Raw genomic sequence first — 144,179 nt, 5'->3', positions numbered from 1 at the left:
ACTGCCCTGACAAGAAAGGTATTCTATTGGCACCAATGAAATGCAATGTCAAGCACAACCATTGTTGCTGGCTGTTTTTCTACCATGATCTTTTGGTGGAGCTTTTGATAAAACTACACAGATGCAGTATGGTTCAGAAAACCCTTCCAGAACAGAATATATTCTGAAGATTTGCTAACACAGCCAAGCTGCACTAGATTGACTTTAAAGGGGGCAAACACTTCCAAAACCAATGAATTTGTAGCCTGGGAATGTTCACACTTGTAAAAGCTGAAGAGCTTTGCAGTGGTGTAGCTACAAAGTAAATAAGCAAGGTAGTTAGCCATGTTGTTTTTATTTTCATGATTTATGCTCGGACGACTGATTGTCTTTTTCAGAGGGAGAGAGAGAGAGAGAGAGAGAGAGAGAGAGAGAGAGAATAAATATATGTATGTATGGTAGAACCCCTTAGATATAGGTAATGAAGGATTTTTGGAACTCAGTAATTTAATCCAATTTAAATAATTCACATCCTTGCTATCATGCTATCCATTTATGACAAGTAGCAGCAGAGGTCGAAGAACATTCAGTGATAACTACCAGTCTCAAGAGAATGATATCAAGGATATATAATGTTCTACCTAGAAATTATACCTCATCATGTAGTCTTAAAAATGTTGACTATATATTTTATGATATATAGACCAGATCTAACTGCAGGCTGTTTTTAAAAGATATTCCCAAAATCACTTATCAACCCATGTTGGCAATGTGACAAAATCCAAATATTCTGGAAAAGTGCCCGCTCTGAAATGGAAAGAATCCTTGGGGTGCATTTTGAGATGTCAGCAGTATTAAATCTTTTATTTAGCAAAATGGAGGTTACTTTAGTCCAGGAATCATTTTTTATTCTTGTATATCGAGCAAAAAAGTATTCAGCTTTTGTGGTCCCCCTCTATTGTACTATCTGCTAAAATGTGGCTCTCTAAATTAACCCAATTTTACCACTAGCATAGAACAGAGGAAGGAATTATTGGTCTCCTCTGTGGACCTAGATTGAGGGTCTATGTTGAGTTATTATTGTTGCTGCTTTATCTGTTAATGTACTACTTTCACTTATCCCTTATATCCCATCATCCCTTCCATGTGCCACACTATGTTTATTTATTCGTTCTTTCCGGAATATTTACAAGGCCATCATTTTTTTTCATTGTGATGCTTGATGTGAAATGTGATTCTATGTTCGGGACAAAGATTTTCTTGATTTGACTCCATACTCCACAATTTGTAATCAAACAATTCACATGTGCTTCACACATGCTTAAAATGCTTTTATGTGATATTTGGCTTAAATAAAAGCCATATGAATAAAAAATAAAATAACACACGACCCAATCTTCAATGAAGTGGCAAGCTACAGTCACGTAAGAGTATGGTTCTGACAACATTGTCGGACTTGAAATGGTATGGAGAGAGGTTTTTTCACTACATTCAAGTCGAGCTGTGATGGTTTTTGGCGCAACAGTACATCACACAGGAGTAGGCCTAATATGCAGGCTCAACAAATGCCAGTAGGCCCCAAAACCATTTGTCCTTTACCATGTTTATGGGGAACTTGTCTTTAGTTGCCAGTTTAGTAGTTAAATCTGTGGTGGTTTCAGCTAGACAGCTGTCACACTGATGAGGTCTGGCCATGAAGTTGGGTGCTTGTTTGCTGTGAACCCTTAGCCTCGGTAGCCTTAGGTACTTAGGTGGGTTAACATCATTGATGTTTATGTGAGGCATGCGAACTTGGCAGCACATATCTTGCACTGTCTTTCAGTGTTTTCATTGAGCTTTTCAAAATCTTTCCACACGCTTCTCAAAAGAACTATTTTCAATTATTGAACATCTGACATGTGTGCTTGTGACTGGCAATCAACAAAACAACAAATTATATTTATATATGTATATATATATATATATATATATAGGTTAAAATGCACATTCTTTCACATTTATTTTAAACATATAAGATATATTTTTCTTCTTGATTTTTAATCAAACAATCTATTTGTGTTTAAAGTTGCTGGATTTGGCTGCTCCCTACAGTAAAATCATGCCATAGAATATAGTATCCTGACAATGCCTGAGCTAACTGGGGTTGGAAGCTCTGAAGGGTGCCGCATAATCACTGTAGTTTCTCCCAGGGAGGGAGTCTTTGAGTCAGCGGGAGTATCCTCATATCATCAAGTGACTTCTCTGATCCATCTTGCATTTTGTATGTTCCTGCTGTATGTGAAGGGAAAGGAAATAAACTATCTGGGTTGAAATATGTTAGAAAATACAAATGTTAAGTAAATAAGTTTGTTGTTAAATTAACAGCATGCTCTTCCCAGCTATTTGTAATAGAATTCTTAGGGGAGGTTATACCTGCCAATGAAAACTTTTTTTAAAGGTGTGAGAGCAACTGCCACAGCAGTGTATCTGTCTACCTACCTACCTACCTACCTACCTACCTACCTATCTATCTATCTATCTATCTATCTATCATTTCATAGTAGTTACATAAAGTTGATGATACGAGAGAAAATGAATAATATTTAATTGTCATATTTAATTAATCATTTTCACAATTTTGTTTTCCAAAATGATGATATTGCCTTGCACTGCACTATAATAATATAGTGCATGTGCATATTTGCCTGATACATAGTTATGTCAGCATTTTTGCAAGGTTGCAGTGCTGGGTCCCAAGGGCCTAAAATAATTAAAACTATTATCTCTCAGAACACGCTGCAAAATTAACCCTGGACCTATTAGAAATGTTTTGTGCAGAGTTTATATGTGCATCTAACACGTTGTGATAAATGAACGAGTGAACACTAAAGAAATGGAAATCATTAATCATTGTCAGTAGACGGGTAATTGCGCATGTCAGTTAGGTGATCAGGTGATGAGATCAATGCCCATCAAAGTATTCTCACATGGTATTAGGACATGGTTCAATATAACAATATAAGAAGGCGTGTGTATGCGAAAACGTTAGACCACCATCACAATTAAAATGACTTTTCTTAGTAATTATCCATGTTTCACATGTGGCCATCCATTTCTGTAAAAGAGGACACTGGATAACATGTAGGAGACTTCAAGTCACAGCAGTTAACATATATAAAAAGAATCAATCTGTGTCCAAAGACAAGTCCATTCTAACAAAATTATCAAAATATGGCACAACCCAGACACTACCAAGATCAGGTGTTCTAGAAAACTGAACAACCCTACAAGAAGGGCATTTGGCAGAGAAAAGCTAAAACTGATGAATTTGCAGATCTCATTGTCTGGAATGGGAATAACTGTCCAGGCATAAACAATCTCTTCAGCACTTCACAGATTTGAGAGTGGGTAGATGGAAACTCCTTCTGAGAACCGTCAACATTAAGTCAAACCTGGATTTTTCTAGAAGCCATATGACAGATCCTGAGGCTTTCTGGCAGTAGACTGACCTCTTTGACCTGAAGGCAAAGCGCTATGTTTGGCACAAACTAAACACGGCTCATTACCCAGGTAAGACCACCCATACTGTTAAGCATGGTGGCGGCAGCTGGGCTTAGTGGTGGGTTTGCTTCTCAGCAGGAAGGACAATGAATCTTGTAGCCACCAAGGGTAAGATGAATGGGGTCAAATACAGGCAAATCCTTCAGGGGAACTTGTTTCAGTCCGCAAGAGATCTGGTGAAGATTCATGTCCCAACTGGGACTCCAAGCACATGGTAAAGCTACAAAGGAATGGCTTAAAACAAGAAGATTATCATTTGGGAATGGCCTAGCCAAAGCCCAGACTTTTTATTCACATTCGAAAATCTGCTATGACCAGCCAATTTCTGTCCACCAATGCACTACATCTAACTTGGCAGAGTCAGAGCAAAGTTGCATAGAGCAATTGGCAAACATTCCAAGATATAAATGTGCAAAGCTCATATCCAAGAAGACCCAAAACTGTAATTGCTGCCCAAGTTCTATCTATAAAGTATTGACTCTGGGATGGGTGGTGAATATGACAAGATGAGAAACTGTCTTTCTTTTTCATCATAAAATTATTGTATTTATTGTGTTGGTGAGGAGGGAAACATCCCAATGCATTAACGTTTTAAGCCGTAACAAAAAAAAAATGTGACAAAGGTTTAAGGGGATTAAATACTTTCAAAAGGTACTGCATCAGATATAAAACTAGATGTTACACATTGTACCATGTTACAGTATATTTATCGCTATCAGTTCATTTTAAAGAAAATAACATTGCAAGCTTTTCAATTATCCAATGGTATCGGCAGTGGTTACTCAAAATAGTGAACATGTTCGATTTTATGAAGGTGTTTTACATCATGTGCCATTGCATTAAAGGGGAGCTCCATCCAATTTCACAAAAAAATACTTTGGGTTCCAAAAAAGAAGATGTTCATAGTAAGTAAGGAAATCTTTGGATGCTGGAACCAAAGGACACTACAACATAAACTACATCTTGGACACATAACTCAAATACATCAGCCTCCCATTAGCATTCATCAGGACAAACAGCAGGATTTTTGTATTCTGAACACATCATTTAAATAATGATCCAATTGAATTGTGGAGGATTAATTAATTGCTTCAGCTCTGTTGGTGCAAAGATGGTTGCATGCTCTGCAACATGCCCTTAATTAAATAATTTTCCCTTCCCTTCCTCTGTGTTATTTTAAAAAGGTTTCTGTGTTTACTTACCACAAACACAGATTATGAGTTTAAATATGGCTAGTTTTGAATTTTTCATATTCTTCATATTAATATATTCATATGTTTCTTTTCCAAATGCCTGAACTGTCACTGAGACTTGTCAAGGTATTTTAGAGAAGGGTATTTATTTATTTATTTTATTTTTTTAATTAAACAAGGGTCACTGAACTCTAACCATGGGTTTATATACCCATGACAGCAAACACATTTAGTGTTAAATAAATTAAATATCGACAATGTTCTGTTTGCACAGCTGGATTGATGTGAATCTGCAGTTTTGGCTTATCACCACAAGCCATACTTTATTGCCAAGCTTGCCTCATGTGAAGCAGTCCTGTGATATTTCCATTTTATGATGCATTCCCAGGAAATAGAATTGCCATTTACAGCTCCTACACATTCTAATGACTTGCTAGTCACATGTGAATGTGGCAGATTCGAGAGGCCATTTTCCCCCAAGATTTCTTTCTGCATTTATGGAACCATAAACACATTTTACACCCGGCATTAATGTTCAGAGTTCCACTGTGTATTGAAAATGCCACATTCAAATTCATTTTAGTCTATCTGCAACATTTAAAAAAAGTCTAAACAGCCCAAATCTGATAAATCCAGTCATACATGTATTTAAAGTAAAACAATATTGTTAAAAATGCAAAGACTTCAAATGGATTCATACTGTTAAGAATTTGGACATTTGCAGCAAAAACCTCAAAAGTTTTAATTAAGATAACATTCCAGGAGGGATGCGCTGAAGCTTAAACAGCAAGAACTGCAGGCAAAGATGGCACTGTCTCAACAGGACTCAAAAATCAAACAGCCAAATAAATATATAAATAAAGAAACCGGAGGCATATAGATTCTCACAGATGGAAGAGCAGCAGAGTTCTGGGAGTGAAGATCAGCCCACTCCTACCACCCTTCTCTTTACCCTTCTGCCTCGACTACTACCCCCTTCTTCCACAAACATATCCCTTCATCCTGTGCTCTACTCCCTTCCTACACACAAACACACAATATTTAGGCTAACAGTACAAGTAATCTATAGTACTGGCACAACTTATGGAAACACTGTGCATAAATAGGCTTCGTATTCTTAAAACCTTTTTCTTCCTGTGCCCTTTATTCTGTTGTTGTTTCTTAGAGCCCTTTTCGTCTTTAAAAACTTATTCAAAACTATTATCTGTTTGAGTGGTAATGACATGATGTGATCATAAGTATTTTTAAATAAATTGTACAAGCAAATTTTTCTAAAAAAAATAAAAGTAAATAAATAAAATTTTAAAAAAATACAGATGAAGATGGAAAAAAAGGATGGAGAATCAGAACACTGCAGAGAATTAGCATAATGAGCGTCATCAAGGTATCTTGGTTCTGATTGGTTGAACTTCAAGAAATGCATTTGCCCCCATGTTCCAATTGCCCCTACATTTATCTAAGGTGCAAGGTATAAAGCAGGGGAACATTATAATCAGTTGTGATTCAGTCAGTCCCTTGTTGATTTTTCCATGACCACAGATGTGCTGTCAGTTGATGTGATCAGTTTTAGATTTGATTTTATGTAAAGCGATGTTCTGTGGCACACACTTATGTCTAAGCTGACGAGCTGATGGAATTGCCCTGTCATTACTGTGTGCATTACTGCTGTGCTGAAATAAAATACCTTGTGCATTTTAAAGTTATGTTTTATTCATTTTAATGATTACATACTACTTAATGTTTTATTGACTGAGGAAAAATACCAAATAGCAAGATTGCTGGGAGAACCTACACTATATGACCAAAAGTATCTTGACACCCCTTGGTCTGGGACTGTATTTCATGGCTAGGGCTAGGCCCCTTCGTTCCAATGAAGGCAAATGGCAATGATCCAGCATACAGTCACATTCTTGACAATTCTGTGCTTCCACAACAATTTGGGGAAGGCCCTTTCCTGTTTGGGCACACAGCGAGGTCCATATAGAAATGGTTTTGTCAAAAACTTGGCTGGCCTGCACAGAGCCCTGACCTCAACCCCATCCAACACCTTTGGGATTAACTGGAAAACCAGCTGCAACCTCACTAATGCTCTTTTGGCTGAATGGAAACAAATCCCTTCAACAGTGCTCCAACATCTAGCATAAAGCCTTCCCAGAAGAGTGGAAGTCCATATATTAATGCCCATAATTTTGGATGAGATGTTGGATGTCAAGTATCCACTTACTTTTGGCTATGTAGTGTAGTTATGCACATATACTATGTTCACCTGAATTTACATCCATAGACAGAATAGTCAACACCACAGACACATACCTCTGTAACCCATCCAGCATGCTTTGCAGAGAAATTCAGGGATAAAAAACAAATGGATGCAATCTCATCACATATATATTTATCCGACAACCCAACAACCCAATACATCTGACATCCAAGACATCACTATAAACAAGTTAAACTGTTAAGTATCATTTGTAATACAATTTGATATGATTTGACAAAGACATATTTGTTTTTGACTTGGATCTATACTCCAATTTTAGATTTGTAATCAAACAATTTGGATATGGCTAAAGTGCAATTTTTCAGATTTTATTAAAGAGTATATGAATTAGGCTCTTTGAGAGAAGGTTTATCTCTTAAGCCCAGTGGTGCGTACATGTTGTTTGAAGTACAGTAGACATATACAGGGCTGTATCAGTTGTCAAAGATCTGTGCTGATTGCAGAGTCTGAGGCAGTAAAGAGGCCATATTGTATTGATATATGTCTATCTGATATCTATATTGATAACCAAACATTTGGATGGAAAATATACATAACAAGAAAATATGGAGGGACAGAATCGCAAGCATTTTTTCACAAACAGGGTAGAGAACACTTATGAATACACTGCTTTCCAGACACAAATGTGCCAAGTTCTGTGAAATTTTGAGCCAATTTTATTTATTTTTTTAATGCAGCTGTGTGGTAGGAGATAGGTTTGTGAGCAACCGAGTCTTGATTTTCAGATGTGGCGCTGTTTATATAGCCAGAGGGGAGGCTTTCCAGAGACGTGATCATCAGAGATGTTTGGCTTGAATGTCCAGGCAGCATAGGAATGACTATTCATAAACCCCTGCCTGGGCTCCCAGTCCAAATAAGATTATATCTGTACTGCTGCACAGTAGATGAGATAGGCAATGATTTACAATATCACAAAGCTTAAACAGTGACTTTCGGAGAATGCGTGAAGGAGTCAAGGGAATATTGGACATCAAAGCCCCAAAGGCAGAGGAGGCGAATACACAAACTGTTTCCTGCATTAAAGAGAACAGTGACTTTATCTCCATCACAAAACAAATGCCTGTCCCTGTTTATCAAGTCTAAAGGCAGCAGTGTATTGATAAGACAAACTTGCCTAAAATCGAACCACAGCCAAACACAGCAATGTATGCAAATGTGGGTATACCCATTACAGATTTGAACAGTTTGTTTAGTGACACTCTGTAGTTGGTGGTGCAGATTCAGATTCTGAAGTTGTGGTAACCACACAAAACATGGAAGTGATAAAGTTTGCTGCACCAAACACAGAAAACAGTAATGGCTGCTGTGAAGGAGCAGAAACTTTGACAGATTCAGAAATAATGATTTTGAAGTCTCATTAGTTTAGTGCTGCAAAAAAATAAATAAATAAATAAATACGAGAGGATGATGTTTTTCTGTTCAATCAGACTTGGAAACAGGACAGAGAGTATGCCGCCTCCCGTACGATATTTGAGACTAACTGCAGGCAGTCTTTGCACTCACGTGAGTGTGCGTTTGACCAGCAGGAATGCACACACAGCGATGGACGAACTCAATGTGAGGTTTTGTTTTCTCCCGAAACACATCGTTTTACATAATTTACTTTGTACTAGCCAAGATTTAGCAAGTTTTAATTAATGACTTATAGACAGTACTTTGTACGCGTGAGTAACTTGGCATTTCCGTATGTTGAAAATGTATTTTTTTTGCTGAGATTAAATAATCACTGGAGACACAATGAATGGGTATATTATTATTATTATTATTATTATTATTATTATTATCATTATTTATTCGAATGATTCATGTATGCAATTATTCCAATTGATATTAGAGGAGTACCTTTATTTAAAAGGAATATATCTAGCCTATGATTATCAGATGAAACGTGGGAGTTTTGGAATGACATTATCTATACACACATGCACACTAATATGCACAGAGATGCACACACACACACACACACACACACATAAACACTCAATTAATTATGCAAACCAGCTGGGCTGTATCATAAAGAAAATTACAGTAGATTAACATGTTTTAAGAGTCAATACACAACTGCTTAGCATTTATGTAAGGACTGCCAAAGGCAAATGTGATATTGAAGATTAATTTGCAAAAGAACTTGGCTTTTCTTTTGTGATGCAACATATGCAATATTAATATTTATATTAGTGCATAAAACAACTCCCAAAATTGAGAACTGTGTTATCTTAGAAAATTACATAGAGCATTAGTAATCCTTGCGTTAGCATACGGCAACAATACCCAAGGTGTGGTTGTAGTAAAACAAGCATTTCTCAACATTACCTCTACAGCATAAGTTCTCATAAGCGATATTGAAGATTCATTTGGAACAGAACCTGGCTTTTCTCAGGAGTTAGGAGTCTGTTGTGATGGAACGCTCTCCTTGAAAAGAGGGGAGATAGCAGGAAGCAGAAGAAGGGAAGTGATAAGAAAAAGTATGTGTCTTTCCTCATCTTTCTGTGTCCTTGATCCCTAATCGGGTTGGTCTACCCTTGTGTACTTCACAGAAGATGAAGGTGTACTTCACCATTCACAATATGTCACATGGAGATGTTGGGAGGAAATGAACAACAGAGCAAGGCGTATGAGTGAGTTTGACTTTGAGGGGGACAGATTGCTCCCCAGCCCCTATCCCTGCCCATCCCCATCATAAATATTTTAGTTAGTGGAAAAGTTTGTTGGTTAAACCAGAGCCAGCTGTGGATATTAAATATGCAGGCACATATTAGCCTCATCCATTCTCACTTGCAAAACCTGGCTTTCTTGTTTCTTTATTGTTCTGTATGTATGTGAGATATCTCATAGTCAGTAATAGGCTAACAGCAGACACCTTCAAGAGGGCACAAGAATTAAAGTGTCATGTTTAATCAGCTTAATTAAACCGTATTTAACCCTCTGATATTGAAATGTGTGAATTAAATACACACAAACATTCTATTTTTTAGACACATTACCAAATGCATACATAATAAATGTGTCTTTCGCAGAATGTGAGGTGCAGATGAGCCATGCACACTGAACAAGGTGGAAGAACTACTCTACACCTCAACGTCACGTCCCCTCCCCCTCTTTACCCATCCACGTCTCTACCCATCCAAATCTTCTACTGACACATATGGAGTCTATCAAATATATCAAAAACGTATTCCTTCATTCATTTCCTGTTCTTATCTGATTGCCAGGCTGGCTAGACATGTGGAAGGCACGGTCTCAAAGGGCACAGGCCTAAAGAGAGTAAAGGCTGGCCTATAAAGGAAAGGGCAAAGAGACGCACTGCCTTTCCTAGGTTAGAACCATAATCAGCAGTTTATAACTCCCAGTAAACATGTTAGCTATATTGTAAGTAAGCTAAAGAAACTGATCCACCCCCGGACCAGTTCAGTTTACTAACTATACATGTTGCTATCGTTCTGCAACTTAGCAACAAGTAAACACACACAGCCTATGTGCCTTCCTGCGACAGCAAGCTATCACAGCTTCCAGCTTCAGTTTCCCAAAAGGACAGCCATGAAAAAAAAGCCAAGAACCCACATTTTAAGTATTTTGTCTGCTTGTGCAAAAAGACCAAGACAATGAGGAGAAAAAAGGTGAGTGGAAATCCTAAAAACTCCAGAATCAAGCCACATCTAGTTTTGTAGTAAATTAGCCATTTTGTCCCCCGGTAAGAAGCTACTTATTAACATTCATTAGTTGTAGCTAAGAGGCTGTGCCATGACTAAACTTTGAGGGTCAAAAACATGATATAGTGGCACTCAGAATGTAATGGGATAATATTTTGTATCATTAGGAATCTTACATTCTGTATATGAAACTCAAAATATGCTTTGGGGTCACTGTGACTGATTTTGATAGAGCAGGTCACACGTGCACACACACACACACACACACACACACACACGCAAACACATCAGTGGCAGCTGGTGACTCAAAATTGTGAATGAGAAGAAAAAAACAACCCACCCACCATGTTTTTGAGCTTCAAAATTTAGTCAGAGATTTTAGTCACTGGTGAATTTGACCTGGGTCTCAGTAGCCAAACAAAGCTCCACAGCTACCTTGTCATCTTACATTTAAAAACTATTTTAAAACTGTATTTTTACTCTGAATTTGACATTAATACATAAAGTTCATGAAAGCAAAGTTCAGAAGAAAACCAGTACATTGGCTTATAGCCACAATAGCAACTCACGTGATTATGTGACTGGTCACAAGCTGCCTAGCTTCAAAACGATGCAGAATCCTGGTGCTAACTTGCCATCTTATGTACATATTAAACCTTCAAATCTATATTTTATAATGAATTAAGACATGCAGATTATGAAAGCCAAGATATTGTTCAACTAAAATAGTATGAAAGCAAAAAATTGCATTTTGATATAAACATTGATTTATGTTAAATTGGTCATAGCGACTTCTGACTCATGGTAGAACAGGTCACATAAATATCTAATACATAACACACATTTTTTTTTAAATAATGTGTTTGTGGCAAAATGTTTTTGCCAATTGTTCCTATTGCACAAGAGTATTATGTTAAATAAATAAATAAGACGAGGAAATGGGCAGCACACAGACACTGTGGGGAGAAACCCTGTAGCCTGCATCACCTGACACATGTTGATAAATGAGTACACTCGAATCGTGTGCCAGTTCATCCCACTGGTACCCCAGTTATCAGTAATTGCGCTAACCGGAAAAACGGGGCTGCTCCTCAAGGTCACCTGGGTGTCCCATTTTGGCAAGCGTTTGCACTGCAGTGGAAAGGCTTCACATGCTAAAGGGATACAAAAATCAGTATGCCTTTTATTGCTCAGAATAATATATTATTTTCTTGGGACAAGATAAATGAGTGCACAAGGGCTCAATGGCATCACGCAATGCTGAAAAAAAACTTTCAGGAAGTTGACACGTGTATCCTTCTTGTGTAGCCTTTTGGTTCTTCCAGTGTTGTGTGATGTTATAGGCCATGGCATATACTCTGAAGTAGCACTGAAGGAATGGACATGGATACATTATGTATAGCCTACAGAAGATATCTTTCCAATTTAATGTCATTGCTCAGTATTTCAAACTATATACTTCCCATAAACTTTATTAATAATTAACAGCAGGTAGTACATATTTAAGTAATATATTTAGGCCTAAGTGTATACAGGCAGGGCAGTCGAGAAGTATTTGGACCTTGATGCAATGTTTTTTGTTTTGGCTCTGCACCCCAGCACATTGGATTTGAAATGAAATGAAAATGAGGTTAAAGTGCACTGTAGACTGTCAGCTTTAATGAAAGTTTTTGCATACATAACCAGTGATAAATGAATTCCAGCACTTTTTATATATAATCTTCCCATTTTATGATTGCTTTAATACATATATATATATATATATATATATATATATATATATAGTTATGTATGAGTAATGGAAGTAACATAATTATGATAAATACAAGATAACCTGAGATGTAATTATCTTAGTGGGGAGTTCAATTACAGCTGACAAAGACATATGTATGAAGTACTTTCCGATGCCTGGCCTGAATGACATGTCATAAAAAAGCAAATTGCTACCACCAGAAATGTGTTATTTGTATATAATTATTTGTTGTGTTTTTTTACATGCATGATAAAGCAATGAACAATAGATAATCAAAAGCGTACATGTAGATCATGAAAAGGCTGGATTAGAGAACCCCTGAGGCGGGATAAAGAATCCAAATGGCTAAGACGCTTATAAAATTAGCAGAGATATAGCCCAGCCAGAATATAGGCTCCGTATTAATCCATAATAGAGTTCCAAGAATGTGAGAATTGTGCATGTGTGTGTGTGTGAGTGTGTGTGTGTGTGTGTGAGAGAGAGAGAGAGAGAGAGAGATAGACCTGATGTGTCTGCCGCTTTTTGGAGTCTCTATTACCTTGCAGCCTGGGTTGTTATGATGTTGGTCCCTGGGATGCCTTTAAGCCTGTTCAAGGGTCCCTGGATCAAAACCCATTGACAACCCCTGCATTTACAGCAGGAGGAGGAGGTTAGAAGTGAGATCCATAACCTCATCATTCCTGCTTTGAGAAGGCTTACCAATGTCAGAATGGGCCAAACAGCCATTGAAGCATTGTGTATTCCAATAGCTGGTTTTAATCTAATAAACTTGACCATGTGGCAATATCAGCAGGAATGGCACCTGTCTGCCTATGCATGTGTGTGTGCAAGCATGTCTATCTCTCTAACTGGGGACCATGGGTATAGAGTGATAGTCCTCTCTTGGTAACATCAATGTATGTGTGTGGTGTGTGTGTGTGATGGAAAAGCCATAGAAATGCACCTGATGTATTACCAACACAGCTAGTAGAGAAATGTTACTGATGTTACTGTAGTGACAGCACTCATAGCAACTCATTGTCAGAAGACCCAAGGCCTCGTGGATCCTCAGTCAGACTTTAGAATCAGGATCGCACCTACGACCACATATACTAGCCGTGGACTTGGATTTGCTGTGAATCGTATGTACTGTCAGAACAGCCTGAAAACTTATTTTTGTGAAATGTACAATGCGGTGCAGTAAAAATAGCAAGATCATCAGATGTGATCTTATGTGGTTACATTTTATAGAAATAAAGTGCTCTTCTCCCTGTCTTCTGGGGAATGTCTATCAGCTTAAGAGCAGACTTCAATCCCCTTCAGCAAGAGAAAGAATCCCCATTTCAGCAGTGTGCAGAATGCTCCCACTGTTCTTCCTCAGACCACGTCCAAATAAACTGAAAGACCTCCTCAACATTTCCGGTGCAGGCAGCCATTTTCCTGCAAGCATTCATCTCCAAGGTATTGTGGGTTAGTCACCAGTCCAGAAGTAAGTACCTGTTGAGGAGGGCTATGGAAATGTAGGGATACTCCTTGAAATATTATTGTTATATTTCAATTTGTCAATATTTTGAAGTTACTTGCTGATGGGGGAGTCATAGCAAAATAATCACATTGCAAAAACCAAAAAAAGGCAGCCTTATCAAGTATTTTAGTCTTATATTTAGATTTTAAATCTTATTTATATTACTTGTTTGCTAAATAAGATTAAAAAAGATAAGCCAATGAGGTGAGAGAGGTTTAGTCATTTCAAGATTTACCAATTGAGTAAGACCATTTTACTTTTACATTTAACTTATAACAAGCTAATATTTTCTACTTGAGAGGAAGTAAAATAAGATTCATGACTAAGTTTCATGAATAAAACAGTTTTTTAAGAGACATTTGTAAAGTGTAGGGAAGTGGTAGAATGGATAAGGTTTTACATGGATATGTTATTAGAGCTAAATCAGAGGTTAAACTTTAGTTTGTCTGTATCCATTCATGAGTGTATGGTTTAAATACTATCATAATCAATATTATTCAAAATTATAGCTAACACCAGGAAAGGGATTACACAAATATAACAATTTTGTTCAAAATTTGAGGTTAGAGGGTGTATTCTAAGATGAAATGGAAAAATCTCCAACAAAATCTTTTAAGCGATTTAGCAAAAACACAACATAATATCTCCAAGAATATTTCCAAAATGATACCCCATTTTGTAGCTCTGTGTCTGTACTTTAATGTGAGATGAAATTGAAAAAGAAAAAACAAACCCAAAAAAAAAAACTTTTGTGAAACATTTGTGACCAAACACAGACTTTGGATGCATAAAGAAGTACAAAAATACACAAACAAACAACAACAACAAAACAACTTAAAGAAGAAAGCAAGCCACACAGCAGTTATACTAAATCTGGTATATGACATTGCACAAGAACCTGGCATGGGAGCAATGAGGAACGTAACATAGCAATGTCAACTCTTAAATCAAATAAGACAGCCAGCACCCACTCTGGGTCAATGTTAATTCTGCAAATGAAATGACAAGTGACATGGCAACCGAAGTGCATCAACATGCCTTGGAGGGGAACAGAAGAGAGAACACCGTTTGCTGAGGGAAAGCTGTTAAGTGGTAATACGTTCACTGCCCCAGCTGTTGTCCCTTCAGTCCATTTGAGATTCTATGTGTAGATATGAAATTGATTCAAAAGGATTGTTCTGACACTGCTTCATATTGCAAGGGGGGGGGGGGGGTTAATGGAATTCTGAATATCAGGAACATAAACAATGATATTTAACAATAGAAACTTAATTTAAAATGAAGATACCCTCTTGACATAGGCCTAAATACAGTACTGTATGCCATGTGACAGATGAGACCTACATATATGCCAAATAGGGGCAGGGGCGTCATCTAAACTGCTCAGATGACACAAATGATTCATCTCAGTAGTTTAATCAAAATGTGCATGCATAGCATATCACAGTGTAGGAGACATTCAGGTTTGCCGTCAATGGCAACAAAGAAACAAATCTAATCATCTTTCTGTTTTTAAAATTAAAAATTGTAACCGCAGAAGCTGTTTGGTTACATAAGGGATATATGACTAACAGTGTCCACAACCTACTATAATGCATTTTCTGAACATGATAACACAACAGGCTCACTGAGATAAATACATTAAAAAATGTTGTGGGAAATTATGGTCAGAACTTGATCAGTGAACATTATGGGACTGAGGGGATAATTTACTGGAAGCACAATAAACCACACAATTCTTTGAATCTTAAATTAAATTAGCTCTTTTTTGCATGCTAGCAGCATATTTACTAAATTAATAGCATAAAAAAGGCGGTGGAAAATAAATACTTATAAACTCCTTGAATATTTCCAGCTGATATTAACAGTTATCAACGGCTAGTTTTGCAGTGCGACTAGGTTCAGACGTTGTGAGGGGTTGGGATCTTTAACAAAATTAACAATTACAGGCAAAGTGAACAAACATGTTTAGAGAATAATTGTAAAACCAAATTGCACTTTGCATGATTGTTTTTGCAGCTCAGTGTTTTTTGTCAGGACCACGTTACGCTTTTCATATTTCCATTTTCATATGCTTTGAAACACAATTTTAAAACACAATCTCACTACACTGCTTTGAAGATGCAAACTGATTGCTGACCCTTTCCTACACAAGAATATCTCCCCTGATCAATTGGGAACTAGCTATCTACTTGTAATAACTATGCATGAAGTGTACTCCTCTGACGTAGTGACTGTGTAGTTGATGGACAGCAGAGTGCAATGAAACAATGACTTGCAATGCATGCTTTGAGGGGTTTTCTACGGTGGCTCTGAAGTGCAAAACACAAAAACAAAACGCAAAAACAAAAACTTTTGGCCCTGAGGTGCAAATGCAACATACAAAAACAAAAAGGAGCAGTCCTGAGGTGCAGATGCAACATACAAAAACAAAAATGTGCAGCCCTGAAGTGCAAAACACAAATACAAAAAGAAAATGCAAAAACAAAAAGGAGCAGCCCTGAGGTGCAAAACACAAACATACAAAAACTAGCAGCCCTGAGGTGCAGAAGCAACATACAATAACAAAAACTAGTAGCCCCGAAGTGCAAAACAGAAACATACAATAACAAGCAGCCCTGAGGTGCAGATGCAACATACAAAAACAAAAACTAGTAGCCCCGAAGTGCAACAGTGCACTTTGCGGCTGCTAGTTTTTGTATGTTTGTGTTTTGCACCTCAGGGCCACTCCTTTTTGTTTTTGAATTTTCTTTTTGTATTTGTGTTTTGCACCTCAGGACCACTCCTTTTTGTTTTGTATGTTGCATCTGCACCTCAGGGCTGAAAGTTTTTGTGTTTTGCACTTCAGAGTAGTTTTCTGTGCTCTCCATATTGATGGAGGATGTTGCACTGATGAGAAAACAATGTAATGAGAATTATGAGCAGCCATTCAAAGTTACTGATACAAAGTAAGGAATAAAAAATGGTTCAGATGGAAAAAATAAAATGAAAGTTCCCCCCCTTAATCAGGGAAGTTATCAATGGAAGAAAAAAGTTATTGCTTTTATATCTTCCTTGAGTAGCCATTTTCTTATAATGTCTAGTCTAATGGGCCTGATCCTGGCTTGATATATGAGTGCTCAACTTAATTTTTTACACTAAGGAAGTTTTTTCTACATATATCCTGACTAGGGAGACTTAGCTGGGGATATGATCATTGTGTGTTTGGTGTAGTGAAAGGAGTATATAAAACGTGTTTAAGCCACAATAAGGACCTGGCCCGATAATAATCAATATTTTCACATAACTGTGTTCTATTTACTGTTACTTTTTGATTATGCAACAAGTGACAAAAGCATAGTGATAATCAATGCTTCAGTGGACCTAGGACTGTTGATCTTTTTTTTTTTTCAATAACATGAAACCAAATTGATTCAGAGATTCAAACAATTTCGTAGTCATGATAAATGACAGAATGCATGCATACAGTTTTTTTTTATATCCATAAAATTGTTTTTCCCCTTTTGAAATGGTTTCAAACATTATATCTATAATGATGCATGGTAGAGGTCTCAAGCCCGATGGGACCCAATCAGAACCGTTGGGCCAGGCTAGGCTCCATTTTATGGACATGGAGAAGGGCCGTGCTCAAGCCCAGACTGCAGCATTATTTTTATTTTTTTGAATATCGGCCAATTCTAGCTGTGTGTTGTGTCCTCTCTTGTTGCAGCTGGGCTTAGCGTTGCAGTGCAGGAGCTGTCCTCTCCTTTGTGGTGAATGATTCTGAAACCATATTGTGTAAAAAACAGGGCTTGTAGCCACACCAAGAATTAAATGTGGCTTTGCCTTGATTACTTTTAAATGATTGCATATTAATCTAAATGATCAATCAGCAGCAACAAGAGGTGCACTGTGGGATTTGCGGTGCACTCCCGGGCTCCCGTATCATAGAACACGGCCCATTTCCAATGAAATAACATACACATTTACACTCACTAAAATACCCAGTTTATTTTAATACAAGGAATAATACTGACAACACATTGTTGGCTCAATATGGAAATGCAAGAGCAAGCAGGGAATTAGCTTTATTGCCGTCAGACCATGGAAACACCAAGGGTGTCAGTTTCCAGTCCTGTTAGGCTACAGTGTCTGTTGGTTTTTTTGGTGTCTTTCAGCAGTTAAGTGACTACACACCCTGTTTGCATGCACTAAACAGATTGCTAATTGAAAGGAAACCACAAAACCTGCAGATGCTATGGCTCTCTTGAGCTTGAAATCATGGCGTATAATTAATTTGGGCGTGATTTCTGGTTAACCAGAAACCAATATATTTTCATCAACCTTAATTCATTTTCAGGGTCGCTGACAATATATGAATTTGTGGGTTTTAGGATTGAGATCCACTTACAAATGTCAGTATCCATGTATGTGCTCCACAATGTTACCCCTCACCCCTCACACACATAAAACATCTGAAACCTATTAAGTTTTAACCGTGTGTTCATTTTTTCTTTAATTATACCCATTGTTTTACCAAGTAAAATATATATATATATATATAACAAAACATTTCTATTAACATGAGGCCTGTTCCTCTTGATATGTTCATATATCTCCACCGAATTGCACTCCTGGCATGATTCCAGGTGGTGTGAGAAGGTGATCAGGGGGATCCAAATCACTGCTGCTGGGAAGGTTTTGCCCATCCTGAGCATTGACTGGAGCTGACTGAGGGCAGTCTCCTTTGGGTGCTGGTCCTTGTTGCTCCACAGCACATATACAACATAAAGAACCATCGGAACACCCGCACAGGCGTAGTGGTACACTTCCTCACTACTGAACTAGGAGCACTATGAATATTGGGCCTATAGACAAACACAAATCAGACACTAGAAGATGGATGTAGAGCAGAAAAACAATGAATAAAAAAAAATATACACAAGGATTAAACATGCAGAACTGACAACAGGAATTACATCTCAGCGGACCGAAAACTTCCTATTAATCCAGTATACTGCATGCCCAGTACAAATGCCAAATGGAAAATTGGGAAAGGAAGATTTTTCCCTAATCTAACCCTAATTCTACCCATTACGCTATACGCTGCATGCTTCATCCTATGTAATACAAAATATTAAATTAACTGTGTTATTATTGCATACGCACACTGCATCTGGGTAAACTTGTCTAGTTTCATATGAAAGAGCCGTAGCAATTAGCATTAGCAGTAGCATAAATAGTATTATGAATGTGCACTTCACAATCAATAACACATGACATTTGTACTCCCCATGTGCATGGTGTTTCCAGGTGCTATATCAGACCAGCTGAAATCATCCAGGTCCTTGTCAACCTGTTTATTGATGCAGAAATTTCTGGTAGATCAGTTTCCTGGCTTGCCCTGTGTCCTCCCTGCTGTTATAATCTGCTCTTCACAGCGGTCTCTTCCTCTCCACTCAACTGGTGTGCTTTTTATGAGTTTGTGGATTGGCCAGCTTACAGAGAACTTGATCAGCTTTAATTGTGTCAGTGTGTATGTGATTTCTCAATAAGCTCAGCAAAAAAAATATGTTGCTATTCTGCCGACAGGACCATAGACTCTGGTTGGCTTTGTCTGAAAGCCAAAGCATTTGATACAGTTTTTGTCTCTGCGAGTTATTAATAATCGGTCATTAACAATACCGAAAGTAACAGTGATGAAGTTATAGTGTATATAATTCTTAAAATAGATAAACGTGACAATCAGAGGTTCAGTATATACTATATATTTTTAGAAGATAAAATAATTTAGAGGCATATTGGTATTTATCATTGTTTAAGGCAAGGGTGTCCGATCTTATCCAGAAAGAGCCAGTGTTGGTGCAGGTTTTTGTTTTAGCCCAGAACTATGACACGATGCAACAAATTAAGGGTTACCACAGGTGAAAGAAGGAAAAATCCTTTCCTCCAATCCAAATGAATTCTATATTTTGAATATGGACACAAATGCAAACATATATTTTTTTGTATGACTAATTATTTATTCATTTATTTTTAGGAACATATGCAAATTAGCTAATGAATCATTAAAAAGTACAAATTTGCACTTTTACCAGCAGTTAAGAAGTGTCATGTTATATTTGGAAGCTATATCTAAGTTGGATTTTTTTTTTTTTTTTTAATGCAATGTAGAGAAATGTTTTTACATTATAAAATCATGTTGCCCTCTTGACAACCAGCTTTTTTAATCTGTGGAGCCTCCCCTTAAATAATCATGACCTTGATAACTGGCCCTTTCTTGATAAGACTGGACATCCTTGGTTTAAAGCTTTAATAAAAGCTCTGAATTTGTGCTTCAACCACATGTGAATCGTTTGATTACAAATGTGGAGTACAGAGCCAAATCAAGAAAAAAAAAGTATTTGACCCAAACATTATGGAGCTCACTGTACATCCATTGTGGCAGGGCTTGATCTAGGAGTGGAAATCAGGGCAATCAGGGACTATGCCTACTGGTGAAGTGGGCACAGACACCAGGCTTGAGTTAGCCATCAACCCAACCCTTAAAAGTGTGCTTCTTTTCACAGTAGGTGACTGAGACCGGAATCCCACTGTTTGGCCCTGAAAAACTCCTTGTTTACTTCTGCAGTGTTTTTGTGGTCATTTTCCTGCTGCAAGGTGAAGCGCCGTCCAATCAGTTTTGAGGCATTTGGTTGGAACGGAGCTGATAATATTTCTGTACACTTCAGAATTCACCCTGGGGTCAGAAATCACATTGTGGCATTCGGTCCGGCAGTGAACCAGATTGGTCTCGGCTGCGCCGGCTGGTGGAGAGAGCACACGCGCCTGGGTTGCCTTAACTAATCAGCCCAGGTGCTTAAAGGTCTATTGCTCTCCACAGTTTTGGGCCGAGACTGAGAGCACAGACTGAGAGCACACAACGAGATTTTGAGTTTTGTTTCATTCTGTTTAGTTTGTCTGAGCACTACAAGACAGTGAAAGTAATCCACCGCTGAAAAGATAGAGGAGCTGGTCAGGTGAAAATCTGGCCAGCTACGAGCGGTGAACTGAAAAGTTGCCACTCAGTTTCGATTTCTTTTGTCTTTGTTATTTTAGTCAATGGTTTTTGCCCTGAACTTGTGAGGGGGAAGGGTGAAGGTGATCATTTATTTAAATTTGTATAAACTCATATAATTCTGTATGTGAGAGAGAATGTGTTCATATGGATTATTTGTTCATAGTCCATTCAGTATTAGCCTAAGTGTTACAAAATGTTACATAGTGGTTTGTTTTGAGTGACCTGAGCATCAGCTAATGTCTGTTTATCTTTCTAAATGAATGAATAAATAAATGCTGTTCTGGTTCTTACTATCACTATGTATAGAAACTCCAAAACAATTGCCAATGACCACCATGGTGACAGCACAAGACAGGATCACCTTGCTACTTATGTTTTGACTGCTCTGGAACTGTTCAACTTTTTTTTTTTTTTAAACTGTGAATTTCAGCTTAATACCAGATAAAGGTCATACCAGATAAAAGTGAAGGGATATCTGCAAGAATGGCTTTTCACATTAAATAAATACTCTAAATTATAGTATATACAAAACACACACACATATATACACATATATATATATATATATATAATTATTATTATTATTATTATTAAATAATGAGACTAATGCTGTAATTCAATTTTAATGAAGAAAACTTTTCAATTCCTTTCCCCTTCAATATATTCCCCTTCTGCAACTACGCACCGGTGCATTCTGGTCTTCCACTGATCAAAGCAGTGCAGTAGGTCTTCTTCCGTTAGTTGTCTCAGAAGCTCCGTTGTTTTCTTCTTCACTTCCGGAACAGACTCGAAACAGGTTCCCTTGAGTGCAGACTTGATTTTAGGGAAAAGTACTTTACCACCCTCCCTATTCACCTGATCTAGCGCCATGCGACTTTTTTCTTTTCCCTAAAATCAAGTCTGCACTCAAGGGAACCCGTGGAAGTGGAAGACCAGAATGCAGCGGTGCATAGTTGCAGAAGGGGAATATATTGAAGGGGAAAGGAATTGAAAGTTTTCTTCATTAAAATTGAATCACAGCATTAGTCTCATTATTTAATAGCCACACCTCGTGTATATATATTTATATATTTTTTTTGTATTATTGTATGTATTTTTATAAAAAGTAAGTCAGACCATGGAAAGGCTGGTCCTTGCCATAAATTAATCTGACCCCTTCAGTAGCATAACTTGATATCACCTTGATGTCAGGGGCAGTATCTTCGTCAAGTATTTATGAATGCCAAGGAACAGGTTTGTTTTTATTTGTGCTTTCAAATAGAGGTATATGGAACTGGGGAAAATGTGTTTTACTCCATTTCTCCTGTAAAATGTGTTTTTCTCCATTTCTCCTTTCTTTGCTCACATTACACAGAAGGCGGAAACTGAATTATTCTCTGATCTGGTCTGGTTTATTGCTTGTTTTCCCTCTGCTGGTCATTTTCAATCCAATTTCTTGAAAAATGTGTAAAATGCCGGGAAGGTGCAAAATTAGTGTATAGCACAAAATGCTAGTACATAATCAAAGGGTTGCCAGTTTTTCAAATTATTTTTACATACCGGTTGGTGTTTCCGATTGTACAATGTAATGTCCAGCCCGAGTAATTTATGGAAGAAATTTACCGGATTTCACGTGTCAGTGAATCCCAGTTCTGAGGCGACAGGGTCTGACAGCTCCCAGCTTTGTTTGCAATTATGCTGTCAGCTGTGAATGTTGTGTTGTCCGGTTATGACAAATTCTAAATCTGGGTACCCAAGTGAGGCTGGATGCACTTACAGACCTCATGCCCATAGTCATGTGTGTCTTGGCCAATAAGATCTTCCCCCTCTAACCCTGACTCAAGGTTCCCTTTGAGAATTTGACTGCATTTTGCCTCTGATAAACACCATAAATCTTCATCTAATCAAACTGACACATCCTCTCAAGTATGTGATGAACTTTTCTTGCATGGCAGTTTTCTCAACCGATCACCAGGACAGTGTTGGCCTGCCGGATATACATTTTATTAAGGACAGTGAAACAAGTTAATTCACCATATTTTCATTTAACATCTCCCTTGCAGCCTAGAGCCAAGTAGAGATGCATCCTAATAACCCCAGATGGTAATATTTATGTTGGGACTGCCAGGAATGAGGAGTATTTATACTCTAACGTGGAACTCTGGGCCCTGTTTCATGAAGCAGAATTACTGATTTAGCAGGATAACTGCACTGAGTAAAACCTGGAACCCTTCCAAATCTGGAACATAGACTTAAGCAAAAAGATGTGTTCCTGGTTTTACTCAGCCCCGTTATCCAGCTAATTCAGTAATCCTGCTTTGTGAAATACCCCCCAGGATTGTAGCTATTTTGATTAGTTAGTTGCCTAATGCTAGCTAATTCTAGCTAGCGAGCATTATTTGAGCTTGTGGGAAACTTAAGTACTAAGTACTGTACCTTAGGAGGCTCATATTGAATAGGGTTAGCAAGCAAGCAAACTCAGTTAGTACTAGCTAGATATTAGCAAATACTAAAATAGTGCAATTCGTTTAGTTAATTAGCTAACGAGCTGGTCAGGCATTTGTTTACTACCACGTAAATAAGTTAGCAAATTACCTATGTTAATGCCAGCGTTTCTAAATTGTTCAAACTATCTGGAATTTCTGGCATCACATATCTAAATAAATTCTACCTTGTAGAGCAGTAAACAATACATTTTACTAGCTAGCTAGCAGGAGTCTATGAGTCATCAGCCATCATTTCTATAACTACCACAGTTATTCATCCCCACCCTAAAGGCTTTATCCACTTCATCAAACGATTGCAGTCAAGGAATTTTGTGTGGGATGACATGCCTACTTTTAGTATATAATCTGAATACAAATAAATGTGTTGGTTGAACAAATGCAGATACAAATACAAACAGTGGCATCTCCCTCCACCCCTAATACATACACACCCACTTCATACATACATACATACACACATATTATATATTAGACATATAATATGTCTCATATAACATTTTTCCTAAAGATCTGAAACTATTCAGCATGACAAATATGCAATAAAAGTAATTGGAAGGGGGCAGATATTTTTTTCATATATCTGTGTGTATAAATACACATTGTTATATATCACATATACTGCGTAAGACCTTTTGCACACCACATTTGAGCATGCGTGGCCTTTCTGTTAGCTTGAACACGTCTGCCCTTTGATCTCTCATTAACAAGGTGTTTTTGGCCACATCACTGCTGTTTACCGGATCTTTCTTGTTTATCGCAAACTCTAGAGACTGCAGTGCATGAAAATCCTAGGAGGGCAGATGTTTCTGAGGTCAGGCACGAAGAGTCATACCACGATTAAAGTCACTTAGATCATGCATCGTGCCCATTATAATATTTGGTCAAACAAAAAATGACACATCTTGACCATGTCTGCATGCTTTTTGTATTAAGTTGCAATCACATGATTGGCTGTTTGGAGGAACAGGCTATTTGCGTTAACGAGCAGGTGTACATAATGAAGTGGCCAGTGAGGATAGGGTTTCATTACCTGCCTGAGAGAACATAAAAATATAAGTCATAAGGAATAACATATGCAGCCATGCTATTAGATAGAAAGGTCATTAATGCATACATAGGTTATTGGCAAATATATATATTGTCTCTCATAATTTAACAACAGTACAAGAAAACGCAGTTATAAAAGCCATGTTACCCAGAAACATATTGGTTGACAGCCAGTTGCACCTACAGTATAATATCTCACAAATGGTCTTCACAATGGCTTTTAATGTTTATTGTTATGACAGTTTTTCCATTATGTGGCTTTATTTTCTAGTTTTGATGAAACACTAATGTCTAATTACTTTACGTAATTTGTCACATGTATTTCATGTATTATTTTCAGACAAAAAGACCAGACATTTGATTCAAACCTAGACTGAAAAATGTTATATATATAAATATATATATATATATGTGTTTTTTTTTCTTTTGAGGCAAGACTCCATAGACAATGTGATTAAGTACCTGTCAATGAGAACATGGTCTGCGTTCCTAGATAATAAGGTGAACAATGCATCAGCTTATCGCAAAACAGACTGAATCTATGGGTAAGAAAAACAAACACTATTACACTGCCAGACAGTAGTCTACATGATGATGTAGACTACTACACAAACCTAGATAATTATGGTTGTGTTTTACGTGGCTATAGAAAGCAATCCAGTAATTCTTTTTGATAAAATGCAATATTTTACTTTTAGATGAAGATTGCTTAGCAAAAGCATTTGTTCCACAGCTGTTTGTTCGTCCCAGCACTTTTGCAGTATGGGAGTATGGGAGTATGGGAGCAAGCTCACTTCATAGGGTGATGGTTATATAGCTTCCCCTTTTTAATTAAGTTCTCCTGCTCACATAATGCTAGCTCCTTCTAAAATGTGGTCATTCTCATTTTTGCACAATGCAATGCCTCTAAACAGTATCTATTAATGCATGATAACTGTGATTCCTGTATTCTTTGAGAATAGAAGATGTCATCTTGCCTTTTTTGATTCTGTGTGAAGGTCATTAAAGTTAGGATGCTTTATTTAACACTATTTCCTTGTTCAAAATGAGTAGGTGTTCTCTATAGTGTGTTCTGGAAGTCCCCTTTGCACTGCGAAATAATAATTTATTTTCTGTGAAATTATTTCCTCAGGAAGAAGGTGAAGCATAATTATCCCAGTGAGCAAGAGCCAAAATCTAGAGGGGTGGAAATCCAAGATGACAGACATTTTGACATAAACAGTCTAGGTTAACCCCAATATGGCTCAGGTTTTAACCAGATGTAGCCTGGCTACATTTCTTGCCGGCTAGAAAACTTTCACTTTTCAACTAAATGTTGCTGGGTTTTCACCCGAATGCCTAGGTGGCATTTAACCAAAATTTCACAGATTTTCTTTTTTCTTTTCCACAACACAAATGTTAACTGGAGTAATGCAATTCAAACCAGATACTATGTTTGTTGGGAACTGTGGTACAAAGTGTAAAATGTTAAAAACTACAATAGGGCACCAATACAGTCACTCATTAATATTGCATTTGGAGGTAACAGGCATTTATGTGATGAGATTGCATCCATTTGTTTTTATTCCTAAATTTCTCTGAAAGGCATGCTGGATGGATTACAGAGATATCTGTCTGTGCTTTTAAATATTTTGTCTATGGATGTATATGTGAACATTTCCCTATAAGATATGTGCATAAGTACATATGTGCATATGTACAATTTGTAATTTTTTACTGACTATTTAAATAAAATATACATATTCAATACATTTGAAATATATGCAAAAAATCTGAATATTGAAATGCACTTCAGTCTTTTTTCAATAGCATTAAGTATTTCAATAGAGGCTCACATTTTTCGACGCATTATCATGACAGTGGCCACTCTGAATTCTCAGCACACACTTGAGTGTAATGCAGCTGGCTATCTTGCTGATCAGCACAGCTAATTCGAGTTGAAAAGGTCACGTGTAGGACAACACATCCATTAAGGAAGAATTTTGCATTAGGGTAAGGCAACTGTAGTGATATATGAGACAAACACCGGCTAATGCTTCTATTTTTCCTGCTGGCCAAGAGGCTACCACTCAGAGAGCCTTTTTAAAAATCATTTATCTATTTAGTTTCACCCAGTCAACCTATTGTTAATTCAGAAGCAAATATCATTGCTGATGTTCAGGACACAGACACTGTGGCATGCTAACACAACTCTAAAAATGTGCAACCCGGATGGAGAAAACAAGCAGATGAAACGGATGTCTGCCAGCATCCCACACTTAGATGGGTTTCTTGAGGAGTGGGTTTCTTGAGGAGTGTATCATTCAAGCTGGAGCAGAGATCTGAACTTTGGAAAAATTGGCTGTTGTGAAAAGGGGCAATTAGATGAAAAAGGACCAAAATCAATCTTTCCCTTTACTAAGATATCCTCTGGGAAATGCACTAAGCTCCTGTATCCTCTGAAGTACAATGTAGGCAGAATAATGACTGAGGTCTATCACAAACACTGATTCCTTCCAACATGATGAATCAGATGAGTATATTTTAGAGACATTTTATCCATTAAAGACAAGTACTTCAGGATTATGGAAGTGGAAATAATGTGTTTTCCAAGAAAAGAAGATTTAAACCAATGTCAAACAGAATTACAAAAGTATGAATAATACTCCTCTAATTTCAAGCCTGCCAATATCCTGGAACATCCTGCTGAATAAATTCTTGTCTTAACAGGCATTTATTGGTATATATTTGAATGATTCATTCATTGTGTATAACAAAACAAAATAGTCATCTTTACTTCAGATTACGCAAGGCATCATGTTTACCACTGAATATTCTCAAGTCATATTTACATGTAACAAAAATGTGCCTGTATTAAAATTTGATAGCTCACTACATTTGAATAAATATAATAATATAATGTTCAGTCCCAATGCCATTAAAATTAATTTGGTTTTCACTGATTCTGTCTCAATAAAGACCCAATTGGGAGGTCCACATATGATCTGATACAGTCTATAAGTATTTGGACAGTGACAAATTTTTTGTTGTTTTGGCTCTGCACTCCAGTACATTTGAGATGAAATAAATAATTGGAGGTTAAAGTACAGACTGTCATCTTGTCAATTTGATTTGTACGTCGCTTTGGATAAAAGCGTCTGCCAAATGAATGTAATGTAATGTAATGAGGGTATGTACATCCATATCGTGCAGGCATTGCACTCTTATTATGCATAGTCTCCTCATTTTAGGGTACCAAAAGTAATTGGACCAATACACATAATCTTAAATTTGACCTATTTAGCACTTGCTTGCAAATCTTTTGCATTCAATAACTGCCTGAAGTCTGCAACTTATAGACATCACCAGATTCACCAGTTGCTGAGTATCTTCCCTGGTGATGCTCTGACAGGCCTGTACTGCAGCTATCTTCAGCTCCTGTTTGCTTTGGGGGCCTCAGTCTCTTGCTGAAACTCATATTCTATTTTTCTGCCTGCCAGAAGGCTACCACTCAGAGTACGACTATTTTAATCATTGTTTCAGCTAGTGAAATGTATATTAAATTGGATTCAGGTCAATTGTTCTGCTGCAAGGTGAAGTATTGAGGCATTTGGTCAGACTGGGCAGATCATGTTTCCATACTCTCCACAACTCATCCTGTGGATGCCATCGGCAGTCACATCATTAATAAGACAACTGAGACAGTTCTAGGGACTTGTCCAAGCCATAACTACCTCCACCACGTCCATGTATAGATGAGGTGGTATGCTTTAGATCATGAGCTTTTCTTCCTTTATTTCACCACATTTTCCTCTTTCCATCACTTTGATACAGGATAACACTTGTCTCATCTCATCATAAGGCTTTTGTCTACAACTTTACAGTTTTTAAATGTACTTTTCAGCAAACTCTAATCTGGCAGTATGTTCATGAGGCTAATTAGTGGGTTGCATTTTGTGGTGAACCCTCTGAGGTTACGCTGGTATGGTCTTCTCTTTATAATAGTCTTTGCCACATCTATGCCTATATCCTGGAGAGTGTTCTAGATATGTTGGGCAGTTGAAAATGGGCTTTTCTTCACAGTTGACAATATTATTTAGTCATCCACTACAGTGGTCTTCTGTGGTCGACAAGGTTCTTTGCTATTGCTGCATTCTCCAGTGCAGTCTTGCTTCTTAAAAATGTACCATACAGTTGATTTTGACACAGCATATGCTTTGGTTATGTTTATGATTGATTGTGATTTTACGTCTTCATTATGGCCTGCTTTACTGACATTTACACTTCTTTGGTCCTCATATTGATCGACAACCCCAACAAATGCAAATGCCACACCTATAATCAACTGTAGACCTTTTGTTACCTTTTTTGTGCATGAACTAATGATGCAATGACACACGAGTGGCCAAGAAACAGCTGCTAAGCTACGAGCTAAGTGTCCAGTTACCTTTGGTCGCCTAAAATTGGTAAACTTTAATTCCGACATAGTTCACCCGATACGGATCAAATTAAAATGGATTGTCTGCATTTATCCTCATATTCATTGTTTCATTTCAAATCCAATTTACTGAGGTACAGCGCCAAGGCAAAAAAACTTGTTCCACTGTCCAAATAATTCCGGACTGTACTGTATTTACTTAGAAATTTTGTAATGATGTGGAAAACAATTTCCTGCCTTTGTCTGCATGCATTCATACCCAGAGAAGGAGTCATCATTTAATGGTGCCGAGTGATGATTTTCAACCGATGTTACAGCACTTCTTTTCTGCAGAGACGGGTGTCTTTCAAGATGATAGTGCTCAATGTTCACAAATCCAGCGGTCTGAAGAGCATAACACTAGCAATAATCATATGTTATAGCCTTTACTGTCACCACATCTGAATCCAATCAACTATTTATGGGATATTAAGGAACAAAGCCCTCAACAGGATTTTCAATTCTCCTTGAGGAATAGTACTGTATTCCTTTAGCTGCATTCTAGACACTGAGACACTCTACATCATGGTACATATAAATAAACGTACATACTGCTGGTACGTTTGATATAACATATTTTTAGGGTTGGTTTATACAGCTTACTTCAGGCATATGATCCAGTATATTATAGGAAAACATCTGCATGGCATTAATGCCGACAGTGTCAAACATGTTCAACCTTAATCAATAAGCACTGAAAATTGAACCTGCGTATCAACAATTCCTCTGTAGCTGCAGTGCCAGTGACCTCTAAATGCCATTTGATATACTGCAGATCCGCATTTGTCACAGAAACATAATAATTAGGCCAGGTGATTTGGCAGGTGGGGTGATTTGTCACTGTGGGTTACACACAACCTTCAGGTTTAATTTTGAAGACTTGTTATTTTAAGATGGCTGCAAATCTTCTTAATTAATTATTAGCCTTTCTTTTTTTTAAATTTCACAAAAGCACAGAGGTGAATTTTAGATCCAGGTTTTAAGATGTATTAATGAAAAGGTTGTATAACATACTGTACATAAAATTAAAAAAAATAAAGTGCATGTTTTGTCTTTCCCTCTTATAAGGATAGTATATATTTATTGATTTGTTTATTTATTTAATCATTCATTCATTTAATTTCATTTTGCATCATTTTTCATTGTAGGGGACAGTTCAGTTCAACATTATTTCAAGTAAAAAAATACAAACAGTTGTGCTGCATCTAAGGTTTTCAGCCAAGGGAAATTTAAACCCCTGTCCCCCAGTCAGTCTTTCGTGTTAAAATTGAATATATTGATATAAATTACAATCATTTACCAACATATGTTCTGCAAAATAAAAAATATATATATAAATAAATAACATGCGAGATTCATAACATGAGAGATTCAACTCACGGGTGAACATATGACTGAACACAGCAAACATTTGTGCAGTGATAACCAGAGAACTATACTTTAAAAGCATGATCTCAAAATAATATAATAACTGAATGTACATGTTTTTATGTACATCCTGAAATCTACAGTAGCCTTTTAGATGTAGATTTTAGACTGTACATGATGCATAAAATGTATTTGAAGCCTTCAGACAATCAGACAATATACTGTAGGTCATCTCATTTCAACCAATATTCAAATTAATATAACAAGTTTCAAAGCCGCAATAAAGAATTGTGATGTATAGTGGAAGACATACTGTATATTGTAAATGTCTTCCACTGGAGCAGCAAGTCATGTTCTGCAAGATGTTTTTTTCTTGAAATAATAAATACTTCGAATAACTCATACTGGATTCCTGCAATCGTGTTCAACAAATATATATAAATAACAAATGCATGTTATTTATAGTTTAGAATAACAATTAATCCTCACATTCATCAAATACTAATATATATATATATATATATATATATATATATATATACACATTGTTGTTTTTTTACCTTTTTCACAGAGGTTTTTCTGATCTACATTAAGCCAACGTATATCTCAGCAAAACAGGAAATTAGTTTTCTCCCTCCTGCCATGGCTTTATCAACCCAATCATGTTATGCAAAAGCTGGCTCCTTTATGAAGTCTTGTTGCAAATTATTCTTGCTTTCTTGGTGTGCTGTTATAAGCAAACAAGAGATTCGGCAATGGGGAAAATGTATACCTTCTGCTTATAATTCGACAGAAAAGCGAACTCCAGTCAAAGCACTGCATACGTTCAGAAACACAGAAATAAATAACACAGATATGAAAACTTATACCCCAAGTGCGTAATATACCCCAAGGCAGCAATGACAAGGCAAAAGGCAATGGCAATGGACCACTGCAGCAGTAGTGAAGTAAGCTGTATTTTAACAGTTGTTCATTTGATAAAAGACAATTTCCATATAATCATTGTGAGTCTTGAATGAAATCGCAATGCCGTTTATGACTGACAGAACTGTCCTGGAAAATCTGTTTTGTGTGATGTGCTTCTCAAATCAAATAAAATCATAAGAATGAGACCTAGGTTTCCCCCTTGCAAACAGAAAAACATATTACACATCAGTAATACATCAAGGTGCATGCTGTAATGTAGATGTCTATTCACATATATTTGTGTTATGCACATTACTGTGAATTCTTGTGAACATATGCAATCAGTTTTCAGACTAATTCTGCTTTTCTTGAATACCCCATCTGCAGTAGCAGCACAAAATATGTTTGCTCTCATTTAGAAAGGGGCGTGTTAACTACAGTGTGGTCATACAATCAAATTCCTGGACACCATCAAGGAAGCAATGCAGTGCATTGACCTGTTGTTTTTTATGGGCAGGCATCCAGAGGTAACGCTTGACAGTCAGTAACACAGCTGTAGCCATTATCAAACAACAGGGAAGCTGGATCAACAAAGAGCAGACACACTGAAATGATAATAAATGCATTAAGGCCTTCCAGTCAAAGTGAGTTCCCTTAATCCTTTCATATTTGTAAGATTCCAGTAACAGTTTGGCATTGATGTCCAAGCAACAGGGTGTCAACTATTCCTCCCCTGAAATGGAGCTCATCATGCAAACCATCCTTCTATATACAGTACAGTACATAAGTATTTGGACTGTGTCACAATTTTTGTATGTTTGTAAAAACAATAATTATGAGTTTAAAGTGCAGACCATTACCTTTAATTGGAGGGTAAATCCATATTGGGCGATTTGTGTTGGAATTACAGTCTTCCATGTACATAGTCACCCCGTAATACCCCCCCACCCCAAATACAAGTTTTTTGTTTTTTTCTCTCATTTCCATATTGCATTACTGCCAAGAAAGCAGTATATCAACACTGGACTGCCAATTACTTGAATGTTGATTCAAGTTGAAACTTGACTGTAGTCTGTAGGCTATATTTGTAATGAGCGCAAGAAAATTTACGGAAAACCAGGCAATTTGGAATTTAATAAATTTAAAATTAATGAAACAAAAATAATTATTTAATCCTAATTTTAAAATTAGATTACATTATAGGCATTTAGCAGACGCTCTTATCCAGAGCGACGTACAACAAGTGCAAGATTACCTGGAGGAAAGAAATTCAACTTGATGTAGCAAGAAAGTGGAGTATCTAATGAATCACAATAAGCACTGTCAGTCATTTCATGAAAACTCTGTTCTGTTCACTGGCAGGAACCTCTTACTTTATTGAGCTATGGCACCAGATGCATGTGGAGGGCTTTATTGAATTGCATACATTGAATTGTGCAATTGCATAAACAATCTAGGTATTTTTCAATGAATGTGACCCAAAATATTTTGTATATATTTATTCATATCTTGATAAGATGATGAAGACACATAACGACATTGGGCCTCATTCACGAAACATGCGTGCAATAATATTTGATCGTCAACTCTGTGTAAGAACATTTCCACAAACAATTTCGGCATTCATAATTTGTTTTTCTTATCTGTATTTGTTCATGGCTGTTTCCTTATGCTTATAACATGAATGGGATTGCACATACAATTTACAAACAGTCAGCACTGATCATCTCACACACCTAGGATATGCACAAAACAAAGGTCTGCACATGTCATAAATTCCATATTGATTTTTCATAAGAATATTTTTAAAAACAAAGGTCAGAATTATTTAAGAAAAACTTTGTGAATGAGGCCCATTGTCCTTCTCAAGGGCAAACCCCTGATGAAAGAGACAAACTGTACCGACAGCATTGTCCTCCACAGGAAATTGCTAATTCATTGATTACTTTAAAGGTGCCAATTCTGGTCAGGTTTATTGCAATGCTGGAACAAAGATATTGAAGCCTACCTTAGGATACTGTATTAGGTAAATCTTCACAGGACCTTGTTTATTCAGTTTAGCTGTTCGGTTTGATTACTTAATTGAAATGTCAGCACATATGGATTTATGCTCAGACAAACATACACAATGTAACGGTTTGTAGATACATCAATGTCTATGATCATCATGTATCACCAACATAGACATTCATCAGTGTCCTTTCAACTGTCAATGGTTAACGTCCATTAATATTAATGTCCATACAAGTTTGGCAATGGAACTACAATACCAATAGTGTGTTACAGGATTGTGAAGCTTCATTGCTGCCTTCGAGATATCGTGACCTATTTCACTGTTAGTGTTAGCTTCATGATTATGATACAAACGGTGTCTTGTATTTATTGCATTCCACAAACAGGGCCATATAACACTTTTTCATCATGGGATACAAATGCTGGCTGTAGGTATGAAAAATGATTGAAAATATTTAATCAAAACTATCTGCGCACTCTGCTAAGTACAGTAGCCTATGTAAACAGCTAGCAAAATAACAATCACAGTGGTCAGAAAATTTAGCATGGGTGGGTCACACTTACAAAATAAATATGTGACCCAATCATTGATTATTTTCACCGACTGACAGATCTTCCGTGTAGTTTTTGTGGGGAACAAAATCTAATTTCAAAAGCAGCTGTGAAGTATAATGGATCCTTTGCAAAAGCAATGCATTCTGGGCAGAGTGGTAGCTCTTTTCTGTGAGCTCCCTGACACTTGAACAAATGTGTAAAACTGACTTGCATATTTAAAATGACACAAATTATGGAAACACAAACACAAAAGTCTCTCTGTCTCTGTTTCTTGCACATGCACACACACACACACACACACACGCGCATACACATTTGTACGGTTGCTCTAATCCATTGTAGCTCAAATTTGCTATTGCTTACCTATAATAATACACACTTAAAGGTGTTTTGCACACTTAGGTTTCATGTACAACTACAGCACTTTTTATACATTCCCCACCACCTCCATTTCAGGGAACCATAATGTTTGGGACATATAAATGTTAAGTAAATTAGTGTAATGTTTAGTGCTTTGTCACATATCATTTGCATGCAAAGTCTCTTCAGCAAATGAGACACATGTTTAATTGGATTCAGATCAGGTGAATGACTTAGCCAGCCAAAACTTCTTTGTTCCTTTCATAGTATGTTTGGGATTATTGCCTTGCTATAGGATGAAGTAACATCCAGTGAGATTTGGAGGCATTTGCAATTGAGTTTGAGCAGATCAGATGCTTTCTGTACACGTCAGAATTGTATGAGCATACTTCATCATCGATGAAGACAAGTGAGCCAGTATCTGTGGCAGGCATACATGGCCAAACCACAACACCCCCACCAGCATGTTTCACAAATGAGGGGGGATGCTTTGGATCTTGGGCAGTTCATTTTTGCCTCCACACTTGCTCTTGCCATTACTCTATACAGTGTCATCTGTTCACAAGACCTTTTTCCAAAACTCCGCAGGCTCTTTTAGTTACTTTTTAGCAAACTGAAACCTGGCCATCCTGTTTTTACAGCTAACTAGTGGTTTACATCTTGCAGAATAGCCTCTGTAGTTCTATTGCTGAAGTCTTCAGAGTACAATAGTCACTGACACATCCGCACCTGCTTCCTGAAGAGTGCTTCTCATCTGTTGAACAGGTGTTTGGGGGGGTTTCTTCATTATGGTGAGAATTTGTCGGTCATCAACTGTCGAGTTCTTTCGTGACCTACCAGGCCCTTTGCAATTACTGAGCTCAGCAGTGCTCTTTCTTTTTAATGATGTTCCAAACAGTTGATGTTGGTAAGCCAAAGGTTTGGCCTACATCTCTAACTGTTTTTTTTTCTTTTCTTATTTCTGAGCCTCATAATGAGCCTTGACTTCCATTGGCACAACTCTGGTCCTCAAGTTGATTAATGCCAATAACAGACTCACTCAAAATCAAAAGCCTAGCTTCAAGACCAAATATTGAAATTGCTCTTATATCTGCATTAAAGAAGCAATTGAACACAGCAGACTAATTAGAAACACTTGTGAAGCCATGTGTCCCAAACATTTTGGTGGCCTGAAATGGGGGATTATGTATAAAAAGTGCTGTAATTTCTACATTGTGAATGCAGCGAATCTGGACTTTAAGAAAATGCTAATTGCTTGATTACAAATGTAAAATTGTGGAATTCATAACAAAATCAAGGTAAAAATATGCATTTGTCCCAAACATATATATAAGCAATAACACATTTTAAACAATTTTTGGGAAATAATAACAATACTATAAAATAATAAAATAATAACAACAATACTGTGTGTGCGCACACGCACACGTATATATATATATATATATATCCCCTTTGTGATCATAGCTAATTATAAGCTTTTAATTATACAGTGTTGAATATAGCATAAAGCACTGGTTAAGCTAGATCATTCAATGGTCAAGTGTCTGAAAAGCAGACTTAACTGATTCAACCAAAATGAAGACAATACACATGCAAAACACATACCCTTCCATAGTAGACTCATGAAGCCAAAACAAGCAGACTGGTTTTAATATTATTAGTGTCATAAAATCCTTTTTTTGATACCGTGCATAAGCTTACTATCAGGCTAAATCTTACATTTTTCAATATGGCCCAACTTCTTCAGAATGGCTTGTGTCGATCAACCAATTTATTGACCTTTAAACCTTGAAGTCAATTTTGAATTGTCTGCAGACTTGAAAAAAGACCATTACAGTGTTATCCCTGGGAGGATCCATGTTTCTTGTATTTCTGATTGCACATAATATCCTTTCCACTCAAAAAAGGAGCATATTAATGATTCATTTTTCAACCACCATGTTGGTGCTGTATTACAGAACCTGATCTTGAGTTGGTTTAAATTTAAATGATGAATTCCAGACTATAGATGTAGAAATATTTGTAAATGACATTGTTTAATTGCATACAATTATTCATTTGAAAAAGGAGTTAGTAATCTAGTTAAAAATGTCAATTTTTATGTTCACTAAAACAAATTATAACTAAATCTGTGTTTTTTTTTAAATTTATTGGCGAGCTAAATCAGGTATGACTGTAGCCAAAGCATATAAACAAAAAAAAAACATCTTTTTGTTCACCTATTGTGTTTAAAAACAATCAGTTATTGGACCACAGCACAGCCTGATAGATTAAAGAAAATGATCAGAACAAATGTCTGTGAACAGGCATTGATTGGAGAATTTGTCTTAAATTCCTACTTATCCTGTGTCCCTACTAATACAGTAGCTGCCTCTGGGAAATGGTTGTATTTAATATGTACATATATGAACCTGACATCATATTTATTGTTGACATTAACATGTTTTGGTCAATATAGTGCAATATGTGCAAAGCAATCAAACAAGTGAAAACCATAACAATAAGGGAAACAGAACTGTGAATACCTGTATAAAAATAGGTGTTACGTTAAAATATCAGTATTACACAACATTATTACTTTTGTTATTTATGAATTTTAAATACATATTAAAAATACATATTAAGAATGAATACACAAATTCATTTTTAATATATAATATTCCCCACATTATTATTTTATCATTTTTTTTCTGAGCGACTGTGAAGGCCTCAAGGCCAACCTTTTTCAAAAAGTGCAGAAAGCATACAGAAACATTATTTTAATGATCAAAAGTCTCTTTCTGACTGGGGTGTGCCAACTTTAAAAAAGAAACCACCTTGATAATGCAAGTTACATAAATTATCTGAATCTACAAACATAAGCTTTAGAGGATTATGAAACATGAGCTTTATAGAGGATTGTGATCAATGAAGAGTCAAAAGCACATGGCAAGAAAGCATACCAATAAATAGATACATACAGACCAAAGCAACAAAAGAGGGAAAAAAACCAAATAAATTTGTCCAGTAAAACGCACTCTCATACAGTGTAGTAACACGGAGATGAATAATAAACATTTGCGATTCACAATATATGTATAATTATATTCCATAAAAGACTGTGGTAAAATTACATGTGCATGTGTATTGTTGTGTATTTCATCTTTAACATAAACAATATATTTGCATCAACAGTTACGCATCACAATGCTTATGTTCATTCATCCTTTATTTACTTCAAATGGCATTGAATTGTGATGATTTAAAAAAAAATATATATATATAATATAGCACACCCCATTGACATGTCTTAAGGAAAGTTATTCTGTACCAAGGCATCCTCCAGCTTGAAACTGTACTTGTAATGGAAAAAAATGCTTTATAGACAGATGTATGGTTCAAAATTGGCTGAATGTTGTCTGTTTCTCAAGAACTTCGAGGTAGTCCGGCTCAGCTTGAAGTTTAGCTTTCAGTTCTAAGTATTCATTTCTGTTGGGTTCAACATAAACAGTGCTTGGCACAGTACCATACAGCACAGTCTCTTGTATCCTCTCTGGGTGCAAATACTGGCGCCTGACATCATAGCTGGGTGTATAAGTATATGAGGGGGGAGCATTATACTTGTACTCATAATTGTTTCCAGAAGGAGGCTGCTTGCCTGGTTCAAGGACACCTCTGTAGAACTGATCTGTGTTTTGCACTGGGGCGGGAGCTTCACAAGGCTGTATGGTACTAACACTGTAAGGCTGATTTCTTAGGCTATTGTCTCTTTCTTCATCCACATTACTTCTGTACGTCACTTTCAACTCATGCAGGTCTCTGTAATCCTCAACTGCATTGCCTTCTCTAGATCTGTAAATGGGGTTTTTGCACATGTGACCCAGTGGATGTGGGATGTATTCATACACATGCCCAGCAGGAGATTTAACTTTAGGGATGGCTCTGTTACTGTAGAGACCGTACTGCAAGTTGAACGAGCTCACATCAGAGTTATTGCCACTAGCTCGGTCGTTTTGGGACTTTTTGCGTCTTTTCATCACAAGCACAAAAAGCCCTGCGGCCACAAAAACAGACATTATGAACACCAGGAGGAGGCTCAGAATAAGGACTGATAGGGGAACTGTGCTGGTGGGTGTGTTGTATTTCAGGGAGGTTTCTATGGTCGTGGAACTGCCAGGGAAAGGTTCTTCCGATGGAGAAAGCGTTGAAATTATTACATCCGAATAATCCGGGCAGAGAAGATCTGATTTAATGGATCGCATATCCTCCCCAGACAGCCTCTTGGGAGACCCACATCTGACGTCATTCACCACAGTGCCAATGTTGAGCTGCTCGAGCCAGATCTTCATCCCCACGACATCGCAGGAGCAATCCCATGGGTTTTCATGTAGATCTATCTGCACCAGTGACTTCAGCTGATCCAAAACCCCACTCACAGGAAGATTTTGGAAATGGTTACTGCGGAGATTAAGCCTGGTCAGACTCACTCCCGTGAATATGCCCCCGGGTAAGGTTTTTAGTAGATTGTTATTGAGAAAAAGAAGCTGAAGATTGGGCACATAATGGAAAGTGCCTGTCACAATTTCTCTGATCACGTTGTATTCTAAATACAAGTATTGCAGATTCTGCAGCCCATAAAACATATCTACTGTGAGGCGCTCAATTAAATTGCCATTCAAGTAGAGTCTCCGCAAGTTAGTTAAATCCCCAAAGGCTCTGTCTTGTATGACAGAGATGCGATTGTTGCCAAGGTGAAGCAAATCCAATCCAGTGGCCTCAACAAAATCAGATCTTTGTACCACAGGTATGTAATTCCCTGTAAGGTACATCTTTTTAGGATTGTATGGTTTTGGCTTTAAATCAGAGATGTTCTCAATCTTTCTCTCCTGGCAGTTAACATTCAGTCCAAGGTCAGAGATTTGTAAATTGCAAGTACAGGCAGTGGGACAGTCCAAAGGCACAGGAGATTTAGTCTGATATGCAATTATTGGACCGTAGTTGTATGGGTTATTGGAAGGGATCCGGGAGGTTGGTCTGGACTTGGATCTGTTTGATTGCCGCGTGCCCTTTGTTGGCCTTGACGAGGATCGTAAAACTGCGGATGAGGTGGCAGAGGCTGTCACGGCGACTGGAGTGGTTTGGAAATAACCCACCGTGCTCAATGGTGGCTGCGGTCGCATTTCATACTCAGAAATTGCTCTTCTGGGACACAGTTCCTGTTTGGAAACCTCGTCTAAATCTCTACCGTGCAGCCGGAAAGGTGTTTCACAGACCACCTCCCCAACTAAAGCTGTGTACAAGATGCTCTCCAGCCAAGCCTTCAGGGAAATTAGCTCACAAGAACAATTCCACGGATTCTCCTCAAGCTGTAATTCCACCACTTTGTCCATGTGTTCCAGAAGGCCAATGTAAGGGAACATTTTCAAACGGTTTCCCCTCAGGTCGAGGTGAGTTAAGGGGACATATCTGAAAATGTTGGTAGGTAGAGCAGACAACAGGTTGTCATTCAAAATCAGTACCTCCAGATGATGCAGCTTGCCAAAGGCATTGGGTTCTATGTTAGTTATATAATTGTAATCAATCTGTAGATATTCCAGGCTTTCAAGGCCAACAAAAGTATCATCCCTCAGGGCATCTATTTTGTTATTGTTGAGATGTAGTCTTTTTAATCCTTGAAGCCCATTAAATGTTCCTGCTTCAACTTCTGATATGTCATTGTTGCCTAAATTCAAAATAGTAACCCCCGTGTAATTGACAAAATCATCCAGAGACAGTTTTTTCAAGAGATTCCCTGTCAGTAAAAGATGATATGTTGAAAAATGGACAGGGCTAATTTCTGACAGTCTAACAATGCCTCTGTTCTCACAGCTCACAGTTAGTATTGCATCCTTCTCCTCACAGATACATAGATTTAAACAAATCTCTCCATAATTGTCATACATCTCTACAAAGCTTAGAGATATAGCAACCAAAATGATTATTTTCAATATCCAGATACTCATTTTCATGGAAAAGGATGGCCCAATTCACTGTTGTGCAGTAGCAGTATGCAGTGTCATCTAGAAAAAAAGAAACAAAACAAATGCATGTACTTCCGTTTCAATCAACACAGCTCATTCAGGCATAAATAAACAAGACAAATACGAAGTAACTATTAATGAAACATGTAGATGCCATTTTTAAGACAATTATTTTAGATGACTGGAGCAACCTTGAAGATGAATTCTATAGAGTAATGCTGAAAATGCACTGACAATATTAAAGCAATTCCAAGTTAATATTTCAAATCAAGGGTATATATTCAATTTCAACAAGAAATTGCATTCCTCACTCTTTATATAACCGATCCAAATGCATCATTTCCACCTACAATAATCGGCAGGTGCCAACTTCAAAAGCAATACTACCATATACAGTATACATGCACATAAAGCATATGATGTGAAAACACTACCGATTGCAAAACCACATCCTCATGACAAATCTTATGCAAAATAATAAGATATAGTGTCACACGGAAAAAAAAAAAAAAACAATGTCATGGTTTCCTTGAAAATATAATGCACGCAACCACGACGATTAAACCGAAGTACATTGTCGACCAGTTAAGAGCTGCACAGTCATTCAACACCAAGTGATATTTCACACGACACAGACGAACGCCTTTTACTTCTAAGCATTACACATTGGCACGGATATATGTTCATTACAATATGTGTTGATTCAAACATTGAATACACAAGCAGTATCTATGCAAAAAACATGAAAGTAGATACCTTCCCGAAAACAACTGTCTTGAATAATACCCTGCTGTTCCCCAGTGCAAGCTCCAAGAACAAACCAGATTCGGTAGTTTAAATACACCTATTGAAGAAAACGCATTCATTAATTCTTAAAGCAACCCAAATATATATGTTTACTCACCCTGCATATCCGACGACTTAAAAATAGTATTGAAACTCTTGACTAACAAATCATTTCCTCTCAAATATTGTAAATCTGACCAATTACATGATCGTAAATCTGTGTATTTATCATTGAAAATGTTCATCGCCAGACTTGCCAGCTGTGTAACAGCAGCGTCAGTCACAGTCCCTCATCCTACAGGCAGAAAAAAAACGAGTTGATTAAAAGCACCAACCGATGAGCTACGTCATTGACTTAACCAAATTTAATCTAGATTTACGAATTACTACATCTTTTTTCCGACCTTTGTTGAAGGATCTTGATTTACACGCAAATTCCCTTTCTCTCTATCCCTCGCACACACACACATCGAGGGGAGAGAGAGAGAGCGAGAGAGAGAGAGGGAGAGGGAGAGAGCGATAGAGAGAGAGAGGGAGAGAGAGAGAGAGACGCATACATATTTATTTTCGGACTGATTTTTTTTTTAGTCGCAGTAGCAAAAAAATGTCTGTCTCATGTCTGGCAAGATTTCCCTTGTAGTCTCAATGGTACATACTGCGCACCTTAATTCAGACGATGGAGATAATCCTCATGCAAAGCTTATTTTCCTTTTTTTACCCGAAGAAAGCACTTCCATTCGAGTTATTACCAAATATAAACTTATATTGTACTCTAATTTGCACCTAAGGGCAACATGACTATTCGTTATGTCCTAGTTTATTTAACGAATTCATGAAACCGACAACATCAATTCTTTTTTTCTTCATGCAGAAGCAACTGAAGATTATGTAGCATCGCGCTATACACGAATACTTAACATGCACAAGCGTTCAACGTATCCTGCCAGCTGGTAGCGGAAAAAAAAAAGAGTTCCACTGCGACGTCAGGTATTTTATTCATCTGTAGATCTAGGCTACTTAACATTCAACATCGACATTGCAATGGTTAAGTGAGAATGAATTTGTCTTTCCATAATTTAGGACACCCACTCAATACCCGCACCCATGTAACCGAAAGAGTTCAGGACCATAGACCATAGAGAATTTCATGATTCCATCAAGCCTACCGAGAACAGAGAATATGGAGCACTTTGGTTTCTTACCGGGTTAGCTTTACAGAATGGCAAAGCATATTCGGTAGTGGTTTCTTCCCTTTCTGTTCTGTTCTGTTTCTTTTCTTTTTTCCTGTGCTGGTGCTGGTTTCGTTAGGACCGTAACATCCTTATACAGCGTTCTAGGTTTTAGCTCTCCTTGCCCACTACTGAATTGTACAAGCTGCCTCAATCACGCTGGCAACGTGACGGTCAGCCTGGCAAAGCAGGTTACAGTGTTTCTCAGAAAACATAAAGGCTCCACTGCGATTATTTGTCTAGAAAAACGGAAATGCATTATTTTATAACTGGAAAAGGGAGCAGTATCATTTCTGAATTTGTCACTATAAAATATACCCATCTCAACGCCTGATTTTTCTCTTTAAAAGGACTGCGAACTGGGAAGGTAAAAGTATGCATCCCTCGGTATCTTGCGAGTGGTATGGCTTGTATCGCGTTGTACTCAGATCTGCTTAAGCCCTTTTTTGTCTCTCCGGTTGACCACATCAGTGTAACCAGGTATCTATCCATATTTTCAGCATGCTTTATATTTCGACATTATGAAACTACAGTATATGATATACTTTGAACACTGCATGGTTAAAATACATTTGTTTATTTCAAAATGTATTTATTATCCGTCAGAGACGCTCAGGTATGCTGGTTAAACGTAGACTTACTGAATCAATATCCATATATTTCATCATTGAATACATTGCAAGCTGAATTCACCAAGGTAAGAATGTTTATAAGGTGACCCAGTCGGATTTGTAACACAGATCAAATACAGAGAGAGAGAGAGGGAGAGGGAGAGGGAGAGAGAGAGAGGGGATACCTGTAGAGGGCAGTGTGATACGATAAAAAAAAAATATATATATATATTTCTGCAGGTCACCATTTGCTCTCCTGTCGTTATTGTTTCTGAAAAGGTGAAGAGGTGTAAGGGGGAATTCCAATAATTCTTGATTCCTTTTTAGCCGTACATGCATGAACTCGGATGGAAACTCTGTGCGTAACATGTTCTGTGTTGGATCATTTAATAGGATACATTTGTATTACTCTACGAAAAAATCCTGTTCAAGAACCACGCGAAGAGTATGCATGTAAACTGTAGAAATACAACCACTCATAAAATGAGAGCAGGGTTTAGCTAACCTATGCTATATCAAGCCACGTGTTTTTTATTTTTATTTTTTTATTTACTTATCTACTTACATTTAATATAAATACCTTTACGAGGCACAACTTTGGGGGCTGAAGTGAGATGGCTTGTTTAACTGTAGTTTTGAAAACAGCTGTTGAAATGAACTGTGGAAACAAAAAGAAGACCTTTGTTTGGAGGTGCTATTCCACATTTTCACACTGAAGCACTGTTGAGGTGGTGTGTGGTTGAGCTTCCTTTCTGTGCCCTGCTGACTCTAGATGTTGTTGTCACATTTAGTAAGTTTATTTCACTAGCTATTACATACCTAATAATAATATTAAGTCCTAAATCCAAATAATTATAATCCAAATGGCTTTAATCAAATGGTTGTAAAACATTTAAATATGATATTCCCTGAAAAGCAACGGTACTTGCATGAAAACGTGATAAAGCTTTGGGCTTCACACGACCTACACTAAAATAAACTCTTAAAAAATGGTAAAGTAGGAAAAGTTGATAAAATATAAAAGGTTTGAAAAGTGGAAATAATCTTCATGGTCAGAACTCACTGAGGCTTTATGTTCCTGGACTTTTCGCTTACAGGTGATGTCTTTTCCTTCAAGCCAACTGACCACGACTAGAAACAACTCTGACTCATGTTTTTATGCACCTCATATACAGACGGGTGACAAATGAAAGGATAAACCTGAATAAATGAGTGGATAAACAACAAATGCATATGCTTACATACAGGTGTACTGCATGATACAATTAAGCAATTAACAGCCTATCATGCTCTGTGGCATGTATAAAAATATAAAATATAAAAATACTGAGCTGGCCCAGTTGACCTCGATTATGGATCAAGATGGCAAGAGAAAAGATCTATGTGACAGACAGAGGGTTCATTATTGGGGCACGGATGGCAGGAGCTTCAGTCACAAAGAATGCTCAACTGGCTAGTTTTTCAATACGAAGAGTGATGTCTGCATTTAGATGTATGAGAAAGACATCAGTAAATAGGTTCAGAAATTGTGATCAAAAGCTCACATTTGATGACTGAGATGCTCGTGCATTAGTGCAATATGTAAGGAAAAACAAAAGAGCAACTCTTCCTCAGGTGACTGAGAATGTCAAAGCAGGATGTGATCAGACTGTGTCAGCAAGAACAGTCCGTTGACTACATAGAGGGATATTATAGTAGGGATGCAGTGCATAAAGCCCTCATTTCAAAGACAAATGCATACTTGATATTTCAGTGATGCAAAACCCATAGGCACTGGTCTACAGAAATGTAGAAAAAAGTGATATGGTCAGATGAGTCATCCTTCACCATATTCTCCTCAAGTGGGTGAGTGCATGTGTGGCGTACACCAAGAGAACGGTACAGGCCTGAATGCTTGACCCCTACATTGATAGGGTCTGGTAGCTCTGTTATGCAGTGGAGGGCATTTTCCTGGCATGGTTTGGGTCCACTTGTTCGCTTAGAGGGAAGGGTCACTGCAAATCAGTACAAAGTCATTCCAGGTGATCACCATACGCTATGGCCTTTGCGGTCTCCGGATCCCAACCCAATTTAACACCGATGGGAGATTTTGTACCAATGTGTTAGACAGCGCTCTTCACTACTGTCATCAAAACACCAAATGAGGAAATATATTTTGGAAGAATGGTGTTACATTCCTCCAGTAGAGTTCCAGAGACTTGTAGAATCTCTGCCAAGGGGCATTGAAGCTGTTCTGGCAGCTTGTGGTGGCACAACACCTTAACTAAATCACTTTATGTTGTTTTTTTCCATTAAAATGTCACCCATTTGTATGTTACTGTATAATAATGTTATATCATACATAGAGAATGCATATTTTATTTTAAAATAGCATGCATTCCATTACAAAGCATATGCATTCAATAGTTTTCCAACCAAATGTTTCCCTCTTGTTGCAAAGGAAAGAAAAAAAAGAATGAGCTCAGCAGATTCCACAGTGACCAGCTCGGTCATTGATCCGTTTTTGCAGACCTACCGGGATCCCGGCAGTGATTCCCCCCCCCCCTTCTTTCTCACACTCTGCAGAAGCTGGTAAAGCTAAATTAATAGGTAGTCAGTTATAACCCTGCTGGTATTGGGAGTCCACATTGCACGACTCGTCGCTCTTTGCAAATGATGGGACGCAAGAGGAGGCCTTTTAACTCTGAGCTCGATTAAAAGGTGATCTATTATAACCCTGCTGCTACTGGGCATCTACCTTGGATGCTTCTTCACCCCTTATCCTCTTTCAAGCTCCGAATCTGGGATCCCTCTTTGTCAGTACTGTGCAGGCAGCTGACTCATGTTGCTGCTGCAGCTGGAAAGAGGTGTTTACAAAAACCTGGCTGACAAAGAGACTGGCACAGTCATCTCTGGGTGGTCGCTTCGTAAGGGAGTCGAGGGCCCTTACACTGACTGAGACAAATTGTTGTGGGGGCCCTCGACTAGCTCTTTTGATTCTCCAGGTGGGGCTGGCATGTGGGACTTGCAAGGAGAAGAAGGTAGACTGGGTGCCAAATGGTTGTGGCATAAAGTGTTGATTTTGCACCTAATCTCTAATTTCTTTTGAACCTCACAGAGCATATCGGCAGACATTTATTTGAAATTATTTCTATTCTTGCTCTGTTGACTGCTTTGGTTGCTAGTTATCTAAACACTGGGCTGGCTAGATCTCTTTTTGTTGTTGTTGGGCTTTCTTGCAGTTGTTGCTATTGTTATGGCAATCTTGTAGTTATTGAGTTCAGAGTTTTGTGATTTACTTCACCTGCTTGCTGGCCTTGTGGCCGGGTGGTTGTACAACAGGCTAGCAATTCTCCGACGTATTGTTCAGCGTCAGTGCATGAGGCACCACTGGTTTTCACAGCTGGGTGGGTAAATTATTATTTACTTTTTCTGGTTTGTGTTGGCATGTCTGCTCAATTTAGGGTATTAAAAAGTATTGAAATTCATTTGCTATGCACTGTATTGTTTGCAGTTTTTTCAGTTATAATTAAGTGGTTTGATTTCTGAGAAAACACATAAGAAATGTGGATACATCCAAAAAAAAGTCTTCTGAAAATTCCATAAATGCACCATAGCATGGTATTCATAGAATATTGGCGAGAAAGTAGCAAAGTAGCAAAAAGGTTTTTTTAGAAATGTTAATGTTGATGTGTCAGTAAAGAGGCAAATCAATCCTACGGAAATGTGACTAAAAGGTCTCTGAGCATGCAGCTCTCTGAGCACTTTACTTAAAGACAATCAAATAGGACACAAACATTAGGGGCTGGATGTGCGTATGTGTACTTTGTGCATGGTGAACATTTTGTCGTCCTGAAATGTTCTCATTCTAGCCGCAGAAAAGATTATTTGGGTCACTCTGATTTGCAGGCCTTGCACAACCCTGCTGCATGAGCACAGATGAAAAAGCAATGCTCATTTTTTTCCTGTAGTATGCATGGCTACTGCATTATTTCTCCCCCAGGGCTCAGCACGTGGCAGCCCAGCACCAATTAAACCTTAAGATCCATTTATAAAGCTCCTCATGAATGCATTAAAATCCAAGTTTACGTGTCATACCTAATCTCTTCTTTAGTCTAACTGTATGATCATTTAAAATTCAACCTTGCACAAGAACACTCTGGCATTTTAGTATTTTGCATGGAATACTAATATAACTAATGATACATTTGTGTGATTAATATAGTCAAAATGAACAATGGAGACACACTGACTAGGTCTCTGACTGGATAATCACATTAACATTAACATTTCCTATTGTGAAGGGAATATACCACAACATGTAAGTTCTTGGAATCCCCTATCCCGATTCTTCCCAAGGAATACACTATTCACAATAACTGAGATTCCTTTGGACAAATCATGAAATAAGTGATTGCAAATATTTACTTGGTTATGTGGTTGGTAGAGAAGATTTACTGTGTTCATTGGATATCGTATTAAAAATGTTTTTGTTGCTGTTTGTTTTTTTAAAAAAAACATCAAATACCCAAATATGATATGCTCTAGCCCCATTCTGTTACACTGACTGATTATGTGACAGCTTTGATTTTGGTCATGTGAAGCACACTATGCTGAGGTTGATGGATAGACGAATCTTATGCTCTGTCAGTTCTTAACTGTCATTTCATCAGAAACTAATATGACTCAAATGACCTGGAGTGGGAAGTCAGGAGGTCCTGGATAAAGAATATGCCACAATTTGTAAGCAGTGTCTTACTAAATAAGAGCCAAGTTAAAAATAGAATCTGGGTTCCACCAAAACAAGTGCAGATACGCAATAGCTGCGACCGCACATGCGCATCCACACACACCCTCACACAAACACGTGACCTCTTCTTTGGCTCATGACCAACCTTTCCACAAAATCTTGTGCAAATCTGAGAATCCATTCGGGAATTATGCGCCTTTTTGTGAGAAGCCACGCCCATCACCACGCCCCCTCTTGGTCAATCGGCCTTGAAAGTTACTCAGCTTGACCTTCGGTCATGACCAACATCCATGCCAAATTTCAGCCTCCTGGGGTGAAAACTGTGTGAAAGTACAGCACGTTTTATAGATTCTTTTTTTTTTAAAAATTTAAACAACTTTTGGCCTGTACTGCGTGTGTATATCAGAGTTCATATATGGGGCTCATGTCAGTTAAAAGATTGGCTAAACTGGCTAGGAGTCTCTAAGAGCCCACAACAAAAACCAATGAACTTCTATTCTCAGTACTGACTTTTACCACTGTCTGAGAAAACTTGTGAGAACTTGAATTTGAAGTTTTCATGGATTCTGTAAAAATAAAACATATTTAGAGCAGCCTTGATTGAGATATAAAAAAAAAAAAAAAGTACAAATTTGAACAGGCTTGATTGCAAACATGCCACTAAATGATTGCTTTATTGGCAAAGTGGGACTCCCCACAGTGATTTAGCCTACATGGACATGTTTCATCCAAGCTACTTTCAATTTACCTCAGACAGACTGAAAGGCATTTCTAAATGTCTTTAGTCAGATACGTCCACAATGCACAATAATAATTTTAAAAAAATAAGAGAAATAACCTTTTTTTTTGCTCAGCCTTTTGTTCTGCTTGTCAGGGCACATTGATCTGAAGGTTATCATCAAAATCTACAATGTTAAACCTTAGTATACATCACAGCTACTTTGCTGTCAATTCCACACAAGGATTCACACTGATGGTGGAGGAGATTGCCTCCATGACACACGAGATTGATTGCCAAACCAAGAGATGGGAGCAGAGGCTACATTTAGTTTTTTTTTCTAGGTTGTCAGCTGGGCAGGCACAGGAAGCAATTTAAAGATACAGAATCGGTAATATGCAAGCCAGCTGGAGGCAATATCTGAACGTCTTGCTGACGATGGGATAAAAAGCAGGCTCTGTATGTATGAATGAATGTGCTATATTTTGTTTAGTTAAAACAATATAGAGCAAAATAATAAAAAAAATGATTCCCCTGCTTCTACCACTATTGATAACAGGGACACAATAAAATAACGAAAAAAGTTGGAAAACACCTGAGCATAATTCTTTTTACAATATCCTGATGATACTTTCTGGATATGTGGGCATCATTTGTGAGCCATTCTTTTCTCAGTTTTACCTGCAGATAGTGCCGGTGGTTATAAATGCATATTACAATTGTCCTCCAACTTATCCGTGATAAGCTACACAGCAGGCCTGTCAAAAAAAAAAAAAAGGTTTTTCATTATCTCTGTATTTGGAAAATGTAATCTCAATTGTAAGCCAATTTCATCACTACAATAATTTATCTGTCAATTTAACTTACAGACTAGTAGACATGCCCTCATAAACGCTTGCAGCCAGCTGCTGTCTATTTTTCCTCTGCAGTCTTTCAATAAATGCACTGCTAGTGTGCTGGAGGGTTGTGCCTTTAATGTAGCTGGCACAGGCAGACTCTAAGCATCTGATTGGCCGAAGGAATAATAACTGCATGAGAAGACAGAGAACGCCCCTTGCAAAATGAAACCGACTGCTTGACATAACAGCCAGTTACATTAAGTTACACATAAGCCACGGCGTGACCCTATGGGACTCATAATGAGAGGGCAGAACTGCTGCTCCTCATGTGTCATGGAGTGACATGTTTTGGTGCCACCTGTATGATCTGCTCCACCTACCTGACTAATAGCTAACGTGTTTTTAGCGATCAGCTATGTAGCACTGTAGCCATCCTATCATGTTTGCCTTTTTCATGCTGACTCGTGAGAACATTTAGTGGGAATATTGCTAAGCCATTCCATTGGATGCTCACCGTGACTTTAATCAATTTGAATATCATATCAGCAGTAAATAAATAATGAGAAAATGGCCAGGGTTCCTTTGATATAATGATTTTACTAGCATGCGGTTTGTATAGCTTTGAACTGTTAGGTAAGAATTACTATTGATGAGCTAACACATCAATGAGAGAATATTTAAACCTTGATTTCAATCATCAGGTTTAGAATTGCACAGTGGGGAACATTTCATTTAGACAATTTTCTAATCTAAATGGATTCAGTTAGAGCATTGCACTTCATATTGCCAACAGCTAAATATTTAGAGATGACTTCAGTTTCACTGTTTCTTTCCCTACTAAATGCTACACTATGCAGAATCACAGGGGCCCAGGCTGTAATATATATGAATTTCATACTTCTTTTTGTTTTTTCTTTTTTTCTATCAATTATTTTAAATATGTTGATCAATCAATGTTAAATTTGATGTTATAAAGTGGAAGGCTTATACAATACTTTACCAGTGGTAACGCATTTACAAATTGCGTGATGTGTGCATTCACCACAGTTATTAAAGTAAACTTGTGATATGTATTATTATTATTATTATTAGGGTGTCAGTCACTCAAACAATTATTATTATTCTTTTTTTTTTTACACAAAACAACAATGTAACTTAATCTAGTCCAACCAAAGAGGATATGGAAACTAAGATTATTCACTTGCTTTGGAAAATCTTTCCAGAAGAAGGAATTTAAAGGGGGGTTATGTTGGGAACATCTTCATGTAACTTATCATCTTTGGTTTAATACGGAAAAGTGAGCTGGAAGCGCAAAACAATATTACTGTCAAATTGTTTTCTACTTTTGCAGAGTATTTAGTCAATTGTTTTGACCACTGGTGGGTTTACCCATGATGTGATATGTTGTAAATTGTAATAGCTATTACATTGTTATTAGATGTTCTGTTTTCTGTCAGCTTGTAGTTAGCTCATTTTTGGCAGCTGGGTTAGCAGTCTAATGCTAACTGTACAGCCAAGCTATAGCCTAGCTAGTATATTTTTACCAGTGTTAAACTGTTGCAGCTTCTGAGCAAGTGTGATCATCTGCACAAACAAATAAATGCCTCCCATGAAGGACATACCAGTGTTGTAAATAATTTATTTGGTGAAATGTTTCTGTGAAAACTACGAGCATTCATTTCTAGAAAGAACAAAGTTGAACCCAAACAAACACTTATTGTTGCGTCATTCATAAATAGACGTTCAAATCTTGTGTACTAATCCCAACAATATGATCGTATGCTTCAGGGGACACTCTAGTGCTGTAACATCAGTGACCATATGCGCCAAAGGGTTAATTTGCTCAGGTCTGCCCATTCTCCCCTGACCTAAGGCATCAATACTAGAAAGGCTGTGTGTTTTTATTGCATTATACCAGCAATACAGATGCCCAGCACAGCTCTGAGGCCACTACCCTGCATAAACCATGGCGTACCAACAAAAAGCAAAATTATAATCAAACATTTGTTTCAAAATATGCAATTCCAAGGCAATAGAAATCTTGTGGAAACAAAAAAGAATTCTTGTCACTGCTTAATGGAATGCAAAAATGAATACTTTATTGAAACTCAATACCACTACAAAGGAAGCCTGAATGATCTTTCTTTCCACTCACATCCAAGAATTGCGGTGACTCAGGGATCTTTCTACAAAATAATACTAAAATACCAGAATAAAATTGTCATTTCATATGCTAACGCAAATCTAAATTCATCCCAGCAAGAAAGGTCATTTTATATTTCCATTAGTACAACACTAACAACATCAGTTGTCAGAAATCATATTTCTCTTTCTCTAATTATTTTCAACTTTTTTCTCTGTGCAAGTATTCCAGAACTTAAAGCATTTGACCTTATACGAGTTGATAAATTATCTGAAAATTGAAGATGAAATCCCCTTCCTGTTCCCTTGATGTCATTTTTACTTGGCTATGCTGTATATAAAGCTGATGTGCTGATCTCAACTCTATTGCACCAACAATGGGGGCATTACCTTATTGCAGGGATACTTAAATCTAACCTTCAAGACCAGTACTACTGCTGTTTTTATTATTTTCCTCTTAACAGGCACTGATTTAAACCTGTGGCACCAGATGAGATAAGTGTCTCACCAATGGCATTCATCAATCCATTAACTAAAGCCGCGTTTCCACCGCAGGAACTATACCCCGGAACTAGGAACCTTTTGAGGAACTCAGTGCGTTTCCACCGCAGGAACTAGGGTCTAAATTTAGTTCTGGGGGCTTTGTTTTACCCCCCAAAACGTTCCTGCTCGGGGGGTAGTACTTTCCGAAAGTACAGGAACCTTTTGGGTGGAGCTTGCAGCGCTGAACATTTCTGATTGGTCGAGTACTCGTAGCATTTGTGTTGTATTTATTTTCCGCCATTACCCGCCATGTTTGAAAATATGCAGCGGCAAACCAATTTATTTTCATAATAACTTCAAATCAAACTTGTATGTTATGCGGGGCAGTAGCCTACTTTTGGTTATAGCCTGTCAACGTCTTGGAATTATAACGTGTGCTCTTCTGTTCTTTTCTTGCTTTAGTATTCGTTTTATAAAATGCTAAGCATTCGTGCTGGGACAGCATATTACGTAGGCTACCAAAACATTCAAACGGATTAATTCGGTTGCTGAATATTTTCTTCCGGATTTTCTTTGTTAGCCCGTTGTAATTGACTCAAAACGTTTGATACAGTTATGTGAGGTATGCGGTAGTTCTGCATAATTCAATTTGGTGATACAGTACAAGCAAACTGGAAATCACCTTCCGCACTTTTTATCCGGGTAAAATAACAGGTTAATTCTAGTAATCTTCCCTTTAGCTTTTTCAGACTGCCGTAATTTTACTCAATTTTACTGCCATTTTTCAATTCCACGAAAAGACGAGGAAGACTATGGACTCATTTATGGTGCATGGTTCACATCTGGAGGGCACACTTCGCTGCTCGGCTAGCAGTAACTTCGAAGGAAAGCAAACGGTGGCTGTACCACTACTAATTTACATTTTCACGCAAGTCCGAGTTTTCGTTCTATTCTTGTCATTTTGCGATTAGCCTATATGGAATTGACGACGAGAAAGTAATAAAACAGCAAATTGTTTACAACATGTGCATGTTTTCTGCTGTTAATGAATGTGTTTGAGAGGATATATGAAAATCAATACATACAAAAGTAACCATATATAGTCATTGTTGGTAACCCGTTGTAAGTGGAATAAACCCCTCCGGGCTGTCCCGGTTATTAGAAAATAATGTAGGCTACTTCGGTGGTAGTATGGGGTTACAGAAGAAATCATATGACAGATGGACCGACGACAACGTCAGTGGGCTAATTTGCCTAATCTTCGCGGTACTTTAGACCCCGGTGGAAACGCAGACAACCATTGGCTGAAGGAACCTTTTAGTTCCTGGTAAAGTAGTTCCTGGGACTGAAAGTTCCGGGTAATTTTGGTGGAAACGCGGCTTAACAGGTTGAACAGAAATCCAGCAATACTACTGGCCTCAAGGGCCAGACTTAAGTATCCCTGCCTTAGAGCCCTATTTACGAAGGATTTGTGGGGCTTTTATAGATGCTAACGAGACAAATAGCTGCTGTTTCGTTAGCATCTAGGTTCACACGGGTAAAATGAGAGAAAAGCAGCATCCTTAAAATTTTGGGTAAATGCATATGTATTTTAGGGATTCTGGACCGTTAAAAATATGGGAGGGGAGAATGGAAGTGTTTGGATATGTCCAGCTCAAGGTCATTTATCATGGCTTATTTAACATCTGGGAAAAGCGGGTGTTCACTTTCGTTCTGGCAGAAGATTGGCATGCCAGCATTTGCCATTCTTAGGAGGTGACATCAGCATCATGGTAGAGTAGAGGAGGGTCGCCATTAAAAGCACTATCAGTGCGCTTAAGAGACACAGACCTCTTTTTAAAGGATTTTTGAACCAATTCTAGATTATTTTTTTCTTAAAACTTTAAATGCAGGTCCAAAACATTGCAGTGTTCATTTGAGAACCTCATCCAAACTGTAAAACAGTTTTCCCATGGGATTTGATAATAACAGCATATTATGAAGACTTAGAAGTGATTCCTGCATTTATTAATCTAGACTGGTTTGCTACAATGTTGTTTGAGTGTATGTGAATGTACATTGGCAAAAATGATATCAGCACCAGCTGGTTCAAAATTCTGTTGCTAGGTTTCTTAATAAAGCAAAAGCAGGTCACAGTACTTGTTTCCTTACATTGGCTTGAAGTGGTACATAGAATGGATTTTATTAATCTTTTGATAACTTTTAAAGCACTACGTTGGTTACAAAATTAAACCGTGTACAGCATGAAAGGAACATTTTAGCCTAATTGGTTTTTCTAGGATAAAAGTAAAAATGCAATAATAAATAAATAAATTAATAAATAAATGAATACACTGTGGGCCCAGATCATCTCTTGTATTCTAATAAAATAAATCTTTGGACGAATAGTTTATGTTCAATGGTCTCAAATAAGCATTGCTGTTGCTTGTTGTAATAAAAATGGATTGGGTGAAATGTACAACGGTGTGACATGATGAATGGATTCATTACTGTATTATCACAACTAGTTAGATGATTCACTTCTACATCTTTATGTGCTCTGCTTACCATCTCATTTGATCATTCATTTTTGCTTATACCTCATTTAAAACCATGGGTGGGCTGCGGAGCAAGAAAGAGTACATAAATCTGGTGTAAGCAGGCATCGGTCCAGATATAGCTAAATTACCATTCAACATATTAAGGCTCATAAGCAAAATAAACTATGCAGTTAGTGAATTCTCTGGTTGAAACAGACTCATTTGATCATTTCAGTTTGAATTCAACAAAGACTATTTTTGAAAAAAAAAAAATTAAAACAATTTAGGGATCAATGGGAAATCATTTCTCCAAAAGTGTTTCCACCCTTGATAATTATGAGCAAAAAAAGACAAAAGCTGTACAGCAGAGGTAATAACATACTGTATGTAACTAGATGTGGTGTAAGGACTGTGTGGTAAGGAGGGAAACACCTTTAAGACCTTTTTTCAGTAAGAATGGGAAAGGAGGTATAGAAACATGATACTGTATGTCCTGTGATAACTTGATGTGCATGATTTTGTGCTAGGTAGCATACCTGCATCTTGCAGTCTGTGCCTGGCACCACATTAGCTAGATAGGTAACGTTATAACTATCATAATAATGTTAGATATTAGCATTTAAGCTAAATTTTTGTAGTTAAAAGCAAATGATTTAACATAGTTGTGTAGCACCTGTATACACTCATATATATTTCAGTTGAGAAAAACTTTGTTTGAGCTTACTTTGTTAACATGCTGAGTAATTCTGACTCATGGAAAAGAAGTTCCCCAGGGTTACCATTCAGAAGAGACTAGGATTAGTTACCATTTTATTTTGGGTTTGCCATTCTCCAGCTTGTCTTCAAAAAAAGGGGAACAATACATTAAGGGTTAAACTCACCTTGCCCTGATTGTGATATTGATTGGGTTTACAGAAAAGATGTAACTGACTAAATCACTTTTTCAGGGCCTGAAGGAGGATTTCCATTCATTGGCTGGCATACTATCTTTTTGTGCATAGGCAGTAGAAAAACTGTGAGTTGTTCATTGTAAAATAATCTTCACTGACTAAAAAACACTCTTGAACTGACCATTCCATTACTTTAAGTAATTTAAAGATTGATTGTTGCTCATGCATTAACAGAGAGAATTAAGCAGAAGGAAAACTGAAAGAATTAATCCCTAGTCTGAAAAAACAGTCTCAATAGACATGAAAAAAAAAGTGTTTAATTGAACTCTAATTAGTCACTTTTAAATAGAAATTGTCAGTTGGAGAAAGAAAATTCCGCTATTATGTCTATGTAAATTGGCTATTCAGTTGAATATTAGCTTCATTTTGTACGGTCAACAGCAAGACACTGTGGTACACATCCATAACTGTTATTGTGGTTTTATGCCGTTATAGTACAACATTCATCATCATCCAGGTATTCACCACTATCTCTTCAAACAGGGAACAGACAAGGCAGGTAAATTTGAAACTAGTTTGAACCATAATGAGCAGTATTTGTCAAAACATGATAGCATGGGTGCGCTTAAGCAGTAAAACTACCGGTATGAAAGTTGCACCAGTATTTGTTCCAAAACTCTAAAGCAATATCTTGCTAGCTATGTCGATAAGACATAGTGCCTAAAATACAGTATCACCGTTCAATGTGTGTCTCCTTTAGGACAATATGCTGCACAACTCAGGTCATATTTCAAGCCACTAGGCCAAGTATGGAATAACCATTGTGATTTACAATCATATTTGCACTGCTTGGCTTGCCAGTCAGTCATACTTTCACATTGCATCTTATATTTTACAACTTAGTTTTGGATGCTCTTATGTTTTCTGGTGCAAAGGCCAGAAAAAAAGGGTAAACCAGTCCTATGGTTTAAGATATTTTTTTTCCCATTTTGTCCGTTCAAATAATAATAAATACACTTAAAAATAAAAAAAAAAAAAAAAAACTGCAATACCTACAGTGATATTTAGGACATATCTATTTTTTGATTTGGCTCAGTAATCCACAGTTTTAGAATTGTATTCAAACAATTTTAGGGTTCATCCATTTTGGTTTTTTGCTGCACTGTTTGGTTTTTACTACACTGCAAGGTGCAAACCACTAGTTAGCCACACAAAAAGATGGCCAGGTTACAGTTTACTCAGTACCTACAAGAACCAGAGTTCTTTTAGACAGATGAGATCAAGACTCTCTTGTTTCACAGTGATGGCAAGAGCAAAAGTATGGAGGCCAAATGGAACTGCCCAAGATCCAAAGCAAACAAACCCAACCACCCCACCCCGTCTTCAAGCAGTCATTGCATGCAAAGGATATGTGACAACGTACTAAACATGACAACTTTCATTTGCATAACATTGATGTCCCAAACATTATGGTGCCCAGAAAATTACTTCTTATATTATTTATAAAAAGTGCTGCAATTTCTACCGAAATGTATAAAAATACCCAGAAATAAATTCTGAGTGTGCACTCTAACCACAGGTGATTTATTTGATAGCAAATCTAAAATAGTGGAATACCGAGCCAAATCAGGATAAAAATATGTCTTTGACCCAGACATTATGGAGCTCACTGTATGTATAGACAAATTATATATCATTGATACATATTTTTTCTATGGGAGGAGGGAATCCATGAAAAAACAAATAAAGGTCAAAAGAGTCAGCAATCTGTGAATTTCATTGTTGGAGGAGACGGGGAACTGAAAAGAGAGACAAAATCAAGGGCATTGTTATTCATTGATTGAAGACAATAAACGGAATTACATTTATTTGCAGTAATTTTGAGGAAACTTAGCAAAGTGAATGTTTGCCACACAGTTAGGTTTATTTTTAAATGAAAATATAAACCACCTCTCATGAATTTAGGTACATTATTTTATTCATCATTAAGTCTTTTTGTTTTCTTGTATAGATATTTTGATTACAGGCTATAGACAGGAAGGCAGGTACAGTACATATTAAATCATTGGGGAAAATGCCCTTAAACTGTTCACCGACATTCCTCACAGTTATGAAGCCATTGTAACAAAAAAGTTCATATATTCATTATAACTCAGTATCAGAGTCTCCTCAGTCAACCTTCACAGAGGCCCTATTTTCACTGTGCCTGATGTCCATGTTTGGACAAACTCCAATTCCCTCTTCTGTCTAGTGAAATAATTAAAGAAATGCTATGGCTAAATCTGGACTGTTCCATTGCTGACTGCGGCTGGCACTCAGGTGGGTCGATATATAATTGGCCATACTACCACTTGGGGGGGGGTGGGGGGGTGGAGGTTTCGCTTAGCAAGGTACTCCCACCTCATCACTCACTTGGGACTCCTCTGGTCCCTGTGAGCTCATCTAAAAACAAAGAGTGCTTTGTTTTTTTCTGTGCAGTTCCCCAAAATATAGAATGCTCTGCCTGAACATATTAGGGCCGCACAGACTGACTCCAGATTTAAGTCGATTTTAAACAGTATTATAGTATCTGATTGATATTTATTTATATTATTGACTTGACTTAGTTAAGTCATTGATACATATTTGTTTTTATTGCTACCTGCCTTTCTTATATAGTATTACTTTAAGTATTCAAATATGATTGCATTACTTTACTATTGTCCTATGTTGTATTGTGCTGTTGTGATGCAATTTGAACCTGCGGCCTTAAGCCTCTCAGAAGAAAGGTACAAAAATTGCCTTAAAAGGTAAAGATGTTTGTCGTTACCCTATATGTACATAAATTATACCCCTAGCCAAGAATACATAATTCATTAGTACCTTTTCGTCTTGTAAAAGGTCATTATTAGCACCAAAAGAGACCATTTCTATATTTTCAGGCTACATTTGGGAAATGTGTTTGTTAAAGAACAATAATGTACCTCCATCACTTGAGTGTGAACAGTGCTCTCTGTGGTGCCATGCAGGATGAAGAATAGGTCCAGCAGTAGGAGGACTAGCTGTATAGTACAGTATCTCAGTTTAGGCCAAGTTGAGCTTTAGTCATTGATGATTTTAATAAAATCCCCCCAAATGTCAGGAGCGAATGTCAAGGCAGGAAGCAAACCAGTTGCAAGCTGAGCCACTGATTCCCAAGGCAGTCTGGGAAGACACAATGATGTGGTGGTCAACCTTGTCAAAAGCAGAAAGGAAATCAAAGAGTATAAGAATGGAGGAAATAGAAACTGCCTTTGCTGGGGGCTATCTCAGAGAGTGGTTAGCCCTGCGGCTGGTGAGGTATGCTACGTACTTCCAGAATACAAAGCTTTTGGCTCTCAAAAAGAGAAAAGGAGACAGTCGGTTAAACACAACACGTTCAAGAGTTTTCGAGAGGAAGGGAAGAAGGGAGACAATGATACTTCTGATTATTATTATTATTATTATTATTCAGCACAACAAATGCATAGCTCAGCAAGTGGACTATAGAAGGAAAAGAAGCAATGTTCAATCGCACAGTTAAGAGTGTGCATGTGCTATCCCAGATGACAAGTAATGTCGCAGCAATGGGATGGGCCTTTGAATGAGCTCTGCCTTTCCAAATCAGGAGAAGCTTTAAAATGAGGGAAATTAGAGATACAATTGGCTAATGGTCTCCAAAAGCACTGTTGAGTGGAAAACAGTCGGGGGCTTGTGGGCGAGAGTATCTGAGGAGTTAATGCGCTTCAGCTGTTGGGATCCTTGTGTGGGTGCACGTGGCACAGTGGTGACTCAGGAGGCAGAAATGGCAATTAAAAAAAAAAAAAAATGTTTAGAAAGATAGCAATTCACTGCATACAGATGGAAGTGATGTGTCATTTTATATCAACTGCTAATCAACGTTTTTACCTCTGACCCAGAAAATGCTTTATGAGCTGCATTGATACACTGCTAATTCAGCCTGAATAATTAGCCTTCATCCCTTCAGTTTAAATGTGCTGAAAAGATAACCTTGATATTCATGAAGAGAAATGGCTGGCCACAGATATGTGTTTAAGAATTAAACCTTGCTGCTTTCAATAGTGTTCTTTTATTGTAGTTGCTCCATTCACTTCCCCAGTAAAATAAACTCTGGATTTTTGGTTTCACAAGGCGTTCACAATTTAGCCAGACTTGTTGCTGGGGCAACAGAGTCTTAAGCTCAAACCTGAAAAAAACCTCAGGTTTATGCTTAAGTTAGCTGAATGACATGAACGTAGCCTATATGCCACATAGTGCAATCACACACACCAACAGCAAAATGAATGTGAGGTTCTTGTCATATATAAGAAGAGCATTTGGAAGTGAATGTGTTTTTAGAGACCAACAAGATCCTTTAAGGCAGTGATTCCCCAAATCTTCTAGTCTGTGGTCTAGCAGTTCCGATTCTTAAAGTCTCAGGGACCGCCACACATTGTATGGTCAACAACATCATGCATTTCATTATGACTGTAATTGCAAGGGACTAAGAACCATAGCTTTAAGGGCCTTGTACGATTATCTTTGAGTGCTACTGATTGAAATCATTAAAGCTATTATTAAAGCCAAAGAAAATATCAGTAAAGTCACAGTATAGCCAACCGAACAATCAAGACAGTGTACCTTGCACATAAGTGAGTTTATCATATTTCCTGGGCATGCAAAGGTGACACTATGTAGGAAGGTTTCTATGCAGGTAAAGATAATAGCATTTCCAAATGTCCTGTGAGGTTAACCAATAACTTGCACATTACCCAGTTGAAAATGTAGAATTCCAATAAAGATGCTATATTTGCAGTGTAATGGCGGAAGCTGGGGGGGGGGGGGGGTGGTTTATTCACACACTATTACACATGACCTTTAGGTAGCATTCATTACTCACCCATTCCCCTCCTCCTGTAGGTGGTCCTCAGAGAAAGAAACACTGTCGTTTATTTGCTGTGCAGTGTCATGAATCATCAGCACATTATCAGTGTCAAAGGCAGCCCCTTTTTCAACCTCGATCTGTCAGGAATTGAAAATGCAGAAGGCCTATAATCATGAGCATGGCGGCTTGGAATGGCTGCCAATTCATTAATGAAAGAAACAAGACAAAACAATAAATACTGTAGAAGATTAAAAAAGTAACATATACACATTTTGGCTTCATTGATTTCAGCAGCATTACAAAGGGCTAGCTCGGGGTAGCTCAAAGCTGTCAAGCTTATTTTTTTCTATAATTTGTTGCTTTGCCATTGTCTAGTTCTTGTCTGTATAGGATTCTAAAATAAGAAATACTCTCAACAGAGATAATTAATCACAGTGGGAGCTGAAGACATGTAATTATTTAGGCTACCCCTGAACACATAGAGCACATTGCTTTGTTTCTGCAAGTATCATTTCTTGAATGTCACAAAGCTATTTTAATCTATTAACTCAGACATTGTCATCTGATTTTGTTTTGCTTTTGTTATGTTATCTACTAAGGCAGTTATAAAGCCTGCAAATTATAGTATTCTAAACTGTGCATTTCCATTATTTGTTTATAATCCTGAATCCTTAGAATCTCCCTAGCCATTTAAACTTCTAAAAATGTAATTTTTAATAGTTATTAGTGCTTCAAATGGTTTCTTTCAACACTTTCTTTATTTCACAGATCAACCCGACTAGCTCTCCTTACTTATACTGTTTCAGTTCATATCAGTCTTGAGGTTTGATGAAGGAAGCACATTTTGCCACCTCACACAATACTAAATCATTTTTGTTAGAAATATACTGGATATGTTCAATGCGGGCATACAACTGTTACAAAAAGCTGCATGGGAAACATTCCATGTGAAACTACTTTGACTGGTAATTAACAAACAGATAAAACAAATAAATGAATGAATGAATGAATGTGCCATAAAAAAGATAGGGTGATCGGGAATGTGTTTAGTGGGACTGTGACGTTTTAACTTTCTCTAAGGCAGTGAGATTTCGCTTTGCAGCACATGAAATATGTGGCTTCTTCGATTCATCTGCTGTTCATGCACCATTTCACTCAAATCTGCATCAGAATCTTATCTCATTGACAGAGTAATCTACAGATTACTATGTCAAGCTAAAATGTTATATCCATCACTTACCACTCACCTCACAGTTCATAGTATTTCAGACTGCTTTTCAATTTAAAAGACTGATTGCAACATAATTACTGACAAGTAGGTGCATCCATGCATTTGTGAAATTAAACTTCAATTGATTCATATGTATTAAAAAGATGTTAAATAAGGAAACATTTTTGAAATATCAGTGGATACTGATGAGGATTATTTAAATAAATAATAAATTGGTTTCCAAGACAAACATCTGAACTATAAGAACAAAATTTCAGTAAATACATTATAACTGTACAGCAACAAGACATTTATAAGGCATGCATAATTAGTACATTTGTGTATTTTATCCAATATAGCAATTAGCTGAATTCCACATGTTCAAATGTGAATGCATTTATTAATTTATTTATTTATTTTCGTGTTCAGTCATGCTCAGTATGACCCATTCCATAAGGGGCTATTTGGACAAATGATTCATATAATTCCATTTATCAGTGTATTATTATTATTATCTTACACTGGCAAAGTCAAGCAGGGATTTTCTTGTCAACGGCCCCAGTAATGGGAATTGGATTGAAGCCATTATTTTCCAAAGAGATCTAAAATTTCTTTCAACAAGTTGGACATATGTTTGGTGGTTCATTGAAATACTATTTGTTATTAATTTTATGCTATTCGGGCTTCCCCCCTTTCTCTCTCTAGTTTGGAATGTATGTATATTTCAAAGCTCATTGCTGTAACATGCATGACTGAGTCAGGAGAGTGTGGACAGAATGTCCCCTCCTCTGAAGGCTGCGCTGCTAAGCACTGCTTTCATATTACACTGCATGCCATGAGTTCAGCTCGCAGAGACCTTAATGGTGAACACACTTCATACGCAGCTGAGCAGGATGGCTTGGTACCTAATCGACCGGCAGGTGAGGGGTGCTGGCCACAGCCAGCGCTGTCCAGATCCAGATTCGACGCAAGACCATGGGGCCCATCCATGCTCTAGTACAGTGCATTAGCAGGATGCACCACAGAGTTACCCCTGATCACTGAATTATTTGGCAATAAAAAATTTAGTCAATCAGGAAAAATACATTTGTATGTTTCTGTGTCCTGTTGGCAGATACACACCTGCCACAAGCTTGACAAAACTAGGTTTTTTTGAGAGCCAAAAGCTTTCATTCTGGAGGTATGTGGCATAACAATCCAATTTTTTATTAAGTTATTTTTTTAATATTAAGAAGGGTTTTAGTTACTTAGAAATGTTATGTCAGAGCTTTACAAATCAGAAGAGGTTTTTAAGAGACATGATTTGATTGTTATCCAAGTAAGCCTAATTAATTTTATTGAATGGTCAGGTGCTGCCAACAACACGCAGTGCAAGATGAAGCGTAGTGGGATTTTCATGTAAAACAGTTTCTTGCCAATTATGATGTTGTATACTTGATGAACTGTGTATATACAGCTCAATAACATTTGGTACGAAGATATTTTTAAAATTATTATTTATTTTTTTTATTTGGCTCTGTACTCCACAATTTTACTTTTGTAATCAAATTCACGTGGTTAAAGAACCATTCACAAATTCTCACTTATTTTTATACACTTTGGTTTCACCATGTGGAAATGAATGTTACGTAAATGAAAGTAGTCATGTTTAATACTTTGTTGAATATCCTTTGCATGCAATGACTTACTTGAAATCTGTGACATATAGGCCTAGATATCAATAGGTACTGAGTATCTTCTCTGGCAATGCTCTGCCAGGCCTGTACTGCAGCCATCTTCAGCTCCTGCTTGCCAGTTGCCTTAACGTTTCTTTTCAGTATATGAAACGCATGTTCAAATGGATTGAAATCAGGTGAATGGCTTGGCGTCAAGAATTTTCTAGTTTTTGGCTTTGAAAAACTCCTTTTTTTTGCTTTAGCAGTAAGGGAGAGCGGGGCAAAACCTGACCTGGGGTAAAATGTAACACATACTTTTTAGGTAGGCTTCGATCTTGAACAAAGTATTTCAGGTTAAACGCGCAGAATTATCATATCTTTGTCTCCAACGAATGGCGGGAGATAAATATTTAGGTGATATTTCCAAAAGTGTATTTTGGCTATATGCAAGTTATTTTTTTACCGGAAGTGTTTTTTCAGCTACTGTATTTTAAAGAATGTCAAAGAATCCAAACGTATGTGATTGTCTTTTAGTGACTTACAGATCACATAGTTTTGATATTGCGTGCTAGCTTTCTTGGATTACTAGCCAGGCATAAGTGCAGACACACGCCCAGTGGATTTAAACCAAACAAAGTTGTTAGCCAGCTGTCAGCAGGTTATTAATTAACCAATTGATTGGATTTGTTCAACTCATACCAGATCTTCGTAAATGTATTTAACTAAACTTTAGCTATGTGGTGACATGGACTGATTGGATAGAACAGACATTAGGCGGAAACCGGAGAATAATGTAGTCTTGTGATAGATTTTAATGGATATAGGTTTCCCATGAAAAACATATAAATGTAATCAAAAATTTAATTAAAGACTGTTTGTATCATATAACATGGAATTATAATAATAGATCAATGACAATACATGTTATGACACATATTAGAACACATTATTGGATACATATATAATAATACAAGATGTTGCACACTGCTATTTGGAATAGGCAGGAATTACCTACCCACTCACATGAAAGTATACGCAGGCTAGATGCTGTAGCATTAGTACTGCTAGAAAGCACTATAAAATATGCATATGCTTTTTTATTATACGTATTCTCTGCTGGGATTTCAGTAAACAGGAGCAGTCTCTGTGAAAGGTTTGTCCTTGTGGGCTCGTAGTGATCCTCCATGTCCTTGTAAGTGTTTTCCAGGAGAAGTTCCATTAGGGTTGCAGGATTGAATTCCATTAGCGTACTGCTATATTGACCGGTAAATGTGTCTGAGAGCATCTCCAAAGCCAATTAGGATTTAATTATGTCCTTCTTCCCTGTTCACTGCTGCTCTTGGCTTTAAAGGGGTTCCTTGTGAATGACTTATTTTCTCTTGAGCACTTGACAGAATTAATCAAAGGGGATGGGGGTGGGGGTCTGGGCAGGGGGGTCCTTCTAGGTTTCAGCTGTTTACTCTTCCTGCCTAACTAACTGCTTCTAATAGTGTGGAAACTATTCTTGGAGTTCTGAGCAGAGACCCTCGTTTTTGTCTTTTCACACGTGAAAATCACAATTTCATGTGGGAATTAAACATTAGCCTAAATATTTCACGTCCATGAAAGTTACCATATGCAAAAACAAAACATTTGACAAGCTATCATGTGGAGTTCAACATTTTCACTTGAATGTGAACTACAATTTTTTCTCCCGCCAGCTGATTCCACCTAGCCTGTGCCCTGGTGTATTTTGGTCCATTCATTGGCATCAATGCATGCAGTTCACCAACCCGCCTTCAGAAGTTCTGTAATGTGTCCTCATTTACGTCCGAGACATCCAGGATTTTTGGCAATGTTATGCAGCACACAAGACGCCACGAGGTATATTCACACCTCCTGAGGGCTGTTTTGGAATCTTCCATCTGACTTACGCAAACATCTGAAGCATGTTTTCAGTACTTCAGACATCCTGTCTGTGAGAGTATGTCTAATACAGTCTGTGTTTTACTCAGTTTTTGATTGATTGACTATTCACACACTATGTACGTGCCATCAGCCATATCTTTAACGGATAGCCATTGACCCATATCAGCCACCCCTCCACTGCAATTATCTAATTCGGATCAATATTATGACCATCTATTGTGATGTTTTTTTTATTGTTTTTTTTTTATTGTATTTTTTGGATACACATGATGATAATAGTTCACGTTATGCAAGTTTGTGCATGTCATGCCCCTGTGTGACAGGAGGCTGTACGCGTGTTGCAAATCTGCCTACGCAGGTGCACATTTATATCTTAAAATAACTGTTTTAAGGGCAAACACCCAAAGAATGAAAGAAACATTTTTTTATATTGCTTCTGCATGGGAATTTCTGAACAGGCAAAATCTGGGGTCTTCCTGACTAAAACAGAGAGTGTAGATTTATTTTCTTGAGCAGCTCAGGTGAGATCTTATCTTTACTGAACATTTCCAACATGGCCTGATGGAAATGAATATTACTTCCCCGTTCATTAATTATGTGAGAGATAGAGTGCCAGTTCTGCGGCTTTGAATTGCTGGTCTACTCTGCCCTTTTTGTCTCTTTGTGTGTGCACCACCATAGGTTTTCATTGTTTTTCTGCCTATGTTTAGGATGCATCTAAAGTAAGCACCGACATTTTGTTCTTTAATCCTTTTCTTCCTGGATTTATTTTTGTCGGCAGAAGGGGGTGTAAAATCCCAAAGGGTGAGCACCAGGGGGTGCAGGGTTAATGGGATAATAAGGATGAATTAGTGAGTAGGAAGTGCACATTTTCTCTTTTTCTCTGTGTGCGTGGGTGTGCGATTGCTGATGCCAGCGGATTTGGTGACGCATGGGAGTCTTGCACTCATAACCGCACCAGGTGCTGTCATTCAGAAAAAGAATGGCCGCTGAAAGAAGATTGCAAGCCACGAGACTGGTCGATTTAAAGGGTTTTCCCCATTACGAATGGGGAGGGCTGTGTGTGAGGTAGGAGTGGGAAGCGTGGGCTTTGTGAATGCCAGGCAGAACAGGAAGTTGATGACGACAAGGTTGCTCACAGAAGGAGCTGCCGTGGCATCTTAACTACAGAGTAGAAAGCAAAGAGTCATCGGAGCATAGCAATTTAAGAAGGGTCCCTGCAAAACACGGTCATTCTAATGAATGAGCTGTGCACTGTGCATGCAATTGTGTTATTGTGTAACACAGTGTCCTTGAATACTGTTGTTTGTACAGATTTCTGTGTTAATGGCAATGGGGCTAGCCATAAAACCAGTGCAAAATTGTGCATTCACAGTTTAGCAGAAAGACAGCTGATGTTTCTGCACCGCTACATATTATCTGTATTCAAAATGTCCAGTATATATTCTGGGTGTGGCTTATGCTTTAGAGGGGGAAGAAAATGCCAATTGCCATCTTATGATTGGATTATTACATTAGAAGGCTACATTTTTATGGAAGTGGAGAAATGAGAGCACTCATTTTATTTATTTATTTTTATTTTTTTTATGTTTTCTGTGTGATGGTATTTTTCACATAAGAATAAATGCACTCAGTCAGAAAATTTCCAGGCTTAAAACTACCAATTAATTGATATGAATTTATCTTTTGTATCTTTTGTATAATAGATTCATCTACATAAAGGCAAGAGCCAAGTTGTGCTAGCAGATTGATTGACAATGTCACTCATTCATTCAATATTGATAATTCCATGTGCTGGGCAGTTGCCAGAGTAATCACAGCTCTTTGCAAGTCACTGAAAAACAACTTGACATCAATTATCAATAATTAATTGATTAAAAACTATGCAGCGTGCATTGAAATATGTGTCATTGTCATCAGAATTTAAATGAAAGGAAAGTCCCTTTACAATTCCAAACAACAAATGTCAGAGTTTATGCTGTTGGTATCTAACTCTTAGATTATGACCTTTGAGAAACAGACAATATAATTTAACATGGCAAACCTACGTGCTCTGTGTGATCATAGGAATGTACCTGTTTTCTCTCTACCCTCTCTCTGCTTCACAGATCTCAAAGTAAAGATCCTTCGACCAGTATGGTTAGTCCAGGGGTTTTCTAACTGTCCTGGAGAGTTTTCTCTCCTTTAAAAGTTTTATGCCTTCTGGAGGAAACTTAAACACTCAGAGACAAGACTGTGTTTGCACAGTATTCAAAGATTCAAAGTGCAAATACGGCCATGTTTGACAAACCTATCCAAATGGAAACAGGCATGTGCATTTTAACCTCATTGAAAAGAATACCATCAACATTGTTCCCTTTTAATAAAATGAAGTCAAAAGGCTTTATCTCCGATGCAATTTAGAAGTAAAAGAAGTAGACTACTAAACTGATGGGCATATTGGCAGGTTATGCACATGACAAACAGCTGAATAAAGCTCAACTGATTTGGCATGCACTGCCATATCAGAAATTAGTTGTCCACCATGCATTATGGGACCTGAACATTGGACAGTGGGGCCTTGGTCTGATGAAAAATGAAACCTCTGTTCTAAACAAATTAGATTTTCAGTGAGACTCATTAGCTTTGAACTTTGTTACAACAAGTACACTAGCACATTTAAGATGCTCGCCAGCTTTAAATTACATAAAATGTGAAGTGTGTTTTATGTGAATCAGGAAATGCTCCCAGATATCCAAAGCTCCCAATATGTGTCAACCCAGTGTTTGTTTGCTACGAGGCAGTTTTTATAGCATACATTTTTTATAACATGCATTTTATCTCTACTGGGGTGTCCATTTTTGAGACAGCAATTGAGATTGCCCAGATGGTGAAGGTCATAAATGAAATGGCTTTCTGTCAAGTCAGAATTGTTAGGCTATTGACATTATGTGATCAGACGTGAGTTTTTTTTTTTTTTTTTACATTTTAACCATTTGACATACTTTTACAAATACTTTTAATATGTATTTTGCTTCCTACTAATACTTATCCAAGTAATGTTTAACATAGATAAAATCTGGAAATATGATTTGATGTGGAAAAAAATAAAACAATATAAAGTAGAGGAATCGTCAGTGACCGCCTGCTGAAAGCTCTTTGGCAAGTGTGAACATCCGTTTAAGATGCAGAATTCACATTGAGTTTGTGAGCTTGCTGAAACTGTCAGCACCCGCAAACAGATAAAGACCAAATCAAATCTGTGAGAAAGCCTATACTGCAAGCTCCTCTGCATTTTCTTCACAAGATGAATGATACACATGGGTGAGGCTTTTATAGGAAAATAGTTCCATTATCTTTGGTAAAAGGAAGATATCAATAGGAAGATAAGAGATAGCAAATGATCACATATGAGGCTTTCTTCTATTTTTAGAGTTAGCCTACTGGTGTAAGACATTCAGAGGAGGGTGCCCAATGAGTGTTAGTATTCTTGAGGAGCTACATTGGAGTGGCTCAAGAATAAAAATACAAATGTGCTTGAGTAGCCTGAGAGATATTTGTTTTCTCCCTCTGGATCTTCCCGGTCTTCTCCTGTTAACATTACTTCCCATCAGCTGGAACCTTCTGAGTGTGTACTGAAAACTGCACATGGGAATCTTAAGTGTCTTTGCAATTTCTCACTGGGAATAACCTTTTTGCCACAGTGTTTACTTGGCCCCACAACATCTAAGCATAACCCCATCTTCTTTTCCATATTATCTGCAACTTTAGTGACTATTTTTCTTGCACTATAGGCTAACTCAATTTAAAATGTCCAGTTCACATGTGACATTTTATTTTCCCATTTAAAATATTTTAATTCCCAAATTTCACGTGTTTTTGCTTAAGGCAGAGCACCACCTCTCAAATGACCTATGCAATTACGTTCCAACATTAACTGATATTTAAAGCAATCATTTACCATATATGGCTCCATTCCAGATAAAACATACCCTGCGCAATAGGTTAGTGAGTGGAGTTTCCTGAGGGTTCACTCAAATGGGCTAAAAATTATTCAGTTTAAATAGTGACTTTTATTACAGCAAGTAATAAAACTAGTCTATCTAGGAAACAGTCTCTGTCAGTTCAGTTCATGAATAATAATCGTAAAGTATTATTAGTGCACAGAAGAGAGAGGAGACTGCAGAAAGCCTCAAGGAAACAAAGTCTCAAAGCCATGATCCTCACATTCCATAAGTGCGCTGTTGTGCCTTAGCTAGAGGCTCACTGAGAAATCCATAGTTCCTGCCTGTTCACCTGCAGTTGCAACCAGCTGACCAGACAGCAGTTGCACAGTCAGGGGCAGCCTAAGTGCTGAACTGCCTCATTACACAGTTGTGGCATTGTGCCATTCTTGCAGCAAGTTTTAGAAAGGGTATAGCAGCCAAGAGTTAGTTCCCAGTGACAGATTTGGATATATACTCTCTTTGTATCTACCATTGTGCCACAAACACAAAAAGTGTGATGTTTTGGCTTGATACACAATATAATTCATCTGAGTCTGTTTTTTTCCACCCTTGATTTCAACATTTTCCCCCAGTCTCTCTAATTTGGAACGAACAATTACGCATCTTATCTAGCACTGTCCTGCCCATACCCCAAACATGGACAACTGCACCTGAAACGTCTATGCTCCTCAGTAAGGGCCCCTGGATACAAATCCTTCAGACTACATTTCTTTTGCAGTCCTAAACATCTATTACTGTCTTCAAAACCTGTCTCACACCAGTGATATGGGCCATTCAGTTTTGTAGCCGGACCGATGCCATCATAAGCACGGGTCACATGATGAATGTGGTTGCCATGAAAACCGTGACAATACAATGAAAAGCTTGAAGCAGAGCTTCAAGCACTGTTTTGCCATTATGTATCAGGGAGTTATTGTTAATGTTCAAATCCATTTTCGGTTAGGTGGCAAAATACATCTTGTTGGGATAAGTGGGAATTAGTATTTATCTTTTTTTATTAAAGTTAAGATCAAAGAAAAATGTGTGCTGCATTCTGAAAAGCAGGTATATTGATCACGAGATTCAATATAGTTCAGAGATGTCTCTTGTGATGCAGCACCAGTCTACCACAACAGCAACAATATATGTGGCAGTGTGAATGTTCATATCAAGTTACACTTTTTGGTTTTGGTTACGAGCGTGTAAACAAAACAAGTGCATCTATCAGATGTCAGAAAAATACATGGTCAAGGGCAGGGGGGATGTGATTTTGTGTGCTGGGGCAGAAAATGCCTGTAGGAGAGATAACTAGCTACCTCATAGAATTCTTCGCAAGCTAGCCAACTTATGGCTTTGGAGTGTACAAAATATAGGTTGTTGAAACACTAACATCATGTTAATTTTACACTAATGTAAAGAAACGCATACTGCCCTCACCCATTCTTTACAATGTCTAGTTAATATTAGCAAGATAGGCCATGGCAGCTACCTGAAGTAGCAGTTGTATATTATTTACCTTATAAAGACTAAAAAAAAACATGCAGGAAAATGCATGCAATTCGACAACTGAAATTAAATTGTAGGTAAATATAAAACTATGGAAAGGCAAAATTGCAAGTAAGACATCAGTACAGCCCGGATCACACATCAGCAGTGTATAATTTCTCATAAAAACTCACAGCCTCTTCCCGCATTTCACTCACCACTGAAGTGACCCACCCATCAGCCAAATGCAAGCAATGCATTTGTCTGTCTTTCTCCTGGCCAAAGAAAAATGAGGTAGGTGAATCTATTTCATGTAACATAGAAAATCTAGCTCTCACAAGAGCCCCTTTTGCTTGTTACTGGAGAGCTAGACCCAAGTATCACTTTAAACCCTCCAATTTATTCATATTAATAGCTTTATTGCATTCAATAATCTGCTTCTCAGGTTCTTCTATGCTGCTCTCCTACCTTTGCATCACTCTCCTAGCCTGTGTAGTTGTGTAAGCGGGATACTGCTGGCAAAAATGCCTTATTTGGCATTTTCCCACATCCCACCATAAAGCCAAAATTCTCCTTCCTCTCTCTCCACTCCAACCAAAACTGTTCAAACCAAAAGCAAAAAGAGGCATCTTGTAAAAGGTTCACATTAAACTTCCAGTATGGTGACTGCCGAGGGGCAGAGAAGATGGATACATGACAGTACGCTGCATGATGATCAGCGAGACTTACTGGAGACATGTAAGCCTTCACTAGCCTGTTATTATGTCAGCTACAAATATAAAACCTGTCCAGGCAGGCTCCACTGACCCCGTCAGGTCCTGCCTTCATCCATGAAAAGAACTTTTCATCTGGATGTCTGAATCTCCAGGCATCCTCTAGATCAGTGGTCTCCAACCCTAGTCCTGGAGAGCCACAGGATCTGCTGGTTTTTGTTTTCACCTTAATATCAGCAGCCAATTGAGACCAAGACACCAGGTGAGTTAACTGTGTAATCAACTGTTCTAACTGATTCATGAAGTGCAGAGTCATTATGAAAACCAGCAGACCCTGTAGCTCTCCAGGACCAGGGTTGGAGACCACTGCTATAGATCATACCTTGCTACCATATCTCTCAGTACCCCTGCTGAACTGGGATGGGGCTCCACCCCTCTCCGATCCATATGGGGATCAATTGTGCAGTTAGAATCCCCTCCCAACACTAAAATGTCATCCTGCCCCAGCAGAGCTAGCTCATGCCTCAATGCCCCAAATAGCACAGCCCTCTCTCTACCCATGCTATGAGCATAAATGTTTAGGAATAAATAAAAACTCTTGGCCCCTGATGTCTGCTCTAACTTTCAGCAGTTCGCCTTTACATATCTCCTTCTGAGATATTATGATGACTGCAGATTTGGTGACTGTCCTTGTAACATGGTTTGTTCATTGCCAGACTGAAGCTCCCCACATAGTACCTCACAAATAGTTCATTAATAACCAAACGGGAACAGTCCAGTCTTTCTCTGGTCCTCCAATAAATGTGTGGCCTGTTCAGCATACTCTAGCTTTTTGCTCATACTCCTGGCTATTTGCCTACTTGCGTTTTGCTGTTTGGTATAAAGGATTCTGCTGTTTTTTTGGGTCTTTTGTCTTTCTTTTTTGGATTATATTGAGAGACCCAAGCTGCAGCTTAACATGTTCTCTTATTAATTTCTGTTATAACAATAGCTTCTTCAATATCCATGTCTGTACCATTCACTGTTTGATAAGGTAGTTGAGATTAGACATAGGATATGTTGGCTGATAATTGAATTAGCTTTTTAATTTCAATCTGGTTGTGAGTTGTACATACTGTATTGATTAATGTTATTCCACCAGGTTGTTCTGCCTATCAACATATTTGGGAATTTAATCAAAATTTTGGAGTCTGATCATTTTAATTTTACATGTTGTATACATTGAATAAGAAGAGTTTAGAGTTTTAGACTAATAAACATTGATGACACTTGCTTTTGGCATGCATGCACTGAAGATTAAACAAGGGCATTAACACTAAAAACCACATGATTCAGGAACCACAGTTTAATTGACATCTGTGCTCAAAGCCGTGAGGACCTAAGAAAAATCTGATAGAAACAATGAAAAAATTGTGGTCATTCCAGGTGATTGATATATGTGCTTTTGACACATTGGATACAGATCTGCTATACTGCTTGAGGGATAAACAGCAAAGGGTTTCATGAAATCTGATCTGACGTTGCACAACCAAGTTCATTTTTCAATGTCACTTCTTGTTGCCAAGAATTTCATTGCACAGGTGAATGACATAGCCAGTAGCCTATACACAGAGAAAACAACAGTCAGCAGGGTGATGCTGAAATGCTTACAATAAGGCATCCTTCCATATAAAAACCTGGGTGATGTGTGGTTATCTGAGGTTCTGGCATCAATGCCAGAGTAGAATAAAAAATATGAAGGCCAAATTCAAATGTTTGTGTGTCACCAAGTTTAAAGGTAGATAACCACCAGCTAAGAGAGTAGTTATTTATACAAGGCAAAATTCCTTTGAGAGATACAGGAAACAAGGCCTCCTGTCATACACAACAGTCAAACATCCAGTGTTACATCAACTCTGATGTGACATGTAAGATCCCTCTTGCTTTTTTATAACCTCTGATAAGGATTCAATTAACATTGAGAATTTTACTGAGCGACATCATCAATATTACGAAGCCATGCCATGCACATGGCTAAGACATCCTTAAAGTTGAGGAAAGATTGAAATTAAGAGAATGGATAAGAGAGATATGGAGCTCATTTGAAGCTGATGAAGAGTGAAATGGCATTTTCCCCTTGAAAATCTGACCTGCTCAAAGGACTATCAATGCAATGTACTGTCACACTTAGGTGCCTAAAGGGATAAACTTCTAAAGAAATTATTTCATGGCGTTACTGCCATTCATTACATATAGGGCATGAATCACACACAAAACTCATGATACAGCCAATGATTGGTCATGTTACTGGATTCACATGTGCTAAAAGGTAAGGAAAGGTAAAAGGTAAATTGTAAGTTTTCCAGCTTGTAGCTTGTTGTAAAGTTCTCAAGGAGTATCAGGTTTATTATATTGAAAATATAAAGAGTATCTATTTCAGCTGCTAGTATTTCTTTTACACCAGTAAAGCTCTATCTCAGTCCTCCCCTAAGCTGAAAAGTTGATTCAGTTGCTAGTTTGACAAAATGCCACACTGTTTTTTTTTTACTTAGTCATCCATAGCTAGCATTTCAGTTCGAATTAAATGTGTTCAGGCATATTTAATGATACTGCAGTTAGAGAGAAGCAGGGTGCCAGCACTTCATTCTAAAACGTGACTCAAATGTAAAATTAATCAGGAACTAGAGAACCACATTGAATTGGGTTTTTGACTGCCAGTGTGTTTCATACAAAGTCATCATTTGATTTTCAGCCTCCATTTTGAATGGGTAAAAGCCACAAACTGTTAACAAACTACTCCCGTGGTGGCAATTAGTAATTGTTCACACAGCTGGATGTTTATCACCCCACTGCTTGCCAAGGCCTGTAGGCTAAGAAATTCCATCACAAATTAAACAATGTTCAGTGTTCGCTGGTATTGACTCCACAGAGTGTGATTGTATTTATTTATTTATATACTCATTTAACCTAGCCTAATATATATATATATATATAAAACCTGCATTCATAACGTGAATAAAATTAACATTTCAAACATCCCTAAGTGTGTGTAAGCCATCAGTCCAGCAAATGTCAAAGCCATTTTACCATTTGACATTTTTCATGTCACAGAAAAAGTGGGAAGCCCATATATGCCTGTCAAACCTTCCTTCCATCCATCCATTTGCAAAAATAGAGGCCCCCTTTAGAGTCAGACTGACACAGCAGCAAATCAGCTAGCATCATTTGGATGTAATTAGATATGATATGCAAGCATTTATCAAATCAAATGTACTGACTGGATTGTTTTTTTTCCAATCAATCAATAATAAATAAATAAATAAATAAATAAATAAAATTTACTTTAGATTGCACACTCGAAAAAGAAGAAAGCGATACTTTGTGTCATTAATGACTGAGTTAGGATACGAACGACTGTTGCTGTCACTATCACATTTGCTCCTTGTAGTATAGAACGCCTGAAATGCCGTACATATACGTGTGAACATAGGTGGATAATATCAGTCAGTTTACAAGCGGTCAAATCAGTTTTGGTTTCAGATATTTTGCACCTTACAGCTGGAACAATCTGCAAAAGAATTTTAAACTTGATAAATTTATTTCAATTCTGGACTTTAAACACGCAATTCATGACTCGGTGACCAAAGTATGCTCCTGATTTTAACCTCTTTTAACCTCTTCTCTACTTTCAATTATTGTTGCACCTCTGTCTCATTCCACATTTGATGTTTGTACATTTTGTTAGGTGTAAGTCTTGTTGGGCAACTTTGTGTTTCATGTCAGGCCCCCCTTGCAAAAGAGATTTCAATCTAAATGGAGTTTTCCTGGTTAAATAAAAAAATAAATTAAAAAAATAAAAATGATCATAGTAGTCATTTTACTATCAATCAATTACATATGACAATCATTGTAATCAGTCAATGAGAAACCAATCAATCAAGTCTACAACATAATGCCACTAGGACACACATACCACTTGGCGATCTGACATTCCGGGGATTTTGACATGCACACTTAACCAAGTGTCCTTATTTTCTTTGATCTTGTTTGATTTGTATTTTGCCGGACCAGCATCTCGTGATAACATCTGTGCACAAGGCTCTCTTTCCTTTTTTCACTTTAGATTTTCTGTAGTCAGAGCACAAGGATGTTTTAATTATTACTATTTTTCATCAACAAAGATCAGTGGAGTGCTTTCATTTTCCTGGGATTTTTAGTGCGTCTGGCACAAGTCAGTGTTGTGCATGATACTCCAGCGTAAGTGCCCCCTAGCTGCATTTTTGGCACAGCCAGGTTACTAATTTCTTACCAGTGAGAAATGAGCCATTTGGCAGTAGCTCACCTGTGGTACATGATGTGGCTTGTACAGCAGAGAGCAATCACTAGCATGTAAATAAAGGGATTCTCTCTCTCTCTCTCTCTCTCTCTCTCTCTCTCTCTCTCTTTCTCTCTCATACAAACATAAACAAATACATTCACATAGGTGTGTGTGTGCGTGTGTGTGTGTGCATTTTTGTCAAAACTGTTGTGTCAGTTATATGCAATAAACTATATAAAAATAAAGTGCTTTGTGGAATAAACCAAATACTTTTATTGAAGCTAATAAGACAAATTCCATTCTTCCATATTCACTACGGTGCTGCACCTTAGTAAAGTGCACTGGGAAAATAAGATAAATCCCTAAAACTTGCGTGTTTGTGTTAATGCATATGTATTTTAGGACGTTCTGATGTTAGACCACAGTAAATATGGGAGGAGGAGAGAATGGAAATGTATGATTTATCATGGCTGGTAGCCATGATAAATCATAGGTAATTGTGTCTGTTTTCTACCATCTGGTGTTAAGAGCAGGTGTTAACTTTTAAGATCAGCATTGCCATCCGTAAAAGGAGAGTGTTAGAGTTGGGGAGAGTCACCCTAAATAACAGTTTTCAGATTTTGCTCTTTTATTCAGAACACATTTAGCCTACTATGAAATTTTACTTCAAACATTTTTGACGTCAGTAGTCATTAGCCATTTCAGTTAGCCTACATTCATATAGTCGGATACTGAAGTATTTACTAATGAGATGTGTTAACATTTAAAGGTGACATTGTCTATCCACTGCATCCATGTATCCTGAAACCTGTCCAAAACCCGACTCCACCAGAGATGGAGTAGGCCTAATACATCAATAATGCTTTCCTGCCATGTACAAGACAAATCAAAAATGTCGGCAGTGAATTTAAATGAATTCGCTAAATTTAAATGAATTTAAATGTGTCTGTGCGCATTTACATAGCCAGTCTCAGAAAATACCATAATAAATTGAAAACATGCAGCGATGCACAATTTGGTAATTTGCAGAAAGATTGGCAGAGAGTATGTAATCATAGCTTCCCCCGTAACTTAGCTTTTTATCAAATCAAATCAAATCAAAAATGTATTTAAATAGCACATTTCACAAACCATTGTCACAATACGCCTCACAGACAACCCTGACCTAAACCCCCACAGGAGCAAGCCTAAGGCAACAGTGGCAAGGAAAAACTCCCTGGTTTTTGTATTAACTTCCTGGGGGAATTTGTATTAATTATATTAATTTTCGAAATTACAGCATAATGGGAGGGTCACGTTCTCCCTCTTTGATCACATACACTCCATCCATGGTACATCCCTGTTGTATTGCATAAACTAATTGCAGTCATAAAGGTCACAATTGATCACTAATTTTATAATCACTCATAATTATGACAATCCAGTGCTTACACTGACCCCACAGGGATTTAGATGGTAATGCAAGTTTAATTTTTGGTTATATTTTATGCTCGAAAGATGGGAACAATGTATGTTTTTATGCAAATAAAATTGTTCAGAGAAAAATACTGTTTTCATCAGAATTTTATTTTCCAAAAATATGGGTAACTAAATAAGGCACCACATTTTCATTACTCTATGTACTGCCCTTTCATAACTACTAAAACTACTGTGTTGTCTTCCATAGTGTTTTATCGGATTAGTGATTACATTACATCACACATTACACTAATTGTAACATTACATTCCATTTATTTCGCAGACGCTTTCATCCAAAGCGACGTACAGTAAGTGCATACCGGAGGTCATTGGATCAACTACAAAACACAGGTCCGATAAGGTACAATACTCATTTTGTAACAGTTATTCATAGCCATGAACACATTAAGTCCAGTTCCCACAGTAAACATTACTCTGACCTAACCTATGGTAAGTCAAACTAGGAGGCATGACAAGCTACAACATCAAGATAATGATCCAAAGTACAATAAGTGCTGGGTGGAGGTACATGTAACATGAAAGTGGCACAGGAGGTGCATGTGTAACATGAAATAAGATAAAAATGATCTCAGATTGGGAGTGTCCCGCAGAGTGGTGATAGTTAGTCCAGGTATAGTCTGAAGAGTTGAGTCTTCAGACCATGGAGGAAGATGGGCCATGAGAGAGTGGTTCATGTGATCATTTTCAGGGTGGGTGTCTTTGACCCATCACCCTCTGAATTGAAAAAAATCTGAGTTTATATGCAGTATTGGTTTATATTCAGTAATTTGAAGAAAACACATTATTTTAAAATATTGACATTATATGTGTATATATTATATATATATATATATATATATATATATATATATATATATATTTCATATTTTATATTACTGTAGTTGTCCAATAAGTCATAGAAATAAACAATCTGTATTAGAAATGCATTTATATTAATTTATGCATTTAGAAATTAAAATCATCTTAAATTCTTAATCTTAATCTTAAACTATTACTGCATTCATGAACAGTACAATATTAAACATTCAACTATAACCATGTTTTTACCTACTTGTATTAATAAGTTTTTAAAATGCACAGTGGAGATTATTTAAATAATAGATAGGCTACTTGGAAAATGGCTACCTATTTATTACGTTTTCTCTCCTTCAGGCCAAACAGTTTCTACTGCTAATACCACTTCAGTCAAGGAGGCTTGTTCTGCATCCCTTGTAGCATGATTTGATCAAACATTTCTTACAGACTGTTGAGAGAATGGAAGACTATGAAAAATATGTACTCAAACAGCTGCCCATGGGGGTATTTATCAAGAGAAATAATTATCTGTGGTGAAAACCCATTAATAAGCACTTATAAAAAATAGCATGAGTATCATCCTGTGGATGCACTTACAAATTGAAAAACTGAACATCAAGTTTAATTTCAAATATAATTGTAGACACATATACACTGCAAAAGAAGCACAATACGATTCCTGATCACTTTTTAACATAGTCTCCACACATAGACCAGGAATATCTGAGAAATATATATTTTTTAAAAGTTTGATATTCTGCCGACTGACTAGATGTTAAAACCTTATTTACTGCATTTTTTTTTCCATCACTGACACCCCAATTGCTTGTGATAATGTTTTATCCATTGAGCCTCAAATAAAAAAGTGAAATAATAGAATAGTGTTCACAGCTCAAAATATATCAGTCAACATTCAGATCAGTGTAACGGCAGATGGAAAATAAATGCACAACTGCAAAATCCAGTTTATACAAATCCATGCTCTGAGAACATTATGCAAAATATTATGACCAATAATCTGAAATCTCTGGGCTGCAGGAAGATCTTCCAAACCGTGAACAGGAATTTGTGGCTTTAATTATGACACGCCTCCCACTAGATGGGCGATATTTGTTTTTGTCGTGCTGCCTCACACAGTTTGATAAACAGGCCTTAACGAGCTTCCTGATCTCAGCTGGCGGTGTTGAAGAAAGCTGACCAAGGAACAGTACAATTTCAGTTCAGATAATAATAACAGCAACAACAACTATTATTATTATTATTATTATTATTATTTGTAGTAGTAGTAGAAGTACTAGTAGTAGTATCTAGTAACAACAACAACAATAATAATAATAATAATAAACTGGAATTAAACTGGCAACAAGTCCTATATGTTTACCTCGTGTACAGTACTGAAGCTGATGGTGAATGTGGCCATTTTTTCTTCAATAGAGCACAGGGGACATAGTTAATGGTGCCCATTTCAAAATAATCACTGCAGGGTTTTGATATAATTATGCTGTAGAAGCAAAAAGCTAAAAGCCCCCCATTTTAGTTTTTGGTTAAAGAGGGGTGAATAGCATTTTGGCACCCAGGGATATGCTTTTATTTATCAGGGCATTTTTATTTATAAGGGCATGAAGTGATTAACACTGGGTATGTAAGCCCTTCTGAGAGGCTGTGAGGTCATCAATTTACAATTACAGTGTTTACTTCACTGAAATAAACATGTGCGCTCACAAAAGCTTTTGTGATTTTAATTCATAAAAACACTCCAGCACCATACCTATCCAAAGGACGGAAATGAAAATAGTTTGCTACAGAGGACTAAAGGTGCCAACATTATGTAAATAATGATATGAATAAATTGAAAAAATATATACATTTATGCATAAATAAATATATGGGTAAATAATGAAATACTTCATTTCATTTTGAAATGATTATATAACTCCCACCTTGTGGCTGTTTTTTTTTTTTTGATCCTACTTTAATTTTGATTTCATAAATAACATGTTGCATTTCTGAATGGCTTTCTTAATTTCAGGAAGGAATTACTTTTCCGAATGGAATTTTTATATCTGAACTTCCTTTCTCAATTCATAATGAGCCTTTTCAAAGACCTCCTATCAATTGTATAAAACTGTTTGTATTGCGGGAATGGTCGAGAATGTTGTGTAGCATGCATTTCTTTTCCGACTGCGCATCAAAGGAAGGTATTGATTCATGTCTGATTCAATCCTTTATACTGCACACACAGTATGCTTCACTGTGTGGATCTTTTGTTGAGTTTGCTGTTCTTTTGTGCTGTGTATTGTGCAGAAAGTTTCATTGCAAACACTGACAAACACTGCAATTTTGTGTTGCATGTTTGCTTTTATTTGTGTACTACTCCCCTGTAATGATTTCTTTTTGTGTCATTATCTGGATCGTCACAGCCGCCATCATTAATTGCAGCCTTGCGTGGGGAATAAGAATGTGGTCGTGTCAGGATAGGTAAGAAGGAATCTGTCTGAGTTATACAAGGGAGAGTGAGAGGTTAGTTGGGGTTGGTTCTGAGCACTCTGCACACACACTGCTTGATTTTTATCAGAAGAAATGGAAGAACAGAAACTTGGAATTTGAGTCAGAAAACTTGCATTTTTTTAGAGATGGTACAAACCAAGTTTCGGAATAACCAAGTTATTTACTCAATTGCTCTCAGTTTAGTATTACTGTTCAGAGCACTCAACCACTTGCTACATTGCCATCTGCTGGTCATTTCATGGTGAGAATTTATTTCTGAATCAGTTTTTATTTTTTTATTTTACAGTTTATGTCATTGAGACGGAAATGATGCATCTGTTAGATCAATTTGGGATCAGTTCCACAGTGTGGTGCCTGTCTTGTTTTTTTTTATTTTTTTTTGTTTTTCTTTGCATTAGATGTGTCATTTGCTGCATATCCAATTCAAAGGAAGAAGAAAAAAAAAAACAACATTGCACGGTAAAATTTGACCAATTCAGTCACTGAAAAAAAAAAAACAACCTGATTTTAACTTCGCTTTAACATGCATTAGTGTTACCTGAGATTTTACCTAAACTTAAACACCGTAGCTTACTCTGCAGTCCCAAGTGAATCTTTGTATAATAAGAAGCAACTTCTGAAGTGGTTTATAATAGGTGATGGTGAAAGCTTGGTGAAATGCCATCTTGGCATTCAAGTCAAAACCTGGCTACATTCGGTTGAAAAGTGAAAGTTTTATAGCTGACTAGGATGTTGCCTGGCTAAATTCAGGTAAAATGTGAGCTATATTGGGTTAAACTAGTCCATTTATATACAGTATAAAGGTATTTTGCTGAGCTTCAATTGAAGTGTTTTTAGCCTTTAATATAACCTAGCCAACAATGCTGAGGTTCTGTGAATTAGGTGACATCGCCAATGATTCCGCATTGGGTGCCTCAATGCTGAAGTGGTTAAACTGTTAAATGGCAGTTTGTTTGATGTATTTCTGTGTCTTAAATTGTAGCTGGCATCAGTTTCTGTAGTAGAATTGGGTGCCAGTCCAGTTGTGTCCGTGCTTATAGGGAGGGAAGCTCTAGAGAAATCAGCTTTTTTTGGGGGGGTAATGACCTGTGGGCATTTGCTTGGTACCCAGGTTGGGTAACTAGGGGAGCTACAGTGACATCTGCAACATTTTTAAAATGTAAACCAATCATTCTTACAAGTAAAATGTCCAAAGTTTATTTTACTTTATCAGAGTACATATGAGTCCAACAGGGATCATATTTACTCTAAGACTGATTTAATATGGAACATTTCACTTTGTATGTATGCATAACTTTCATATGCCATCCCAACCTGGTCTCATGACCCATTCATATCTAATCAACAAATTTCCAGCACCATGAAATTTGTATTTATCCAATGAATGATGGAAAGCCACCATCATTGCTAAATTTCAAATGTACATTCATAGAAAACCCTGTTTCATGTAGGCGCATAACAATCCTGGATAATTTGATGCTTATCTTATCAAATTATCTCATTAAATTCAGCCTTACTCTGTTTACCGAAGGTGAATTAGGATTTGATAAATGAATCAAGGATAGAATCATCGCAGATAACTGCGTGCCTGTTCTGCTATAAAGAGTAGATGAATCACTTGCCAAAAAAACAGGATCATACTCCTTATTATACTCAGTATGTGAATATTGTTCTGTTCCAGTTCAGCTCCATATACTGGCATTGTGCATTGTTCCCCCTGGTTATGACACGTTTCCTGTCATGTGGCATCTATCAGGTAGTAAAATAAGTTAGTTTCCAGCCTCGTGGCTTTCAGTTTGTTTGCATGAGGTCTTCCCTGTTAAAATGTGCTTCCATCTGCTTCATCTTATGCCTTTGGTTGCATCGTCTGTATTGTATATTTATTTACTTATTTTGTATTTGCGCCTGTATTTCTACATGGATATTTAGTAGAATCTGATTCATTAAATAAGTTAATAATACTATAATTGCACTTTATGGTAGCTTCGTATAATGCTAGCTACTTCTTATGTTATCTTATTTACATAGATTCAGGTTAATTAATCTGAAACCAACCGTATTTGTGTAATTTTATGTATGTACACTACGCATTAACAAGATGATGTTAGTTTACAGGTCAGGCATTTGTTAGCCTATTGTCAAATATAAAGCAACTGTATATGCCCTGTTGATTTTCAGTTTCACACTTTCCAAACTAATAAACTTGTGGGCAAACCGATACACTGTCTATGGAGTCTGCTGACGCACTTTTATTATTATTATAATTTTTTTTTACAAATTAATTTATTTTTAAAATGAAATGACAAACTACCAGTATTGGTGGTGGCAATAATTACACCTGTGCAGGCTTATGCACCTTATGCCACAAAGCACTATATATATAATAACTTTATTTATTAACATTTTTTCCTTGATTTTATTAAATTTTTCCCAACCCTGAACTGAACCAAACTAGATTTCCCACCAGCAACCCTTCCTGCCCACTTGTCAAGCATGTGCAGCCTCCGATTCACCTGGTGCCTATTCTTGCGATTTTCCACACTGCCAACACACCACTGCCAATGCATCATATATTATCCATGTTGTCGAAGAATAATGCATATTCTTTGTTCATGTGTCAGCAGGTGACCGATCTTACCAGACGTGGGCGCTAGAGAGTGGTGAGCCCAACGGAATTAGCCGGCTATCATTCCCCAGCGTAGGCTGAGCCAGCTGTTGCCTTGCCGGGGAACCATAGCCTTGTCAATGTGGACCTCCGGCTTTAATTCATTACTCTACATGTTTCTGCTCAAACCTAACTTGTGCTTATATTATATTATTTCATATCAGGTTATATGCAAGTGAATTAAAAAAAAATAATAATTCAAAGTGAAAATCAAAGCACATATTTCCTTGACAGCTCACTAAACCTTGCTGGTTTTTAGATGGCAATGTGCATCTCATGAGATATGCTATGCAAGGACCCCATGTCATGCAAACTGGCCTTTAAAACAACTGTCCCCAGAATACCCCAAATAATCCCCTGGGCCTGTCATTTCCAGTCACAGAGCATGTTAGTCTGCACATCCTCCAAAAAGTGTGCCGCCAGCTGCTGCTTTTCTCAACTGCAGTCTAGTGTAAGCTATCCCATTATTGTTATTGGACCATATGCATTTTCTGCAGCTGAAGCAGGAAGATTGCAGATACCCACTGACCAGTGGAATCACTGCTGCATGATGACATGAAGCTCTGCCCACCTGGTCAACACTACAGCCAGCCATGCATTGACCCATGCATTGACTTGACGTTAAATATTTGGGCTTTGATCTGGACTGCAAAAAAGGGAAAAGGGGCTCTTCATGAAATATCAAACCAGAACATTAACGCTATGGGCCAAAATATCCAGGAGGGAAATTAAATGAACGATGGCACATGGTCGCCATGGTCGCTAAGACTGTAGCAGTACAATGGTGCTTGAATGTGCAAACGTGAATGGCAGAAAAAGGTTTGGCTGCAAAGCCACAGCACAATAATACTGGGAGTGTGTTCTCAAGGACAACCAAAGGACACGCAGGGAGAAATTAATGAAATGCAAGTGGGATGAAAAGAAGGATTTTAAATGGGCACAGGAACTTGGGTGACTAGAGAAATATGTGTAAGTCGGAAGTGCAATTTAAATGACTTGTGAAATGTAAGTGATGCATGATTTATATGATATTGCTGTGCTGTGACAGGCTGCTCTACACAGACCTTTGGAATCCAGTAAACGGTGTTTTTATTGTAATGTGTTGAAATTTAGGAGCGCGCTACTCTTCGTGCAGGGACAGTAAATGCTCAATTCAGCCTCTAGTCATTGCCAAAGCAATTCCAGATTGACTCACATTTTATTTGGTTTTTGGCTGAATAACTTTGCAAAAGATAAACGATCTTCAATCATTTGAAAGGCCGGCTCTGAAACTTCTTCCCCCTAGTCAAACAACAAATGCTGTCTTTGGACAACCAGAACGTTCCATGATGGCTGGGGACTTCTGTGCCAAACCCAGAAGGTTTAACCACCCCCTCTTTGTGAATCAGCGTTTCTCATGAGCATCTGTTTCATAGGTGGTTCTCAAAATATACAGTTTCTTTTGCCAAATTAGTATTATTTATTTTGCTAAAACAAAAATTTAAAATAAAGGTGTAAACTCAGAGCATGACATATAGTTTAGTACTCTCACTACTGTACATACGTAGTTGTTTCTGGGATTTTCTTCTTTCTATGTTAAAATAAATAAATAAATAATTCTGGCAAAACTCTTGAATACATTATAATTATTGTACTTTTTATTACATTGCTTTTCCTTAGACAGAGTTGTTACCTTAAAAACTATGCTGCACACGTTACTCCAATGTCACTGTATGGCTGAGTAAATTGAGCAATGTGTATGCCATTGGGCTATTTAAAAAAAAAACTAAAAAAAAAAAAACTAGGGAACACACACACACACACACACACACACACACACACACACACACACACACACGCCTGGAGGCATACTCTTGCTGTACAAGCTACGTTAGACCACAAACCCCTAAGTGTCACTATGCCAGGTATTGCAAATCTGGCAGGTCATTAGAAACATCATCTAAAATATCTAAATATCTAAAATATCTTTCATAAAAAAGCACTAAAGTATAAATACAATTTTCAACCCACAAAGTCAAATATTACTCAAAGTCCACATATTGACAGCTAGGTTGCTATGTATATAAACAGGCAGAAAAAAAAGATTCTATTCTTGCCAATGTTGAATGTTTACAACAAGAAAACATTACATGCACTGATTAGCCTTGCTCATTTCTGCCTGGCCAGCCTGTGTTATCAGCAGTAGATGTTGCTAGGAAACGGCTGGAGACCCTTCTGCCTGTTTATTAGAGTGATGCAGTGTTTAGGAGAAATCGTCAAACAAAATGTTACTGAGCTAACTTGAACTGAGGAAAAAGGCTAAAATGAATGCAAGTCAACGTGTGCAAGATTGCCAAATTAGTAAAATGCGCAGTACCTACAATCTCAATTTCACAAAAAGGACCTGGACAGTAACAGCCAAGTTTCATGTATTATCTCAAACTTCTTAAAATGGAGACAATTTTTTGATTGTAACTTTACAATTAGATAATGGATTTTTGTCAAACTTTGGAGAAGAAAATCCTTGGCACACAGACAGGATGCAAAATTTCATTATGTTTGACCCAGGCACTGCTGAGAAAACTTAACCTCCAAATCACATTTAGCACAAATTGTTTAGCAGTCATTGGCTCTCACTGTAAGGGCCGTACATCATTGTGTATTTTGATTACATGCAACATTCCAGGTGGTGTTCTTCATCTACCAATGACTTCATGATTTTTTATCATTATTGTGGCTAGAAGAAAAAAAAGAAACAATGCATTCTGAATGTGTTTTATGGTGGAAAATCCTACAGTGTATGATGTATCACCCCTTTAACCTTCAGCCTACCTGTCTATGAAGTATCATCTTGTCATATTGCTCATGTAGGCAAGATGAACATATATGGTATGTCCTGCCATACAGTGATCAAATTAAATTCAAATCAGACAAACCAGCAGTAGCTTTCAGTAAGTTGCAGATGGAGGCTTCCTGCACTGTTTTCAGTATGTCCCCCACTGCGTGACATACCTAAAATCTGAATCATTCATGACCCAAAGGCAAGGAAAAGCATGTCATATTTATAGCACATTTCAGGCATGTTCTTTTGGTCTCGGTCTGATCTAATAACCCAGGAGGCCTTCCGAGACATTGAACATGTATATGCTGTTCACAAATGGGAACATGGTGATACTCTGATTCAGGCTCAGACGCAAATGATTGCAATGCCCTCGATAGGAGGCTATAAATATACATATGAACTCAGAATTGCAAAGCGAGGAAAGTGCAACCTTCATGATCGCTTGCCAAATCATGCGCACTTTGAAGCAGATTCACAGAGGTTTTAACACATGCATATGGCTTCTGCACACACCCAGTATGTTAATTATTACCAAATTTTAATTAATTGAGTACAGCAATTGGATGTGTTCCTTTAATGTATTCATACTGTAAATGGTTCTTAGATTTTTAATAAATTAGGACAGTATTTCTTGAGAAAGTATGATCCAATTGTATTCATTATTATAATAATAATAATAATAATGTTTGTAAATGCAGACTGGAAAAAAAATGTTAAAAGTAACATTTAAAAATGTATATATAAAATCTTATAGACCCTTACAGAGAGAGACCCTTACAAGTAATATTTTATTTCATTATTTCCTAATGCCCCCTTGCAGTACACTGTGGTATGACAGTTTGTAAACAATGTTCACACAAAAATAATTATATAAAAAATAAGGTTTTTTTAATTATTTTTTTATTTTTTTAGTAGGCAGTGGGCAAATGACCTCTCTCCATAAAACACTCATGTAGTTTACAGGCTTGAAATTACCTAAAAAATAAAACAACTTCAAAAACAACATGAACACAACATTTCAATTTTAACAGATTATTCAAAATATGATATTTTTCAATTCCATAGCAAACAATCCACACCAGCAGTGACTTAGTGACCCAGTGTCATAATTTGGAGTTTAATTAATAATTTTTCCTATTTGCTAAAATTGGTCTCTAAAGAATGATAAAGCGGTGTTTCACAAGAGATAGATGGTACCCAACAGTTTCTAATGCCATCAATGCTGAATACAGGGTGGTACACAAAAAAAACAACAAAAAAACAACAGAGGCACATGAGTTTCATTACTAGGTGGGGGTATCTGTTAAGTGAACTGAAATTGAGTGGTAAAACATTATAGTTGGAGGCTGTGAAACTAACGTAAAGCCAAAATTCTTGTTACTTGTCAAAGCAGGGATCCTGCCTTACAGAATATGTTAATGAAAATTGGCATAGGAATTAAGGTCTGGTTAATGCTCACAGTCATCAATATGCAAAAAAAGTGAAATATACATATACTTATCCTGGGCAGGGTCGCGGGAGGTGCTGGAGCCTATCCCAGCGTACAGTGGGCGAGAGGCAGGATTACACCCTGGACAGGTTACCAACCTATTGCAGGGCACACACACCATTCACTCACACCCATACCTAAGGGAAATTTAGAGGCTCCAATTAGCCTACCTGCATGTCTTTGGACTGTGAGGGGAAACCGGAGTACCCGGAGGAAACCCGCGCGGACGCATGGAGAACATGCAACTCCACACAGAAAGGCTCAAGCCAAGATTCGAACACACAACCTTCTTCCTGCAAGGTGACAGTGCTACCCACCCGTGCCGCCCTTGGTTATCCACCAAGAATTTTTAGAAATAATAGCCTAAATCTTTATTAGTATAAAAAATTCAAAATCGGTGAAAATATGATGTGTGTGTACTAAGGAGCCAAGAAGCCAAATGCTTCCATTTGTAATATATAGCAATGCAAACAAACATGTGCATGTAGGTTTACTGCAGAAATGTTGCTCCGGTAGGGTAGATTCCAGATGACTCACACCATGCTTTGTACAGCCTGATGCCCATCCAAATGATTCGGTCCACTCTATGGATCAGTGAGTTTCCAGGTGGCACAGTCACTTCCTAGCAAGTAAGCACCTATCGAACCACCGTCAATGCCAGCTGTTGGTTCGCCAGTGTTCCCCAAATTGCTATATTCCCAGCCTCTTAGAAAGTTGCAGGATCATTCAGGAGCTATCCTGCATTCTGTTGCACCTCTGGTGATCCTCAGCCCAACTCTCTGCTAGCCAACCACTGCATGCTTACTTGGTACCTTATATAATTGTCAAATCAATTCATGATCATTATTTTATAATAATGTAAGACTGTATCTGAGGAGCAGCAATCGGAAGTGAGCAGAACACCAACATTCTCACAGGTGTACAGCTCTGAGGAAAATAAAATGAAAATGCTATTTTACACACCGATGGCAATGTAGTCATTTATCTCTGATTGTTGAACTGATTCTTTCAAATAACTTCTGTGAGTCTACAAGTGAGTTAAAGAGGGTGCAGTTATCATGGTAGAAAACTGCACCAATAACCAGTTGCAGTGAATAAATATGATCTCGCAAATATGTTGTAATTCACTTTTGATTTACACAAACTATTGTAAAGAGATTTGTAATCTCTTCATGGTGCATGCACCCATGGTACATTTACTGCCACTTTAAAAGATAAAGGATTTTTTTTGTACATGTAAGCCAATTGTTTGCTTTATTTAACAATGGAGCATTTAAATAATATTTCACAGTAAGTGTACTGGTGTGTGCTAATACAAATACACACTAAGCATGTAGTTTGAATAGTGTTGAAGCAGTCTCACAGCTTTCATAATATTTTACAATGTAATTTTAACATTAATGACTTACAGGTCCTTAGGTGTCATTAGAAACATACTTTTCCCAGTGATTCTTTTATTACTGCAATTAATTTTATGGTGGTTAAGTGGCAGCATTTCTGCCAACTATCTTGCAGCTTATCTCAGCTTCTTATGTGAAATAAATTATATATATGTATATACTGTATATATATTTATATAACACTGAGTGCAGCGTATGTTTGCGATGGTCAGCTCTCCTATGTAGAACAGCGATTTATGAACCTAGATATGTCCCCCATTTCAGAACCAATCTCGATGCCATTTCGGAGGTGGACTACAATCGCTATGGACTCGCCAAAAACCCATTTTGGTATAGCTGCATTATGGCATTACTGTGTTGTCTATGCCCCTAATAAATTACATAATGCCCTTGTTTGAAGTACAGAAGACATATACAGGGCTGTAGCAGTTGCCAAAGGTCTGTGCAGACACATCTTGATGGAGAGCAGCCTAATGTTAGCATTAGAGCTGATCAGTTTAATTTCCTATCTTTCCGCAAATGCAAACATTTCACAAACGCAACTTTGAATGACCATAATCTCTTCAGATGGTAAAATGAAAAAACACAGTGCCAAGTTACTTGAAATTATTTAGGAAACATTGGGTAGCATTACTTTGGAAAATAACTTTTTTTAATTAGTGTGAGCTAGGATAGCCAATATTGTTTCTTGTAACTCCCGTTTCAGCATGACAGTGCCCCTGGGCACACAATGAGGTCCACATACAAATTATTTTGTCGAAATTGGTGTGGAAGACTGGTTTGCACAGAGCCCTGACCTCAACCCCATCCAACACCTTTTGGATCAGTCTCCATTTAGTTTATTCAAAATCTCGATTTCAGAGAAAATCTGACAATACGTTGGCGGCGTGACCTTCACGGAGTTGTAAGCCTACAATTTCTATAACTGCAGCATCCACAGTTATTCATCCCCACCCTAAATGCTTTATCAGCTTTATTACGTGATTGCAGGGAAATAATTTTGAGTGATTATATGTGCAAATTTTGTTTCAATAATGCTGCTTTGGGAAATTCACATCAAATCCCCAGTCAATCAGCTGAATAGACAGCCCAAGTAGACAGCAACACATTCGCACCTTGGTAAAAGCACCTGTTGTCTGTTGTCAGGTGGGGGATTTTGTAAAGAAAATGACAGACAGCCTGTATTTCTTTACTGAGTTGATTTTTTTCCCAAAATTTAAAAATGCTGTTATTTTAAGCCCAAACATTTAGGAAAGTCGTGGAAAGAGGATGATAAAGCATTTATGGCGGCGGAGTAATTTAAATTTTAAGGTCCCCAAAGCTGGATGGCGTCGCTCTGGCCTATCTAGTTTTAAGGGAAACTTTCTCTTCCTGTCTCTCTGCAGGTGTGTATGTGTGTGCCTAATTAACAAACATGGTGCTGATGTCTGAGTGAATCATTAAAGAGGTGGGAAGAAAAGATCCGAATTTGAATAATATGGGCCAAATTCAGGAGGAGAAAATTTTAGGAGAGAACACATATATATTAAAACATTTTCGTCGTCTTTGATTTTACGTAGTGCACTACACATGGTTTGGAATTTGATGATTTAGTCCGTTTTATACCTGAATTAAAATATATTCTGAAATGGCTTAATTTCCTTTGTTTAACTTATTCACTCAATTAAATGCAAGTGGTTTTTTTTTCTCCCTAGTTTGAGAAGTTCATTCTAGTAAGTCCTGAACTACTCAAAAAGTTTTCTGTAAAACTAAGAAGTATTCACAGCTCACAAGTATTCCCAAGGTTACTCCTTAATTGGCAGCTGCTCTCATTATTGGGAAATGCAGTCAACTTGACAGGGATTCTGCATTCTGCCTGCATTCCGTCTGCATCAGGAGGAATAGAACAGCCCAAAAATGTGTTTAGGCATTGCAAACCAGTAAAACTAAAATTACAGTCTATTTAAACAAGCGTTACTCCTTTCAGCGCTTTGAATGCTCCAATAATCGATGGCACATGTTCCTCAAAATCAGTGTGTGCGAGCTTTTTTTGTCCTAGAAGGAGTAAAAAATACTGACGATTTCTCTTCTAGCAACAATTACATGGGCAATGTCAAGGCATTCAAACCTGAACCTAGGTGGCTATAGTAGCGAGAGCTTCTTATGTGTGCTGAGACATTAATATTTATCAACTTGTTCTAATTTTAATGAGAAGTTATTTTCAGACTCAAACCGTTTGGTCAGTTTTAAATGTACTGTGCAGATATCATACATCAACTTCCCAATAGGGGTACAAATCTGTATTTCATATGTTATCCTCCAGAGGTCACTGTAGGAGCTCTAACAGTACAGTCAAATAGGTAACTATACAGGAGAGCGGCATCTTGTGACATTTATAAATAAGAATACTTTTTTAATGTAATTTTTATAGAGAGAATGAGTACAAGAGCAGCCTCCCTGGTACAGAAATAGACAAATTAAATGTACTTTTTTCACAGCTTGCAACAGTTTAACCTTGGCTGTGTTATGTTATGCAAACTTTTCCGTAAGAAAACATATCACGTACTGTTGACATATTTGTCATCGCTGCATTCCAAACCACAAATGTCATCCCTTCTGTACTGTCATTTCAATTCACTTCATTCCAAGAGCACTAAATATAGCAACCATCATTTACCTTAGTAACCACCAGGAAATCCATGAAGAAATTTGTTTGACAATGGCAACTATAAGGGAAGTAAATTATAATTTGCATTTCAATATTGATTTGCAATTAGCTATTTGACTTGGTAGCTGCAACTGATCAACTACAAATACAGCCTCAGACACAATAATTATCTTTCTCTGCAGTCCTTGATGATCATACATTGTTATTCTCAGTCTGTCCACTTGGTGGCTGAAGAATGGGTTGAGCCACTGCAGGAGTGGTGTCCCCTGTCCTGCACAGAACAGCTGGTCACATGACTGGGTGAAGTCCTTTGGATGCATGGTAACAGTGAGGGTTTGTCCTTCATCATGGCAAAGGCCTGCTGGTTTAGGTTTTTCACTGAAGCCAATGAACCTTAGGCTCATGCACAATCTTTCATTGTGAGTAATGGAGAGCAGATAAGCTTGCCTTGTTACAAAGATGAGTCCCGGCCTTCTAGATTAAGTCTCTGATGATGCAGGGTTAGGGTTAGGGTTAGAAATGTTTCTTCATTTGTCTTGCCTTTCACTGCCATTGCAGTCAGAGACTGTTATGAATTGCGCTGTCTGGTATCCACTTTCCAGGCATGTCTGATAACCCTACTATTGGTAGACCTATTTCATGTGTCGGGGTGGGGTTATTGACACCAACAAAGTTCAAATGTGTAATTAACAATAGTTTGTGTGACATTATCAACTACATCATCATTTACTATATATTTACTTCATATGTATTCACATCTGCTCATTTACAAGAGTTTTGCCGATGCCCACATATATACTGTACTGAACATAAATCAAATCAACTGCATTTATGGACCTGCGAATAAGAAATTCCCTGGTATTTATTTTTCCATAGTTCCACCTTGGTGACAACAAATCCAAGGGGATCTCAAAACAGATTTGATAGGTGGACAGACCTAATTGGACAGCCGTACAGAGTGTAAATTAGACTGCAAGGTGACTGATGATGAGCAGCACACAAAATACATGCTTCCAGTAGATTATTAGGTTTAGACAACATATATTTGTTATTTTAGATGTGTTATAGGTCTACAATATATTTTGATGCCATTAAAGTCTGGAAAATCTGGACAGATTCTACCTGCATGGCTAACTCATTAGATAAGGAGTATGCAACACACTTTTGCCAAAAACTGCCCTATGGTACATTTATCAGTGTCACATAAATCTAATTTAAAATGCATTTTAGTAGAATGGTTTGTCATCAGATGATATACAATTAGTTCAGAGAGAGAGACAGAGTGTGAGATTTTTTCACGCAGATTAATTGTTCAGCTCCAAGATCTGTGAGTGATCTCATGGAAAACGTGACCTCGATGAAAACTTCAACTGAAATCATGGGCTCTTCATTCATGTCCACTGACAGTGAATGCATAAGTCACTATTTTATGTACTGAGCAATATGGGTTTTATTTATTTCCTGACAGGTCTTAAACTTCATAAGAAAATCTGAATATTTATTGGAGTGCACTTCACACTTTAACACTTCTAGACATTTTAATGCATGCCTTCCTGTGTCTCGATATTTCACGTGTGTTTCCTTTTTTCCTCTCCTGTCAAAACCAGGAAAAACCATTCCCTTTACATTGGAAATGCAACAGTGCCCTCTTGTGCTTCCATAGATTCAAAACACAATGGCACAATACATGTTAAGCGTTACAAAGACCAAAAGAATCAAGAGAGAATCAATTACTGTATGATGATACTGTAGCTTCCTAAATACTCTACCTCAGCATTTAGCTCTTCCTGAGTATCAAAACCTAGCAAGGACATGACCTTGTGGGTGAATGCATTCTGTAGTGCTTGCAATTTATCAAATGTCAATCACGTACTGTAATCACAAACTGGTCACACAAGTCACTTGCCTCATCAGCTCCTGTTGTTGATTCCGCACATTTGATTTGGTTTCTGATAGAGCAGCCACATCACAATGTAACCCTCTATGGTAAATTGACTTGAACATGCATCGTCAATAATTAAATGGACAAATCTGGCATTCCCAGGATGTAGCCTACCAAAACTACTGTCAAGCATCATGCAAGTTGGTTGATTGGACAATTTAGAGTTAAAAAACTGTGTCTGCTGTCATTTTACTCCAGCCAGTGATTAAAGGTGAGTTCAGCAGGTTCATTTCTTTAAATTATTTAATTATATTTATCTAATCATATTTGCTCTATGATCAGTGTCTGGGATTCTGGATGTCCTCTCCTCAACTTATCTTCTAAGGTAATGTATGTGGTATTTATAAAAATGTAGTGTCCTTTCATCTAACTAACAAGAACAAATAAGTATTGCAGTAATTTCAAGAAATAAAAAAAAACATCTTTCAATTGTGCAGAATTATAAAGTAATTACTACATTTTCTTTTATTTATTTATTTGCAAAGCAAATCAATTTCACACACACAGTTCAGAAAGTTCCATACCATGCTGTATAATCACACTCTGATTTACTCTTTTGGTATCACACAGAAATGTTTCATTGACCAAAAATTATTAGATTAACATCCAGATTAATAACTCATCTTAGTTTGATTAGATTCATTCATTTATCAATTTTATTAGTTTTTTATTGGTTGTATTAGATTTATCAGATTAACATCCTGATTAATGACTCAACTTGGTTTTAGTCAATAATTTCAAGGGGTAAATCCATGGGGGATATTTCAGGTCTAACAACTAGTAGTTCAGTATTGTATAAAGCCATTCACAGAGCCATCAGAGGCCATTATGAGGATTTATTTTGAAGGGATCAGAAAAGACAGCTCAAGAGTGACAGTATTACCTAAAGCAAAAACACATTAACATTCCCCAAGGAAAGCCTGCAGATGTGGGTAATTGCTAATGCATGTGCACTCCCCATGAAGACCTTGCTCTTGTACTGATGGTAACTGAAACATAAGGCAAACAGGCACTAACTGGCATGCCATCTTTGGAAGAAATGAAAACATCCATTTAGAGTGCAGTATACCTATATGGTTTAGGTTGTGGGCTTAGGCATGGCATTTGGCACTGCTTAGGCACTGCTTCTTGTGACCAGATCTTGACGTAGACACATAGGGGTGTAGACTAACCTGAAATATTGGGTTAGTTTACATATTTATAGGTTAATGGCACATATGAGGTGTTGAATACTTGTTGACATAAATATGGGTTCAGTGTTTTCTCTTACAAGAAGTGCAGAGGTTTTTTTTCTCCATTTTTACCCATTAAATTAAGGGTGCAAACTTTTATCTGGCTAGCTTCCAAGCAGCAATATTTCTGTTGATAGCCAGCAGCAGTGATGACTAATTTGTGATTCACCGTAGTACCATTGAACCATGTAGTACCAGCAAGCATTCTATTTCTTTTGTATTTTCCTATTCTAGAATAGAAACAGGCTATTCAAGGACATCAATGATCATCATCCTATTTCAGACTTTGTGTATGCATACCAGAGGTTAAGCAGCATTCTGTCCTGTTCTGTACTTGATAGATAGATAGACAAACAGACATACAGACAAATAGACACTGACAGAGAGACAGACAGATATGATGTACGGTATATTCCTACATAATTTTCACCACATGCAGTACCGGTGAAACTGATGTAGGAATAAATATCATGCATTTTGAAATATGGTGGACGGTCTTTATTTTTTTTTAAATAATAAAAATTCTACAGGTCCTGGAGCACCTGTTAAGACAGACGTCATCATGAACACCAGTACGTACCAAAATACTAAAATAACAAAACAATGCACGCCCCCCTCCCAATGAGCTTACAAGATTTCCATTTTCATTTAAAAATTAAACTTTGGAATGCAATTCACTTTATATTATATCTGTACAGATAATCATATGTAATATTACGTGTTTATAGATAAGTTTATACAGTTTAAAGCATTTTTAATCATGCAAAAACTGGTTTAAGCAGGTGTCAAGACTTTTGACTGGTACTATATGTACTGTGAATAGCACTGAAAATATGTACAATCTGAGGGGCTATACATTCAGCAGTCTGACACTGACACGGTTAATACCAGCTGAGAAGAGGGCAGGTGGAAAATTCTTCTTTCCACAGTCAGTCAGAAACACTACTGCAGGAAATTGTTGTCATATTTATCTCTCACTGGGGCTGTAAAAAGGTCACTGTTCCATGGAAGCACATAGCTTTTATAAGAGGAGGTTAGAACAGGCTGTGGCTCCACCTCAGTCACAAGGACTTGAAACAGAAAAAGTATTCTAACTGAAGTATTGTCACCTGTCAGCTTCTTTTAATCTATGAAGGACACATGCAAAAGCCTTTAAATCATTTAAATCGGCTTGGCATGAAACCATTAAACACACAACAGGACAGACATTAGCGCACATGCCCACTTCTCATATTTAATTGCAGGGGCAGTTATGCAACCAGGAAGAGGTGGTGCTTTTCACTAAACACATTATGCTATAACGTGACAATTACAATGAGCAAGAGTCAAATCTGACAGGTAGAAGCCATAAGGTGGGTCAGCACCCTTACAAGGCATGCACGCAAATGTAAGCCTTCTGCTGTGTTTTGATATTATTCATACTGCGCATGCAAAATGCTTGCACTGCTAATACTTTGTTGGATCAGCTGAAGTTCTCAAGCCATCTGAAACATATGCAAATATGAAATACGGAGTGAGTAGGTAAAGCTCAAAATAGCAGCTGTTTTTTGACAAATTAAATCCATTTGACAGATTTGGTATTGGAATTTGGTTTTTAAAATTAAATAATGGAGATATTGAGACTGTTACTTCAGTGACTTGTGTTGATTGCTGTGTGGCATATAACATTATCTATTTATGTATTTATTTAAATTTGACAGTGCTTGATCAACCAAGGGTGGTGCAAGGCCTGTAGACTGAAACTCTCCCTCCCTGGACAAAGCTGACAGGAGAGCATGCCTACACATAGCCAGAAATTGTGTACAATGGTTTATTGATGGGCAAAGATTAGCCTGAATCATACACGCTATTAATATTTACAAAAAGAGCGATAAACTTATTTTCACACAGCACAATGATCTTGGGAAACAGTATATTATCCAATTCAACAGGAGAGGGTGTGATTTCCCTAGGGAAATAACATGGCCAATGAATCCATAAATCAATATAGTTTTCCACCAGGGAAGAAAAGATAAAACCCTAAGCGAGTGAAACCGTGTAAGTGAAAATACCCAGCTGATCAATTCACAAATCATTACCGCCAGATTTACTGAGAATTTTCTGTTGGCCAAATACACGCTGAATCATCATCACAAAAAAATATATAGCCTATATATAGAATAGAGCACTGGCTGAATTTTTACAAAACTGATGCTGAAAAGGCATAAAAGCAGGTTTTGGCTTTCATGCGTATATTATTTCAGAGTTCAATGGGATACCGCAAAAACTGGCACAATAGTACACAAATAGACATATGGGATGAGGATCAAGATTACCTTTAACCAGTCACACACTTTCTATTTCAGCAGAACAAAAGACTCTCACCAAAATCCTGTATCACCACACAACTATATCCTCATTCTTTCTGGTAAGCCGACACTATTTTTATTTTATTTTTTTTTCAAAACTGCTCACACATCTGATTTTAGCTTGGTATTAGTTATTCTGAAATGAAAGACAAGGTGATGTAAGGGACTACTCATGCAGGGCACCATTTCATGCAGGACATATGGTTATACTGTACCATCTTTATACAAATGGTGGCATACTTTAAGTATAATAAATCAGTCCCATTAAGGAAACATACTAACTATAAACAGGAAATTTCAATTAATAATTAAATAAAATATTAAAATTACACATCAATAGTTGACCGTAACCAAATCATACTATACATTCAGATGATACCGAATTAATATGATTCGGCTAAAAGGTGAAGGCATTGGGAGACCTTTTGATCAGCAGTGGCCGACTTAATTCAACACAAAAGGAATATTAATGGAGGCATCCTTGGACAATATTATATAGATTATAGAACAGAAATCAAGGCGCTGAAAAAGGCAAAGCACAATTCATTATAATGTACAACAAACTGTGTGTGTTCGTGTGTGTATTAGCATTGGGTGTGTGTGCGTGCAAGACATGCGAGGATTGTGTCTGCATGGAGAACAATGAAAATAAAATGAAGGGAGCTTTGAAACTAGCTGAAGCTAATGGTTACACAACGGTGCATGAAGCATGCCAAACAGATAAAAGAACATGTGGTTATCGGTGACCGTTTGTTGAGATCAGTTTATGACCGGCTAGTAGGCTATATCTGAAAGATTGCATGCGAGATCTTTTCTATTCATGACGTACTAAAAATAAAGGAGCGCGGTGGATGACTTGGAGCCAGCCAAAAGAAAATGTTAAAAGACGAAAGGTTTATAATAATCTTTTAACACACGAACCATTATCACAGTTATATATATATTCACTCATAGACGTTACTGTTGCTAAAGTATGCTATATGCCAAGAGTTACAGCCTTATTTTGGTCCTTTGAATTACTGTCGTCAGAACGAGTTCTGGTTTCCAGGGCGACATCCGTAGGAGTTGGTGTGAAAAAAGGGGAAGGTGCATGCCCTTTTATCCAGTTCACAGTCATACAGCTTGATCCTTGTTGCAGGCCGCGTGTGGGATTTACGGGAGTTGTTCTGCAGGATCTCTTTTTTTTTTCTTTGTACATTTTCATATTTGCTTTTTTTGTAGATGCACAGATAAATCATGAACAAAGGAAATAGTATAAAAATAAAAAAAAAAAACTCATGCATTTTATTTGCATCTTTACATGAAAATAATCTACCCATATTTACTCTAAATCCATATTCAGAGTGGCTACTAAGCTAATGGAAAAGAAGTGTCACCAGCAGATGTCACCACTGCACATAAGGTTTGAGGAGTTACAAAATCATTTTAAAACCTCACATATTTACAATAAATTAGTGAAATCAGTTGATTCCAAGTGGTTGTTTTCCTCAGAAATACATTCAGCCAGTGTTCCCCCACTTTTCATGTACAAAGGTGGATATTATGGACACAACCCTGTGACTTGATTGCAGGGGGCTGATAAATTGTTGTGGTTGGGGGCACACACAGTCTGTGAGACATGTTTAAATAGATTAACACTAAGATCAACATTAATACTTTACTGAGCTATACAACAGAAAGGCTGCATGACCCTGCCACAGCCATGATATAACCCCTGTCAATACCAGCCACAAGAGCATACTGCAGCCCACGGCAACAGTTGCATCACTTCCATAATGTGTGCAGAAAATAATTCAAAGTCGCATACGTGGCAGCATGGATTATGCCAGTGTAATTACATTTATCACAAACAGTAAAATGCTATCTTGACTGATTATTACAAATTTTGTGCTGCTGCAAGATGTTGCCTTCATAGGACAGTGTCACCAAAATTTCTAAATCACTGTGACTTTCCTGGCTTGCCCTAACATACCGACTATAGAAACGTGCAAACATGATATTGGCTAAAAAAGCATGCACAACATATTGTCTACGGTCAGTCGCTAGAATATTGAGTGGAGAGTAGATGGCAGGCTGGTTTCTCATTTCTCATTATTTTCATTGACTGACCTAACTCCCAATTATGTGATAAGTGCATGATTATCCCACCACTGGCAGTCACTCACATCCAAAGGCTAGCATAGCTTACAAATCATTAAAATGGCTCATAACGCCATTACTTTATAAGGCAGTTTGTCTGATTTTTGATTTATTTATCTGCATTGACTGAAGGTGCAGACTTCCAACCTTTCAACAGCTATTTAACAACCATATACTCATGAAGCTTTGAGGAACCACTTGAGTAGCAAAACAGCAGACAATATTTGTGTTGGGTACTTCATGCAATAGGAGTACTTAAAGGCAAAGGAGATAATTCAAAATAATCTTTTGAGTGATTCTTTTGGGTGGTCTCTGTTTTAATGTTTAGAATTGTGGTGATCTACGATACTGAAGGATTTTTATAATTAATAAACCAAAAAGTGACAATTCTTGGTCAAACATTGCCCCCAGCAAGCTGCTAATATGTTAAAAGCTGATAGATCACATGCACCAGTTATGCAACTGCTCCTAAAAAGGTTGGACAGGCAGATTCTAACAAGCATAAGCCTCAGATCAATTTGCATTGCTGTCATTCTAGGGAATCGTTCAGGCGTGCATCAACCTCCTAATTGTTCAAACTAGGTGGGTCAAAAACATGCATAATAACTGCATAATAATGTCAATCATAATTCTTAACTGAACTGAAAACAAAGAGTTACCAAGAAAATCGTTGCACAGCACTACCCAGGTTGGGCTAGCATGCACCATTGTGGTATGTAAAATATGTAAGGTATCAGATAATGTTGCTTTAACATTTAAGTCTGTGCCAGAATTATTTAAGCAATGCTCCCATTCACGTGCTTGTTTCAATTTACTCCACAAACCATTGTGATGTATTTTCCATTGACCAATCAAACAGGATTATATATGTTTATTCATATTTCATCTGTACATATCTCTTCCTACATTTTTTGAGATAGACAACTTCTCTATCATAAACTTCCATACACATTCTCTTTTACTAATTTATTTTTAGGCTTTGGCTACAAACATAAGTGAGTAATTTTTTTTTATTTTTTACTTTCTCTTCTGACTTAACTTGATGGAACTTGATGGACTTGATGGAACTCTGTACTTCAGAATGCCAGTAATAATAATAATAATAATAATAATAATGTGTTCATATAAAGTGTGATGAACATTTGAGATTGCGCCATGACAGGTCACAAAAATGTGTGAGAAAAATCACAGGGTGCCTCCAGGTGAAATCTGAGAACAGGTTTGCTGCAGTATTCTTCAGCCAATTTACTGTGATGTTGTGAAATGTGAAAACAAGAATCATGCATAAACCAAGTTTAAGAAATAGCTTTCCAAAAGTAAATATAACAGAAAAAAAGACTGACTGTTTTATACTGTAGCTAGCTAATAAACTGTGATCAAGAGATTTTGATATCAGTTTGCATGAAGAGGATACTCAATACAGCATCTAGTAGACAAGTAAAATCTAGTAGACTGCACTGACAGTAATCAGGCTGTGGACATGCATAAGGTCTCATCTCACTTAGCAGAAACAAACAAGAGACTGCTGCAGAAACTGACCCAAAGGTAAGTATTTTTTGACACATAGAAGTAGAACACCTTCACCACAGTGTATTATAAAAAGGCATACTACTTAATTACATAGTAATATTATCGTAAAAAATAAATTGCTTGAATTCAGATTTTAATTAACAAGCCTTCTAAGCCTATTCATGTAGGCTACACTGTTACACTTGAAAGCTAAATTTCAGTCACCTGCCTTAAATCTGATACAACTACATAGGAATAAGGCTCTACTCAGTCATAAACTGTACTGAGACCCTGCCAGACAGAGACACACATACTTTTTTGTAGTCTTAGCTTTGCAGTTGGCAATTTGGTTTTGGATCAATGAATAGCTGGTCTCTATTCAAAATACTTGGCCCATAAATTATTGTACAGCTACTGTACAACTGATGCATAAAAGGGAATACACAAAAGCATTTAACACATTGTAATGTACACTAATGTTTTCATACTATTGTGATATAGTCACAATTATTGTATCGTTTTAGGTTGGAGATCTTTTGATAAGTCTTGGAAGTCAACATGCATTCCTCTTGTTGCCCTTGACATTGCTGAGGGTGTGGTACATGAAAGGTGTTGTTACACCAACTTGTTCAACAGAATTAAAAGCCTCAGAATAGAAGAAAATGGTGCCAAAAGGGCACTTCTCAGATGATGCCATTCCTGAAAGCACATTCACTGCCGGTTCGTTTCAATGATGTCTTAGGTCATATCAGTATACTCACACACAAACACACACACGCACACACACACACACACACACATACACACATGGCCTTAGTCTGTAGCCTTCAGTGTCACTTACATATTTCATGCTTTTAAGCCTGCAATTTGTAAGGCAGGTTACGTGCAAAGGCCAAACCACAATTATCTTGTCTTTCTTGAACAATCTTTTCCACATATGAGACAGCACTAGAACCTATCATTTCAGATTCAGTGTATGTACTAAGACGAAACACAGGCACAACCTCCTATTGTTCAGACATACATCATCAATATGAGTGCAGATCTGCATTGCCAGCTCATGGAATAAAATGTATGCTTAAATAGAAATGTGTGATGCAAACAGTCATCACATGCAGCACACTATTATATTACAATGAAGTATTGGAGGGTGTGTTACCTTTATTAAATTACAACTGGCATCCAGTTTGTAGCCTCCTGCAGTAAGCTTGTTGTTTAGCTTATCTCTCAGTTTTACACTGAACTTGCCCCACAGGTTTTGTTGGCATGCAAGATTTTAACCAAGGAAATTACAAAGTTGAAACCTGGATCTTGTTTTTACTGTAAGTCGGTCATATTGTTTTGAGTTAGGGTAGAACAGTTGTCCATTTACATAGATCGTTATATTTAGATGACAGATTGTTAGAAGAAGAAAAAAAAATGTGGTTTCAATTTTGTAAAGAGCACAACACACTGCCATAGGTTGCGCATTAGAGAATAGTAATGCATATTTCTATTTCTATTAGATGTTAGACATTATCCAGAGCAATTTACACAGCTTAATTTATTTTAGATGCTGTACATTTAGCCAGTTGTGTATTTTACCAAAACAATTCACGTTAAGGACCCTTCCCAAATGTACAATTGCAGTGATCAACCTGGAAATCAAACCATGGCATTGGAAGCTCATTTTCCTCACGATTATACTTCACTACATTAAAATGTAGTATTTAGTTTATTTCTGCAGGTGATATTCTGACAACGACAAGTACATATACTACGGTATTACCTTGTGTGTGTGTGTGTATATCTGAATTCTTAGTGTGAACATGTATGTTTTACGATACTGATATTTAAAAAAAATAAAATAAAATACAGACATGCCTACTCGTGCGTAGGTAGTTATGAAGCGTCACCACTGCTATCTTTGAGAACTACGTTGCTGTACTCATAAATAGCAGTGCCTTGGTAAAGAGGAGCTGAACAGCTCATCGGTACTCTCGTTTTCATGAATGCATAGATAGAGCACTGCTCATAGGCTGATGAGCCAGAAACCAAGTCAACGTAACTATTCACGCCCACGTATTGCCGCCGGCAATCTCGGTAATCTCAATAAAGTAAATGGAGTTAAAAAGAAGGCGGTTTCCAAGTGTGAGCCCTGAAAAAATCTATAGAACAGCGCAAATTAATTTCATTCAACCACGGAAATGCTGTATCAGATAAAGGACTAAGAGAACTTTGCTTTCCTTAGCAAGAGTATCAATGGATTAAGAGTTCACTTTCTTTCATCCGTCGGTGTGTTTATGGGGTAAGTGAGCTCTTCTGAAGAATATCATTTCGGATTTAGGCTATAAAGCCGTCTATATATTTAGGACAAACAGCATGGTTCATGTTCGCTCTGAATTGTGATGCGATCTAGGATAACTGTGGAAATAAGTATTTAATAAAAGAGTGCAGTGTGACAAATCTTATATCAGATGTGATTCAATAGCCTTATGCAATTCGTGAAGGTATCCTATTTATGACACAGTAAAACAACAATACGAAAACTGTAGGGTACTTAACATTTTTCCAAAACTGGTTGCAATTTTTAAGTTTGTATTTAAAAACGCACCAATACTAATAGCAACTAAACTCCTTATCTTTCGCGTCGATATCCGTGAGAAACTACGAAGCATATTTGGCTTCTTGATAACAGGAGGGAAAGGGGCGAAGTTATTAGTAAGTTCATAAACAACTGAGCGACTGAACGCAACACATAGGCTACATGCAATGAGCAATGTCTGTGTGACCAATATGTTCAGTATATCAGTGTAGAAAGTCAATATGGAAGCAGTGAATACCTGGGGTAGCTATTAATGAGGGCTAATAGTCACTGTCAGGAAGGAGGACAGCATTTAAAATGTGCCGATCCCGTTTAAGAGAAAACGTGTGACATGTGGCACGTTTAATGAACTGTTTCCCACCATATTCATCCCCTCTCTGCCTCCGGTCAGTGCTGAATGAAAACTATTCCTACATCTGTGACACGTGTGCCATGTCATGCTGTGCCAGAGACAAAACGTGGAATTTTATCTCAATTATTAAATAGGCTCAGATAATGTTGCCAATGTCTTCATAACTTAGGCTACATACGTTTAACGCCCTTACTTGTTCTGCTTTGATAGTAAGCAATTAATTTGCGGTGCGACTCTCGAACAACGACGAAAGTCACGCTTAATCACCGCATAGTTGGCTAAGGTGGATCCTTAGAGAAACTATCACGCTATTCACAGCTGTTTCCCCAAATCGTAATGACTACTGTATGTCACAAATCGGCGCCATTGTAGTTCACGCCACAATAGCTCGAACAACGTGATGACATGTAGCCTTGCGTTTTTACAAAGATTTACTTGTGCAGATGGAAGGTTCGTGAACTGTCATGAACGAAGACAAATATTCTAATGGAATTTGTGAAGAGGTTTCTGAAATTATTGCGTTAATTTAGGATAATACATTTTGTAGGGTAAAACAACCCTATAAATTGGATAAAACAACTACTTAAGTTTTATCAATGGCTCAATATTCAAAAATACACTTTGATAAATGATGCTACATCCTCAAAACTGTACCTTAATGATTATTTCATTTTCTTACCAAATATGTAAATGTAAATTACTTAGTTGGTCTAAGGAAATGGGTTCAAAGGAAAGGTGCTCTAGTGGCTCAGTAGGCTATGTTGAGGTGCATGTTGCAATTAGGTCTTGCTGTGCCGTGGGATCAAATCCAGTCCAATGTCTTTATTCTCTTTTTATTCTCAACTGCACGCTAGCCTATTAAATAAAGCCACCTTAAAATTATTTTGAAGGGGTATGAATTCTAAAACACATTTTTAGATGTTAACAGATAAACACCTGTTGCTGATGATAGAATATGTTAACATGTCAGTTTCTTCTTATGTTCATGCATGTGTAGATTGCTGTTCTTTCAGGTGCTAAATCGGGTGATTTTCCTTGAACTGGGTTGGGAAAAAAATGGACAAATGTCACACGCTAGGCGGCAGGCTCTCCCACTCATTGAGTAGGCTATTAAAGTAAATGTTGCCTTTTAATTGAGCCCCTGATATAATGATTCCTGTGCCTGAGGTTGAGGAGATAACCCGTGATCTTCATATACTTCCCGTATACTCCTCCCTATTAAATCGAACGACGAAAGCTAAACATAAGCGAACTATGTAGTGTTTAAGTCTGGGTTCAAAGGACATGATTCAGAGACTCTGACCAGGAATAAGGGGGTATAGATAATGGATGGTTGGATGGATGAATGAATATGAGGTTTTAGTCTAAAATGGCATCTCCCATAATGTTTCCATTTTCATATCAACAAGATTTCCACAATTGGACTGTTGTCATCTCAAACTGCCCAATAAAATAGCACTTACAATTTCCCAAATAAACTTTGGGGAATTCCTTGACAGAAAGTCTGTAATCCTAGTATGTAGCCTATTAAAGACAACCTGAAGCCAATGTCATCAGCAGTTACATCACAAATTAAGACAAGTGAGGCAGTACCTGTGGCAGCCATATGTCAAACCATAACACCATGCTTCACAGATGGGGGCGTGGGGGGTGATGGGCATGCTTTGGATCTTAGGCAGTTGCTTTTGGCCTGCACATTTTCCTCTTGCCACAAGTGATACAAGTGAACCTTGGTCTCATCTGTCCACAATACCCGTTTCCAGAACCCGGCAGTCTCTTTTAGGTAGGAGAGAGCAGGGAAATAACAGTTTTTGTATTTGGATCAATTCTGAAAACATTGCTAGACCTAGATTAATAATTTTAAATACAAACAACTTACATCCCTTGGCTATGAGTACATACCATAATGAATATTCTGGGACATACCATTCACTAGCAAGCTGACCGAAAGCAATCACTGAGAATAAAGTCTTCAGTTACTTATACCAGAGTGACGCTCAGTCACCCACTTTAAAGAAGAGATGTTTATCCAGTAAGTGTCCATCAGGTTTGATAGATTTACAATGCCTAGAAATGTCATTCAGGAACTCTTTGGTTAACATGAGTGTAGTGTTCACTTTTATTTTTTATTTATTCAGCACTGTTTTATACTTGACTGTGCTATCTGCGTGACAAAAAAGTAAAAGGGCTACTATTACTCTTATTTGTACTTTTATATTACCATACCAATAAATAGCATTATTTGCTCTCACTGTTGTTCACCACATAGGCATACACATTCAATTCGGTGCTGAATGTTGACTAGCTTAATAGTTACTAGTTAGCTGACATTAACTGCAATTGCCTTGTAATCATTCAGTTTTAGGTATTAAAAACAAACTGCATTGTCTAAACAGTATGAAACCCTTGGTGAAAAAGGACTGAGATACATATGAAATATCAACCCAATTTCTCCTCTGACCCCTAGTTATAGGATAGATCTGCAATTGCAACTAGATATTCCAAACTGGAGAAGGCAAAAACACATTTTTAAACTATGTGTTACTGATGTGTGCAGTATTTTATACATTGCATTAAAAGACAACATAAATACGTTGACAACAGAGAAGAGGAAAGCAGGTTAAAACTGAGTGTGTCATTTACGTTGTCTCATGTCATGATTCTTCTCAAATTAATTATTTTCTTAAAATTCATCATGCAATTTAAATGTTTACTTTGGCAGTCCTGATATGCTGTCATGCATGTGAAGGAACATCCCCCTTTACTTTTTAGGGTATGGAATAACCCTTAGTTCTGAATGAGTAAACATGATTAGTTGCTTTACTGGATGTTTTAGTAGCGAATTTTACTGAATTGCTCCTAGTGAAGCTATGTGGTAGGTTGGTACTGTTTCACTACAGTTGGCCTGTGTGTGCTTTAGACAGTCGGAAAATGTATATTTCCATTAATTGTCTTGTATTATTTTTAGTATTATTCTTAAGGCTTAAGTTTATAACTGAGATGGGGGGAAAGTTTGTTCTGTATTACTGTATAAAATTATGCTTTACTTTTTTTCCCATCTTTGTAGCATATACATATATTGAACTGAGGCTACTGTTTAGTAATATGCAGAGATTAAAATATTTTACATTTTAATTATAGCTTCATAGCTAACAATCCATCATGGCCTCGTTTATGGTTGCAATTTTAGTGCAGGTCGGGGTCTGTAAAATGATCTTGGGGGATTTACTGTTCGTGAGAAACTTTCCCTTAAGTGTTTGACAATTTTGCCTATATTCACCATCTGTCTAGGCTCCCTTTGCAGGCTTCCAGCTCTTTGCTCTCAGCCTGCTGCACAGATATACTCTAAACAAGATAAAACTGGCCATATATTTTGGGAGGGAGATTGCAGATCCACAAAATAGCTGACATTATTCAAGAATTACAGGAGGATAGGTGGCATCTCAAATTAGAAAATGCAGTTGGTGTTCATCTAAACAAAAACAAAACGTTTTACACACCCAGCCAATGGCTATAAATGCTAGTCTCAGTTTCAACATAGTCGTTTCAAACAAATGCGACATTTACATTTACATGCACTCTTTAATATGATTATTGGAAATATTGTGGTTAAGACAACAGTGTGATTAAGCCCTTTACATCTCCCTGAAAAATAATTGCATTGAATACTTCTGCTTACATGCAAAGAATGGTTAATCCAATAAGCCTTTTCCTGTAGGCATACACTTGTCCCCCTTGACTTTTCTGAAAACTTCAGTCATGCTTCTGTGGTGGGCTTCAGAGAGTTATACTGGTGAAACATTTTGTACAACTGGCTGCACCAGATGTCATCCATTACTGCATTAATTAGCGGGGAATCAATCCCTCTATCCTGAGAAAACTGACTGTTGCCAGAGCAACCCACTAGCAATTGTGCCAATTAAACTAGTAGCAACATCAGTAGACGGCAGCAACAACACTGCTCAGAAATGTGCAGATTTATCACACGCTGATGAGTCCGATTAAGGGCTTTTCACACTGGAGTTAACCCTGGGCTAAATGCACTCTATAACTGTTTTAACCCCGGGTTATCTGGGCTCTTAACCCTGGGTTAAGAGACATTTCACCCTAGGGTTAGCCTTGGCCTTGCTCTGGAGCAGGGTTATCCCTGAATTTGTAAAAACAGGGGTTAACAGTTGTCAGTGTGAATCGAGGAATAATAAAAAAAATCAGTGCGTCACCATATTTCTGTACTGAAAACACAGCCCTTCACCACATATGTATGGTTGTTTCGGTACAGCCAGAATCAGCCGAGACCGTGGGGCTTATCCATGCAACAAGCATAATGCCTTAACCGATGGCGCCACCCAGCAGCCTTTGTAATGATACTTGTGAATGGAGCACTGAAATATATGAATATGAATAAATAAAGTGCACCTGTGCTACACTGCCCCATAATACCACCAAACTCACCTACTACCAGCAGTTCCTCACGTACAAATGCCCTCCCTAAGGAAACCATTGTATTTCTCTATCCCATTACACTGTCCCCTGCCTTCCACCAGCTGCCAGCTCTTTGGGCTGATAAAATATATATGAATACCTCATTATACTGGCAGCAAAAAAAAACGGGACATGGTGGCTCATAAACGCACACAACAGACACCAGCATAAAAGATATTATATTCTTTGTTGTATCTAACATTATGAAAACCTGTGAAGAAGAGATGGAGTCTGAGATATAACTGGCTCTACTTCCTGATTATCATATTGTATGTATGAACCAGGGAATATTGCAGTTAAGTAATCACACTGTGTTGTTTTTGTCATATTCAGTGTCCAGCTGTCAGTCTTGCTAGTTCTTTATTTTGGAATCCCTAGAGGCGTACATTAAAAATAAGCCTTAGGGCTTTGTTTGCATTTTATCCTTTATGGATTTATGGATGTCATGTCTATACAGGCTTGCTCCTGTGGGGTTTAGGTCAGGGATGTCAGTGAAGTGTATTGTGACTATTGTTTGTGAAATGCACTATATACGTAAATAAATTTTATTTGATTTGAACTTCAGTTACAACAGCTGTATATTATTTATCTATTTAAAGGACCAGGAAACTGAAATCAGTTTTTTTTTTTTTTTTGTTTTTTCTTGATGTGTTGTTTTAATACTTTTTTGCATTCACTAACAGCCAAAATGATAAATGATTCTTGCAAAAAAGAAAAAGGAAAAAAAAACTGTGCCAAAATTGGCTTGCTTGCTTTCCCCCTTAGCTAAAAACAAGGTTTTAAGTGGGCGGGGTTAACTGAGTGTTAGTTATGTTAGAAAAACCTTAAGTTCAGAGAAAAATCTTTTCTATGTGTAATATGCATATTACGCTCTTGCTACTGTCATGTGGGTAAGGCAAGCAGAGTTTAAAATGCCGAAGCATTGCCCCTTTTATAGATGCAGAGAAAACAATACACATTTTTCTTTTCACAAAAATGAAGGGACTTACAAGAAATTGGTTTTATTTCTGGAGCCCACGGGTACTGCAACATTATAATATTTTCAGTGCCCATTTTTGCCTGGAACTTTTCGCGAAACTTTTTCTCCAGTTGTTAATGGTAATAATTGAAATGTAAACCCTCTCAATTGTTTGATGCATATGATGATATGTGGTGCTCTTGGCAGGTGTATATTTTGTACTTTGTTTAACCTTCATTCATTTCATAGAGAAATGTCATGCAAATATACATATTGGTAGTCTTATCATAGCATATCATTAAGTCTCCAGTGATGCACAGAGACCAATTTTGCAGCACTCTCTGTAAGAGAGTTATTGTGAGATGAAAGGTGGAATTAAATGTGTTCCAAAAGTTTGTGTGCTGATAAATGCAAAATGACATAGTGCCTTCCCAAGGGGAAAGAACCATAATTTTTTTTTTATGGTTCCTTACGAGCTGAATAAATTCTTGTGGAAGAGTTAGCCCCACTTACATGCGTGAACAGGCAATTTCAGACCACTGACATAACATGGAGCCACAGTCTCTTTGCTTCAATCTACTCATTCGTTTTTGAAAACAGTACTGATTTTTACTGAAATGCATTGTGAAATGCAACTGATGATTTGCCACATTTTTTGTGTTCTCCCTGATTAAAATATTTACACACATTCCCTATGCATGTTTATGACAAAGCTGTCTACATGCAAAGACAGTCACAGTTATAATCTGACCTAGATTCTCTTCTGATGTGAAGTGACAAATCAGTTGGACAGGATTTTTATTTTTTTTTTCAATCTCCACCACTGAAGTCACGTTACCAAAGGGGTTCTCACTCTATATTTCATGACTCAATTCCCGTTTACAGTATTGAGAAATATTTTATATTTTTAATTTGTTCATTCACTTTTCACATTTTCATTTTTTGTTCTTCATTGATACAGTACTGTACATGCTTTTGGATGAGAGCACACTGAAGTATTTCTACTGATTACCTTAATGTACGTGCTAATACACATGCGTAGTATAATTGTAGTTTATGTTTTGATATTCCTGTTCAGTACATGAAAAATAGAAATGAGTATTAGTAGTGGTTAAAAAGTGGTTTGTTACAGGTGAGGGGAATGCACCTAGACTTTTATAAATAGCTATGAGTGCCAACAATTGCTTACATATTTCATTTAGCCAAATAAACTAATAAAAAAAATTATAATAATTAAGCAAGCATTGGGGAAGCACCACACGTGTCCAAATATGCAAATGAAAATGCACATAATAATAATAATAATCGTATTAAAAGTTATACCCAAGTAACCAAAGTAACCTCTCTATATCAAATAGATTTTTTTTCTTTTTCAAATGATATATGTACCAGTCTATTCTAGGGGTGCGACTTATAAACTTTTAATCACTAAATGTTAAAAAAACTGCTAAAAGATGATCAAGTGATAACGTCTGCTTGCTCACACGCCAAAATCATACTGACATTCCTCATAATTCTTTGCAAAGTACAGAAGAGAAAAAGTGGGTTGGTCTCAGTTTGAGCACATTTTCATCAAAAGTGGAATTAGAGTCACTTAGCTAGCATACTCGAACAGTGCTGGAACGATGCTAAATCATATAGGATATAAACTCTCGACCGTGTCTGTGAGCGATGAGCCGGGTAGCAACCGTGCTTGTCAGCTTGCCTGACCGCATCATGTCTCAATGAGGGCTTTCATTTTAAAAATGTGCAACAAAACTCTGCAAGAAAATGTGACCAGTGGTGTTCTTGTTCTTATTCAAGGAAAGATGTCATGACTTTTTAAATACTTTTTAATACATTTTTTTTCTAAAATACTTTTTAAATGCCTTACGTGTAGTGAATATCATATCACATCCTCTTTTGTCTTGCTTTTTGTTCATGGTTTGGATTGCATCATATTTATACTGTAATAATGAATGTTTTTATTTCATGAATGCCTGTAAACTTAAAAAAAAAAAGTTGTTACTTTTTCTTTTGAGTAATCAGTCATACTACAGTGCTTTGTTTCATACCCAGTCTGCCTGTCACTGAGAAGACTTTTAATCTGATTAATAGAATATATTTTTGGGTGAAATGATGGCACAACAAATATTTCTCTTTCTCTTCACAGACATACATGAGAGAAAATGTTGGCCTGCATAATTTTATTTTCTTCACTCATTGTTGCTACGGGGACTCAGACCATCCAGCCCCTACAGTCATCACCCAAGGGATCCTGTGAGAAACTTTGTACTTGCAAAGAAAAAGACGGCATCTTGCACATGAACTGCGAGGATAGAAATATAACCAAAATAACACAAATACAGTTGCCTTCAGCCTTACCTTTCCATCTTAATCTGTACAAAAATGATTTAGTGGAGTTGCAAGCAGAGGAGCTGAAAAGTTTCAGGAATGCTGTCTCTCTTCATCTAGGATCTAACAGTATACAACAGCTTGAACCTGGAGTTTTCAGTGCACTTAGCTCTCTTAAGAGGCTGCACATTAACAGCAATTTTCTAGTGACCTTAAAAGAGGACACTTTTCAAGGCTTGGTGAACCTGGAGTACCTACAAGCAGACACAAACTTCATCCACATTGTTGAACCCGGGGCATTCAGCAAGCTAAATCGCCTCAAAGTGTTGATACTGAATGACAACTCCATTGAATTCCTTCCCGCCAACATTTTCCGGTTTGTGCCGCTGACCCACTTGGATCTGCGTGGAAATCAGTTGCAGTCACTGCCTTACATGGGCTTTCTTGAGCACCTTGGACGGATCAAGGAGTTTTTGCTGGAGGACAATGACTGGGTGTGCGATTGTGAAATATTACCTCTGAAAATCTGGATGGAGAACATGAGTGGACAATCTTCTATTAGCGAGGTTGTTTGCAGCAGTCCTCCCCACCTCAAAGACAGTCTGCTAAGCAAAGTGAAGCGGGAAGTGCTTTGCCCCTCTTACTCGGAGGCAGATTTAGAGGGGCCTTCGAAGTCACTGCTGGAAACTATGTCTTCTAAACCTGGACAAGTTCCAAAAGTAACGGATGCCAACGATGATGCAAAGACCCCAGCTCTGGACCATAAGCCAGGAGTTGCCTTCTGCAGTGACCGATGCTCCTGTCACATTCATCCAACTGCAGGTTTCTTAATCCACTGTCAAGACAGAGCGATCAGAAAAATATCAGATCTTGGATTGCTCCAGCAAAGCCCCACAAAGCTCGTACTGACTGGAAACATGGTTCAGAGACTTTTTCAGTTCGACTTTGTTGCATTTGAAGGTTTGGAATTGCTGAATTTGGCAAATAACCAAATTGATTACATTGATGATGACACTTTCCTTAGTTTAGGCCAGTTGAAAAAGCTTCATCTGAATGGCAATAGACTGGAAAAGATTTCCCCGGGCATGTTTGTTGGACTCCACAGCGTTGAGTATCTGTATTTGGAATATAATGTCATCAAAGATATTCTGCCCGGAACATTTGACACCATGCCAAATCTCAAGCTCCTGTGTTTAAATAACAATCTTCTTCAAACTTTACCATCACAGGTATTTCGCAATGTGCCACTGGCCAGGTTGAATCTGAGGAATAATTTATTCATGCACCTCCCTGTGAGCAGTGTTCTAGACCAGCTGCATTCTCTGGAGCAGATCCATTTGGAAGACAATCCTTGGGACTGCAGTTGTGACTTGGTTGCTCTTAAACAATGGGTTGAGAAACTTGGGAAAGATACTGTTGTGGGTACGGTTTTATGTCAGACACCCAGAAATATTGCCAAAGTGGAACTTAGAACATTGAGACTTGATATAATGTGCTCTGGGTTAGCGATGTTGCTTCCCCTTCCGACAAAAGAGGGAGTCGAAGGTACGGCAACCACGGCTACTACTGAGAGAAGCCCAGAGGGCTTCTTCCAGTTACTCACCAACACAGTCCCTCTTTCGGTTCTGATCCTCAGCCTGCTGATCATTTTCATCGTCACCATTTTCTGCGCTGCGGGAACGGCTGTCTTCATTCTGCACCGCCGGCGGGGGTCCGTCAAAAAACAGGCTGACAATCAGCCAAGGGAGAACGGCAACATCCACCTGCAGTACAGCGTGTACGGCCAGAAGACCACGCATCATGTGGCTCAGAGGCCCAATGCAAGCGCGTGCGGTGAACCTGTGCAGAGTCAGGTGACGCAGGTGTGCAGGAGCCCCACCTACTGCACTCGCTATAAAGAGCACGAGCTGGACGAGCTGAGCCTCGATGAAATGAAGCATGTGTGCCGTAGCCTCCTGGAGCTGGAGAACGACTTGCCCCCTGCGGAGCCCAATCTGAAACTCAGGGCCGTCACAGAGGGCCCGTCAGACTTGGGGACCATCACTCTTGGGGACACGGGTTCCCTATACCGAAATATCCTTAGTCGGGAAAGGGAGCTTCAGCAGCTGGGCATCACAGACTACCTCAGAAAGAACATTGCCCAGCTTCAGCCCCCTGTTGAGATCCATGGTGAAGGAACATTAATGGAGGCAATTATGTACGCCAGGTCACGGAAGGTCCTGGTTGAACAGCCCAAAAATGAGTATTTTGAACTTAAATCCAATGTACGCACAGAGCCAGACTACCTTGAGGTAATAGAGCATCAGACTTCGGTAACCTAACTAAAAGCACATTTTCTTGGTTTGCACCTAACACACAAAGTGCCTTTGCACACATATATATATATAGGTGTCCATAAATATAAGGTACAGACCCATTTCTTTTGCTGCTTGTAAATAAAAACAATTAATTACCAAATTACGAATATTGAATTGGCTCTGGTTGACTTTATTTGCCATTAAACAACAGAGCTGGAGAGCAGACTGGACAATGACTGGGCAAAGGACAGCATAAAACATACTACATCATAATTTGTTAATTACTGTCCATTTTAACTGATAAAACCAATTTGTTTCATTGGTTTCAAAATGTCATAGGTCTGGGAATATTCATTCATCTATAAATATGGCAATTCGGTTACATTATGCTTCTGAATGTTAGTAACCATATGTCTATTTATAAGAAAAGCACTTTGTTAAACTTATACTTAAATCTTTATGTTGTATTTGTAAATGTTTATGACATTTTTCAAAAAATGGCGCATGGCAATCAAAACACTCCTATTGTTTTATTTTGAAAAGCAATAGCGAATATAGTCTATATATATATAGATGTAAATATTATAAATTATTTTGTTTGAAATGCAAATGATATGGTCACGATAGCTAGCCTATATTTTATATCCTGATGTGTGTAGCCTATTTATTATGTAGAGATGTGTACTTCATTTATATTTGTATGTGTGCCTTTATTGCTTTATATTTATGCAAAAAATAATAATAATCTTTAAAATAAACCTTTCATGAACTATAAATTATGGTTTTATACACAATTAGGGATGGTATTTATCCATTATAAAACTATTTAGGGCAGTACAAAATATTTTTAAAGACTATATTACTATGCTTAGCTGTGTATGTTACAAGTAATATGCAGTTAAATGTTGAGAACTGTTCATAAATATAATGGGAAGTAATATTGTAGGAAAAATAGCAAATGCAAATACGACAGTCACATGATACCTTATGTTATTTATCCTGGTTTTATATATTGTAGTACCTGCTTATTTATACTTGTGTCCCATTTATTTTGTGCTTCCATTTAAAAGTACATTAAAGGGAAATTTTGCCCATATTAAGTTTATATATGTTGTTATTTGTCCATTGTAATATGAAAGCAATGATATCTACACATATTTGCAAATATTATAATGATTTAATAATTTCCCCTGCACCACCTGTTCAATTTACAGGAACTATACTTCCCATGATGCATTTCATTCTCTTTCCACCTTTACTCAATAGAACCAACTCAACAACTGACTCAATGGAAATGTATAAAACAGAATAAAAATGCATTTATCATTGTATTTTATCTCCCTTGACAGGTTTTCTTTTATTGTGAGGAACACGTAATTTACAGAAAGAGAACTAGTCCTTCAAAATTGTTTGATTTTTTTATGTAACTGTTGAAAGTTCAACAAAACATACATAAAATGTGGGTATAGGTGGCCTATAAAAATACAATTTATTAGTAACTAATATTCGTGTGTCATATTGGATTACCTTTTTAGAAATCATTTAGAAGTTTCATTTTAGAAAAAAATAGAAGTAATTGTATTTGTCGTGTGTGCACTTTTTAAATTATATTTGGTGCATTGTATTGTACTCTTGTCCTTGATGTGCAGTGCCAATGAAATGACAATGACAACTATTAAAGAACAGAAAATGCACAAATATGAGAAATAAGAAATTACATTTCAGTCATCATCATCATCACCCTTGTCATCATCATCATCATCATCATCATCATCATCATCATCATGCATCCTTTTACAAATTAAGTCACAAGGTTAAAATCCTCATATCACTGTTGGAATGAGGCATACAATTCATGGCCATGAAATCAGACACTGGTGTCTAAAAACAGCATTCTGTTAAATTATTGCTTTTACTGGTCACCGATTCAAGGTATAGCGGTATAACCTGTATGCAGTTTTAAACCTTAGACTCTTCACACTTTGGTTCAACTCAAAACGGTTCAACTGAGGTTCAACTTTAGGCGTCCACTAAATCTGAAAGATTGGATTTTCTGCACTCTTTCACATTTTGCAGACATCTGTCCACTGATGTCATTGACCTTAATGGAAAAGGAAAAAAAAAAAAAAAACATCCAGTTCCTTGTTTCATCTGCCACGGTTGCTGTAAACAGTGCAATCTGTGAGTATTTGGACAGTGTTCCCCTAAAATGGGGGGGCTTCATATAAAAAGAGCAGCAATTCCTACATGATTTAGATGTCAATACCCATCTGCCCTTTAACCATATATTAATTGTTTAATTTAAAATCCAATGTCCTATAGTACAGAGCCAAACCATACAATAATTGTCTCACGGTCCAAATACCTACGCACTACCCTGTATATAAAAAATATGTTTAAATAAAGTAATAAACACATTAGACTAAAGGGTTCTTCCCAGGAGGTTTTTGCCACAAGGGTAGAGGCCACCCAGAACACAGGGAAGAAGGGAAGTGGCTTCAGGTCAAGGCTGCCCAGCCCTTTCCCTGGAGATCTACCATCCTTCAACAGCTAGAGATCTCACTGAGCTGCTAATTAGTAGAACCATGTGAAAAATGAGGGTTGAAATGAAAACCTACAGGATTTGTTTATTATATATTCCTTCTATTTGTTTATGGTTTACTTGTACTGTGTTTATTTTTGTTCTTTGTGTTTTAATATTGCCTTTTTCATCTATATTCTATATTGCTATTTTCTTTGCTTCTTCCCATTTATGCTGCTCTTATTGTACCCTGTGTTGTAATTTTTTTTTTACCTTATTTTTATCTGCTTTGGAAAGCACTTTGTGCTCTATGCTTGAAAGTTGCTATATAAATAAAATGTATTATTATTATTATTATTACTGCAGGGACAGGGTTGGGCAGCCCCTTTTTGCAAACAATGCACATGAGTGCAGGGAATAAAATACCATACATACATAAAATATATCACAGAAATAAAAACTAGTATCATTGGTCAAATCTTATTTTTAAAAATTAAAAAAATTACTCTAGCACTGAATCATCCTGCATTTATTTTTGTTGTGGATCTCCCCAGGAGAATAAGGAAATTCAAATGTGGCAAACATAATTCAACTAAAAATAGCCTAAGGTTTGGGGTAAACCATAACTGTTCCTTGTGATACCACCAGATCAGGTTGAACGCCTTCGTATGATGAGCAGTAGCGTTAGAAAAATCCGGGAAGTTGTAGAGACAGTCTCCTTCATGCATGATGGGCTTGTCCTTCTCCCTCTCGGCTTGAACGATTGCATTCTTATCGATAAACATCACCAACTTGAGTAAGATCTTTGAGTAAACTTGGCTTACTGGATATGGGTTTCATATAAATCCTTTGGGCCCTCTCAATTTTCACGGCCCAGTTAGCCAATACAGGGAACCATGTTGAGGAAGCTCAACAACATTTGTCTCAGCTTTCGCATCAGTAATTTTTGGACTAGTGGGTCCCATCTTACTTCGGGATTTACTGATTTATGAGGTGCAACATCTTGTTGGTCTCAATATGTTGAATAATATCCAACAAGTGCTCTAGCTAGGCCTTGAGTCACATGCAGGCGAGTTTAAGATGTCTGACAGAGACTTTTTATTTATTTTTATTAACGGGTGGAGGCATATTTGCGGCCAATATTTTCATTACCCTTATGAATGCTCTCAATATGTAACAGTGCAGCTAAACTGACCGTTTTTTGTTCACTGGATGACGGTCTAAATTGGTATTTTGGCTAAACTGGCTAAATTGCTAATATGGTATTTACACCTTGGTGAGGCAGCTTGCCCCATACCTACACAGCACCACGAGTTTGGCACTTTTCAGGGTTTCCTACAGAAATAACCACAATGACCACAGACTCTCAGCCCTTAAAAACATTCATTTCTGTACCTCCTGCCATCATGTCAACAGACAGAATTCATAAACAACTTCACATGTCCACACAATAAAGCTCCATACATAGAGGCTCTTCTTCTTCTTCTTAACCATTATACAAATGGCCCCGGCTCGCAAACAACAGGTCTCCTCATTAGACATTTAGCTACAACCAATCAAAACATCACATACACATGCAAAATAGACATATATATTTTTAACCAAAGAAAATCTGTTCCCGTTGCGGCTACTTTGCTGATGGCCTACCTATGGGACCTTCGACCTTGGATCAAATCCCACCTAAGGCAATCTACGATGCCACCTTTAAACTATGCATTTAGGTCCCTTTGTTGGATGTGCCTCCTCTTCCATTGTCAGCCCTCATTCATTTTTAGCTCTGTCCGAACCTGCTTGCCCATCTCTACCTGGCACCAAACCTCCTGCTCTTATTTGAACTGCAGCAGGTCAGAAATTATCAGTGCTCAGAGGAAAATAATAGAAGAGTAAACACTGCAATGCCCAATGTTGTTGCTTTTCTCTTCCTCCTTGTCCTAAAATGTAGCTGGTTCTTCTCCTATGTAGTGAAGCACCTCATTTCAACTCTGGGAGAGGTTTGATCTCTGCTATGAAGTTGCAATAACATACTCAGGACTGCAATACAGTACTATAGCTTCAGATAAGTGCTGCCCTTTCAATAAATCTCACCACCAATATTTACTAAGACATGGCACCCAGCAATAAAAAGACATGCTTTATGTCACATTGTTAAAACGGTCTAGTGCATGGATACTCAAATCTTGACCTCAAATCCAAATTTTCAGGTTTTCTTTTCCCACAGATAATTAACTGAACAGTTAGAGCTACTGATTGGGCAGACTGTATTCACACCTGATTCCCAGGTAAAGGGAGTTCTTGGACCCTGAGGGTCATGATTTGATTAACAGCGGTCAAGTGCTATCTACAATCATCAACAGAATTGCAACTAGATGCATTTTACAACAGGGAAGAAAGTATAATTACATCATTGCTTTAGCTACAATGCAAACACATGTCTACATGCATTGACCTACAATAACATTTAGACTAGTGGTGCCCAATCATGTGCCATGGAGGGCTGAGAGTATGCAAGTTTTCATTCCAACCAATCACTACAGCTGTAGTCACTTCACCAATTAACACACCTTCAACCTGACAGAAGTGTATGTGTTGGAATGAAAACCTGCATACTCTGCCCTCCACACATGATTGGGCACCACTGATTTAGACCATAGTGAGGACAAGAACCCTTTCTTTGACAACAGGCCATGAAGCATTTTAACACATCTTTCAGTCATTGATGACACTCAACATGGCATCTATTTTAAGTTCATTATTTGAATATTATGTTACTGAATGTACTTTTATATTCATCGCAAAGCTGACCACTGTACACAAAGACATGCCAGGCAGTAGGCTATAGCCTAGTTTCTGTAATCATGGGACTATGAGGGGAAACTATAAAAATGCACCAATGGATGGTATTTAAAATGTCAGGCTTCTTTCAATCTTGCCTTTCTTAATATAAATTGACATAAGAGTTTATATTTGCTCTGCTGGATATTAGAGCCACAGGAACAAACATATACCAAGATTACTTTACAAGTGCCGTGTCTACCTGGCAGGAAAATCTAAATACAGTAAAATGAGTTATTTTAAAAGTTTAAAGTTAAATAAAATAATAAAATAAAAGCAGATCGAGTTTAAAAATTATTCTGCGCAATGTTATGAATGTGTTGACAGTAATGGAAGCAGGACATTTTTATAGACTGCTTTTGAGCACATCTGGTAAGTCTGAATGAAAATTTTAAAAAGTGGAATAAAAGTTAATCTGTATTTGACAAGCATTAAATATGTAGCACTGAAAGCACAGTCCTTGCAGCTCAGCAGTGCTGCAAAATTGATAAACACGTGGTAAATAGGCTGTGGAACAATTATCTTCTAACATGATTAATTTGCGGACTGGTCTGTCCTAGCAGTAGCATTTGTAATATGCATGGGGAAAATTAATACCTCCAATTACTAAATAATTTGTGGAATATGGGACAGTGTTCTCTGTGTATTTTTAGATGCTTTGAACTGTGTGTAGCTGTCACTAACACTTTAATTTATGGTTTCTCAGACACTTTTTCCTTTAACATATCACTTTTACACTATTAACAGGATGTTTCCAGAGAGATGTGATTTCACTGTTGAATTAGCCATAATTGTATGATGAATATAGATATGTGCTTAGGTTTTAAACTAACTAGGAAGTAAAACACTGCTTATTGCAGTGTATGAACAATTGCTTTTTGATGATTATTTTGTAAATATAACAAATAGGGTGTGTGCGCATGCAGCTATCAAGGTCATTAGCATTTTTGGATTTGAAAGTAACAATCTGTTTAGTTTGATTAGTTTAATTTATCAACCAATTTGTGAATTTCACAGTCATATCCATGCCAGTTTATATTCTAAGCTGATCAAATTTATCATTATTGAATTAAGGATAGGTATGTGTACAAACCTGGCAGGTATTTTGAAAGTGGTACAAATAACCCTTAATTATCACGCATTTTCTTAAGTTTTCTTTGCTGTTTGTTTATCAAAGAGATTAATGTTTTGATAGTTGTATATGACATCAAATTGCACATAAATAAATGATTTATCTGGCCGTGACTCAAAATGAGGAGAAAGTTCAAGGCATGTAAACTTCCTATAAGCCTGAGGTGGGCTATAAGGTGGGCTGATTTGGAACACCTGTGGGCTTAACTGGTATGTGGAGTGTCTAAGCCCAGCCCATAACATGTCTTCATCTCAAATGTTAAAAACTAGAAATACCGCCTCACGGTTGTACCAAGGCAACCAAGGCAAAAATGTGTTTTGTGAGGTCACAGTGACCTTGACCTTTGACCACCAAAATCTAATCAGTTCATCCTTGAGTCCAAGTGGACGTTTGTGCCAAATTTGAAGAAATTCCCCCAAGGCGTTCAAGTTCAGATTAGAGATTTATCTTTCATTCAAGTTTGTTTTTTACTCAAGTTTGTCTGCAAGAAAAATAGTATAGGTGAAAATAAAATTAAAAAAAGTTTAAACTTAGATTTGTGTTGGTTTGATTGGTATGCTTAGTAATTTGATATTTCTCATCCAGATGAATATGAATCAGTATGACTTTCTGAATGGAGCGATCATTGGGTAAAACTTATTAGATTGATTTTGATTATGAAATCACGTACGCATTTTTGGGTTTTTATGTTCACAATGTCTGGTGTTGATTGTTGTTATCATTTTACTGCAATCAGATGGTTGCATGTGTTCACTGATAATGCAATTCAAAATGCCCCACAGCACATCTGTAAAAGGTGGAGCACGTCTGCTGTATGTCATCCCAGTGGGGTCAAAACATGAAGAACATGAATTATAAATAAATTATAAAGACGCTTTAAGGGAAATAAATAATTTACATCATGGTGTGAGTCATAAATATGCACCCCCTCTTATATGTGTTACTCATACACTCTGTACAAACCTGCCAGCTCTTCGGTGTTACACACCCCCCCTCCCCCCACCCACAAGACAAAGAGAGTTGCATTCCGCTGATTTAGACTGAGAAGAATACAAATACCTGTCAGGACATGATCTCACATGCAATGAGACAGCTTTGAAGTGGATATAAGTTTGTGAACTGAAACATTAAGCACACACTTGCTTTTCCTGCTTCCTTGATTATGCATGCACATCTAACTGTACGAATGACTGCGCTGGTTTTATATATATATATATATATATATATATATATATATATATACACACACACACACACACACACATAGTACAGGCCAAAAGTATTAGGCCACTTATGTTTACAAAAAAAAAAAAAAGTAAGAATTCAGTTCATATATTCACATTTATAGAATAACAAACCAAAGTGTTATGGTTGCTCTCAAGCCCCCGCAAACATAACGAAGCCAAAACCAAGGCTTCCCAAAAACAACCAATAACTTTATTCAACTACCCATAAGAGATACTAAAATAGACGCAAAACACAAGATAAAATCAAGACCCGGCCGTGGTCGAGAGGTGAGGAGAAAAAGCCCCCATCTCTTGAGAAGCCGACTCCAGGCTTCTTAAAAGGGCACCGCCATAGGTGCTCTCAATTAACTGTAACAAGACACACGCATGTGTCCAAACGGCCAGCGCCCCCACCTGAGGCGGAGGGACGTAACACAAAGTATAAACCTTTTTTTTTATTTTTTTACCTACAACACAAAAATGTGTTCTTAAAAATAATCTTAGACATAACTTTCCTCAAAATAGCTATCCAAACATTTTGCAAATGGGGCATGGGAGGGAGGTGAAGGGGTAGTTAAATTGACTGAAATCTTTTTTTTTTTTTAACCACTGGTAGCCTAATACCATTGGCCTATAGTGTAAGCACTAAATAGGCACTAAAGCTGCAATAAATATGGCAAAGAAGGTGACAGGCGTAGATCATAATCAGCCAAATTGTCTTACGACAACCTTGCAACTCTACCACTCAAGACTTCCTCGTATTAACAAATATATTATCTTCTTAACAAAATAAGGCGCTCTTTACGGGTCTGAGCAATTTTATGTCAAGCCAAAAGGACCTATAAATGGTATTTACAGATTAAGCCATCAGTTTTCATTGTGTAAATACTGGAGAGAAAGCAAATCCCCTGATATTCACAAAGTGACCAGTTCATCTAAACTGAGACGTAACTCTGGTTCAGAAAAAAATAATAAATACAGGTGCCGTTCAGACATGATTAAACACAAACCTTGTATTCATAACGAAATGTCAACCCCACCAGATGGATACTGTCTTTCTTTTTTAAACAAAGCCACGTCACTTATCTTTCCATAGTTCTTACAATATGGAACACATGTACTTACTGTTTATGTAGATGGCACATTCCTTTTTTTTGTACAATGCGTTGATATGCAGAAAATGACAAGGAATTTGCTCTTGCTGTGGAACACATTTTTATTTATTAATTTTTATTTTTTATGCATAGGGACAGTATTTTGTGTCGACAATTTTATATAAAATAATTGGTTTGAACAAAGTATACATTTTAGAAGAGAATATGAACATACCAGGGAAGGCACACAAATCAATCACATACAGTACTGTATAAGGGGTTATAAATCACCTTAATTCATCAGTTTAATGGCTTAGCTGACAATGACTGGCAGCCTGACACGACAGCACATCATTGGCCAAGGAGCCCACTGACATCTTTTTCCAAAACAAAGCTCATGGGAAAGGCGGTTTAAAAATAAAAAAAAATAAAAAATGAAAATCCACATAGGACAACCCCTACCACAGCCTCAAATAATCCAGACTCAACAAATCCCCTTTTCAGAGATTAGTGAGCAGGTAATGTGCCTGTTGTACTGGGCCATTTGCCTGAAATCAGATGCTACCCCATAAACAACCCCATAACCATCAGAGTGGGAGCCTAATGGCTATAGTTCACCAGTTTAAAAACAACAGGATTTAAGTTTAGGTAATTAGACTCTGTTTATAGTCTCCTTTATACATTCTACACAGAACAGTTGCCTTCATATGCCCATATAAGGCAGTTGTTTTTTTTGTTTGTTTTTTTCTTAGTAAGTGCACTTGAGTTTGTGAGTGCACTTACCACTGCATGGCAAAAGGTGCACGTTATGTGGTTACAGTTCATCCAATCAAGGGGGACAGCAGGGCACCCTGCAAAAAGTGTGCAGTCCCTGTTTATCGAGGTAATGGCTGGAATTTTGCCGAGCCTAACAAGGAGGCCTGTCAAGAGCTTCAGGGAGATGCTGTCTATGGTATATTCACGGAGTGTAACGGACACGTCTGCTCTAATTATTTGACCTCTTGCATGTGTCACATAGTTTGTGTTTTTACTCGATGCTTTTAACTTATACATACCACCACTGAACCGATATAAATTGAGTTAGACAATATTGGTTATTCCCCAAAGGCACATATGTATCATTCTAAACTGCACAGCTTTCACCAGAGTTATAGCAGAAAGGTATAGGAGTAAGATATAAAACTGCTTTGGTAACCAGCTCACTTTGCATCTGATAACTCTATAATGATATCTCCCCATTGTCCCAATTCAAACCTGATATAGTTATGTGCAAAGTGTCTTCCACACCTCTGCAATTTGTAGTTGGAATGGAAAATGTGTTGGTTTAAAATTTGGTAAGTTATGTTCATTTTTTTCAGTTATCACACTTTAAGCTGACACAAGCTGATAATCGTTTGTAGCCCATTTCATCCGACAGTTTCATTATTTAAACAATCAATGTGCCCCTCATTTCAACACACAAGCCTTCTATGGGGAGAGTGAGAAGAATATATCTGGATCTTATTGGTCAAACAGAGAGAAAACATGGGTATATATTAATACTTAAACATAGTATGAAGGGGGCAGCATCTTGTTTAAACGGATTGTAAAGGTAAACCTGTGAATGGCTACATTGTATGGGGTTATTATGGTATGTATTGAGCATCAGCAACAGTATGAGAAATCCATTGCATTACAATATCAACTTATATCAGTCTATTCGTATGGGAGGATTAAATGAGTGTTCTGTTCACCTCCAGGCCATGTCCCATTGGTTCCTGCTCCATGAAATCACAAAGGACCAATAAATGTTTTAGTCTCATTGCATATCTCCTCTCATAGTGTGGGGCAAACACAATTCTGTCCCACTACAACAGCCTTTTGAGTTGGAGCAAAACACTCCTTTGCCATAGGGAATCATTGTCTGAATTAGCAAGACATTTGTAATAGTTATCTGTAGATATTCTTGGCCTTCTTAAGAATTAGAGCTGCCCTCATGTTTACTACGTTTAGTCTAAGGCCCACAAAGTGTGCCAGTGCTGCTGTCTTTGGAATTTACCTTTAAATCAGTGTCAGCATCTGACTGCACAACTGCTTCAGTCCAGGAAGTGAAAAGTGGGTATATAAACATGGGGCCTCCAGAAGAAAACCATGAGCACACCGTTTAATTTACTGACAGAGAAATATAAACCCAGCAACAAACTGGGACAGCCACGTGTGTTTTAGGACAGAGAATGTTAGAGACCAAGCGACCATCTGACCAAAGTCTATTTGGTCAGATGGTTTATCAAATGGTGTGCAGTATTCAAAGCACACACTATTGCTCACAATATAAAAGTAAGTGCAAGAAAAGAAAAGGGATATTTCTAGGAAGGTGCAATGGTGAAGATCTGCACATTGCTGGAAGGTCATTTGATTCAGTTCAGTCTAGGCTGCAAGCCCTATAACCTCATGTAATGTGAATGATACCCCAAATTGACTTGGCACCATCACTTATCATTACGGGTTGCAATATGAAAGGTGTAATGGCACTGACCCATGTAAAAAGCCTACCAGCATGATAAGACACTGAAAGGACACCAGGACATAACAGGAGATGACAAAGTGCAAATTCAAGTGGCGCATTTTACAGTTCTTGCATAATTCCCTGGACATGCAATGAATTTGGGCTTTGCTTTCAGTGTCAGTGTCATCTAAAATGCGATGCCCGCAGCTGAATTAAACCTGGCAATGTTATATTGTTGAAAGCCCTTCAAGGGCCTCAGGCATTTTTTTTCCTTGTTCCAGTTGATCTGTCCAAGAGGAAATAATAACTTTTTTATTATTTCTTTTGAGATGTATCTTAATGGTTGGTTTTCCCTCCTACAAAACATGAGGCTTACAAATATATATTTCATCTTGTTCTGCAGCAATGACAATGTGACACAAAGAAACATTTCTCTATCCATAATATAGCATTAATTAAAGGGAAGCACAAATACAATGAAATCACATAAAATTGTTCATGCTGACTGAAGAAATTTTATGGGAGACACATCATGAAGAATAATGACCCAATTCCATTGCCAAACAAGATAGGAGATTAGTCTGTATTGTAGGTTGTGTAAGACAGACTTTAGACAACATGCTGAATGATCAGAAACATGATCAGCAGCAAGTTCACATATTCTCACATACTAATACACAGTAGTCATGGCAGTTTATTAAAAGGATAATGTATTTACCTATATTATAAAGAGCATTCCCATAATATATCTCTATGTAGTGAACAACAAATAAAAACATAACATTATTCTAACAGTGAGGGGCTCCAGTGGTTCCAAAATAGTTTAGGACACATTTTCTGCACTTATACCCTTAGAAAGCAAGGTCTTAATGGTACTGACTGATGCTCCTCATCCCATAAAACAATTAAAGCAATTATTTCCTGCAGACAGGAAGGTCTTTCAAGTAGACAGCTCTCTCCAACCATACAACAGTCAGGAAGATTACTTTATCCATCTGTCATGACAAGGGCCAGAGGTTGATGTGCTGTAATTTAAATATGTATTCTGGCTGTTATCCTCCTGGGGCAAGAATACTGCCAATACTATTTAGTTGATTTATTTTTATTTTTTTGTACAAGTTAAATGTCATATAACTGCTATGATTTTAAATGTATGTTCAACAGCTTCAAATAAAAAGCAACTCCTGTACATTTCAAAATACTGACTGCGGTCCTAAATGATCCAACTTAATTTAACATTTGAGTGTTACTTATAAATTGGGCCAGAAATTTGTTTTTTTTGCACAGTGCTTCAGTCCTCCACCTGCTAGAGGTCACAATAGCCTCTTTGTCAAGCACCTTCTCAAATAATTATTCCATTTGCACCACCTTTGCAATCTAAGTTGATACAGTAATTGCCACTAATTAAACACAGATGATGATTGACACTGAAGTTTGCAAGAGACATAGGGCCTACATGTTGCAGCATTTTTAAATGTTGTACAGAGGCATGGAGTGAGGACTACGGTCTCAATGACATGGTTTTCATAGCATTTAAACTTTCATCCAAGTTCAGTTTTTTAAACCTTAAACAAGGACCTGTTATAATTACGGGCCCGACACTGTATATGTCATGTGATATGGTCCATATTTATCTAGGACATTCTGAATGTTTTATGTGCCATACATTTACACCAGCACATACTGATAAATGCTGTTATGAGTTAATATCCAAAGCCTACTGGAGTTACTACTGGGGATACAACCATGGTTATGACATAACGCCACTATAAAACCCATACACAAAATCAAGTGAACAAAGTCCAAGTGTAACTGAAGAGAATTTCCATTACACAAATAGCAAAAAGAAACATTACAGCAAAATATAGTTAGCATCCTACAACCTGCATTTATTTGGATGTCGGACTGGACATGCAAGTGGGCAAGTCAGAGTAGGGCCTGCAGACCCTATTCACTGAAGCAATAGATAACTGTGCTCTTGAGAAAGAAACACTTGATTAATATAACATAAGGATTCCCGGTTGACCCTGCAGGATCATGAGCTACACTCCCAAAACAACTGAGCACACTTTAGCATGTGTTCCAGGCACCCGTACTCTCCATCACGTGTTTATCTAGGATAGGTTGGGTAGAACCTGTTTGAACATTTGTAGCATGAAAGTACACTAGGTATTCTGAGAACTTGAGTGTTCACTAATGACACTATCTTCCCTGCCATTAGCCAATGACCTGTGACCATTTCCTTCAGCAGAGGAAAGTTTGTGGTGCTAAGCAGCATAGCTTTGGAAGCTTCCAATTGTATTTGCTGATATTATGTGTTTACAAAAGTTAGTACATTTATAGATGGGTCCTGTAAATGGTCAATGAGCATTTTTTGATGATCACAACTCCTGCCTAGTTCACTGAAATCAATGACGATCCACACAAAAACCGAATGTGTCTCAAGCACATACAATGGTAATCAGTTAATCATATTATATTTTCAGACATTTTGAATTTGAGAATCATGCAAGCCATGATTTCCTCCTAGACAACCATTGCCAATTTAGTGAACCTCCTATGCAACAATCCAAATCCAGATACTAGGATCTTTCCATTTTAATGGTGGTCTGTGTAAATGTGCCTAATACAGAACACAGTTCCCTCCTCAACAAACTTCAGCTGTGTTTTGGTTGCATCGGTTTTAATAAACTTGCACACACACGCGCGCACGCACACTCACACGCACACGCACACAGTGTTTTTTATTCCCAAGTTTCCTGACCCTTATTTGCACTTTCTCAATACGTAAATATTTTCATGGTTGAGTTCCCCCCTTCTGGTCTGATGCCTCATTGTAAATACATATAAAAATGTGTTTTCAACATTTTAAACGCGTTTTCATATGGTTTCAATTTGACACAGTGATCGGTATTGCAATTTGTCCAATAAACATTTCAGCCGAGGTTAGTGTCCATGATTTATGCACCTGGTTCTTGGAGTTCAGTGTGTGTACAAACTCTTTGGAGAAAAGTGGGAGGTCTCTTGTTTACAACATACATAGCATTTCAGTGTTCCAGTTTATCCACATTACAAAATGCTACACTCTTGACACACAAAGCATGCACATGCGGTAAATGTGTTGGTCCTTGCAAATGCCAGGACAGAACAGGTTGCACTGAGTACCTTGAAGTGCTATCTCTCTTTCCTTCATTCGTTTTGGAAAGCATTGCACATTCTGCCCTTACTGTAACTTTCAATATCTCAATATCATGTTGTATTCAACAATAGCAAAAACTACTGTGAATAAGGATTCAACAATAGATGACAGAGTGAAAATGTTTTAATATTGATTCCACATCCAAAGTAAATGGTTCCAAAGTTTCTGGTAAACATGCCAGAGGCTAGAATTATAGGAGTTTAGATTTACTGATTTGTTTGCAACCATAAATGTAGCACAGTGATAACAAGGAGCAGAAAATATACAATAAATCAAGGAGACCAAACAAATGATGTTTTATTTATTAGATGACGAGATAAGAGTTGCCTAGCTGGAATGCGATATAGCTTTGATGCGACATGCATAACAATGATAAGATGACAAAATCTAGGAATCATATATAGTCAATATGAAAATATGAATGTTATATTAATATTATTTTCTTCCGCAGTTTTGCAAGCCTGTTATCAGATTTTTTTTTTTTCACTTTCACCACTACTATGTAGAAATACCACCCAGAATAAAAGCAGCTTTTCATGTGTTATATTTCAAGACTTTCTCAAACAATTATTTAATAAACTGTCTTTATAGCCTCCTTGAAACACTTAGCAACACTCCCAGTGGCCTCGATGAAGAATGGACTTTCGCATGTTTTTAAAATGCCTTTTTTATTGATTTATTTTATCCTTTGGCTGGTATAATGATAATTCTTTTGGAAATTACATAATTGTATTTTGTATTGGTATTCCCAATAAAATGTTCATGAGTGGATTTATAAATTAAATTCATTAACAGTCCTTTGCTATCAGTAAAGTGTACATAGGATGGGTGAGCACCAAATACATTATTTAATTAAAGGCTTATTTCCATTAAGAACACTGTACACTTTATTAAACATATCCTGTGTGGGACATATACGCACATTTATTTCCTGAAGTTATTGTATTCCATTCTATTTGTTACAAGAGTGCTCTGTTAGCACAGACAGTTTTCAAAATTACATATTTGTCCCACGGCGCACAGGAACTGGCGCCGTGGGCTATGCATGCCAAATTGTGGTCACTCACTCACTCACACACGGACAACCTTTCAGGGACGTTTTGTGGGACGCATGCGCAGGTGGTACGGCACGAGGTGAGGACGTACCATAGCTAGCTAGCTATATAGTTTGCCAAGTTGCGCCATACGTCTGGACGGTTTCGTGGAATTGCTATAGGAGCAAGAACCAAAACAAGTTTTTAGAAAAGTCTTTTGCTATGCAAATAAAATGCACTGACTTTCATTCCTAACACACCTCAAAATTAAAAGGGAAGTATTTGAAGTATTTCTAGAACAGACCGCAGTTAAGCTAAATATATGAGGTGTCATTCTGTCAATTTACCAAACCCATTTTTACTCTGAGCACCTCATGGAGAATATTAGTCTCAAGATCTGCTATAAACACACAAAACAAATCATCAAAATAAACTGTTGTTCACCGCTTTTGAACCAGATCATGGCATCATAACACTGGCCATATACTTGCATCATTGGGTTCTGCCCAGCACACTCTATAATTATACAATTAGGGTCAAGCATGGTCAAACATTGTTCATGAACATTTTTAAAAAGTGAACAGCGACTGGCTGGTACCTCAGCCTCTTAACCAGTGTTTACAGGACGGAACGATTTATAGGCTCACGTGCATCACTGTTTGAAAGCCTTAGTGAAATATCCTGAATGTTGTCATTACACGCTAGTCACACAGACATGACTGAACCTGCAAAGCTTCAGCTTCTTGTTGCTTAAAGGTCTTTGCTCAAACTATGCACAATTTGTGTTTCATGTGCATTGTGTGATTACCAATCTAAAATTGTGGAGTACAGAGCCAAATCAAGAAAAATGTGTTGGTCTTATGGAGTTCACTGTATATTATAAAATACAATTTTAACTTCTTTCTTGGCACATCGACCATGCTTTGTTATTGAAAAATGCAGACCACAATTCATTTTATAAGATGTCCAAATTGATGTTACAAATGTAATGACCAAACCCATTTTATATCCATTCCTGAAATGGAATGCCATGAATTGCATATCAATGAAATCAGAGTACATTAGATATACAACCGATCCACATGGCCTGTTCTGACAGTGCCACCCTTTTGAAAACATCTGCTATATAAAATAAGAGAAATGTGAAAAAGATGCAGGCTTGCCATATCTTATTTAATGTTTCATGTACAATAACATCCCTGACCAATATGAACAAACAGTAGGCCACTCAAAAAGGAAAAAAAAAAAAGAGATCAACAGTAGGCCCTCACATATTCATTCAAGTTGAACTCACATACATTATTATATGTAGGAACTACGTGAACAGGTTAATCTTCAGAAGGCGTACCTATACCATCTTGCTACTGCAATTATACTTTAAGTATAGGTTCTTCAGACATTCCTTTTTTTGACTGTAAACATTATTGTTTTTGGGCTTTAATTGCTAGTAATTTTTCTTACTAGTAAAGGACAAAGGTAGCTTTCAGGCTGTCTCGACAGCACTGTGAAAATGATCAAAACAAAAAGAAGAAATGACTGACTCAAGTTGCAAAAAGAGAAAGAAGTTTAAAAAAAAAAAAAAAAAAAACTGTACATATAGTATGAAACTGAGACAAATGTGAAAAGATGACACTTTTAAAAGGCTGGTGCTTATCATCGCTAGTAAATATGTGCCTTTGCTCACCATTAATTCTAAACTGTACAGAGATTACAGAGATCATCTGCATTGCCCCCGTGTTCCCTGTAAGAATAGGCAAAGGTGTACTGACTCAAATGTATCAAATATTTCACAGGCACTGCTCAGAGAAATGGTATTATCATATAGGCTACCATTTGAAGAAAGGCACAATGAATGGCTCTAAAATGACTAATACATACCAAGGGTAGTATTTCCTTTCTTGTGTGCCATTGTTGAGGTGTAGCTAATATGCCAAAGGGCAATGCGAGTAATTGTATAGTGCCATTTATAATGATGATAAAGACTTTTGAGATATTATTCACAGTCTGAAGCTCCACATTAAAGGAACACCAAAACTCATTACTCATCACAGAGGAGAACAAAGATTGACACGAGACACTACTATTTGCAATACTTAGACCGGAGGTGAGTATGTATGCATGTATGTTTGCTACACCACAATTTGTAATACATATTTCAGATAAAATTCATATTTGATGTAGAACACAATTTACAAACAATTACATCCTAACTTCACTGATAAAGGTCATTTCACCTGACTGAGGGGAAACAAAAGAAAACTTTGAGATATTACATTTAATGAATGAAAACTGAATGGTACAAGCTCATCAATATGATAAGAATATCCACTTCTCGCACATATCCTAGGTCTTAACTGATATCTAGTGGATAGTGTAAAAGGACACTGTATCAAATCAATTAGAATGGGAAGCATCATAAGCCAAACTATTTCTACAAATCTCATAGCGCTGCCAAAAGTATCAGTAACTATTCAGTAACAGCAGGGCAAAAATAATAATAGAAATAAATTATGAAACCACAATCCCTTGACAGACCTGCCTAGAGGTGAATACATGATGTTTGAAGTGAACCCACATGCAGGCCCATTAAAAGTAAGGTGAATGTTGTGAATGTCTGGAGTGCACATTAAAAATAACTCTTTAGTAACTACTTCCCTGTGAATGTGGCTGTCAGCCAGGCAATATATTCTCTGAAAAAAATGACTTTTTTATTTTATGTCTCCACTTCCCACGTGAAAAATGACAGGAGCCACATGCCACACTTGAAGTTTCTTTCTTTTTAAAAAATAAATAAATAATGCCCATTTCGGCATTGAAGTGTGGGCAGAAATGATCCAAATGTGCAAATAAAATCTGGTCAGGAACTGGATTGAAACACTTCCTCTTTTTAAACAGTGAGAGGATATCAAACCCATATGTTGTATTGTCTACATAAAAGGAATGTCTCAGCTGGCTTGCATTTTTATGACTGGAGACCATTTCATCTAAATATAGAAGATGGGTAACTAAAACCTGATAGTGATAAGCAAATGAGGAAGCATTTTAGAGCTGCATATTGCCAACAAATCACTTACTATAACAAAAATCTAAATAGCCAAAGTATTGTTACTTCAAAATTATTCAATGCAAAATTAAGTTTGACAAATTAAACCAGTTCACAACTGCGTGCTTCCCAAGTTTCCAATATGTTGCAAAATAGTTGGGCATGCTAGCAACTTCACCTGCACCCCAAAAAGTGTGCGGCTCTGCATGTTATAGAAGTGGTTGCACGAACCAGTCCTAATTGTCTCGTATGGCAGGAATGTGACGAGGTACAATGGGATCCAGCTCTCAACGGTGTACAACAACCAGAGTCGCAGTGGAGGGTAAATGCATGTAAACACCATTTATCCACCAATTAAAAATGAGGCATAGCATTTACTCGCCCATTGTCCATTTAAGAGCACTGCGTACCATTCACGTTAGGGATTTGAATTTTGTGCAATTCTTTTGTTCAATTGTTGGTGCCAATTAATTGATTAATAATGATTAACTGATAAGCTTAAAATCTACTATATGGTCTATAAAAATAATGACTCATAAAAGGCATACCAATTAATGAGTTGCATATATCAGAGAGGTTTTATTAAGACATGCTGAAACAATCATTAAAACAGTGTACTGTGTATTATGGCCATAACTGCAAGAAACTAAATTATGCACACAGGGATTCACGGACTGAGAAATTAGCAGGAGAGGAGGGAACACTGACATTTATATTGGCCTACAGGCTGGCTGAACTGCCACTGCAATGGTGACAAAAGATGTTGCTTATTAATGCTCAACTTCATAATTAACAAATTAACTGTGATTATTTATAGAATTAGGAAAAACTGGGTAGCATTGCTTTAGAACAGAGCTTGCTTAATTTACGTGAGCTAAGAGAGCCAATATTGTTTGTTGTAACTTTGCCTTATTTTGATATCAATGCTTTTAATGGCAGGCCTAGATTTAGCCAGTTTAATGACTGAGACAGTGCTTTGTATGTGTGGATAACTTGCCATTTTGTGTGTTCAAACATGTTTTTTGTTGAGATGTTTTTCACCTTGCATATAGTTTGTCTTTCCCTCTCCAGTGACCGATGGTTTGAGGCTTAATTTCATAACCTTTTCAAAGACACATTTGCAGCTACACGTAACCCTTTTGCCCAAGGTCAGCTATTGTTATTGCAAAATGCAGCCTGTTTATCTTGAATGAAATTACTGCAATCCTTTTCCATTTTGGAAAGATTAAATCACTAGGTTAGAACATTGTAGGGGAACGATGCTATTTCTGGAAGTAATGAGAATTTGCTGAGTGGAAAGGCCATTAAGACTGTAAGAAGAGGAGGTGATTCCAGGTCAAGCTAATGAAAAGATGACAACGCACTGGGTGCCAGGGCTGAAACAGCCAGATCAAAGGTTTTATTTTTCACAGGCCATTTTTAACTAACTCTTTGAGATATTACCCACAACAACCTTACCATACACAATAATATATTCCACCCAAAATCAATGACAAAAAAGATAAACAATATAGTACTGCCCAAAAGTATTAGGTCATCTGTTTAAAAGAAGAAAAAAAATTAGAGAAGTATTAAGTTAATATAGTTAAAGCTTAAACATGTGGAATCAAAGCATTTCTTTATTTGGGTGTATCTGGAGTTTGAGACTGCTATAGGCTCTAATTATAGTGTACAGTAGCTCAGTGTTGCAATATTATTACGCATTGAATGATCTTCAGGAGGACAAGTCTATCTTGTTTCTAGCTAGAGTGATACTCGGAGGCATGGCAAAATGTTGCCACTGGAACTAAATACGCTCTGAGGGAGGACAACAAGCCGACAGGGCTCTTTCAAAACCAGTCAACCTTGAAGCTGCTTTTCATTGATGGCGACAGCTATCGAAAAATGGAGATAAGAACGGTATGAAAACAAAAAATAAAATGGTGATGAGTGGGTGGGACTGAGGATGGAGGAGGTTATTATTGAAAACACAGGACCACAGCAAACTAAAAATGCTGAATAGAATGCATTTAAATCAAACTTTGAATTTGAAACTGTATAGGCTATACCTTTCTAACATATCAATCTAAAATCTCCCATAGGTGTTCAATTTGGTTGAGATCTGGTGACTACAAAGGCCATAGCATGTGATTCACATCACTTCCATCCTCATCAAACCATTCAGGGACCCCTTGTGCCTTGTGGATAGGGACGGTGTCATCGTGGAAGGGACCACTTTCATCAGGAAAGAAATGTTTCATCATAGGATGAAGGTGAGCACTCAGAATAACTTTGCATTGATTTGCACTGACATTTCCCTTTAATGGGACAAGTGGACCCAAACCATGCCATTAAAATGCCCCCCACCGTATAACAGAGCTACCTAGCCCCTCACTGTAGGGGTCAAGCATTTGGGCCTGTACCATTCTCTTGATGTATACCAAACGGGCGAAGAATGACTGATCTGACCATATCACTATTTTACACATCTCTGTAGACCAGTGCCTATGGTTTCTGCACCACTGCTCTCTCAAATGTGCATTTCTCTTTGTAATCAAGGTCACCTGGGCCTGCTCAGCATTTTCTAGATGTTGGAGCATTGCTGGAAGGATTTACTTAAATTTAACCAAAAGAGCATTCGTGAAGTCAAGCACTGATTGGACGATTAGGTCTGGTTCACAGTTGGCTTCCCAACTGATACCAAAGTTGTTGGATGGAGTTGAGGTCAGGGCTTTGTGCTGGCCTGTCAAGTTTTTTCACACTGTATCTCGACAAAACCATTTCTATATGACCTCGCTGTGGGCCTGGGATCATTGTCATGCTGAAACAGGAAAGGGCCTTCCCCAATATGTTGCCACAAAGTTGGAAGTTGGAAGCACAGAACCATTTAGAATGCCATGGCATTAAGATTTGCCTTCACTGGAACAAAGGGGCCTAGCCCAAACCATGAAAAACAGACCCGGACCAAGGGGTCTTCACATACTTTTAGTTATATAGTGTGTGTATATATCTCAATTGGAACAGGCATATATTTGGTCATCCCACTGGGTCTATATTAAGACAAAGTCAGTGCTATCCAAATACATTTTTAATTGGATTGCAACTGAAAATTGTATTATAATTTATCCTTCAAGCCTGATAAATCTGATAATTTGTCAGTTTTATATTATTAAATGCCATTAAGAATTGGATAGTAAGCTTTTTTTTTTTTTGCAGCTGAATGCAGACAAAACTGAGGTTCTTATTACTGCACAGACAGTATAGCTTTAAAGGTTCAACAACATTCCCTGTCCTTATTTGTTAGCTCTAGCCTTAAAAAACTTAAGTGTAATTTGTATGGCTATGAACTTATCAGCTTATCAGGTTGTTGACTTTTTTTTCTTTTTTTTTTTCCCCCAATTGAGAAACACTGCCAAACTTTTGTGTCTCTTGCCTCAGCAAGTCACCCCTGGACCATCTACAACTGGTCCAGAATGCTGCAGCCAGGCTTCTAACCAGATCCAACAGAAGGTCTCACTTCACACAATCTTGGTTTCCTGCCACTGGCTTCCTGTCAGAAATGAATTTACAATTCCTGTGATAACGTTCTGCATGGTCAGGAAGCCTGCCAATATTAGTGAGTTACTCTATCCTTACAACACATGTAGGTCTCTTAGTTCTTCTGACCAAGGACTGCTGGCAGTTCCTTGGTTTAAACTAAAAGCAAAAGGTGACCTCACCTTTCAAAACAGTGCCCCCAAACTCTGGAACTCCCTCACTTGTGTACATATGGTCTGTGGATACTGTTGACACCTTTAAAACGCCTCTAAAGACCCATCTGTTCAGACTGGCCATTGTCTAGTTCTTGTTTCCTTGTGTTGTGCCTGTAACTGTGTTTGTTTTTGGGTTACATTGTTTTTATTTATTGCTTTGTGATTATGCACTAGAATGGTGCTTTAAAAATAAACATCACTGGCTTTGCATGTGTAGTTTTTAACTACATTTTTCATTATGACTGAAGCTGTTCAACATTCCCATTTTTCAAAATAATCAGTCTACTGTATTTGTATGCATCTGCTGTCCACATTTAATAAAAGCTCTGATAAAATATGTACATTGCCTCCAAAATCAAAATCAAGAGCCTTAAGGAGAGTAACACAACCAAATATGGTAGCTGCAGACTGGCTCAATAACTCTCTCTGCATTGTGCATTTATTTATTTTAATCTGTTGTTTTTCCAGTATTATCCTTAGTAGTGCCAGACAGTTATGAATTAATACAGATGACATGCATAAAATGGCCTAGAGGATAAATCCACTGCTGCAGAGAAGAAGTAAAAAAGATATGAAAAGTTCTAAAATGTATGAGTAATGCTCATAATGATCATCACCAAAGAGCAGGTATATTACCCTTTGGTAATGGACTGAAGCAAACAAAAAGAAGGCGACAAAAGAAGCCTCAATGCCAAGAGGTCAGCAGATTGTGTCCCTTGGGAGATGACAGAGCAGGTTTATTTACTTAACCTGTGAGTCATGTGACTCAATGTTAGCACATAGAACGTGAAACACATCCTTGTTGAAATGTTACATGTCCAAATTTATTGACTTTGTGGCTGGGTAGTTTTCACAATTTGCATTTTAAATGCACCATTTGCTACATGTCTTGACTGCAAGTAGTGTATGATTCCATAAAGCATCTTCTCTTTTGTGAAACTGCTAAAGCATGCTAACACATTTCTGAATGTTTTACAGAAGGATTAATCTCCATTTGTTCCAAGATAACATTTTCTTATTAAAAGAGATATATCCCAGTGCAATGGAAGTTTAAACCAGCCCAATACTACAAAACATAATGCTTGAAATAATGGCTTGTCACTTGACCAGCTGGAATGTAATTTCACCCAAAGGACAAAACTTCCTCTGGGGCCAGGTTAAACAGCCATGGCAGAGAGTGAGTGATTGAGATCAAACATATCCAAAAGTAGTGTTAAAGAAACCCAGCAGGCATTTTGAATAGCTGAGCAACTTTGATGATGGTAATGTAGAAGAAGCAGGTATGGTATGTAGAGAAGGAGTTACCTGATACGTATTGAACCATGTACAAGTGCCTTTGCTGATGGGTTGACACTGCTCATGAACTTGGAAACACAACTGATGCACCACAGCCAAATGGGAAGTCTCAAAGAAAATAACATGATTTACCGACTTCCTTTCTCTTGTGGGGTAAAAATTCCAAGTACAAAAGCCACAGTGGGGCCAGTAAATGGTCCACATGCACCTATTAGCCTAACCATCAGGAAGCAAAACATCATATAGCCTATCACATGTAAAATAAAAAACAATAAAAAAGTATGAGTTTTGTTCTTTAATTCATTGAGTTAATTTGGTTTACCTTTGTACTAGGCTATATGCAGAAATTACACTGAACCTTAACTGCGCTTAATGGAAAGGAAAAATATAGATGGATTTTACTCAACAGATAGAAATACTATGAGATGCTTACTTGTGAAAACACAGAATGATGTCCCTTGTGTGTTGTATACTTGCTTTGCTTTAACTTTTATTTTAATTTGGCTAATTATGAATTGAATTAATGAACTGTAATCACATTCACATAGATGAGATTTAATTTGATACTTGATGTCTTTGTGCAAAATGATAACTGATCTTGTTCAGTTCCTTAAAACGAAGGCCAGTATTTTGTGCCAAAATAGATAAATACTCTGAAAACTTTATATGTGGGCAACTTGCACCATCTTGTGTTTAAAAATAGTTAAAGCACTCATAATAATCTTACAACTGCCAAATATTTTATTTCAAGGATCATAAAATTAGTAAACTGTTCAATATTTTTATTTTGTCAATATAATTGGTTAGATTGAACAGAGTTGATCACAGATAAGACGGAACAGCCTATATGAATACATGAGAGCATTATGTGGAAACACTTACGGCTACAACATACGCCAAGTAAAGGAAGTGCTACATTTGATGAAACTACAACCTCTACTGGTAAATGGTGATAACTACACATCACTGACAAAGAGGGCAATCTGGAGTCCGTTATGCATCTTATGAAATATAACAATGATATAAAAATAAATTATTGACTTAGAAATAAGTATAATTTTTTTTTTAATGATAAATATTGGTATGGTATGTATGTTGTCCACCATGTTATGACTTGGCTGAGCATACTCCATATAGCCTATACAGCACTGAGATTTTGGCACTTCCCAGATAAATAAATGTAACGATCACAAGGCTCTCATGAACTGATTAGTTCTTAAAAACATTAACTTCTGTACACTCGGACCTCATACATGCCTAATTCAGATGCAACTTCATGTAAATACACAGAAGCCCCAAACTGATTGGCCTGGGTTTATTCCACACTTTCTTTTTGTACAACCAATTCTAATACCAAAAGAAAGTTAATGCTTTTTCACTCACCATAGAGTGTAGGAACTGGAACCGGAGTGAAGCATCCAGAAGTAACAGGAACCATAATCTACTGCACATTCCAAGTTCGATAGTGCCCATGGATTGAATCATGCGAGACGCCATTCTGAAATGAAAACAAGACCGAGGTAGGACATTGCACATGTGTTTGAGCATAGCAGCTAGACAACCAGTTTTTCGGTTTTGGCTACATTTCTTTGCTAACTGGTTTGCCAGGTCAGGTCAACATGAGAAGTTTCCATTACTTTTTATTTTCGTAATTACCATGTGTTAGCTAGTTAGCTATCAATACTCTGGTGAGATGATCTGGTTGATGTTGCGTCATAATAGTAGCCGATGCTCATTGAGAGGAACGATCAAAACAACATGTTTGAATCAAAGAGATATAACTTCAGTGTAGGCATGGCATCAAAAAATTCAGCTAAAAGTGAGAGGCACACCATAGTGAACTTCAGCCATTAATAACAACCCTACCTTGTTCAAACTAGAATTGTTGTCAGTTTAAGGCATCCGTGTTTTCCAACATGGAAATGGTTCATCATTCCGTCAAACAAAATGGACGTTTTCCACATGCATCTTCACGAGTACAAAAACATTGATCTACTCCCTTTTTATATAAGAAAACTTGAAGCAAGACTGGTTGGAACATGCTCCTCCTGTTAGTGATTGACCTAAGATCTCTGTCAAGGTCACATAAAATGTCATGCCTGGGAAATCTATATTATTTGATGAACTCATTATCGTTTATCGGCAGCCTGCATCCGTCTATTCACACAGGAAACACGATTGTGATAGGAAAAAATAGGTTGCGCGAGAGGCCTGTTTTCGTCGCACTTTTAGTGTCAATTTGCAAGCAGTGATTTTTTTTTTTTTTTTTTTTGTGCCATTCATTTTGACAAGATATTGTCATCTGCAAAATAAAAAAAATAATTAAAAAAACAACCCGCAAATCGCTTTTGTGAAACGAACACTAGGCCGCCAGGCCAAGCACTGGGCTTTGAACTCGACAAACTAACGTGCAAAAGGTTACCCCATCAGTGAGTAGGTCCAGCCCCACTTTAGCTGATTGGCAGGTCTTACCATTTCGAATAATCTCATTATGTCATGAGTTTGGGAATAAAAACGCCATTTGAAAAAGTAATGTGTGTTATGAAATTAAAAAGGCCATTCGGAAATGTAACATGTTATTCTCAAATCAAATAAAATTAAGTTGGATCATGCTATTGTGAAGAGGGCAGTCATGAGAAGTGAATTATGTAATCATTTACAAAGAAGTCGTATTTATTTGTTTGTTGTATAATTCCATTTTCATTAGGCCTAGATCATAATTTTTATTTTTGGCATGTTTACTCCTCCACAACTAGCTAGATATGTAGGCTAATTATTAATTGTTCATGCCTGAAGCTTAGCTTTGTACTTAGCCAGGTGTTTTAGCTGGCAAACAAAAGGCTATTAACTGCATCATATTACTTAGATTTCCAGCTGAAGTGTAGCTAAGTAAGTTAGCCAACTGGAACTTTGAAATAATGTTTGTCAACAGTTTCTATTAATATTCTTAGATACTACATATGGAAAGTCATGTTCTATGCCTGTGCTAGGTCAATGTATAGGCTACATCTAAGCTCCTACAGAAGACACAAAATGCACTTTCTATGTAGCTAATTGTAAGATCATTCTGAAAAGCCTAAAACATTTTGTTACCTGGCACAGGCGGGCACACGACTGTCCTTCAAATTATGTTCATGTTCACACGCTGATGTGTGGCTGCTCTGCTCTACATGCAACGGCCACAAGAAGGAGGGGGAAGGCTGGCTTGCACAGCAAAATGACAGACATATGAAAGAAAAAATAATGAATACAAAAGTTTTGTGTATTGCTTATAGAAACAAGCAGCTAAATACCAAAAAGGCCAATATGCAGTAGCCTATATGTATTTCTGGGTGGGCCACCCAAATAAAATCATTGTATGGGAAACACTGCGAGTAATATTTTGACAGTAACTTACATGTGGGCAGAGGTGGGTAACCCGGCTTCATTACATTACATTACATTACATTATAGGCATTTAGCAGACGCTCTTATCCAGAGCGACGTACAACAAGTGCATAGGTTTCATGATGTAGAGGCGCAAAAGAAACACTAGAGTGAAGTAAGGATTCAAAGAGTAAAAAGACTGACCATGTATTTGCTCCACCACCATGCACTAAACCAGCTGATTCTAATTAGCATAACTCTTCAGCATGATAGGAGAACTAATTATTGTAATCAGCTGGTTTAGTGCATGGTGGTGGAGCAAATACATGGTCAGTCTTTTTACTCTTTGAAGCCGGGTTACCCACCTCTGCATGTGGGTAGGTAATGTGTATGTAGCAGATATTGCATAGTGGTAGAAATTTGTAATATTATTTTTAACTTGATTATGGAGCATACCTCCAAACCCCCCCATACACTCAATAGATGGGTCCCCCCAGTAAATTCTGGCTGCTGACACCACTAATTACAGGGGGTACAGGTTGACAGTACCTATTGTGACATATTTCAGTTGTGTAACATTTGCAAAACTAACAGTAAACTAACATTAGCCATCTTGAGGCTCTTTGATCAAAATGTGGAATCAAACAAGTTGAAGCTAGCTAGCTAGTTAGAAATAGTCTATAATTAACAAAAGTATGTGGTTGAACTTATGTTTGTATTTCCATGCATCTAGCAGTCCTAAGCATGTTACTGTACTTAATTGCATATTATTTAGCTTGTAAGCTAAAACAGTGGCAAGGTAAGCTAGTCCAAGCTATCAGCCATCACTCTGAAATAATATTTTCTTCCAACCTGTTATATGGTTCAGACAGTGCTTTCTCAAAGGTTTCAAGTTTCATATATGTGCTGTACAAGATTCTCTCCTCGGTTGTATAAAACAACTTAAGCTTCAAACATGAGCTTGTCCCCTATGCAAAATGTTTGCCTATTGGAGAACTATCTTTATCAGCAATGCATAAAGCCTCTTTAATGTTCCCTAGCCTAAGGGTTCAGGGTAAGGCTTTCACAGTATAGCCTAGTAGTTTCTGTCCTAAGACTGCAGTTATTTACTCAGGCTACCATGGTTACATATAAACAATAGAAAAATGTCTGCACTAACATAATACATATTACATTCTTTAGTCGATAATTGCACAGCAGCAAAAAAACAAACAAGCACACACACACACATATATTATGTGAGTGTACATATGTTCTTGTTGTCTCCTTTTTGGGTTGGCACCCATTCAAGTTATTTGGGTTTTTGAGTACGCCTGTCCTGTCTATTCTACACATCAACAATCTAAAACTCATTGCTATAGGGTAGCTTTTTATATAGTGTGGTATTACATTTGAAAAATAGAAATATGATAATACCAAAACGAAAAGAAAACTTAACTGGACGGAGGACAAGTATGTTATTCTCTTAGAGGAGTATGGTAAACAAAAAATATTCTGCAAAGTTAATTCAATTCTGCTGTCACCAACAAACAGAAACAGAAGATGTGGCAAAAAAAACAAAACAATAAAATCAGCGCAAAAAAACGTACTGTAAAACACTCAATGGACAAAATTATTAAAATTATGAAACTATTACAGTTAAATATTACAAAAATATGAAATATGGCAAGTTCTTCCATTTTAAGTGGCTAATATACAGTAGGTACAAAGAAACAAGGAAGCAATTAAGCTGATTATATACTACATTTTGTTCTGATTTATGCAACCAGGCACTGGCCCTGAGCAAGCCAGCCTTGTAAAATTAGGATTTCTGATGGGTATAATGTGTGAGAATCAGAAGTGATTGGTGTATATACAAACATTGTAAACATATAGGCTATTTATATTGGCACAGAAACACCTAAGGAGCATACATTTCTCATTGTAGTTATGTATCCCTCATATAGCATGAAGGTCAGAATGTCAGTGTGTGCCACAAATGCATCTATGCCATTATAGTTTCTCATAAATGGCCATTATGACCCTGAAATAGATTTGCCTTTGTTAGTATCCCACATGTATGCAAATATGGTCAAAAAATGTAATGTGGATGTGATAAGATCTCCATTTGGACAGGGAATTTTTGCCTATTCTGACTATTATACACATATTACCAATCACACGTGAGTATCAGAAAAGGATGTTTCAGAGGTTTCATTAAGAAATTACAATGTTCTTAAACTTGAGTGCTAATGAACCTCTCCTTCTCCAACCTCTGATCTTGTGAAGATCTAAAAAGACTAGTAGGCATTACCAAGGCAGAGATCTAGACAAAACGCTGATCCAAGTTCACAATTGCCAAACCTCTCATTGAGTTAACCTGTTGAGCTATGAAGACAATTCAGACACCGAATGGTAAATGGATTAGACTGGCAATGGAGAAACCATAAAGGAGCATAGAGATAGGCACCAGTAAGTTGTGATGCTGACGGTCTCTTCCAAGCCTTTGGTTTTACAGAACATTTATTTATCATAAGGAGTGTGTTGGTCACTAGCAGACTCGTCCTGCCCTTCTTTAGGACCCACTGGATACCCCAGTGGGGCCACACCACGACCCACAATAAACTAGACCAGGTTAGTGTCTCTGCCCCTTTGTTCAATGCACAACATCATCTGTACCCCAACTGGACCTGTCAGGAGAGGCAGCACAACAAAGTGCAGAACTACACTGTAGTTCTAACTAATTGACTGTAGGATCAATTTGTAATACTGGCTGCCTGCACTGAATCTTAGATTTCACCAGCTGTGTCCCTTTCACAGGAACAGCCAGGACCCAGTTCTACCCCAAGTCTCTGGAACTCCTCACAAAGTACAGGCAGCAAAATAACTCCCTTCATACAAATCCCCACTTTTCTCTTGCTTGTATCCTTGCACAACCTTAGAAACCCAAAAGCCCCATTTCCCCTTGCGGCGAGTATTAAAAGTCTTGCAAATGAAAGAATTCACAGCGTCCGCTCGCCTTGCAGCTCATTTGGTGCCGCATGTGGGAAACTATTTATTTATTAAGCCCAGTGGTGTGTTAGTGTCCCACCTAGAATCCCTGCTGCAGGAAAGAAAATGATTAATGAGGCAGTCCCCGGCAGTCCACCTCGGCCATGCAAAGGGAACCCTCAAATCACCAGATGAGTGAGACACACGCCACATGAAAAACAAGACTTGGGGAAATGCAGCGGAAACTTGATGGTTTCTGCGCTGCAGCAGAGCGCACATGAAGGAAAAAGTGACAAATCAATTAAATGGCACACAGTGCTAAAGTGAAAGAAAACCAAACTCAGGCACACAGCAAACAGCACAAAAAAAAAAAAAAATAATAAAAAAACAATCTTTACCTATGCTGCAAGTATTGGTTACTTGCTTACACTGTCCTAATAGTCTGTCCCAATAATCATTTAATTGCAGTGCTTTATGAAGAGACTGCATCTCACACATTATGTTAAGATAAAGAATGGCGAAAGTCAATGTTGAGAGGCATAATCATTCTTGGGAAAAAAGGTTGCATTAATTGTGTGGATTTAAGAGTTTTGAATGAAATTCAAATAATAATCTGCTCTCCACACCTGTTCTATCATTCTGTTAAAATAATATTTACGCCATGTCTGGGTGAATACTCAATTCTGATTGGCTGGAAGGTGACAAAAATGCTTAGCGTTACATTGTGCAAGACATGGCAGTACATGTAAAAAAAAAAAAAAAAAATTAATTAATTAGTCCCATATTTAGACATGCTGTATGTTAGGCAGTGTTTTAAGTCTGGGTGGGTCACAGAAAATGCATATATTCCTAAAGGACTCGCAAAGTTTTGAAGGCACCATTGTACTTTATTTTACCTGAGTGTTATGAACTGAAAATAAGTTTGGGTTTTTCCACATTTGTTCCACGTTTTTAGACAGGCTGATGACCCTGCATATGATATAAATCATAAAGGGAACTGAAGAACACGCTGTCAGTAATTTGAGAGTTCAGAGTGGCATGTACGCAGTGATGTAGGAAATAGCTCAGACATGGGT

The 144,179-nt window shown here is 37.4% G+C and overlaps 2 protein-coding genes across 12 annotated transcripts; one reads left to right on the top strand and one right to left on the bottom strand.

Moving 5' to 3' along the window:
• Positions 1-36,539: 36,539 nt before the first annotated feature.
• LOC135251007 (SLIT and NTRK-like protein 5) lies at positions 36,540-139,200 on the bottom strand. Of its 11 annotated transcripts, none has more exons than XM_064327926.1 (5): positions 138,634-139,188; positions 138,147-138,265; positions 59,976-60,097; positions 48,887-48,963; positions 36,540-40,171 (listed from the first exon to the last, which is right to left on the bottom strand). In XM_064327926.1, exon 5 carries the CDS (start codon positions 40,118-40,120, stop codon positions 37,511-37,513), a length of 2,610 nt encoding a protein of 869 aa, XP_064183996.1. In that variant the 5' UTR covers positions 40,121-40,171; positions 48,887-48,963; positions 59,976-60,097; positions 138,147-138,265; positions 138,634-139,188; the 3' UTR covers positions 36,540-37,510. The 11 variants fall into 11 exon arrangements, 10 of the variants coding, with proteins under 10 accessions (XP_064183996.1, XP_064183995.1, XP_064183994.1 ...); XM_064327925.1 differs by lacking the exon at positions 48,887-48,963 and adding an exon at positions 43,324-43,416; XM_064327924.1 differs by lacking the exon at positions 48,887-48,963.
• On the top strand, positions 102,115-114,263 carry LOC135251005 (SLIT and NTRK-like protein 6). The gene is made up of 2 exons (XM_064327923.1): positions 102,115-102,454; positions 110,696-114,263. The coding sequence occupies exon 2, from the start codon at positions 110,712-110,714 to the stop codon at positions 113,196-113,198; it is 2,487 nt and encodes an 828-aa protein (XP_064183993.1). The 5' UTR covers positions 102,115-102,454; positions 110,696-110,711; the 3' UTR covers positions 113,199-114,263.
• Positions 139,201-144,179: the final 4,979 nt, after the last annotated feature.

This window comes from Anguilla rostrata, chromosome 3 (assembly GCF_018555375.3).
Source record: "Anguilla rostrata isolate EN2019 chromosome 3, ASM1855537v3, whole genome shotgun sequence".
In the NCBI taxonomy this organism is placed as follows: Eukaryota; Metazoa; Chordata; class Actinopteri; order Anguilliformes; family Anguillidae; genus Anguilla; species Anguilla rostrata.
Note: the sequence above shows the minus strand (reverse complement) of the source record. Positions and strands in the feature narration are given on the sequence as shown.

Bases quoted from the DNA above. Each gene is read 5' to 3' on its own strand.
- LOC135251007 (XM_064327926.1), bottom strand. From the start codon at position 40,120: ATGAAAATGAGTATCTGGATATTGAAAATAATCATTTTGGTTGCTATA.
- LOC135251005 (XM_064327923.1), top strand. From the start codon at position 110,712: ATGTTGGCCTGCATAATTTTATTTTCTTCACTCATTGTTGCTACGGGG.